Raw genomic sequence first — 127055 nt, 5'->3', positions numbered from 1 at the left:
AGCTCTAACTTAAAATGATTGGGGGCCCATTGCTTACATCATAGGAGCCCACACGACACTCTTGCTGTATGTAGGTTTTATTTGTTTTTTATCTTATATTTTGGAAATTTACATCCAGTTTTTTCCCCTTTACATTTTTTGGGGGGCCCCAAGAGAGTAGGGCCCTATGCTATAGCTTGTTTAGTTTATACGTAAATCCGGCACTGAGTCTGTAGGTGAATCACAGAATTGTAGAGTTGGAAGGGACCAGCGAAGCTAAGATCCACAGCTCTAAAAAAACAATAGATATAAAATAATTATCATTATCAAAGATAAAATTGGTACCTTTTTAAAATGAACATAAGTAACCAAAATAGGTCTGTGTACAAGCCATACCTTTAAATACAGTACATACCCCCTGCCAAGAATTCTGGGAATTGTGGTTTAGCCCTCTCGGAGCTACAATTCCCAGCACTTTGCAAACTATAAATTTAAGGCACTTTTATGCCACTTAAAGGGTCATGGAGAATCCTTGGAACTGTAGTTTGTTAAGGTGCAGTTCTTGGCACCCTTAGCAGACTGCAGTTCCCAGAATTCTCTATGACTGTTACAAATGGTATAATAGTGCTTTATCTCCATTGTGTGGGTGATACGTAAATAAATGTTCCTTTCTAATATTCCTAGATTTGAGGGTTGTTTTGAAAAAGATTTTCAAGCCTGAGAGACTGGCAACCTGAATTAATTTCTTTCCATCTAGCCTTTCCTTAAAAACAAAAACAAAAAACCCTCTTATGCACATGCCATACTGCTTTAATTACTCCGTCCCTGCTGTTCTTGAAGCAACTGCAGGTTTAGTCTTGATCGTGTCTCAGTATTATTATTGTTTGTTTGTTTGTTTGTTTGTTTGCTTGCTTGCTTGCTTGCTTGCTTGCTTAAACAGGCTACACCTCTGAGCTTTGCATCACCTCCTCTCAGCCCCACCTCTTGAATTAGGAATAGCAACCAGTAATGTTTGAGGAAATAAAAAAGATTTCAAATTAATATTTTGCAAATCTTTTTGATGTGTAGTGTTCATAGGTTAAAATGTTGACAGTAAATATAGAAAGGGCTAGCGTGGAGCAGGAATATGCTAGTTAACTCAACTAGAGAAGTTTATTCACATTACAACCTCTTTTCTTAAAACAACATGTTAACATAAAAAAAATGCTCAGAGAATCTCAGGTGTTGTAGTTCGGCAAGTTGCTGTGATTTTCTGAAATCATTTCCTAAATCCCCCAATTTCAGTTCCCAGGTTTCCTTGAATGTATGGACTTAAATCAGTTTCTGATGCAGATAAGCCTTACGGCCTTTGCACAACAGATGAATTCCCCCAAAGATTCCTGGGAACGGTAGTTTACCCCTCACAGAACTATAGTTTTGAGCACCCTTAAACTACAGTTCCCAGGATTATTATTTTTTGCCAGGCGAAATGTGCTTTAAATGTACGTTGTGTAAATCAGTGGCTTTATTTCTGAAGACATGTATAAAATTGTAGACATAGCACATTTTCTTCCCAAATACATGTGTATAAATTGTAATCCCCCCAAGCTACAAAAGCAGTTGAAGCACATAACAATGTTTTTCACATGTATTTCTAACCTGCTAAGTGATCCTTAAGTACCCATTACGTGTACTTCCATGTAATGTATGCTCTAACATGCAAAGTGGGTACAAGGAATCACTGCTGCACATAGATGTGGTGTAATAACCAGCTGAAGACAACCCAGATTAAGTGTATGCTGCATGTGCATTTAGTGGGTACTTTAAACTGTAGCTCTTCCATGATCCTTAATAGAGGAATGCATGTGAAAATAATAGCGTGCTGCACCTTGTCTGAACAGAGTCCGCCATTATGTATGCATGCAGCAGTTTCTTGCAATTGGCCACTGGACATTTCAGATGTAAATCTGGTTTCTTTCTCTCTCTCTGTGTGAGCTAATGTCTTGATATCCTTTTGTGTATACCTTTGCCTCCTAAGATATGGCTAGTAGGATTGTATGGGAGGGTCTTTTCCATTGTGGGTGCCTCCCCCCATCTTAATTCTAGCAACTGTGTCTATGCCTGAAGAATCCCTGTGCACCTAGATGGATCAGGACATCATGGGTGTGACACTAAGTGGTTGCTCTGTGGCTCCTCCCACCTCAAGAACACCAGCAACTGCCTGATTCACCTGTTTTGAACATTATGGCATTTCCCCTCTCTCCTAATCTCCAATTCAAAATTTCACTCTTCCTCCTCCTTCCCAATTCTTCCCTTCTCCCGTTCCCACTGGATTTGCTGCTCCCTAATTCCCCAAGTCCTACCTATATCTTATTGTTATTAAACCAAACAATGTGTAATTGAAATAATTACATATTTTTCTCTTGCTTCCATTTCCCCCTTCCATTTCCCTAGCTATTATAAACTGGGAGTCCCTTGGGGTAGGGGGAACCTAGTGATCTAGCATACCTGTTGTTGCCTTTTTGTAAAGTGCCATGCACATAGACAGCACTTTATTAATATAATGGTGATAATGTAATGGTGGTGAAAAACTTAATGCACTGAAATGTACAATAGGACCACAGCATTAACAACAACAACAATAGGCAGCAGCTAAAAACATTCAGCAAAGTAAGACACTTTGTGATAACACACGCCTCAGAAAACAAATCCTCTGCACCTAAAGGGTAGTGAGTGATGAATACCAGTTGTTCAATACACACAACACAGAATGAATTCAAACAACCATTTGCGACTGGCATAATCAGACTCTCTTTGTTAATTTTGCTCTAGTTTGCCTGATCTTTTTGCTAACAAGCTTATGCAGACATTAAGGTTCTATCTTGTGATCTGTTTTAAAGTTTGTATGGTTATTCTATCACTTCTCAGCCTTTGGGCTAAGATCAAGTGTATTTTGATTGTTGTAAACTGCTTTTATATTTTTAATGAAATTGAGATATCAATAAGTGTATCTCAGTCAGATTATAAGAACAATGATTTAAAGAAGATGGAGTGAGTAAGTTATATGGTAATTACCTTATTCTAAGATGGAAAGAAATAGTACTGTTTGAATAGGGTTGAAAAGAGTTACCGGTAATCATAAATCTAATTGAGGAAACCTATGAGAAATAACAGCGCCTAGGACTTGCCGATCAGAAGGTCGGCGGTTCGAATCCCCGCGACAGGGTGAGCTCCTGTTGCTTGGTCCCTGCTCCTGCCAACCTAGCAGTGCGAAAGCATGTCAAAGTGCAAGTAGATAAATAGGTACCGCTCCAGCGGGAAGGTAAACGGCGTTTCCGTGCGCTGCTCTGGTTCGCCAGAAGCGGCTTAGTCATGCTGGCCACATGACCCGGAAGCTGTACGCCGGCTCCCTTGGCCAATAAAGCGAGATGAGCGCCGCAACCCCAGAGTTGGTCACGACTGGACCTAATGGTCAGGGGTCCCTTTATCTTATGAGAAATAAACACAACCTCAAGAGATGAGCAGTTAGTGAAACCTGAAAAGGGTAGAAAATAATTCATATCTATTAATCTTGCTGCAGAGGCATCTCTTTGGTATCATGATTTCTATATAAAATACAAGCCTGTGCACCTAGAGAGAAACCAAAAGGAAGAAAGATCAACATGTACTTTGCCTTTAAAGGTGTGTGTTAAGATACTGAGACTGAAACTCAGCTCCTTGCACGAGGAGGAAGAGTTTGCTATATTTTAATCTTCAAACTCTGCATTACTCATATGTGTTTTATGTCTAACGTAAAATAGAAAAGTAAGGAAATGAGGTCTTCAAAGTATTTGCTCTAAATTATACTTCAATGCAAGCAATTACTCCCTTGAATCCATGGGAATTACTGTATTCTTCTCTTTAAAGGTAGCACACTTTCCTTTGTAGCCAAAGTTTAAGCTAAACACAGGGTGTGTAAACCTGAGACAAAAGTTATGGAGTTCCAGAAAAACAATTGATTTTCATCAGTGCCCCATACAAATATACATTGTAGAGTTGGAAGGGCCTAAGCCCCTGCAATACAGTAATATCTTTGCCCAATATCGGGCTTGAACCCAGAACCATGGGCTTAAGAGTCTCATGCTCTACCAACTGAGGTGTTCTGCAGGCAGCTATCTCACTGGGCAGCAGGATAAAAATAGGGATACCACCTGAAAAATAAAATATTGGATTAAGCCTTTGTTACAATCTTCTGCCTGCTAAAGCCTTTCACTAATGCGTAAGCATTTGCTGGGTGTTCCTGCAGATCTTTTTTTATCAGTACCAGCATGAACTGTGCTTTAGCAGAACGAAGCCATTATCTTTATTGGCAGGTGTCCAGAAAATATTTCCCCTGCCTTTAGGTAAAAGCTGGACTATGGAATAGGAGCTGTCCCCCTCGATTGGAATAAGTTCAAGGTGCTGAGGCACCTGTGTGATCTAAACTGCTGTGTTCTAAGGTTAGGGATGAGGCCTGCTAATTGGGAAAGTGGTTTTAGTTGTGGGAGGGCATAGAAGATAAGGCACTAGAATATTCTAGCCTAGTAATATTCCATTTAATAAGAATCACTCTAGTTGTTATACTTTCTACTATTAAACCAGCCTTATTCCTAATTTTTGAACACCTCTTATACTCACATTGGGTCTGAGACCTTTGAACCTTGTTGGAGCTGATCTCTTCCATGCTAGATGTTTTGTTCCTCGGGGGCCTTACCCGAGTAGCACACAGAGAGCTAGGACAAGTGCTCTTTTCCTGGTGGTATGCAATGGTATTGTAGTCAGACTTGACTTCGCATGCTGACTCTGCCAGGGATATTTAGAGACTCTTCTGCTTGGCCTCACACTCTACCAAGCTCTACATGTGCCGAGTACAGCATGCAGAGCTTGCTGGAGTGTGAGGCCAAACAGAAGAGGCTCTAAATATGCCTGGCAGAGTCAGCAGGCGAAGTCAAGTCTGTTCTGAGGATCAGGCATGTTGGTTTCTGTTTGTGCCACTGTGCAGTGCTTGGAGTCACAAGACTCTGTTTTGCCTTCCAGGCTGTTGGAAGTCTCACAGAAGACGGGAGATGGATGTGATGTTTACTGGTTTCCTGCTCCTTTGTTCTCCTAGTTGCTCTCTGCTTTCACAGAGAGAGCATGTATATTTCTTTTCTGTCTCCGTAGTTAGAAATAAAACCTAGCAATGTAGCGCAAATTTCTCGTCTCTTCTGCTGCTTTGATACTCTGCTGAATGAGGAACGTGCCTGGAGCCTTATCAAAGGCTCAGGTCGTTAATCATTGTCGGAGGGGATTCCGAAGGCTCGACTGGAGGAGTAGCTCGGTCGTAGCGGAGATGCCGACAGGGCAAACAGCAATCCACATAGTCAGGGAATCTGATGATCATGAAGCCAAGGGTCCAGGCAGAGAGCAGGAAGCAGCGAGGTAGGGCTGGCAACCACATACATTGTTTCCAGCATCTGACTGCTGCTGAGAGCTCCGTTTAGAAAGGCTAAAGCCAGCTAGTTCTCATCAGTGCCTTCCTCTCCATGTCCTTGAAGGCCGATCAGCTGCAGGTAGAGTCACACCTCCGTGTCCCCCTTCAGGCTACTGTTCAGCAGGCAAAGCTGAACTGCCACTCTTTTTGTGGGGGAGGAGGGCTCTTGGACCCTGTTGGAGCATCATGCCTCCTTCCCTAAGCTGAGCAAATGATTCCTGGGCTAGGGGAAAGAGGCGCAAGCTCATATCCCGGCAGAATGTCGGGTAGTATGACCCTGTGGTGAAAAGGTATGCACAGTCAGGTACTGAGGGTACAGAAAAAGGTATGGTGTTGCAGCAAGTAATTTAATTACCATGCATCATATAATAACTATATAAAGGTGAAGGTGAAGGAACCCTGACAGTTAAGTCCAGTTGCAGACGACTCTGGGGTTGCAGCGCTCCTCTCGCTTTACATGCCGAGGGAGCTGGTGTTTGTCCACAGACAGCTTTCCAGGTCATGTGGCCAGCATAACTAAGCCCCTTTTGGTACAATGGAACACCTATATACAACGGAATAACTATATACCATGATCTTAATGAAGTTCCAGTAAAACATGCAGCTGGTTTACATTTGTTTTTCCTGGCCTGGAGAAAGTTTTGCGCACAGGGCAACTGCCCAGAGTACCAGCACCATTTTTTCTAGAAACAAAGCAGTGGCTAGGACAAGCTAGCTTCGTTGTTTTATTCCGGTTTATGATATACCAAATGTATTCCTTAATTGTATTTATTTAACAGCATTTCTCATTTGTGTTATAGATCTCCTTAATACTGTTTTTACTTGCTTAATAAACATTCCTCCCTTATTAATCAGTGTGTGTCTTCTCAAGTAAAGCCTTGGTACTGAAACATTTCCACTGCTTGTTTACCAATTTTCTGTGTAATTTGTTAGCCTGAGGTTCAAGAAACAGTATTGTCCACCCCCCTACCCCCAGCCACTGTTTCTCTGGAGTCTTAAGTTAAGGTCTGGAAATCTCCAGGGTTGGGCAGAGTGATGTTAGACTTGTAGAAGTCAGTTGGCCCATAACCTGTTATACAGTACTGGGTTCACTATCTGTTATTGACACTGCACCACATTTTGACCAGTGTGATCATCAGAGTATGATCAGGTCCAGCAGAACATCAGAGTCTTCCTGCTTTCCAGTAGTCAGTCTTTTCCAGAGTTCCCAGTAGCGGCAGACCTTGGTAATATGCCATCCTGTGTGAAGCCATTTGATGCCCTCCCCCCCAGCCCTTAAGGTGCCTGTTTATGTTGTGCTTTGGAAGTTTCTAGGAGGACTCTAGGACACTGTCGGAACGCTCTTCCTGAAGCTGGGCAAGCACTTACCGTGCATTGAAAAGGCACCCTCCTTGCCTGCATCATTGGTGTGACTGCACTGCTTGAACTGCCCTAAATGTGCCTCTGTTAGTATCATAAAGTCGGAAGGGACCTCGAGGGTCATCTAGTTTCCAGTTAAGAAAACTCATTGGCCACGCAGTTCAGTTCACAGTATAAAGTACAGTACTGTCTCACGGCAGAAGACAAGCATAAACACACTGATACACCCTGAACTAATCTACTATAATACAGTTCTCTGGTCTTAGACATAATTTCATAAAGAGAGAACTTTACAGAGAACTCCATTAGCACTTTGCCATGCTAGTGAAGGGGCCAAAGAGACCCTCTTGGCCTAAGTGCAGCCATGATTGCTTCTCCCACATTTAGCTGACACCTAGTGCTTTTAGCGGAAGGTTACCGGTAAATGGTCAGACTTAGTGGATGGAAGTTTCCAGTTAGTGTTGAAACCGTAGTGTCCAGGAAGAAGAGGATGGAAACAAAGACTAATCACATAGCTTGCTTAAAGCTGCTTTTTGAGGAACTAAGTTCTCAAATCTAACTCAAGATAGACCGTAAGGTTTTCCTTTGGATACCCATGCCTAAGCTTAATGCTAATTAGCAACTGCTTGACTTTAGCCAATTAGGTCTATAATCACACATTTTTCACATGTAACAATGTATTGGAACCGTATAAGTGCTTGCCGTGCACTCTGAGGAGTTGTGCAGATTCTTTGAGTGTTAGCTTACTCTCTGCCTTCTGGCATGGCTGAATAAACACACTGGCTTCCCACCTTGGTATGATTCTTTGGCTACCCTCACCCAAACTCAATTGGACATTTGTCTACAACACTAGCTCACCATACTCTACAGTACTGTCACCGTATAGCGCAATACCTCCAGTTTTACTGCTGATGGCGTGCACTGAGCTAATATCTCACACTCGTGCAGAGACTGCTGAATCTAGCCTTGCCATTATACCCACTGCTGCACGTACACACATTCCTTAGAGAAAGGGAGCGTGCATGAGTCATGCTTTAGGCCTTTGACCTCGGACTATTTATAACCACTCAGTGCAGCTGGGATTTTTCTCTAAACAGACTCCAGACATGGGAGATGGGCTCTTTGAGGCATGGCCCAAGCACTTAGTGCAATTACACCCATTTTTCCAAATGGCTGGTAGCAGTGGTAGCAGTGTACTGTGCAGGGGGTGAGTGTTGGATCTTGGGTACAGTGGTACCTCGCAAGACGAATGCCTCGCAAGACAAAAAACTCGCTAGATGAAAGGGTTTTTTGTTTTTTGAGCTGCTTCGCAAGACGATTTTCCCAATGGGCTTGCTTCGCAAGACAGAAACGTCTTGCAAGTTTGTTTCCTTTTTCTTAAGACCGTTAATACAGTTGCGACTTGACTTTGAGGAGCAACTCATAGAACGCGGTGTGGTAGCCTTTTTTGAGGTTTTTAAAGACTTTGGTCATTTTTGAAGCTTTTCCAAAACTTTCCCGACACTGTGCTTCACAAGACGAAAAAAATCGCAAGGCGACAAAACTCACGGAACGAATTAATTTTGTCTTGCGAGGCACCACTGTATATGGTAACTGCTGGATCACCAAGGATGGGTTCCCAGGTTTCAGAGCAAGTTCATGACAACAGATAAAGTGCATTTTTATTCAGACACGGTCCACTGTTAATTATTCTAGCTTACAACCACAGGATTTAGAACAGGGGTCAGCAAACTTTTTCAGCAGGGGGCTGGTCCACTGCCCCTCAGTCCGTGTGTGGGGCTGGACTATATTTTGAAAGAAAGAAAAAATAAGCGATTTTTGCCCGCCCGCAAAGAGGCCTGAAGATTGACCTCTCCCAGTTGTTGTCCCAATAGCTGCAGTTGGGCTTCTCTTGCCAGCCAGGTGCCGTGGCAGGGTAGGAGGCTGCGTTGGCCAGCGAAGACGGAAGCAGCAGCCCCGGCAGAGGAGCCGTGGAGGAGGTAGGGGAACCAGGGTGTTGCTGGAGCTTTTACCCACCACCTGGTGCTGCTTCCTGAGAGGCACTGCGGAGAAGACAGAGCTGTCCGCCAACCCGCAAGCAGCGGCTGCGGCCATCGCAACAACCTGCCTGAACACCATGGGAGAAATGAAGAGGGGAGGGAGGGAGGCGATGACCATGAAGAAAGTGTGTGAGGAAGTGGCACAGAAAAGGAAGGAAGGACTGAGGGAGAGGGAGGAAGAGCAGGAGGGAAACGCAGCAGCAGCTGGCAGCCGGCGTCACACGCCTCCTTCACAGTACTGCCCTGCTGAGGTGGGCAGGCGGGTGAGCCGACTCCGCTGTTGAGTGACAAGATTGCTCCGTCCCTGAGGAGAAAAGCACCGCCGTGTGAGGGAGAGGGAAAGAACGCGTCTGCTGGTGATACATGCAGCGATTCCCGGAACATCCACGGGCCGGATCTAGAAGGCAATTGGGCCTGATCCAGCCCGTGGGCCTTGGTTTGCCGACCCATGGTTTAGAATATCTTCTAGGGGTGTAACATCTACAGCATAAAACTTCTAATAAATTATGAAGCGTTTATATTATAAAAAAGTCTGCACACATGTACAGTGGTACCTTGGGTTAAGTACTTAATTCATTCCGGAGGTCCGTTCTTAAGCTGAAACTGTTCTTAAGCTGAAGCACCACTTTAGCTAATGGGGCCTCCCACTGCCGCCGTGCCGCTGGAGCACGATTTCTGTTCTCATCCTGAAGCAAAGTTCTTAACCTGAGGTTAGCGGAGTCTCTAACCTGAAGCGTATGTAACCCGAGGTACCATTGTACATTTGTTTAATTTTGTTATCGGTTTTCTGGCCTATGTGAAACAGCAATCCGTGTGTGCGGACAGGCTAAATCTTATCAAAGAGATCTCAGAATGCACTCCCAGTTGCTTTTAGATAAGACTATATATTTGTAAGTACCCAGGGAACGCCACAATAAAGCAATGAAGATTTCTGTCAGGTCACATGAGTCACAATCTAATAGCCAGGAAACGAAACTTTTTAGTAAGAGTACACACCCTCTTTAGTCACATATTGGCCTAATCCTGGATTGAGTACTACTTCCCAGTATCGGCACCATGGATGGAAAACAATGAACAGATGTACACCGTATTAGATACAGCAGATATATTGTTATAGAGAGTGGTTTACAACCAGGAGGTTGTTGCCCCGGAGCTGGTTTAATTGATTTCCCTTCCATTGATTCCAAAACGAGACAGTCTGTTTTAAGGGGAACACACTACAGGACAACCACGAAAAACACCCCTACCTTTTGGCCTGCCATCATGAGCCCTCACTTTTTCTTCCTTGTCTGAAACTTATAAGCTCAATGCTGACCTTCAAATAATTATTTAGACTTTAGCCTGATATCAGGTAATAGTACCGAGCTATAAAACAGCAAATACATATAAAACAGCAAAATATACGGTACTCCCCCCCATTTAACCCAAGAAATAAGGTGTTTGCTAACACTGCCAAACGAAAATTATTTTGAGAATCTTGGTTTTACAACTTGACTATTTTGTTATTTTACTGTTTTGTTGTTTATTTGCATTTATTGTTATTTAGAAAGGTGGAATGTAAGGATTAGAAATGAATAAAACTGCAAAATACAAGGAAAATTAACAGGAAAAAGACAAAGATTTTGATGTTTCAATAGGTATTTCAACACAATGTTTAATATGAAAGTTACATTCAATTACACAGTACAACTTTACACAGCAGCCATTCTCTCAGTTACTATATTAGACTCTTCTTTGGCAATACATTTTAAATACCACAAACGTCTCCTCAGTTTTTTTTAGTACTTTAAGGATGTTTTCTAAGGTGTACCAACTACAAAACTCATAATTTTAAAGTAGTAATATCCATTAAAGCAACAATCAAATTTGCATTTTCTTTATATTTTATATCAGTAGTAGGAAAACAAATGTCAGTAGCAATATGAAATATTATTCCCCAAATTAGCAAATACAAATATTTAAATCAGTTTAACTAATGCAGCTGTAAGTTATGAACAGTAACTCGGAAACATTATAGTGGACCAGAGAATCACAATCTAACTCCGTGTTGTTATTCCTATTCCCAAAATGGAATTATTTTTGCACAACAAGATGTGGGAAACTGGCCCTGAAGAAACAAAGGCAGGATGCTGTTTGTTACATTGAATGTGAACCTGCAGTATGTGATATTTAGTAGACATCAAGCAACAACACTTCTAGTAGGCAGGTTGATGTAATTTTGTAGAAAATTAAGAAAATGTTTAAATGGCATGAACTGATAAATAGGATAGTCCTCAGATGGTTTCAAAGAAAGGGATGGTTTCAAAGATGGTTTCAAAGAAGAATGAAAGTAGAAGAAAGCTTAGTGAGAGATGTAATCTTGATTGGTACAGCAAGTTACTAATTAAATGCCAACTATCTACCTACTTCTGTGGGTTGAAAATGGTGTGAACTGTATTGTGAAATATCTGAGATTAGCTGCACTTCACAGTACTAGTAATAGGACAAGAAAGAATGGAATACACAGAGAATTCCTTGTCATAAAACTAGCGTTGCAAATGAAGACTTTTCTGTTTCCCTGAGTGCTGGCAACATTTGCTTAAAGTTTTGAAATTGTTTTAATATTCCAATGAACGCATAATATTGGAGGGGCAAGGTATGCTTTAAAATGGATACACCACCTTCATACCTTTGATAAAGCAACTTATGAAATTAATTTACATTCAGATGAATTAAATTTCACATTCATAATGAGGGTTTAGCTTAGAAGCATAATTTCATCATCTCTTTACCAAACATATTAACAAATGCTTATTTTAGTCCCTTTAACATAATTACAATAAAGCATGTAATGCATGTATCAGCATTTTATTTAGTATCAAAATGAATTCCGAAACCCCATTATTAATTGGCCGGTAGATAAGAGCACACAAATAGTCTACTATATAAAATGTTGAAAGAATGTTGTCAGAAACATTTGTACTATACACCACGTGTTTTTGGTACTGGTGGGCAGTTTTCTAAAAAGTGACAACACTGAAATAAAAAAGGAAAAAGGAAAACACCTCTTGGCTTTAATTATTCAAATCCAAGTGTTCCACAGAAATATTGCACACACACACACAAAAACTTGCGGCACAATTCATCCATATACAAGTACTTTTAAGCCCCATTGATTTCAGTGGAGAGATTTAAATAGATTAAAACATTTCCTACTGAAGGAAATGGGAAATAAAAGTGCTCAAGTTTGGCTGGATTTTTTTAGGAAGTGAAGGTGCTAGATATATCAATATTGTGGGGGAAAGGGAATACATGCTAAAGAAATAGTATTATTTACATCAACAGTTATAAAAATAGGAAAGCATAATATTCAATACATTTAAAGAACAGGCTAGCAATTCTGTTTAGCTAGACTTCTTGTTTTAACACTTTTTCCAGTTGAAGCTAGCATGACACCCATCTAGCCAATACCCTTCACAAATTCTAGTCTGCTTGTGCATTACAAATGCTATGCCAGAAAAATGGCAGAACCAAAACCTTCTCCCTCGAATTACCGTAAATCACAACAAAAGCAGTTGTTTCCAGTCTTTTGCAACACTTTAAAAGAGGAAATATTTATCTGCGCAGATGTTTTAGTGCAGCACTGTAAAGTATTTGCTTAGAAAATTAAGTACCTCTAATGCTACATTTTATTATATATACATGCCTTTCAAGAATTGTGCAGTCCCTATGCACACAATTTTTAATGTTTTTTTCTTTTTTTATTTAAAAAAAGAGATTTTATTGATTTTAACAAAAATGTTTTTCTAGGCCTAAACATAATTCAGCAATAACTCAGCAAACTACAGAAGACAATAATGACTTTAAAACCAGTCAAATAAATTTCCAATAATTTCTTTTTTCCTTCTTAGTTGTATATATCCTATGCAAACATATCCCTTGTAACCTAAAATCTTATGAATCTTTACCAAAAAGCAATTTCCATTAAGATCAGCAAGGCCTACTCCATATGCTTCTAGGCTTAGGCTGTAAAGGCTACGGCAGAAGGATCACAGATATTCGTACAGCATGCTATTTTGTTTGCATCTGCTTACTACAGAGATGTTCAAAGGCAGGACTAAAATAACTTCAGAAGAGTGTTCCCGTCTGCCAACAAGCCTGTTATAAATATTCCATGTTTATATCTTGATCCTGTCTTTAAAATTTCCTATGAATTATAGTCTTGTTCAGATTGATTTGCTATCTATTGCCTTCATTACATGAGGAACTAAAGTATGCTTGTTTTACTTTGGAAGTAAAACAAACAAACAAAAATCATCTTAAGACATGTGCACATTTATAATGCTAATTTGCTTCCACAAAACATGAGGCAACATGCCACTTATCAACAAGACATAGAACAGGTGAAAGATTACATCAGTAGGAAAAAACAAACTGAAGTAAAATCTGTCAACATTAAAATGTTTCATTCTCATATTTACATTTTTTCAATACAGTTGAAACTGAGTGACAATTACAACCTTTGTATAATACAAGTACTTTAAAGCATATTAACTTTCCATATTTTCTATAAAGTCATGCTCCACACACTCTTCCAGTAGTTTCAGTGTCCTTGTTCCACTGCCAGTTGGATAGTCCAGTTTGAAATCCTTTGAGCTATGCGTATTCAGTGCCTTGCTGCTTTCAGTTTTAAAAGCACAGCTTAGTATTCTGAAGAATGGCATTAACTGTGTGATGCTCGAGATAGAACGAAGGTCCAAAAGAGGGAAGCTATAGTGCTTTGTTGCTCTCTCATTGGTAGTTTGATCCTGTAAGAACACAAAAAATTAAAGTTGCAAATACACATTTACAGGAATTTTGTTTCGTATATAAACTGAAACATGTATTGAATACTGGGATTTTAATTTTAATTCAACAGTTTTTAACATTGTACAATTAGTTTATTTTACCAAAGCTTAGATAACAGGTTTTTCAATTCCAACAATTCCAACCACTTTCCTTTTTTAGATTACAGTCGTACCTTGGTTTTTGAACAAGCTTAGTTGTGATTCGAGGACCCGATCCCCGCTTGGGGGAATGAAGACACGTGGATACAGTATATTAGGTTAATGGGCAAGAAAAGGCCACAACTTTATTGATTACAGCATGTGAGAAGATATTGGCTTAGGCACTGGACCACAGCAAATTTGACTACACCCACTCGGAGAGGGGTGAGTCTGATGAGGGGTTAACCACCAGTAGGGGGAGCCTGTTGATGCAAATACAACTATAAGCTCTCCCGTGATGTCACCGAGGGTTGTGCCATGACCCCCCACCACACAGGGCATTGGACAGGATCCACGACCGCTGGATTCCTTTAACAGAATACCCATAAGTGAAGAGGTAGGCGATGGCCACACCTTGCCCTTCCACACACCAACAACACATTCCAATGCCTAACCGCCAAATACTAAGAGAGTTCTGAAGCGCAATGGCGGGGAGAGCTGGCACAGCCGCATTTGAGTGGCTAAACCACGCCCCCCACGGTGGCACCCGATTGGGTGCCCAACTGGTAGGCGTGGCGCGCCAGTGGGAATTGTCTCCCGCTCACAATCCCTCCCCTATGGAAGGAGGAGAGGCTTTCTCAAACATTTTGGCTCCTGAACGCCGCAAACCTGGAAGTGACTGTTCCGGTTTGAGAACTATTTTTGGAAGCCGAACGTCTGGTGGGGCTTCTGCAGCTTCCAATTGGCTGAAGGAGCAAAAAAGCGGCTTCCGGCATGGACCACCATGGCGCTCAGTTGTGCCCATGCCAGCGGAGTTGCTTCGCGTGGCTAATTGAGGATGATATGGGAGTAATTACCCTCACAAAACTCCCCCAGGGCCGGGGGAGGCTAGCTTCACCTGCAGATCGTCCAATACCTCCCACCCGTTCCGAAGGAATGCGGGGGGCAGAGGGCGCTGGGTGTTATGCACCGTGCATAATCGACAACTCTCCAAAGCCAAGGCCACAAGTGGAAGTACTAATTTAAGGTGATATTTGGACTTAATTAACAGGCATGCTCTGAATTAGGGGAGATAGAGACTGATTCAGTTGGCAGGTTGTCTTGAGGGCTAAGGTTTCGATCTGGAGAAGGACTTCTGTCGGAATTGGAATGGTATGTTGGGGGGGGGTGAGCCTCCATTTTTTACTCTCTTGATATACTTGCTGTTTTATTTGGCAAATCTCCCCCGAAGTGATAAATGCAAACGCAAGCGGGATTTAAAGACCGTTTGATTATTTCTATGGGTTAACTAAAGGATGGAACTGTGTAGAATCCTGATTAGGATTTGGCAACGACCCTAATTGGAACAATAAAAAGAATTCTTGACTAGATTTATCAGGATTTTGGGAAGAATTTGCTCATTAACAGTTGGAGTGAGATCACAGTACAAAATCTTGGATATCGGCCCCGGGTTAATGGCGGGAGGCCAGACTTCTTTGTCTTGGAGTGATGCACTGAAAATTACCCTTGTGTGCAGAAACAAAACCAACAGAGAGTTGCTGAGACTTTTGGATGACAACAGGTGGAAGTAAGAAGAAGCTCAGAAAATATTCTACACAGAATAACACAGGATTAACCCTCTTGCTAAATTAACGGATGGACTATTTAAAGGCGAAAGAAAGTTGTCAGATCAGTGACTGACAAAATAAAAGAAGGATTAACCCAAGAATTGTATTATTTGGACTAAGTTCTATTGCAGGACATTAGATCATTATGGCCCGAACCTCAGAGCATGGGAAGCCACACAAAGTTATGTGATTTGGTATGGAATAATTGGTTATTTTATTTGGATTATATTAGAATTTGGAATTGTATTAATGTGGCCTATTGGATTGTAAAAATAGAAAATTAATAAAAATATTATTTAAAAAAACCACAATTGGCTGAAGGAGCTTCCTGCAGCCAATCAGAAGCTGTGCTTTGGTTTCTGAACGTTTTGGAAGTCAAATGGACTTCCGGAACGGATTCCGTTCAGCTTCCAAGGTACGACTGTATTTCCCTTTTTTTACTATGCTTGGGCATGGATTGTGCTAGTTGCACCATATGCTAGGCCACTATTCTGACTTGGAAGGCTTATTTATATTGGCACCAAGGAAGAAGCATGATACAAATATACTATATAAAAATATAATCTGGACAGTCAGGACATTTAGGTTTCAAAATGTAGCTAGGTAATCCTTCTAAACAAACTATGAAATCATTAGAACTATGAAAACCAACTGAAATTTAGACTTTACCCCATATTTCCGCTTTATTAAGTCCACAATTCTGACAATATGCGGTTTGCATTCCTGATGATTTTCCATTAGATCTGAGGATGTCATGCTGTAAGCCTGTGTGTCCACCTCTGGAACAAAGGCCCACCTGTACCTGGAAACAAAAGCATTTTGATATCAGGAAGCATACACAGGAGGAAACTATTTTGAGAACATTGGTTAAGAAAGAAAAGAATAAACATTCTTGCCCAACTATTGTCAACAAGCAGCTTTATTTAAGGAGGATGGTAGCTCAGCTCCCTCTTTTCCTGATTGTCATTTGGCAGAGCAGAACCTATATACTGACACTTTCTCCACATTCATCCAGATATGCTTGTCATTTTGAGACACTTTTCAGAAATTCTATTGTACTACAAGGACAACACTAATGTTTCGATTGGTTTCAAACACTGAAATGAAGCACCAATGTGCAAAATCTAGTTTGAGACTGCAGTAGTTACTTTGATGTAGCAGGCCTCATTTGTTTTCCGCAAGAGTGCTTAACCTGCAGGCTGGATGCAGCTGCCCAGCTATGGGAAATGGCCTGTCTGCCCCTACAGGCTTATCTGCTGATTTGATTGAGATAAAGTATTCTTCCTGATCTTTAGACGGCAATCTCTACAGACCAGCCAGAGTACTTTATCTCTTGATCTCAGGAAATAAGATCCCTCTGGCTGCTCTTTCAAGGGTAAAATGCAGTATTTCCCCTCAACCCAGCAATGGATGCGATATGCTGCCTTTTTACTTTGCACAGATGCTTTTGTGTAAAAGGCAGTGTTTGTAACCACCTGAGTGCTCTGGGAGGAAGGGCTGGCAATGCTGATAATGTGTGTTTGTGTGAGTGCCCATATGAGAAAGTGAGCATGAGCTGTGTGACTGCATGTCTGGTGAGGGTCCATGTGTTCTGTAGTATGCATGTGTGCGCACTCCCACACTTGCATTGGCCAGGTTTGCCACTGACACATAGTCCTCAGAGGGGTGGATAACCGTTAAAACAACCCACAGGTTGAAAAAGGTTAGTCCCCCCCCCATTTCTATGGGAAAACGTTGTCAATGAAGTTATGCCAGTTCACCACTGTTCTTTATGGCCCTTTCACTTAAGAAAACAATTTTATTCTGGGAAGCCACTCTCATGTAGAAAATTGTGAGGTTCTCTATACAGTCCTTGTATGTGACAAGTGTTAATGTCTATTCCACTGTGGTGAAAACCTATTCCTGGTTAAGGAATGAGTTACTGCTCCATAAGTTGGTAAAAAAAATGTGTTGTTTTCCCCCAGGATGCAGCTACAGACAACTTGTGACTGTCTTAGTCTTTGTGCTGTGCAGCCTTAGCGTGTAGTTCTGGCCTATATCAGAAGCATTCTGCATGGAGAAATATTGTGGAGAAGAGACAGAAGACTGAAGTTGCAGGAGTTTGGTAGCCTTGGACTTGCTGAGAACTTTAAGCAAGGACTCTGAAAGCTGAAAACCTTCTCTGGGCTCAGAGAGAGAAGCCTTCTTGAAGTAACTGTGTATAGTGTGTTTTGTATTTATGAAGTAAAACAACCTCTGTTACACTTTGGCTGCTGTGGGAAATTGAATCACTTTGCTGAACTTCTGACAGCACAAAATCTCCCAACAGGTTATTGGGCACAATCATTCAACTCGTTTCGGTTCAGCACACATGACCAATGGACAGCACCATCTCTCTTCTTTCACGCCATCAGGGTGGGAGCAACTAATGTAGGTTTGGCAGTGAACTGTCAGGACATTAGTGGGGTGCCTGTTCTTATTGCAGCACCATAAACTAAACTATCACACCACGAAGGCAAAAAGGCACCCACCACATTTTCTACTTATGAATTAAAAAATAATAACAAAAAAACCGCAGGACTGCTTTGCATCTTGCAGATGAAGAGTGTACTCAGTTATCACATACAGCCACCAAAAGGGAGGTACCCAAAGAAACTAAACAAAATCAATAAGTGAAACACAGAAACAAGTCAATAAACAAATCTATGCAGCAAAGAGAAGAAAGGCTTACTGAAAATGTGAAGTCTCCAGGTGGCAATGCGACACTAGGAAGGCAGGATACAATCTGGCCTCCCTGCGTATGGATGGCTCACAAACAGAAAAAAGGCCAGGGGAAAAATGCAGCAAAGGGATGTACAAGGGCTATCTGATGACCTTCACATGCTCTTGTGTCTCAGCATGCTGCGCTATCTGACTGTCATAGGAATAAAAATAAGCATGCTTACATCTGAAACAATTGCATCTTGTCAGGTGGGAAAGAAAGTGCAGTGTCCAAGAATTTGCAGGCTGATAAATACAAGGAGAGCTCATTCTGCTGTATGTCACCAAGCAATGGGCCATTGCCCTCTGATGTTTTCTGTTTACTTATTTTACTGTTGTGCCTGAGAAATTAATAAATATGAAAATTAAGGATTGAAACACATACAGAGCTAGCTATATTTACTCTTGGATGATTTTTAAAGAAAAGGTAAATGCTGAATAAGAGGCAAACCAAAAATGACTTACAAATTTATATCCTTGCAGTTATATCCCACCTTTCTTCCATCATGTGCCTCAGGGAGACCCTGGGGTTTTTCTAGGAGGTCTCCCATCCAGCCACGTACCAGAAACCTGTTTTAACTTCAGCAAGTTGGTGGCTTCATGTGCTTTCTTACCATATCCTTGGTGAAGCCCTGCCTAACAGGTACATACATATAGATCTGATGCCCACTTATGGGAAAAAGGCGGGAGGTGATTTTAAAGGGGAAAATGGCAAGCTGGGAAAAGGCCAAAGAGCTCCCTACTCAAAATCACAGTTGTTTTTCATAAAAGGAAAATGAGAGAGCTGGGACTTTGTGTGTAACCTGCAGCTTGCTTCTGTGAGGTAGCAGCCATTAGAAATGCTATTTATGAAACAAATGTGCTATATCTGAAAAGACTTTGGAAGGTAGTTATCGAGCCCCAGAGGTTCTGCTCCACAGGGACAGCTCCACTTTGGCCCAAGGACTTTATCCCATGTAAGCAAATAGTTGATATTCAAGTAAAATGCTAAGCCAGAACAATTTATCGGCAATAGCAGTATCCATTATAGCATTCAAATTTATGATGATGTGAAATTTGATCTTTTATCAAATATTCCAACCCACCCAGCAAAAAAGGGGCACATCACTATTCTATCCCACATATCTTCCTTTTCAGCTTTCAGAAATACAACTTCTGAATAAGGAGCTATTCCACTACAAAATCTTTGTGTATCTGCAAGCTTTGGCTTCTCTTTTCCTCCCTTGAAATTACTGGCCTGGTTTGAGACAAATGTTCATTCCCTGAAGTGACTGCAATATACAAACTATGATCTGCATTTGTGAATGAGCCACCACAGTCTAGTAACACAGACAGAACTTTCAAAGTCATTTCAAGTACATTTCTTTTTCAATTTAGTCTGGCCACACCTGTCAGCTGTCATCAGGTGCTGAGTTATCAGATGCTGAGGGGAAAATATATATAAATACATGCGTGAACCAGCCCATTGTCTTCCCTACAACGATCCTCATCCTATTTTATTTGTGCAAAGCTGGGAACACAATAAATGACCTCATACCAGGGTCAGACTAACAATCCATCTAGCCCAGTATTGCTTATTGAGGCTGAAAGTGGCTCTGCAGATTGTGCTCTCCTCTCCCCCAATTATTTGCTATCTGATCCTCCTAACTGGAGATGCTAGGGACTGAACCAGACAACTTCTGCAAAGACAGCAAGCACTCTACCACTGAGCAATGGCTCTTTCCCAAAGCAAGAAGACTTATGAAACAGGTCACAAGGTCGCAAGCAACTACAACGGTCACATTGAATGGTCTCGCCAAGCATCATCTGTTTATTATGTACAGCAAAAAATTCTTACTTTGCTGGTTCCTCCTCTTCAGCTAAATCTTCCTCTAGCTGTATAAATGCTTGAATCTGGGCGGCAGAATTGAAAGAAATCAACAAGGTATTAATATATGCAATTCAATATTAAATCAGCTTTACATTACATTATGCATATAGGAACAATCTCAAGGCTCAACTGTCAACAGTTTACTGAAATTTCCTATTAGTTACACCAGCGGTGGGAAAACCTTTTGGCCTGGTGCGCTGGATTTTTATCTGCCCCCAGATAAAAGTGCTATAGGTCTGTTCATGTGGGTTATTCCTTTTAACCTTTTCAATAGTGAGACGATTAACTTCTTTAATCTGCTTGCTAGTGCTTTATTGCAAAACGGCTTCCTCAGCCATTCTATTTAGGGTTGTTTGGCTAAAGTAAGAAGAAAGAGAAGTGCAAAATATAATGGAAGTGGCAAATATATAATGGGAACAACCCTCTGAGGGCTGGCTTTTGGAGCTATAAATTTGGTGCTACGTTTGGACTTGGATTAGGGTCTTATCTTTAGGGTTCAATCCTGGTGAGAATTTCGGCTTTCAGATTGAAAATCAGCTGATATTGTAAAACTTTACACTATAAATTTTCTTTTCTGCAATGTTACTCTTATTCTTCAACAAACAACTCTTTACTTTACTCTTGATCTGAACTGGTGATTAACTGGGCTACTCCATTTCTCCTCAAGGCCTAGAGTCTATAAGTCTGGCGGTCTAGAGAGCTACCTACACAGGAATCTATTATGATTCTGCTAAAATAAGGCACCTTCCCAGAAAGCAAGGCTTCAAATGATGTTTCTTTACTGCTTAGCATTGAGTTCTGTGAAGTAGATTGACTTGTTCTAGCATGAAATGATCTGTGGGAAGGTCCATTTTGCTTAGTGCTGGGTTTTGGTGTGCAAAGCCTCTTTAGGCCAAGCCCCATCCTTATTTGCCCCAGATATGATGCCAGGTACGTGGGTGGCACTGTGGGTTAAACCACAGAGCCTAGGGCTTGCCAATCAGAAGGTTGGAGGTTCAAATCCCCGCAAAGGGGTGAGCTCCCGTTGCTCGGTCCCAGCTCCTGCCAACCTAGCAGTTCGAAAGCACACCAGTGCAAGTAGATAAATAGGTACTGCTCCAGTGGGTAGGTAAACGACGTTTCCATGCGCTGCCCTGGTTCGCTAGAAGCGGCTTAGTCATGCTGGCCACATGACCCGGAAGCTGTACACCGGCTTCCTCGGCCAATAAAGTGAGATGAGTGCCACAACCCCAGAGTCATCCACGACTGGACCTGATGGTCAGGGGTCCCTTTTTATGATGTCAGCTGTAGGGTGGGTGGCCATGGCTTCCTACAAATGGGCTTGCAAGCCGAATGCCAAGACCTGGGGGGCCAAGTATGGACTACAGAATGGAGATTTCCCTGAGATTTTGAAGGCTATTGTCTCATCTTGTTTCTAAGGACCATTTACCAGCTCTGTCACCATGATCGGCCATAATGAAGTTAGGTGCTGAGGGGAAATTCTTAGCAAAAGAACCCTGAAGAACAGAAACATCTGGGCAGCTACTACAGAAGTCTGTCCAACACGCAGGTTGTCAGTCAGTCGCTCTAGAATAAAATTTACAAAAAGATTTAAGACACTTTTGTATTGAACTGTCATGAATCAGGAGCACTAAAACGTATCTGGCTGGCTTAGTTATATCATCCTGGGACTGATCAAGCTTCTTACCCATTGGAAAATTATTACACTTATGAACTAGGATAACAATTACAGTTGCAAAATAATGTCAAACTGCATAATATGATCATAATGTTCAGTCCCAGTTAGTAACCTGGCAGCCATATTCGGCACTAATACAAAAGAGTCTTCAGAAGGCAGCCCACAAGTAATAATAATAATAATAATAATAATAATAATAAGAATAAGAAGAAGAAGAAGAAGAAGAAGAAGTGTGATTTGACTCCAACATAGAGGTTACCAGGGATAACTGATGCCGGTATGTTGCAAGCATATAAGGAATACCAGTTGCCCACTCAAAATGTGTCCAAGAATCGACAGACGCAGCAGTGGCAAAAAAGAAGGCAAAGTTTATTGCTGAGCAATAAAGACCCATTGGAATATTTTCCAGAGCCTGGGTCCCAGAGCCCCTTGGGCATTGGGTTTATATACCTGATTACAAACAGCGTTAGATATTACATATTCATATATTGCAGCAAAATCAAGCCAATGAGCGGGGCAAGAGCCCTTCCTATGCCCACGTAAAGAATACTTCTGCTTTTCCATATTGTGCCTCATTATGCCCTTTACCCTAATTTTCAGCTATAAAGAGGAAAAGAAACCTATTTGACAGTTGAAGCCTGAGTAACCCCCCCCCCCATCTGTTATTGGGCTAGAACATTGCATTCTGTGGCAGACTTCTCTTTCCAGTCCCCCATCTCACCCTCCATCACGTGAGCATGAGAAACAGTCTGGGGAAGGTTCCCTATAGAAAAATGCCAACACATCAGATTTATTGTTGCCTTCAAGCACAATCGCAGGGCAGAGAGAAATAGGGCAAAGGTAGGCTTTGGATTCCTGAGATTTAGGCACTTCTAGCCCTACTGAAGCCTCAGTGATTTAAGAATCATTAGGATACATGGTTATATAGAAATCATAAAGGTAAAATTCTCCCAGGTGGTCTTGCCACAAGGCTAGGGTCACAGCTAGTATACCAGTCTAAGCAGGTTGAAGGACCCTTGTGCTCCAGGAGCAACTTGTGCCTTTATCTTTAATGATGGACCAAGGATCATCCTTAAGCTGCAGGCTTGTCCCTCCAGGGTGTGCAAGGCTGTCTAACATAGGACAAACACCTCTCCCTTGAGCAGAAGAATCACTGATCCACATTACCTCTGTTTTGTCTGGACTGAGCTTGGGTTTATTGGTCCTTATCCAGTGTATTAGTGAAATTATAAGCACTGATTTAGTACTTCCACTGCTTTACTCAGATTTGATGAAAATGGGACTAAGAGATGGATGCCACCGGTTTATTGATGACAGCTCATCCCAAACCTCCAGAAGACCTCACTCAGTGGTTTCGTGTAGATATGAAATAGAATGGGGGACGAGGGAGAAACATGCTTGACCCCTTACTAAGGGATGGAAGACTATTCCCCCAGAACCACCTCCAGAGATAGCCTATCTAGATAGGGATGGAACTGCTGCAACACAGTGTCTCCAATTTCCCCTCCAGTCAGACTATTCTGAAGGGTATAGAGCTCTGTCTCTAAAATTAGAAGATGAATTTGCATCCCTCAGATTTAGAGACAGTCAAAACTCAACAGACCCTCATTCTTTGAGCAATGCACCTTACTGCCAACTTGGAACCTTCACTTGGCTCCGTTCATCTGTAATATCAAATCATAATTTGGCTTTTGCATAAGCAAGCATCAGGCTCATTTCCCCTCCCCGTCCCCCTTCTTGCATGCTCCAATGCCCTCCCCTGCATGGCAGATCATAGTTTGTTGTTGCATTTTAACTGGCAAACTATGCTTTGTGATTGCCCTCCAAATCAGAATTTCAAACCTGTTTTATCCTAATTTGCAGTTCTGCTTTCCATTTCATATGATTTGGTGTAAAAGAGGAAGTGCAGGAGAATATGATTCTGTGGACTGTTTATTTAACACAATGGTTTGTTGTTGTTAAACGAACTGAGCCTATGTGTATGCATGCTTCTTTCCATTCACATCTTTTACTGAACATCTGTGAACAATGCAAACTTTAACACTCACCTTGTATTAAAGGAAGGTAAAGGTGATATTGATCAATTTCTCCACTGAAAACTGCAAAGGCCTGACGCTTTAACAACATTGCCTTTTGCTCAAAACTTGGAAAAAGTTTTAAAGAACTGCTCTGCATAGCTGTAATCAAGAACAGAATTGCTATTAACATCAAATTGTTTTTAATTGGTTGTTTTCTTCTTGATTTGAACTGTCTATTAAAAGTAATGGGATAATAATTATGAAAAAATACTTACTCATCAAATCTTTAAACATAGTTTTCTCATGTGTCAGAAGATGATCGATAATGGCTCGCCAACTGAAGAAATTTAACAATTAAGTAAAGTTTAGTGTAATTAAGTTTAAATCCTCTAGCACCTTGTGTGAAGCAAACACAAAGGAAGATGACATTTCTTTCAAAGTCAACCATGTGCTGGGCAGTAAAATTGTGCAAATCTTGTGCTTAGTTTATGATGAATGCAGATATTGACAACTCCAAGCTGCACAATTTATCGCAATTTCCTACACATGACAGTCTAACTTCTCTTTAGAAAATTTCATATTGCTATTGAAACAGTCCTGAGGAACAACTTTAGTTTTTTACCATGCCTTGCACATCTTTAAAATAATGTATTAGAATAGGTGCAGAAGTATTGTAACCAAAGTTTTAATTAAATATACTCTCTCAACACAGTGACGATAACCTGCTCTTTTTCTAAAGACCAATATTTTTCTAAATGAAATCACTGGAAAATTAGCAACTTTAGAGAGATTCCAAATTAAAAGTACAACTTCATTGTAATCTACTGGAGTTTATCCATTTGTACATTCAGAAGCCAACAACAAGACTGCCCGAGTCATACACCTTACTGAATGCATGAAGTATCCATCTGGAAGAAAGCTGGATCCATATATAGTTCTAAGACATCTTTCTTCCATGCGCGCTTGGTATAAGCATAGCCACTTAAAGAACTGAGCAACTGTGTACTAGCACGAAAGCTAGGAAGATTGTAGGCACTGTAAACAAACATACACAACAGACAAATCACTTACTTTCCAAATACGTATGTCACTCACATGCTCCCAAAACTGACAGACTTCACAGCAACATTTAATATTTATTGATTGAACAAAAAAATTATGTTAGTTGCAAGGAAAATTCATGTGTTATCTTTTCTAAGCTCAGATCTGGAGTCAGTACCACCAGCAAGCAGAGGAACCCTATCATGGCTGATAAATTATTATGTTCCTCTTTTGACATTTCTAACCTCTGGCAATAAGATTGCTGCTTTGCTAATTTGTATTCAAGGAGAAACCTTAAGCCAAGTCATATCTTGTAAGCCAGGACTGTCAACTGGAGAGGAGTACCTGTTTCCATAGTTGAACCTGAATTCTCATTGTACCCTCCCAAATTTCCACATACTTCCATGCCAGTCAAGCATCCATTTCCCCACCATCAGAAAAAAGCATCACAATTACTATTCTCTTGACTCTCAGGAAGCATGTGTGCTATCTTGGAAGTAGGCGGCAGTCACTTAATGCTTGGCAGATCTATGAAGTATATTACGGAACAACAGTCTTGGAAGAGCTTTGACCTTGAAGCAAGGAATCTGCCCAAGTTAGGTCCCCAAGTATGGTGCGTATACTGCATGAGTTACATATAGGTGATGTCAGAAAAAATTTATTTACCTGTGATTGCGTAAGTAAGGAAACACATAATACAGCAAACGCGAGATCAAAGGCACTGCTTTCTCTTTTTCATCACTCCGGTAAACCATATCCAGCAGAGAAGCAAGAACCTATGGAGAAAGTAAGATCCATTTAAAAAAGAACAGCTCTTCTGATTTCATAGTAATCCTGAAAATTGTGAAGTGTCACATTTCCAAAACAAAATAAAAAAATTCCTTCCAGTAATCCTGAAAATTGTGAAGTGTCACATTTCCAAAACAAAATAAAAAAATTCCTTCCAGTAGCACCTTAGAGACCAACTAAGTTTGTTATTGGTATGAGCTTCCGTGTGCATGCACACTTCTTCAGATACATTTCCAAAACATTAGCAACGCAACTGATGCATCCCCCTTTCCCTCTTCCCTGGCTGGCATAACGCTGTATGCTCAAGCAGCTCTGCCTGTTAATGGAGGGTCAGTGAACATGCAGAGCTTTCACTTATGGAACATATAGGAAGGATAGTGGCTATAGAGCGGTTTCCCTCTCAGAGTAAAAAGAAATCAGGACTCACCTCTGCAAGGATAGAGAGGGCTTGAACACTGTACACCGATGGGGCAGAGGCAGAGACCATTGAAGAAGGTACTGCTGATGTATCTGTAGAAGGAGGAACATTTTTCTTTTCATGCCCTCCCTTAAAACCTTTTCCCATTAGTAGTGGGTGGTTTTTTGGGGGGCGGGGGGAGACCGATGGTTAGAAAGTTGTTCTGAAGACATTGGGCAAGACTTACCTAGTCTGAATGTCTAGCCACATGCCTTTAAAACCAGCAAATGAGCCTGTTCTTCACCAAGCAGAAGGCAACGAGCATTCAGAACCCAGTGTGGGGCATTAAAAGCAAATAAAGGATTGAGTACTCCTGGGTCCTCAATGGCTTTCCTCCTCTAAAGTTCAACCTCATGGCTTTGCTCCCCCCCCCCCTTAAACACATTAGCATTTAATGTGTAGTTAGAACTACAAAGACCCCAAGCTGCTTTTCCTTATGGAAAAAACAGCTGCTGGGGGCTCTTTATATATGCACACAAAATGCAATGTGTTGCCAGTCCCTGAATTTAGCAGTTTAAAATGCCCTTTAAAGGGAAGCTGCCGGTGCCATCCCCATTTTTTTTTTTGGCACCAAGTGAAAACCTTCTCAATTATATTGGCCTTTTAGCGATCCATTTTATGTTTTTATTTCTGCGAGTCACATATTTTGGCTGAAGACTAGCTGATAAATCAAGTAAATTATTTAAGAGAGAAGTTCTATAATGGAAGGAAGAAAGTTGCTGGATATTTGTGTCATCAAATGCTTGCACAATTCTGAGGAGACTTCGCCTCTTAAAGTGTTTCAACCTGACTTGGGAATATCAGTCCATTTATCTTCTACTGATTCTATAACTAATTTACAGTATCTTCAAAAGTCACACACACACACACCTCTCCAGCTTTGCTAACCTAATGACTTTTACTGTTTCCTTTTTCCTATTATCTATCTTCTAAAGAGTCTGTGTGCTGTGGTCAGTACTCAAGGGGCAGACAGATATGAAAAGGCATATTTGAAACAACCCTGCCCCACCTTAAGCCAAAAATAGGGTTTCAGAGGGGCTTACAAAGATTAGTAAAAAGACAGCCCCTGCCTTCAAGCTCACAGTCCCAAAGGCATGGGACACACATGGAAAAATGAATGGGGAGAGAGGAGGGGGAAAGGGAATCTCAGGTATTACTTCTCAAAGTCACATATCTTACAGTAACCATGTGGGACAGAAATAGTTCAAGTAACTTGACTGAATGAATGTCTCTAGGGAACAACTGGGGAAGAGCTAAAGGCAGCTGGTCTCAGCAGATGTGATGGAAAAGCTCTGCTGTTTCTCCTCTCCAGTTCTATATTATCAGTTATCTAGCTAAATGAATTTGTGCTCCAAAATGGAAGCTGGTGGAAGAGCATTGTGTGAAACCTAAACATTCCTTATATGGCCAGTGTTTTAGAATTGCCCGATCCTACTTCTTCCCTCCACCTTAAGCAGACTTGTGGGACTAAAATGCTTGTATAAAACAACAGCTAGCCCATAGAACTGTCTCCATTTTTCTTACCGCAGAAATCATCTTCAGCCATGGGCTCATCTAAAGCAACCTGAGGCTGAGCTTTCACCTCCAGATTCCTGCTCAGCCAGCTAGTTTGTTCTAGCGAAGAACCAGCAACATTCCCGACGGCTTCCAATATTTTCTGGGTTACCTCCTGAAAGGGAAAGCAGAGTAAGAGAGACGAGTGATTTGTGCATATAGACATCACTCAGGGCATTTTGTCTTATGGAAGTAATATTTGTTTTATTGTGAGAAGTGGCAAACCAAAATATCACTTTACTCCATTTGAATTCTGTGAAGGCAGTGCATGCTACAGAGTCATTCCCCCTCCCCACCAAATACTGAACCTCTTGCTGGAGGTTCAGTGTGGCTAATGTGTGATGTGCAGTTTGCAAGGCATTTGTGATATGCCTATTGGCCCATTAGAATAATGAAATTTTCATTTTTCTATTAAAAAGCCATCCTAAAAGTTCTGTTGGACATATTGTAGATCTATAACTACATGTTGGCTATGTTCTTTTTGGACTTGTTTTCTGGGTTCAAGGGTAAAGTACAGAAGGAAGAGCTCCACTTATGGTATGAACCAATGTTTGGTAAGAACTGTTTGCTGTTTGATTACAAGAAGCCATGATGATCATTATGCCCAGGCTAGAGGAGCAGGAAAGATGCTGGCGAAGCATCCCTGAATACAAGTATCATCCTTACCATACAGAGCTTGAGATAAACACAGCAATGGGCCCTATATCTTCCTTTGAAGATGGGTGTTTGAAAGTTCTCTAATAGTAGCACCAAAGGGACCCCTAGATGAGCAAATTCTGGTTACTCCCTATGCTAATTAAAAAAGATAATTTATCTCTGTGATCTTTTTGAGTTTGTGCTGGAACAAAAACAGACTTTGTTTAATCAGGAATGAAATACCTTATTACTTTCATCCATTTTATCTTTGGGTACCTTTTAATACCATGCTTCCTGTTTAGAGTTTAAGAATTACCTATGCCTCTGTTTAATTAAACTGGGAAAGAGTATTCAAGGGAAAACACCCCAGGTATAAACTGGGGGGGGGGGAAGAGGGGTAAATGATATGAACTAGGCACTTGAAGGTTGTGGTGTTGTCATGTCCCTGGTGATGCTTGTTACATCATAAGATTCTTTTTACTTTTATCAACATTTTATTCCCATTTTAGAGTCAGAAGCTTTTGTTTTGTGCAATTAATGTAAGGCAGTAGGGCAAGATCTTAATTAGAAACCAGTTGGTTTCAATGTTCTTCATCCAGATTTTGGCACAATTTATGACTTAGTTGTGATAAGGAAAGCTGAAATACAGTGGTGCCTCGCAAGACGAAATTAATCCGTTCCGCGAGTCTCTTCGTCTTGCGGTTTTTTCGCCTTGCGAAGCACGGCTATTAGCGGCTTAGCGGCTATTAACGGCTTAGCGGCTATTAACGGCTTAGCGGCTTTAAGAAAAAGGAAACAAACTCGCAAGAACTCGCAAGACGTTTCGTCTTGCGAAGCAAGCCCATAGGGAAATTCGTCTTGCGGAACGACTCAAAAAACGGAAAACCCTTTCGTCTAGCGAGTTTTTCGTCTTGCGGGGCACCACTGTATTTAAGGTTGAAAGTGAAGGAAAAGAAATAAAGAAGGTGAGTATCTTGCTACAAGTCATAAATTAACGAAGGACTAATTATTAATGGAATAATAATTAATGGAATTATTAATGGAATATTAATAATTAATGGAATTATTAATGGCGTTTCTGTGTGCTGCGCTGGTGCTGGCTCGCCAGAGCAGCTTCGTCACGCTGGCCACGTGACCCGGAAGTGTCTCCGGACAGCGCTGGCCCCCGGCCTCTTAAGTGAGATGGGCGCACAACCCTAGAGTCGGACACTACTGGCCCGTACGGGCAGGGATACCTTTACCTTTAATTATTAATATGAAGTGAAATTGTTCAGGGGTACCAGAGAGAACCAGAATGTGGTTTGAGATCTGAAATGAAAGGGGGGTTTCTATTAGGGAAACACAAAGAAGAGAGAGACTATGGGAAGGGGGGGCACTCTCTCAATGTTTTCTTACATCTTCTAGCTTACACTGGTTTCCCTCCCTCTCCCAACAGCCCCTTCCATGAGGGTGTGCTGACTTGGTGTTATGGGGAGGGGGAGAACAGGTCTGTGATTTCTGCATTTGTTGGACAAGCTTGTCTGTTTGCTAAGAGGCCTTAGAGAGGCTAGATTTTTCTTACGGTGTTTACTATTTCATTATGTTTTTGATTCTCCCTATTTTTGCTCAGGAATCTTCCAATGGAAAACCAAAGCCCTCACTTACAGCAAGTCTGGTAGGTATGGACCTTTGATTTATCATCCCCCAAAGCCCCCAGTTCTGCCTCACAGGAGCAGAACCTTTTTGAAACCATGGGCCAGATGGTTCTGCCTCAATGGTAAAATTTGGCAGGTGGATGGGGCTGCCCATCTGCCAGTCAGCTGACATCACGTGACTTAGTGCTTTGAAGTCCCTAATTTGTACCTCACAGGTAGCAAGATCCTGCTAAAACAAAGGTTTTCCCCTTTTGTCTTAGTACCTGCTTCAACAGAAGACCCTGCTGATGCAGTCAATTTATATGGATTGAATTTAGAACCCGTTTTTCACAACAAGCTAGTGGTTTGGGACTATTAAGCATATATCTTCCATTAAGTAGTCAAGTTTGGTGCATGACATGAGGGAGCAGGGAGAAATCAAGATCTACATGTATGAACTGAAAACATGCTATGGAGTACCTGCAGGTCTTTCTGATCCTTCTTGTTTTCCTGGTTTGGAGTTCTAGTCACAAAATCATTCAGAGTGCTGCAGAAGAATAAGCCCAAGTTAGTGTACCATTACACTACTAGTGTACACTATGAGTGTGCTACAATTGTAGTGTGCAAAAACAACTGTTGCTGCCGTACCTGAGAAGCAAGAAATAACCAGGTGGTGCCAAATTCAGCTGCACAGATTCCTTCAACACTCCTAACAACGACTGGAAGTTCTCTTGCAAGGCTATGACAGGAAGTCTGAGGGGGAAAAAAAAACAACCAAAAAAAAACAACAAAACCACAAAGCCATCAGTTCCAGTGCTGAAAAATACTGAAACCATGCACACAGCAAGTATCAGATAGGGGCTTACAGGAAAGGCTATTTAGTTCAGTTTTATGTTGAAGATTAACCATTCCTACATATTGTTGCTGTCGGGCAATTTATGCAATTCGTTGAGGTAGCAGTGAATACACAAGTGCTCTAACTTACTTCAGAGCCTTCATGGTGAAGTGAGGAATAAAAGAATCCCTAAGTGAATACATTTCTGGGACATTTACAATGACAAAGGAACACTGCCTTCAGCTATACACTATGTTGGGTACCCTATTAAAAACCCAGTTTCAGAATGGATAATATCTGATACATCAATAATAAAAGTATGATTTAGGAAAGAATTTTTTAAAAATTGTTTCATTGGCCCTAAGAGCACTATTGACCCTAAGGGCACTGAATCACACCAAAAGGACCATGTGTTTTGCACACAGAATATGTAAATGAGATTGTTGCAAGCACGTAATGATTGCTAGCTGATTGAAAACTGTATCTGCGTGATACATGTTTGTTGCACTCATGCAATATGTCAACATGTACAAAGAAAAATAAAGCAATGCCAAACTAAAGTCAGCAAAGCGTCATCCTCCTAGCCAGCATTTATTGTGCATCAATACTGTACCTATCACATGAATTGCATAAGTCCCCTATCCAGACATCTTACAATCCTCCACACAATCATGTAGGTGTCCAAGATTGGACTGAAATCGTTGTTAATTATGACCTTCTTGGACTTATTTTCTGAGCTCTGTGCAGAGGGAGCAGACCCAATAATGGTGTGAAGCAAAGTTTGGTTTCAGGAAGTAATAGTGATCCACAAGGCCTGGGAGCAAAAAGATGCGGGCCAAGCATTCTTTTTTGTGTTTTTATTAAAAGATTTTTTTATGAGTAACTAATGTACATTCAGTTTTCAAAACGTTGAGTCCTTCGTCAGTTACATTCAGTTTGGTACATTATTGTTAGGTGAAGTTTTTGTGTCAGTATCACATGGGCGGTATGATTCTACTTTGTGGATGTCTTTGAACAACTTTGAGATAGAGACTATTCTGAAGGAGGAGCACCAGGCTTTAGGACCCCTTTATGATGTCGTTAAACAGGCTAGTCATGTGGGGCATCAGGGTTTCTTTGAATTTCTTGTTGAATTCTGCTGTAAAGCCATCTGGGCAAGCGGCTTTGTGTTGTTTTAGGTCTTTGAAGACAGTCTCTATTTCCTCTGGGGTAATAAAGCTGCCCATGTATTCTTGATCCTCTGCTGTTAATAAGGTTGCCACGGGCAATCCTGCCAGGAAATTTTTAATTCCCTGTTTGGGCAGCTTCTGTGAGATGTATATATTTGAGTACAATTCAACAAATTCTAAGATTACTTCTTTAGAGGAGAATGTTACATTGCCATCCTTCTGGGTGAGGCAATGTATTTTTGTTTTGAGTGATTTTTTCCTGCATCTGTTTGCTTGTAGCCTGGGGTTTATCCCTTCAAATTTGTAAAAACATTGTTTTGGGAACAGGATGCTGATCATTGTCCTATTAATTTCTAGTGAGTCAATCTCCCTTCTTTTATGTTCTATTAGTTTAAGGAGTTTAAGGAGTTTTTATGGTTCCTTAAATTCTTGAGCACAGGGGGTCATTCTTTTACAGTTTTATTGTTGGAAGGTTGACACTGCTTTGCTGTCAAAACTGGGAACTTTGTACCTCAGGAGAAATTAATCTTTTATTTTACTTTATTAAGAGAGAGGGCTGGATGGTCTAAGTTTTGAAATGTTCCAAATGTTTTAATAAATCCCACCATATGGGACACTACAGAATTACTATTTTTCTTTTAAAGAGCGTATTTTCCCTGTTTAGAGGTAGACACTGTTAGTTTGGGCAATTAGGATGACAAAGGGAGGGGAAAGATTTACAACCTCTCTCTCAGCCAGGTACCAAATGGTGTCAAGATTCCTCTTCTGGGTCTCAACAATATTTATGACCCAGTTATGATAATGAAGTTGAAGGAGGTCAGGTTACAATGAAGATGAAAAGAATAGACAGTCCAGAATCTGGAGACTGTTGTCATAAATTAAGTATTCATTTAAAGGAGAAGTACATTCTTCAGAGGTGAAACAAGACAGAAAGAACCAATGACCTCAGTGTTGGAAATAATCTGAAATGAAAGTAGTCTTTACAATGAAAACAAAGATGTGGTACTCCTTATCTTTCTATGCTGATTTTGTGTCCTTTTCACAATCCTTCAACCTACATGGTGTTTTTCCTCCTCTCACCAAAGAGCCTCTTTCCTAAATGCTACAGCTTGCAGGTTTGGAGCTCCCTTCTCATTCTATTTTGCATTTTTGGATGACTTTTGACCAGCAGCCTTCAACTGAAAACCACAGCAAATCTTGTAGAGGTGCACACTTTGACTAGCTTGTTAATTAGATAGTTAATCATTCTTACTGCTCACCATATCTTACTGCAACAATAGGGCACTTGGGAGCTATTTGTATTAACTCTTTTGCAGTTCTTGCTATTTGAACAAAGTAGTTCTATAGTTCCTCAGCATCAAGACCAAAAAAATCACTGTAAGCATGCTGTGCAATTTAAAAAAAAAAGGAAAGAATAGAAAGCAAATGCATTAATGTTTGTAGTTAAAGGTAAAGGGACCCCTGACCATTAGGTCCAGTTGCGGATGACTCTGGGGTTGCGGCGCTCATCTCGCTTTATTGGCCGAGGGAGCCGGTTGCTTCCGGGTCATGTGGCCAGCATGACTAAGCATGACTAAGCCGCTTCTGGCGAACCAGAGCAGCGCACGGAAACACCGTTTACCTTCCCGCCTGAGCGGTACCTATTTATCTACTTGCACTTTGAGGTGCTTTCAAACTGCTAGGTTGGCAGGAGATGGGACCAAGCAACAGGAGCTCACCCTGTCATGGAGATTTGAACCGCCGACCTTCTGATCGGCAAGCCCAAGTCTCAGTGGTTTAGACCACAGCGCCACCTGCGTTCCACCTAATGCTTGTAGTTACTGGATTCAAAAAGAAGTAGAAATGTAGAAACAGCCTAGAAGCTCATTTACCTTTGTATGAAAGTATAGCAGAACTGGAGCACTGGGATATCCACTAGAGAAGATTTCTGGAAATAAAGAAAAAACCCTATTACCCAATTCCAAAGAAAACACAATAACGCAAACTGAAACATATTACAGGCAAAATAATCTACAAATTATTTCAGTGATGACTTGCTTCTAAGTAGTGGTTTTGTAGAAATAAAACTGTAATTTAAAATTTCCTACAAGTTGTTTACAAAAACCAAGGACACCTGCAGTTCCTTGAAAGACACTTGGGTTTGAATAGAGATCCCAAATTAGCCATGCTATCCCAGATATATACCCTCTTGTTTACTGTCTTGGATAACCCTCAAGTTACTATGTGACTGACCAAATCTGAACGTTAATCAATTCTGTATGCTGCTCACAATCCTTTAAATAGTGATGAGGCAAAAACCAAGAGCTCCTGGTCTATTCCCACCTTTCAGCTCATTTTATCCTCTCACTAACTTCTTCATTAAAGAACTAATCAACTTAAGGAATTTATTAGGTTAAGATATCTCTCAGAACTACAGCCTTTTCTTTCCATGGAGTGTGGGGACAACCATGAATAATCCATTTTTTAACCTTGATATAGTAGGCTGATGAGCAATTGAAACTTCCTAACTTGTGAGTAACAGAGATGATAGACAGAGTAAAAACAACACCTACCTCTTCACCTTTGATTTGGGATGGTTTCTTTACAACTTCTTTTACAAGCTGCAATATAGTGTCTGTCTTCAGAGTATTTAGGGCACAAACTAGATCAACAAGTATAAGCTGAGATGCACTAGCTGCGGGAGGAATCTGAAACAAAAACATACATAAAGGACCACCCCTTATATATTGATTTGTAACATGCCTTTTCAGAAATATCTGGTTCTATTCTACAAGCATGCACAGGAGCTGAAACTGTGGTGTTCAGACACAGGAAAAACAAGAAACCAGGCATACTGCGCGCGCGGGGGGGGGGGGGGTGCGCGTGGCAAATGCTTTGAAGTAGTCTTTGCCAACCTGGTACCCTCTAGATGTTTTGAAGTTTTCCCTTATCATTGGGCAGGGGAATGAACTATTTATCACACCACATTTGTGATTTCTTCTTCTCCTTTACCTTTGTTTTGTTTTGATGCCTGTGAGATTTTTTGCTGCTCCACACTGCTGCTACTGCAGCTATAAGTTGCACCCCAAGCTGCCCAGTGAGGGGATTCAAGAAGTCAAGGATTTTATTCTTCAACGTCTATAAAAAAGAAAACAAACACTTATTCTAGAATGGGTTTGGATGGAATTTGTTTTCCTACAGACAGGTGCCCTGATAAAATGTCATAAGCAGCTCACTATTTTTAAATCACACTTTTTGTTCTCATACTGGGGGGGGGGGGGAAGAGTCTAAATTCTCATTGTGCATGTATTTCTCATTATAAGCAAGAATTTATCATGCAACAGTTTTTCCATGTGGCACCTGGAAGTTGCTTCTGAAAATGAACATTACAGTTGCTGTTGAGAAAACACAGTCAATACTGGATGGGGGGGGGACTTTCCTTTCTTTCTTCTATGTGCTTAACCAGTAAACCCACCCCCCCCCCACAAGTCAGAAATGCATCTTAAATGACCTAAGATGGATGATTTAAGACTGTGTGGAGATAATTTCTAGCCAAAAGCATGTTTTAAGGAGATCGTGGAAAAGTACAAGAGCTTTGGGATGACGCAGTAAAAAACAGTGTCGCCATTTTGGCAAGTTCTGTCGAAAGATTTATGTCTGGGAGGAGGAATGCATCTGTTTTCATACTGCGGGCGAACCTCCTCATAGGACTAAAGAAGGCGACAGATTTGTAAAGATTAATGATGGAAAGAGTGCTTTTATTTATGGAAGTGATGATATATGGAAACCATCTCGATATGGTTATTGGACGAATGGAAAAAATCACACAGGATTATAATTTGTGTTTACCTGCTTAAGGAGATTATCAGAAGAGATCACAGAGAAAAAAGAAAAATATATGAAAATAACAAGATGAGATGTGGGAACAGCAAGATAGGACTGGATAGAATTGTGAACATTATTTGGACAGATTTGTGGACATTAATGCAGCAGCAAGAAGATGATTGGAATCCCCTTCGGAACTTGAAATATGGGTACCCCCAACAAAAAATTTAAAATTCGGCTTTGTAATTCGGAATTTATGTGATGTGATTTTATTGGTCGGTTAATAAAAATTATTTTTTAAAAAAAGAGAAAACACAGTCAATAACGGTGTTGCGTGCATGCAAAATGTGCTTTATACCAAGGCAATTTCCTGAAGGCTTGTTTACTCAGGGAGGAATTCTAACTCCCAGCAAGGGAGCTGTGGGGATAAGGATAGTGGGAGAGCTATTGCTATCAAAAAGGCTATCAGTGACTACCAGTTGCTGGGAAGCACAAGTAAGAGTGATGTTGCATTTGGGTGCTGCTTACTGGCTTTCCACAGGCACTTGGCTGGTGACTGCAAGAACAGGATGCTGAATTTGATGGGCTTTTGGTGTGATCCAGCAAGCCTTTTCTTATGTAGAAATCCGTAACTCTGGCATTCGCATTGGCCAGAGTGGATGGGATGTGTGTGTGTGTGTGTGTGTGTGTGTGTGTAGGGGGTTATTAGTTTGAGGCTTACATTAGGCGTGTCTCTGGCTACTGTCCATGGGGCTAGTCCACCCTCCCCCCCCCCATTTGGGGGCCTTACACCAGGCATTGCTGGTGGCTGCCTTTCAATAGCCTGTGCTGTCATTGGGGCAGCTACAAGGCAGAGCCCCTGTGATGACAGATCCTACACAGTGCCACATCCTGGGTCGACACCAGCAATGCAGATTAAGGATAAAAGCCTCTTCTGTATTTGGTGTGACTCTCTGACAAACAGAGATGTATTTAAAGTGGTTGACTACATCTGCAGATATTCAATGGTGTAGGCACCTGAACTTTATGGCTTGCTGCAGAAGCATTGCCAATCACTTCCAAAAATGCCTATTAACCCAAGCAACTTCTTATCAGAAAAATGTGGACAGGATTTTCCCAGCTGTGGTGCACCTGCCCACAGATCACCCAGGCTTAATAAAGCTTACGTACTTTGGTTGCCTTAAAGTAAACTGAAGAAGAGCCTTTTGTTCCAAGGAAGTCAGCTGGTCTTTTTTGAGAATCTTCCTTTTTTATGACACCCCAAAGGAGAGACATGGTGTTAATGATACGTGGAAACTCTTCCAAAATGGCATTCCTGGCATTTCTTAGGTTTATAGGGTCAACATTCCACGGTGACTGGGAATACAAAAATAAATAAATAATCCATTAAATCCAAATATGACCAACACTGGAGATCACCCACACTACAGATATGCAGGAAAGAAATAACACATTCAAAATCCTAAAGAATATAATATATAAAAAATAAGTAAGGGTGTTCTTTGCAATAATGACATTATAAACCAGACCCTGTTTTAACACATTTTAAAATTCATTCAATAATTTTTGCTTAGCCTTGTTTATGCATATATAGGGGTACAAACAATTGCACTACACACCACCACTTCCTATAATTTTCAAAAAAAGGGTTCCAAATCAGAATTTGTTTCAGCAGTATTACTACCTTGATAATGGATAGCCTCTTGGCTTTGCAATAAGATTTAAAAATAACGTGGAAAATGAAATGTGTTGGCAGGAAAGATTTTCAATATCACCTAATAAATCAGGTGCATATTCACTTGATATTTTAAAGAAAATCCTATATGGGATTTCAATTTTTTAAAAAAATGTCTGGCCACATTTCACATCTCATAGTATATTGAGGCATAGAATATATAAACATACTTTAAACTAAAATACCTGCTGTTCCCCCGGCTGCATTTTAAATCACAAACTCAAAGTAGTTATCTTTGAAAACATGAAATTGATACAGAAGAACATTTTCACAGTCACATAAGGAAATTTCTAACTGTGGCTTATCTTGACCTGACAAGATTTCACTATTCCATCTTTTCCTAATATGAGGCTGTCATGGTTTCAATCCTATAACACCCTTAAAGTTCAACATAGTTTGAATGGATATTCTTTAATAATTGGAAACATCACCTGTCAAACGTATATATTAGACAGCAAAAGAAAGCAAGAAAAACAACAACATCATTACCTTTTTGGTTTGATTTGGATGATCCAAAAGACAAAAATGGCCAATAGTGGTTAGTCCTTCCAAAAGGGTAAGAGGATAATCTGGTGTGATGTTTTCCCTTTTAGAATTTATGCTTTGGGGAGAAAGTTAACAATTCAGTTGGTTATTTCAGTCTTGTAAAGAAATTAGTGGATAGCCGGCATTCACTTCCATTAAGCTAGAACCTTTCCTTTGCACGCTATACTTTTAATCCACCCAGCCAGTTACAGTATCTGCTGATGCTTTGCTATCTAGGGAGAGTTTGCCCACTGGCTAACTCGTAAAAGCAAAGAGAGAGCTGTGTGTAGATTATCTGTCCTGGATGGGAGGGGACAACAGTGGTTTTTGGGTGGGGGGAATACCAGACAAACTTTGCAAGATGATGAAAATGTGGCAGGAAAAAGCCTGTTCTGATTGAGACACCACAAGAATTGAGTGGGACATTTCCCCTACTGGTGGAACTGAGAAGCTGAAACAAGTCTTGCCTGCATAGCTCAGTGCATAGATCAGCTGCCCAGTTCAACCCCAGACACCTCCAATTAAAAGGGTCAGATAGCTGGGGCTGGGAAAGGTCTCTTACCAGAGACCTTAGAGCTGCTGCGAGCCAGAGTAGATAATACTGGGCTAGAAAGTCAAGAGACAGACCTGATATAAATGCAGTTTCTTATGTTCCTACATCCTTCCCCTCCCCAAGAAACCAAACAAATAATTTAAGGAAACTTACAAATAGAAAATGAGCCATACTGACCAACAGCTAAATTAGCTAAACATGAAAAAGCCAGATTTTATTAACAACATTCTCTTACCTTACAGATGACTTTGGTGGCACTTTCAGAGTTTCATATTCATACTGTTTGACAAGTTCGTCCAGGTTCTTGCAGATCTGTACAATAAACGGTGCCACTGTCCAACCTAAAGATCTCCCAAAGAATGGCAAGGAATATGCAACCAAACCCACCCAAGCTGGATGCATGCCATAGCCATACTCGGGCTGCAAGCCTCGGACTACGGCAGACACAAATAATCCCTGCGAGGTTATAGGGTGTGGATGCACATACTGCATTGCACTAATGGCCTCCTGGAAGTTAAGTGACTTTTGCCATTCCTTAGATAGGCCTGGTTGATTTTCCACCTCCTCCTGAGTCTGTCCAAGGTGATGCTCCAAGACTATCAACACTTGCAGAAGTTTAAGCAGCTCAATCTGCAACGGGTGCTCGCTCCAAATCTGATCAGGACCAAAGTTGATTAGGCTTTCCTCAAGGATGCACTCTTCACTTAACCCATTAGTCTTATTGGCCATTGTATGTCCATAGCACTTCTGACTTACATACATAGAAGCGGATAGAGAAAGGAGGACAAATTCTTGAACTTTGCATCTGCCAAGCAAGTTGCGTATAAATTCTGTGTTCCTGCTCTCCGATGATTTGGCCATTGTAGCCAACTGCGTCATCATTCTTATCAAGACTTCGACACTTTTGACCTGGACATCCCTATTGCCAAGCACATCTTTGTGAGTCACTTTTAAGTAACAAGGGTAGTAAGAGCGCAGGAAACTCAGACTCAGGTATGTCAGCAACTCTATTAACAGTGAATGGGGACACACGGTTGGTGACTGAGTCTGAAGCTTTCCGTAGAAGCTCTGTCCCACCAGAGCTTCCTGGTGGCGGGCTAGAAGATTGTAGATGAGATTCAGATGAGCTGTGGAGCTAGTATCCATGCTAGTGCTGGCTACAGCTTCAATAAACTCCCGAGGGTTTGTTTTGAGTACTGCCTCAAGTACAGAAAAAGCATATAGGACCCTTTTGGAATCATACGGCTGCAGGTACAAAAGAATGTGCTTAAACAGAGCCTCGGCCATTTCCTGTTTTTCCTTCTGTTGTTTTAGCAACCTAGCGGTGGTAAGGGCTTGAAGCTCCAAATCCACCTCGTCATCGCTTGAGAGAGACTCTGATGCTTGAGTTTTCTCAGAATCTGCGCGTACCAGATTGAGCATGGTGCTGGATTTGGAACTTTCAGGAGGATAAACATTAGAAGAGCCAACGAGCTTCATGCTTTCTTTGTCGTCTGTCGAGCCACTGTAGTTCTCGTCATTGCTCATATCCTGCTGGTCCAGAGAAGGAGAAAAGGATGATGTATTATCACTATCGGTAGGTCCAGTGCTGGTATCAGCAGACTCTGTGTGTTCACTATTATCCTCCTCGTCTACATCTGGTGAAGCTTCTGCACACCGATAACGATCACTTACAGCCAGTTCATTTTTAAGCAGGCATTTTTCTGGGTCTTTTTCAACTTCAGCCCAAATGGCTTCCCTGTCCACAGTTGTAAACTGGCTCAGTGGCAAACTTTCTTCAGAGCTGCTTTCAGAACGCCCCAAGGACTTCTGGAAAGGGACTTTTTTCTTTTTGTACCAGAAACGCATGTCTTCTGAAAGAAAGCAAAATTGCCTTTCTAAAAAAGTGACCACTCATTCAGTAGTGAAGGTGCAGCCTTCAGACAGCAGCCGCTTTCACGTCCCAGTATCTGAACACAACGGGTGACCCTCTTTCTTTGCAACTGTGCCATGTGTTCACAATAGAGTGTTGTTAAGGGACCTATGTTCTGAAGCAATGTCTATCTGCTGTATAGTTTTAGGTGTCTGATTTTATTCTTCTTTTGGCCTGAAATTGTTGATGCTCCAAACCCCTTTTTAATGATATTTTATCATTTTATTTGCCAGCCACCCAGAGTACAATGTTCTTGGGCAGCCATTTATAAATACAGCAAATAAAAATTAACACGTATTGGCTAGTATTTGTAGATTATGATATTTAACAAATTGGACTTCTTACACTGGAAATGATGGCATCCTTTTGTATCTTTGTGATGCTCATATACACATCAAGGTATGAGAGATAAGCCATGCTCACATACTGATCCTCTGGTTTGCCCTTCCCTATCTTAAAACAATAAACCTTTAAATTGTTCCCTAGAACAATAACTAAGCTGGACAACACCTATCATAAAAGCTACAAATTACTAATTGTACCCAATTAGCCAGGAAATATTGTTTTCACAAAGACAGCAAAGCTGAAATAAACTCTCTAAATGACAACTCTTAGTATGCTCAGACACACACCAAGTATTTTGCTATGTGCAAAAGTTATAACATTGTTTAGACTATGATCAGACATACTAATGCTGGGATTTAAATGCTGGGATTTATTGCATTTCTTTAATGTAGCCAGATATACTTGGGGATTTATAGCCTCTCTTTTAAAATAGTTTATTTCTCTCTAGTAATTGGGTCAGATAACAATTAATTATATTAATGTATAATAAACCTTAAGTCTTCACAGGAAATTTGGATATAAATATTGCCATTGCTGGGCTATTCCTTTGTGCTTTCCTTCTGAGAGGATCACTGCTTTCATCCAGGTAACTAAAAATTTAACCTCAACCCTTTTTATCAATGCCTTGGATTCTGAACTATCTTGTTTATGCATGACCTTCATATGCTTGTCTACTATGTTATCGACTAATATTGTTTATTTCTTCTTTTGAAATGCCAAACAATTTTTATTAGTTAAAAAAAATAGAATTAAATGTCTGAGACTCACCCCTAGATACTGAGTTCTGTGTGATGATATGAAGGGAGGAACACACACGGTACCTGTTACAGGCAAATGCTAAGGCACAGCTAAGTCAAGGTGTACTACATAGAAGGCAAATTTAGACTTCAACCCTGTAGAGGCCAACATTTCCTGTGCTTGGGGTTTCTGTTTAGACAAAAAGGTGGCATGCCTAACAAATATCCCCCCCCTCCTGCTCCCATACTACTACAGGCTGGGTCAGCCCATGAAAAGGACTAGGAGTAGTTTCAGGATATACAAAAGAAATATACTGCCCACAACATGTAATTTATGGAATTCATGGCCAAAAAATGTGGTGATAGCTACCACATTGAAAAGGGAATTGGAAGCGTTCATGGAAGGCCAAGACTTATCACTTCCTGCTAGCCTTGATGGCTAAAGAAACCTCCAGGATTAAATATAGCATTGCCGTGTGTGTGTGGGGGGGATGTGTTTCAGTGCATGGTTAGAAGGCTCTCCAGGGGCATCTATTGGGAGACCAAATGCTGGACCAAATGCTTCACCTGAAGGCGAAGGAATCTTCTTAAGTGAAATATTACCTGCTGAATTTTTCTGCTTGACACAGTGAATAGAGGTACGCTGTGTCCTGGGATGAAGCAGAAGCAGAAGGATGGGTTCCAGAATTCGTGCAACATCATTAAGTGACAGCGCTCGTATCAACCAACCCTGTGCAGCAGCACCAATAGCTCCATCCGAATTATTAAGGCTGTCCAACACAACGAACAGAGACCTGGATGGAGAAATTACAGTAATATTTGTTCAAGGTGACAAGGCTAGAATTATGTTAAAATGTTGAGCTGGAAGACTAGTTTACAAAAAGGGACACACAATTTTAAAATAGCTTTTCCAGCAATAGTAACCTTCTCTGCCTTCTTCAATTTGTTTGTTAAGGACCAGCAGCAGAAAATGAAACCTCTATGGTGGTGTTGTGAACACAAGAATCTTTGAATTGGAGAAACAGGTGAATGTTGTTTGTGTGTGTGTACGCACGCGCGCGCACACACACACACACACACACACACACACACACACACGTATGGATGTTCACATCAAGTAGGGAAGAAGCTATGGCTGGCCTGCAATAATGGGTTGAAAGCAAGCTTAAGTGTGCAAATGTGGGAGGTTTCTGTATAGAGCTATAGGAAAACAAGCTAAGCACAATGTTAAAGATGCCCATCAAAAAACAACAACAATATTTTTGGCTTAGGTACATTTTGGGTACATATGAAACTGTAGTCTTTTCAGTTCAATGACCAAAAGTAAATGTAATTTAAACCTACACCATCAAAATAGACATAAAAGTAATAGCAATACCTATCAAAAGAGCGATTGTGGGAAGTGACTCTGCTGCCTTGGATTTCTCTGGTCAAATGCCACATGACAGAGAACCGGAACAGTGCCTCCAGCCTTGTCCCCTTAGGAGGAAAGAAACCCAAAGCAAAATCAGAACAAAAAGAATGTTTATGAGCTAGTTTGAGATATTCAACTACATAGATTTAAAATTGCAGCCTTGCAGCCTACATAAATTAGTGATAATTATGGAAAGACAAGAATACTCTGATGAATGTGCACTTGCCCCTCAATACAAGAAAAATGTTTGAGATCTCTTTGAAAATAGCAGTAGTCAGAATGAAATGAATCATTATATTCTTATAAAAGCTTAGCTCTATTTCCTTTGAGTTTGAGAAATATGAAGTCTTGATGGAACGATTATAGTGAACATGTGGTTACTTATGCTTCCAAAAATGAAGAAAATCACTGTATTGTTAGCAAGTAGGCTGGTTAATTAAATCTGCTCTTCATTATCCAGTTAATTACATCTACTCCTCAAAACCCAGAAGAAGGGATAAAATATAAACTGTGGTTTCAGTCCTTGCCCTAATGAGCTACCCAAAGTGCTTGCCAACCTAGAGCTACAGGTAGCCTATGCAGTGTAAGAAGGAAGATTTTGACCAATATTTACTCAAGAGGGATAGGAGATTAGTCCAAGAGTGGAGCTGAGACAGCATCTGTCTACTGGACAGAAGAGCCACATCTAACAGGGCAGCCGCCAAAGAACTGTCTGAAACTGCATGAAGCCAATGGCTGATTCACTTTAGGACTGCCTACTCTGGTTGGAAGCAACTCTTCCGGAGTTTCCAATTGGTTTGTCAATGCTCCATTACTCAAGACCCATTTTGTTTTTTCAGACTGGACATGCCATGGATTGAGCCCGTGACCTTCAACATGCAAGGCATATGTTCCACCACACACAACTGATCTTCCTTAATCTTCTCGCACCTTTTTATTTATTTTTAAACAGTATCAATCTGGGTCTAACAGTCTCTTAAAAGTCTTAGCAGAAAGGAATGTTAATCACAGTTTTCAAAACAACTCCAGTATAACATAAAATATATTTCACTGATATTCCAAAAGCATAAGGTGGTATCTAACCCGTGCACCCTATCAAGCAAAGATTTCTATTCGGGCAAAGGTACTTTCTCCCTTCTATACACATGCTCCCCCAAAATCTGTTCTAGGAGTGATTGTGATATGCCCCCCGCCCCGCCCCACAAAACTAGGGTGCTGTGTTAGGCTATACAACCTTTAATAAACCTTACTTTATCATGATCCAGCAATGCATGGCAGATGATGTCTTCACAGATATTAGCAGATGGAGCTAGGCAATGAAGACGGTAGAACAGCTCTACACAAGTGTTGTGGTGCTCTCTCGTCTCTTTGTTTAGCTGATTCCAAAGCACTTGAGCAACTCTCTGTAGTGAAATTAAAAAAAAACAACAACCACACTTTCAGGCAGGTTTAAAGGAATCTGTGTTACTGAAAATAGTTCATGGTTTTCTATACCACACACCATCATACAGCACCATGTTTATTAATGCAATCGAAAGATAATGTGAACACAGAAAACAGTATACAGTGGTGCCTCGCAAGACGAAATTAATTCGTTCCACAAGTCTCTTCGTCTTGCGAGTTTTTCGTCTTGTGATGCACGGTTTCCCATAGGAATGCATTGAAAATCAATTAATGCGTTCCTATGGAAACCGCCTTCAGACCAGGTCCGGGGACAGTCTGTCCCCCGACCTCTTCTGAAGGCTGGGGGGGGGGGGGAACAAGGGCTTTTCTTCCCACCCCCAGCATTTTAAAAAAACCCCGGGACAGCGGAGGACTTCTCCGCTGTTCGGGGCGATCTTAAAATGCTGAAGGGCGGCATTTTAAAATCGCCCCGGGACAGTGGAGGACTTCTCCGCTGTCCGGGGCGATTTAAAAGCCCCTGGGAAGGCAGGCAGGGGGGGACAAAGACTTTTGCCCCCCGCCAGCCTTCAGAAGAGGTCCAGGACCTCTTCTGAAGGCGGGCGGGGGGCGAAAGTCTTTGCTCCCCCCCCGCCTGCCTTCAAAAGCCTTCCGGGACAGCGGAGAAACGCGCTGCGTTTCTCCACTCTCCCGGGAAGGCAGGCAGGGGGGAACAAAGACTTTTGCCCCCCGCCGGCCTTCAGAAGGTGTTCCCTCCCCACTGCCCGGCTTCGGAGCATCGTTCCGAAGCCGGGCTGCGGGGGGAGGTGTTCCCGCCCCGCCGCCCGGCTTCGGAGGAGCCTTCCGAAGCCGGGCAGCGGGTGGAGGTCCGAGGATAGTGGGGAAGACGCGCTGCGCTTCCCCGCTGTCCCGGAGATTTCCCTATGGGCTGTCGTCTTGCGAAGCAAGCCCATAGGGAAATTCGTTTTGCGAAGCGCCTCCAAAACGGAAAACCCTTTCGTCTAGCGGGTTTTCTGTCTTGCGAGGCACCACTGTACCTCGAGTCAAACTATGCCATTTGATAGGGCAAAAATGCATTTCACAGTAACTAGGTATTAATACCCTTAACATACACAGCGCCACCCCACACCCCTATACAGCAGAATAATCTAGGTGATGAATACCACTTGAAAGCACATTTGTTTTAAAGGGCAGTTAAGATATAATAATTTCTTTAAAATGTTACAATTTCTTTCTTTCCAAGTTCACTCTGTTGTAGTGGAAAGCAAGTCAGCGCACTCTCATCGCACATAAACTCCCTGCCCCACTGCAGCAGGCAAGGAAGAACGACAGAATTTGGGTGCCCCAACTTGCACGAGCAGAATCATTTTCTGCTAAAGCAAAGCCCCCACAGGATATGCGTGTGCATTAATATAATTCTTGTTTTGTATTTTACTAGTTCTATGCGACTGTGAAGCAAAGTTGAATACAGAATTGTTTCTAAGGATTATTTGTAAGTGCTTTTCAAAGTTAACACGGCAAGGAAATGGGCAATGATTTGTACTTCAGCAGGACGTGTCTATTTACTTTCTTGGCCGGTTGAATTGATTTGGCCAACAGCACTGGAGAATGGAATGCTGAGCTACCTTCACCCTGAATAGAGTTTGGTTTTTGTGCCTCTAGTGAGTATCATCCCATGCTATTTCTGCAAGTTGATGTCTTTTCCTCTCCTTTCCTTTCCCTTCCCTTCCCCACCCCATAATACCATTACGGCTGCTCTTCCAGGGTCGCAGTTGCCATTTTGTTTAAGAGGCGCAAGTGCTAGATAGAATCAAGTAAACAACATTAAGCCACTTGCACATTACAAGCATTCCATTTCTATGGAAACAACAATGCCCAACACATTGTTTATAATGCAGTTTATAAGTTTATAATGCAGCTTGGCATGCATTTTAGTACATTACCTGGTAGAAATCAGTTTTTTCCGAAATAAGTTTGAGAACCCCATGTGCAATAGGAGGAACTGTGACCATCTGCAGCCTTCCAAAGAAGGGGTTCTGCCCAGGAACTTTATACCGCTTTACTCGGTCTTCAATAACCAGTGCCAATGACTGGGATTGGTTAATTACTTCTAGCAGTACAGAGATGGACACATTCTGAATGTGGCAGTCATTGACACAGCAACATATTGTCATCAGGGATTTGAGCCACAGGGGGAAACTGGATTCACAGCCACCTGAGGAGAGCAGACAAATAGTTTTACCTCCAGTTTTAGTACAATCGTTATTCGGAACAGTTTGTCCCCTTGACAAACATTTATCATTTAACATATGCAAGTGCCACAAAATTTTACAATGCATCCTTCACCTATGAGTGCATAGGTACTTTCGGAGCTACCCAACCTGACTGGAAGAATCCGCAACCAGAAGGAGGAGGATTATCAGGAAGAATGGGTGAAATTTAAAGACTATTTAGTTAAATATGTAATTGGAAAAGCTTGTAAATACCAGATAGGCTTAGGATTTTAATATGTAATGTGATGAATTGATATGTTGTAATGCTGAATTGAAAAGAGAGAAAGATGTTAAGTGAATAAGTTAATTTTATAAGAATACTGGTGTTGGGAAACCGTTAAAATGATATACACTGAAATTCAACCAGGGGGGTACGAGGAAGTCACTTAACAATGTCACTAAGTTTGGTTTAAATATAGTGAAGATTTATGTTTGTTTGTTCACTTGTTTGTTTGTTTGTTTGTTTGATTTTTTTTGAAAAACCAATAATTTTTTAAAAAATAATAATAATATGAGTGCATAGGTACATAGGAAGCTGCATTTAGATCAGTGTTGTCTACACTGCTTGGCAGCAGCTCTCTAGGGGACATTCCCAGAACTGCCCAGAAATGCTGGGGATTGATCATGGGGACTTCTGTCTGCAAAACAGATGCTCTGCCCTTCTCTAATATAGATGTGATCCTGCTCAGGATTCTAGCCAGCCCAGCCATTCCTCCCCCCCCCCCCAACCACCACTTTCCTTTCTAACCAACAGTCAACATTCTTTAGTTATTCAACATGTTTAGCCCACTTTGGGCTGCTTTGGGGTTGCTTTTTATCCCATTAAAGTTTTTTTAAAATATATTTTTGTACTTTCTCCAAACAAACTGATATCTCTGTCTTCTTTCTTAAGAGCCCTGGCGGTACACACAATCTAAAGAACATTACTAGGTAAGTACATTACATTGCTAGACACATTACTAAACAAGATGATAGAAGTATCAACCCATTTTTCATCTGAAAGTCATTGGCCAATTGTGCATGGGAAATGCAAATTAGACAGGGATCTCATCCAGACCTCAACATGCCAAGCTGAAGAAAGCAACCAAGGTCTGAATGCACATTTACCTAGCAATAAGTCCAACTATGCTCAGTGGGACTTACTCCTAGGTAAATATGCATTGGAATGCAGTCAAAGAGCACAAGCTCTTTCAGAAAACATCACTTTAACGAAATACTGGCAAATCTGAGATTGTGCCTATTTGATCCTTTAACCTTCAATCCGCCCAACACATACCTGGCTATCCTTTCTTCACTCAGGGCTTTATTTGCTCTTTGCCAGCACTCTGAAAGCCACATGCCCTAGGCCTTAACTGGTCCTTGCCCTACACTTACAAATTTAGAGCCCTATCACATTACTATTTTTGCACAATTCTAATGGAAGATTATTGAATACACAACACTGCCTTATTATGTACTCTTCTGCAAATTATGTTCCTCTTACCAGGCACTTGAAAGAGAGACAAATGGAGCTCCTCAGTTTCCTCCTCAGAAAGATAAACAGGGAATGTAGTACAATCCAATAAGAGGTAGCACATAGCTGCAAAGGCCTCTCTACAGTCTTCTCTCATATCTCCCAAGTCAAGCATAACTTGGTCAATGTCCCATTCTTCTTCCTTTTTCCCCCTTTCACCACCAAGCTCTTCTGAAGGAGATGGAGGATCCAGATCTTTCTGTTTAAAAGATGACCCTCGGACAGTGAATAGGTCTGTTAGCATTTGCTTAAACTGAGGCACAGTTATTTGCTTGGAGTCCCATGAGCTCCTTTTCTTGGAAATATTTCCAGCAGCTTGATAATGGTTTCCTTTTTTCTCCCCTTGTCTTGAATGCACTGGCAGAACACTGCCATTACTGGGATCTTGTAGATGAACGACAAATACGTATTTGCTGGCAAATTTTGCCACCAGCTCCTGGATGCACTGCAAGGTCTTCTGCATGCTTCCACCCTTTTTCCAGACATCATCTTTCTCAGGAGTTACCCTAGGTATTCTCAAGTGCTGAGAGAACTCTGGGGATGAAGTGCTAAGGCCTATACCACTGTCTTCAGACTTGAGTGGAGGAAAAAGAGCGTCATCTTCATTCTGGAGCACTTTGGATTCTGTAGTCAGTTCCTGGTTTTCTTCCCTCATGGGGCTCTGAAATAACCCAAATGTGAACATTGAGGTTTACTCTATACAAAAACCATACATGAATAACATTAAAACATCCTTGCATGTTTTAACTGCATGTTTCAAATGCCTGGTAAAAACTTTTTCTATTCCATCAGGCTTGTGCAAGCAAACAAGAAATAAATATTTCCACAACAGCTATCCAATTTCTGATGTAAACCTTTTATATGGTTTTTATTGTATGGCTTTATGTACAGTTGTGAACTACTTTGCTATTTTCTTTATAGGCATATAAATATTTTTATAAGTAAATAAACAGATGTGGGGTGGAACACTGCCTTACATGAAACAAAGACACAAATCTGATAGAGAACAGTGAGGATTTAAATTTGTCTGGAACTATCCTTGTGCAGGGATGCGGGTGGCGCTGTGGGTTAAACCACAGAGCCTAGGACTTGCTGATCAGAAGGTTGGCAGTTTGAATCCCTGTGACGGGGTGAGCTCCCGTTGCTCGGTGCCTGCTCCTGCCAACCTAGCAGTTTGAAAGCACATCAAAGTGCAAGTAGATAAATAAGTACCGCTCCGGCAGGAAGGTAAACGGCGTTTCCGTGCGCTGCTCTGGTTCACCAGAAGCGGCTTAGTCATGCTGGCCACATGACCCGGAAGCTGTACGCCGGCTCCCTTGGCCAAAAAAACCAGATGAGCGCAGCAACCCCAGAGTCGGCCACAACTGGACCTAATGGTCAGGGGTCCCTTTACCTTTATCCTTGTGCTATTTAAATGCAAAGGCATATTCTGCTTTAAGTATTACACAAATTCAGATGTTACGGAGAAAAAGAGCTGAGTTTCAGAGTACTGATGCCATTTTGCCCGCATGAATGTTCCCAGCAGCTTCATATCAATATTAAATACCATTTGAGATAAAATAGTGCCCTGCAGCATCCCTTAATGTAACCACCAGGGGGCAAAAAAAGCAATCTCTTAATACAACTTTCTGGACTTGGTCCTGTAGATAGGACCAGAATCACTGTAACACAGTGTCCCCAATCCCCATCCCACAGAGCTGGTCCAGGAGCATATCACTGTCAGTGGTACTGAAAGCCTCAAAGAGATCTAGAAGCAGGAGCAAGGTTGCTCCCTGTAAAAGTCAAACTCTCCACTACCTTCCCTGAGAAGTGGATATTTGTAACTGGTTGATGGTTATTCCAGTATTAATATTATTATAGCAAAATACTGTACTGAAGCACCTACACCTCTCATAATGTATGAGATTGAATATTCAGCCTTTGGGGCCAAGTGCAGAAAGCCACCATGAGCATCAGACTCTTGACATGACAAGTCAAACTGCATATTTGAGTTATTTGCAAGAAACATAGTACTGATACCTAGTTTAATACTTAGGATGGCGGGGTGGGGTGGGGTGGGGGGAGGCGAAGCGTCCCATTACAGCATAAGAACTACAGTACAGCATAATGAATAACCACATTAACAATCTGATTAATCAATTCACAAAATGTATTATAGACATAAACTCATCTCTTAATACCTACAGTGTCTGAGCTTCCTGTATCAGTACCTAGGTAGGCAGGGGGCATCTGCACTTTGCTAAGTACTTTGAAGCATGTCCTTAAGGCATGAGTGAGCTCTGGTAAACTTAGTGTTTCCATGTTTTCAAGGAGAGATTGCACTATACAGCAGAGCATCTGTGGCAGATAGAGAGACTGCACTTCGGAATAAAGTTCCTATAAAAACAAGACATTTCAAATAAGCAAATCTCTGAAATGACGTACATTTAATTTAGAAATCAGTTCTTCTTGCTTATTACATTTTATGTATATACATGCAATCAATTACATCTTTATTCTAATCTTGTTTATTATGTTAACATTTTAAAATAAAGATTGATTCTTGTACACTTTGATGTCATTTTTAAACAACTGTTTTTACTCATGTTGCTAACATTCTGGGCCTTGTTGAAGAATGGCAGGTTATATTAAATAATTTAAGTAAATAATTAATAAAATAATTTATAGACCCTAGAGAAGTCACTTTACTTGAACCTAAAGAACAGCTAAAGAACACAGCACATACATAGTTATCCAATATTAAACGAGGTTGTAAAAACAAGTTTGCAGATTATTGCATATTCCCCCCCGCTAAAATTATCAATCTTTTGTTTTCTTCTAGGGCACAAAAGCTGTCCATAAATGTACAAAACATCGAACAAAACCTATCATTCCACAGCTCTTTAATAGATGTGTGAGACTTAAGTCATAAAAGTTGAGCAAATAATAAGGACAAGACTAGTATGCAAAAAACACTTTTCAAATGACAAATGTGTCCATGCACCATCAGATATTTGGCAATTAAAAATGTGTTTTCTTAATAATTAGTTTATTTGCAGGGATACACATGGAAATTGACTTACTAATGGTATTACATCTAGAAGAAATATCAGTAGAGTGCAGAGTTCTGAAACGGTTGCAACATTCCTCGTCATAAGTTGTGTCTGCATAGATTTATTTCTGCAATTGAAAGGGAAAGCGTGGTTTTGAGAAACTTTTTTAGAAACTGAACTGCATTGATGTTTTATCTTGCTTGCTACTTTTGGTAGAAATGCAGCTAAGAAATGTTTCGATATTTATGGCTGAAATGTAATAAAGCTCAAGCATTGAAGAGATGTGAAAGTGAACACTGCAGCAGCATATTATCCCTAAGTTTTATACATTATATCAATGGCCAGGATCTTGTATGCCAAGACATGAAAATGCATACACATTTACGGATCAAGGATGAATTAACCTGACTCCCTTTAATAAGATAAAAAGTTAACAAACAAAACAAGATTTTAAAAACCTGCATATGAAAACTATTCTTTCGGTTAGTTATGCTTTTATTGTTAAATAAAGAAATTTCATAGGAAGCAATTCATCAACAATATGAAATAAATAAACAAACAAAACTAAGATTCAAACATTATCTTCAACTGAACTGTCCAACAGGTTCAAAAGGATATATCGAATATTTTTTTAGGTAAAGTAACCAACTCATTTAATTCAAATTTGTTCTACCATTCTCTCAGCCATTTACTTACTCACTCACTCACTTACTTAAATATATGACTATTGAAAGATTCCTTTAATGCTTTTCAAAAATGTATTACAGTGGTGTACAGCAATAAAACTTCATAGGAAATACATACAACACATAGTAGGTCAAGAATGAGTAGCGAAGTTCAGACTCTTAGATTAACTCTAACAGCATAATATATATATATAGAGAGAGTGCGCACGCTACCTGAAGCAGTCTTCGAAACATCTGGTCATATAATCCCAGAGAAAATCCGTGCTTAAGGATGTGATCAGCAGATTAGCTGTTTTAACTATCTCAGATGCATTCTTGTTTTCTTTGATTGCACTAAAAACAGCAAGAGTCAAACAAATGTAGTAAATATTCAGCAGTAAGCATTCTGAAGTAATAAGGACAGAAGTCAAAGAACAAATATATATTGCAAAATAAGAAATCTAGCAGGGTAATGGGAACTATGTCTCATCGGCTGTTGTTGATTTCTGCTGCATATGCTTCTGACAGCATCCTGACCACAAGACGGGTTATGTACTGTAGTTGCCATGATACCATAAGCCCTACTGGACTACCAGCATCAATGGACCTACATTTCCAATTGACCTTTGCAGCTGATAATCCAACAAGGGGCCCTGCAGCCATTTCCCCCTATGTCATCATCAAGAGAACTGAGAGGTCTCAGCTTGATGCAGTCTCAAATAAAACCAAACCCTTAATTACAATTTGCTTGCAGTGTGCCCATTCTAAACTGAGTGCAGGGGTGCTCACTCACCACTACCTATAAAAAAAAAATGATCGACATATTAACTGTCTAACCATTCTAGTTCAATGCTCAATTTCAATGAAATTTACTTTCAGGGAAATGCTAATTTGGGTACTCAAATGCAATGACACAATAGTCATGGTCAGCAGGAAACGAGCGGGGTGGGGGTGGGGAGATAAAACAAATCCCAGTAGTGTTTTTTAGGCACCTGATTAATGTCAGAGCAAAAAAAGAAAAAGAAAGACCAAAGCATACCTTGTAAGGACATTTCCTGTTTGACTGTAACTAAGTTTAAGATCAGAACCCAGTGTATCCTTGCAATAAGAATAGAATGCTCTGATCACTTCAAGAAACAAATCCGCAACAACTGGTGGTCCTTCAACAAAAGAAAGATACAATGAAGTCTGATCATAATGAGTGGCAATATTTTATTTCAGAGTAGAAAAGGAGGAAATAGAAACCCAACTTCTTAGTGGCTCAATGAATTATGTAGATTATTGTCAAGCCCTGTTCCATTTTTACTGGAATGATTAAAAACCGACAATGTGATCAGAAATTGTTTCCTAGAACCTTAATATTCTTAGTGAGAAGCTGAGTACTGTACTGGTCTCAGGTCATCAGATGAAGTAGGCTTTAGCTTAGAATGCCTATGGCATTACATTTTAGCCTTTAAAGCAACGGATCCTTGTTTTTGTTGCAACAAACTAATACAACTATTTTTCAGGAGCTTTTCTTCTATTTCATATTCCTCAGCAAGACCCACTGCAAGTACTTAGAAATATATGTATCCCCCCCCCTCCCCGCAATGACTGCAACGATTCATATTATACACCATTTATTCTGAGCTACTATTGTGGCCTGTCCCCTTACCGCAGATTTGTTATCTGAACAAAATGTTTTAAGCAGGCACTGAAAAGAGAACATCCAAGGTTGATGTCAATAAGCAGGGAGTTTCAAAGAATAGACGCTGCCAAGTAAGTAATGTTCATTAATTTCAATGGGTCTACTCAGAGCAAAACAAACAACAAATACAACCCGTTCCTTTGAAAGCAGAAGGGCTAGCGCTTCTTTGCATCTGCACTAGGTTTCCTCAAAATAAATTCAAACAATACTTTGAGAGAAGATCTTGCTTGCTGTTCAAGCAATATTTCAAAAGGATAGAAATAATGCCACAGGTTCTCTTATATTTAAATATTGCACAGATGTATGAAATAATGGTAGTATTTTTCTATTATATGTCAGGCTTTTAAAAGTGAAGTAACAGTAGCATGCTCATACCAATGGAATATACTTCCTTATTTCATGAGAGAGAAGGAAAAAGCAGGATTGCAGAACATCTAACAGTTAAACCATAAGAGACCCTGAAAATGCAACATTAGTTTGGAAGTTACTTCTAAACATTTAGGAATAGAAATGCTATTTCCACAATAGAAATCCACAAGAGCTACTCAAGCAGCCAAGGTTGACAGCCATTCAGAACATAATCTAGAGACAAGATGGTTTTAAAAACCAATATGAAGCTATGGCCATAAAGCTGATATGGACAAAACAAAGGTCAGTTCATAGTGTGTTTCCTGCATATCCTGGAGGCATACTGAAGCACATGACTAGTGATCTGGGCACAAGCCTTATTGGGACTCATCATGGTAAGAGTAGACATCCTGCTACCTATTGGCAAAGAAGGTGTAAAGTTTGCCTTTTGTTTTGCTTAGCCATCTATTGGCCTCTTCACATGTAATGTTAACCCATGGTTTATTAATTGGTATGGTTTGTTTATAACCAGCAAACAACACTCTGAAGTCAGGGTTTGTTGTTGGCTATGGTTTGTTTTATGGTTTGTTTTATGCTATGGTTTGCTTTTAGGGACACGGGTGGCACTGTGGGCTAAACCACAGAGCCTAGGACTTGCTGATCAGAAGGTTGGCGGTTCGAATCCCCGTGACAGGGTGAGCTCCAGTTGCTCGGTCCCAGCTCCTGCCAACCTAGCAGTTCGAAAGCACGTCAAAGTGCAAGTAGATAAATAGGTACCGCTCCGGCGGGAAGGTAAACGGCGTTTCCGTGTGCTGCTCTGGTTCGCCAGAAGCGGCTTAGTCATGCTGGCCACATGACCCGGAAGCTGTACGCCGGCTCCCTCGGCCAATAAAGCGAGATGAGCACCGCAACCCCAGAGTCAGCCACAACTGGACCTAATGGTCAGGGGTCCCTTTACCTTTACCTATGGTTTGTTTTAGCTGTGACTTAGTGTCTTTAGCTTTCTTCTTTAACCATGATTTGTCATCCCAAGTCAGATGCTTGCTAAAGGCACAAACCTAGAACAAATGGAAAACAAATAAACCGTAGCCAAGTATATTTTTGTATTAGTTCTCTTGAGAGACTTCCTTCTTACCTATTTCAGGTTTGTCAAGTAGGCTTATGAGAATGCGGAATGGTCTCAAATATGCATGATGCTGTTCCTCCAAGTCAGATTCTGCAAAATTCTGATGCAGTATTTCAATCAACGCCTGTTAAAACAATGTTAAAACAATCAAATATTGAATTTGGAAGCAAAAATAGCATTAACATTGTCACTTACTCGAATCTTACTGCTTGAAAGATCTCAAAACACAGCCAAACCCTGATGGAAAAGAAGGGTGGAAAACTGACACCAGATTCCAAAGCCATTTTCAGAATTCCTCTTTTACAACCTAACATTGTGGTTCTCCTTCAACTGCAGAGAAGACATAGTGGCTTGTGCTGCAGCGGCTAAAGTAGTATGTGGTTTGGCATGGACAGGGGAAAGAGCATAGCCAATAGCTCCTACCCACAGCAGACAATTCCCCCACATTGCCTTTAGAACTAGGAATCAGCATCAATAGAAGTATAGTTTCCAGTACCGCTCTGTACTGCCTTGGTCAGACCACATATGAAATACTGTGTTCAGTTCTGGGCATGACAATTTAAGAAGGATATTAACAAGCTGTAATATGTGCAGAGGGCAAGCAAGATGATCAAGGATCTGGAAGCCAAACCTGATGAGGAATGTTTGAGGGATGTTTAGTCTGGCTAAGAGAAGACTGGGAGAAGATATGATAGCCATCTCCAAACATCTAAAGGGCTGTTACATGGAAGAAGAAAGCTTGTTTTCTCCTGCTCCAGAGGCAAGGACCCAAATCAATGGGTTCAAGTTACAAGAAAGGAGATGCCAACCAAACATTAGACAGAACTTTCTGTTCAACAGCAGAGCAGACTCCCACAAGAGCTGGTGGACTCTTCTTTCATCGGAGGTTTTCAAGCAGAGTTTGGATGGTCATCTGTCTTGGGTGCTTTAGCTGAAATTCCTGCATTGCAGGGGGTTGGACTAGATGACCCTCGGGGTCCCCTACAACTCTACAATTCTATGACTCTATGAGTTGAAGGGAAATGTTGATTTTTCTGCAGTTCTAGTATTATGACCTGCACTCCTCCTTGCACTCAGAGCTACCAAACAGAAGCATAACTAGTAGAGACGGTTGAATGTCAGCAATGAAATGCAGTTGCTGACATGGCTGTGCCACTTCCTCCTGCTGTACCTACTCACTGAGACTGGGACTGGATGCTACCACCAAAATTCCCATATGTGATCCTATGAGCTGCTGAGCTTGCACACGGGTGACTAGGCAACAAGGAATGTATCTTTCAGGGAATTTATTATAATATAGGTTACATTCTTCAAGGAATATTACGCACCTCAACTAAAAGATCTTTGGAATATTTCCCAAAAAAGTAGAAGGCATGGTCCTCTAAGGACATAGAAATAGACGGATCTGGTAGAAAAGTACCTCCCTTGATATCAGAACCTGAGAACATGATAAATAAAGAAAATATGAAAGTGGATTAAATATCATGAATGCAATATAATATACTTTTAAATCAACGGCACAAACAACTATGACAAAGGTTGAACTGCTTTTCCCTTCCGACATTAATAGCACTTGAGCCATCAGTGTGGAATCAGGGGATTTTGCTTAATTTGACAGCAGGACCCATCCAAAAGAAAGTGTGGCAGTAAGTTTAACTTTCTTTGGTCTTTTGTAGAGTCACATACATGTCACATTCGATACTGTAGGTGGTGGAAGCCTGTAATATGAGCTACTACTATAGATGCAATACATGCATGCTAACTTCCTGTGAGTTATATTGAGACCAAAGCGCATCCACCAGGAGCTGTGTATCCAGCACTGTGGGCGCAATTTTCTGGAGCTCTCTTCCAGCTGAGTTCAGACAGGCCTGCTGGTTGTTGAACGTCTGGTGCTTTATTTTAGCAGTACCCTTTCCCAATTTCTTTTAACCTGATTTTATCTTCATTGTATCTTTTTTGTGACCTTATTGTGCACCTTTACTAGACTGCGGTGTTAAACTGACCATAAATGGTTGAATAAATAAAATGTAATAAACAGGATGTCAGATTTCTGCTCGTGCTATTAAAATCTGACATGAAGTTGGATACACTTTCCCCTCACACATAAGCAATATCTAGTATGGATGTAAAATAGTGATCTGGAGATAGGAATCTGACTTCTACACAGCCAGATCACTCACTCTATCCAGTATCATCTCCATTGCCTGGCCACAGATCCCTAGGGTTTCAGACAAAAGCATTTGTTTCTCAGCTCTATCTGAAGATGCCAAGGATTAAACCCGGGACTTTTTACATACAAAGCATGTCCTCTACTACTGATCCATGGCATTTACCTGGTAAGTGAAATATAGACCTTTAATCCCACCAGTCTTACAAAGTGAATAATCAACTGTCCGGCTTAATATTGATTTCTGTTTCACAAAATAGTTCATAATACAGTGGACACGGAGCCTTCTATTAATTTAAACTTTCTACTTGGTATTCCTGAATTACTGAGAAAGCAAGCTGTCAATTAAGTCACTGAGTAAGCAATGTATGACAATAAAGGGTGCAATTTTTCAAAGACAAAGGCAGTGGTAGCCAATGTGGCACCCTCCAGATGATGTTGTGCTACACTTCCCATCAGCCTCAGCCAGCTTGGCCACAGGTGATGGCGGGGGGGGGGGCATGTTGGGTACCCCTGGTCTAATTGATACTTCTGTGGTACTCCCCTTCCATTGGGGAAACGCTTGTGCACACAAAATCTTATGCAAGGTAACACAAATGGCACTTCTCTACATACAGTATAATCATAACCCCGCCTACTCAGAAGTATGTCCTATTGCATTCAGTGTGGCCTATTTCCAGGGAAGTGGGGTTAGGACTGCAGCTGTAGTTGTATAAGGCAATTCCAGCAAAGATGCATATAATACAGTGTTTGGGGATGTCTGTATACTCCCTGAATATCCTAGGACAAAAATGTTGTAAAAAACGGTGTTCTGCTGTAGATGGCCCATAAATACAGATGAAACCTGGAGTTTTTAAACATTCTATTTCAAGAGTGTGCACTAAAGTTATCTGAACACCAATAGCAAAAATTACACACAAAGAAAATGTGGCTATAATTTGTACAGTACCTAGCAGCCATGCATATAACCTTCTGTTAAGTGACATATCTCTTCTTAAGAGAGTTTGGGCAGATGCTGAGAGAAGGTGGACTATATCAGACCTAGATAGTGTGACAGCACTTTCACTGGGATCCTAAACAAAGAACAGACAAGTCAGATATAGGTGAGTTTCCTCAAACAAAAACCAGGAAATGCAGAAACAAACAAAGCCACCACACTGTGGCAATAAAAAAATTTGCAGCATAAAACTCCTCCCACTTTAATGCTGCAATCTGTTCATGTCTATCAGACTTCCTAACCATAGTAGTTCTGATATTGGCAGCTTCAAGACTTGATTTATTGCAATGTGATCTGTGTTAAATGTCCCTTGAGGCTGGCCAAGAAACTGCAGTTACTAAAGCAGCAAGTTGTTTTGGTGGTAGATACGGCAGTGAACTCCTTAGAGAACCAGAATTTTGTACAGGGCTGCCCCTTCTTTAAACATCTTCAGAATACTTACACAGAGACCAATGGTTTGTTTGATTTTGGAATGGGTGGGGGAGAACTAAAAAATAAACCCAACCAGACACCAAGGCACCACTTGCATGTACAGAAAATGTACAAAGCCTAGGCAGTTTTCCCTTGCACTTGCCTGTCAGTGTAGCGAGCCTTAAGAGTTGGACCACAAAAAGTTAAAGTCTTTTCCTTACCAAACATGAATAAAATGGGAAGAAGAAGAGAACCACTTCCAAAGTGTTCCTTTGTACAAGAACATTTGAATCCAGCATTGACACACAAAAAGCTTTGACCTGTAAGAAAAGAACAGAATTGCATTTGAGGAATACACCCCTCTGCTGCCAAGGAATATACTTGGTAGTGGAGGGCATGACGGAGGCACAAGCTCCATGTGGGGAGAGGTGGGGGACTTTGTGTGGGCTGAGAGGATGAAGTACAGCTAATCTCCCCCTCTCCCCAAGCTTCCTTTGGGGCAAAGGGAATGGGAAGTTGTTGGAAGTGTTAGGATGTAGTAAAGCTGACGGGGTCTGCATGGGGATAAAGTAGGTAAGAGAGAGTAATCCCCCTGGACTGTCTTTCTCACCTAACCTGTAGTCATTTTCTTCAGATGCCAGACTCTTAGGACTGCTGACCTCACTTCCTACTTCTCCCTTCCCTGATCCCACTTTTTGCTTCTCTCTTCTGCAGAGATGACAGAGCAAGCATGGCTCTCCACATCTCTTTCTTAAAAAGGTACCCCTGCCCGTACGGGCCAGTCTTGACAGACTCTAGGGTTGTGCGCCCATCTCACTCAAGAGGCCGGGGGCCAGCGCTGTCCGGAGACACTTCCGGGTCATGTGGCCAGCGTGACATCGCTGCTCTGGCGAGCCAGAGCCGCACACGGAAACGCCGTTTACCTTCCCGCTAGTAAGCGGTCCCTATTTATCTACTTGCACCCGGAGGTGCTTTCGAACTGCTAGGTTGGCAGGCGCTGGGACCGAGCAACGGGAGCGCACCCCGCCGCGGGGATTCGAACCGCCGACCTTTTGATCGGCAAGCCCTAGGCGCTGAGGCTTTTACCCACAGCGCCACCCGCGTCCCGATCATCTCTTTCTTAGTTAGGCAGAACTAGGACCAGCTTTCGATCAAACATGCATTTCGTCTAACTAACGTAGCTTTCTTATTTTTCTATACTCAAGACTCTGTGGTTGCCTTCAGCGAAAAGTGTGTTCCTCCAAACAGGGATTCAGTGCAGTGTTCAGTTCAAGGTTCTGCTGGTGCATATAAACTCCGTATCAAAAGCCCCCTTTCCAAAGCAGTCAATCTGGGGGAGATTTCACATGGTCCCTATTATTCTTAGATTTGTTGCTGTTGATCAACACAGCCAGAGAAAATGATCTGAGAAAGGGCATCCAAGGATGGCTATGTATCACCTTCATGAGTGTATGATTAGTTTGCAGTTTCCCCATGGTTCTAGAATTGTTTGTTTAGAAACGCATACAAAGAACACACATGACCAGTTGTGTAACCTACCATGAGCTTAGTATCAGTTCCCAGCATATACTTCTGCTGTTTTCCAGATAAGTCTCTGTTGATATGACTAACAACAAAAAGGGAGGCAGGCAGTCTTATGGAAGGACTAACCAGGACACTCCCCCACAATGCCGAGTAAAACACTTCTTTGCCAATTACTAGAGACAACTTCACAAGTAAAGCATCTGTCCTGTTAAAACAAAAAGAAGTGGAAATGAAAAAGGGAAGTTTCTATACCACTTCCATCAAATGACCATTCTTTTTTAAAAAAACCCCACAGCTTAATCTAGAAAAGATCACTCACTCCAGTTTGGGACTGTCACTGCATTCACAATTTCATGTAATTTGTCACTCTGTCACAAGTTATACCCAGTCTAGGCCTGCTCTTTCTATAGTAAATTAGTATTGCCACTCATGTACGTCACAGGTACTCAAAATTGGGAACTGATGTTACGGAAGAAGATGGTGAAATGATTCTAGGGTTGTGCTGAAGGAAATTACTACTCTAGTCAACCCTACCACATTTTAGCAATTGTGACTCAAAGGATCATGGGACCATGCCTTCAACCGTACAACTTAGATAAAAAAAAATAACCCTTTGGCTGCTAATTACAGTGGTGCCCCGCAAGACGAATGCCTCGCAAGACGAAAAACCCGCTAGACGAAAGGGTTTTCCGTTTTTGAGTTGCTTCGCAAGACGAATTTCCCTATGGGCTTGCTTCGCAAGACGAAAACGTCTTGCGAGTCTTGCGATTTTTTTCACCCCCCCCCTTTTTCTAAGCCGCTAAGCCGCTAATAGCCTTTTAGCCGCTAAGACGCTAAGCCTTTAATAGCCGCTAAGCCGCTAATAGCGCTAATCCGCTAAGCCGCTAATAGGGTTGCTTCACAAGACAAAAAAACCGCTAGACGAAGAGACTTGCGGAACGGATTATTTTCGTCTTGCGAGGCACCACTGTATTTAATGTTGTCAGTATTTCAATATAATAATGGGCTACTTATGGCCATCTGCTTTAGATCTCTCCTCCCCGCCAAGTCACATCACTAATGGGCAAGACTTAATGTACGAGTCACCCAATGATTGCTCATAATCTGAATAAATTAAGTGGACAGAATCTCTTGATCGGAAAGAAGTAATCACCTCAGGAAGTGCTGATAAGAATAGGATGCAGGCTTCCCACCTTTGTTTCTTCTTCTTTCAAACACAGATTTTTGTGAAGACTTTGCTTGGGGGGCGGGGAGTACCAACATGTGGTGGCGGCGAAACATATTGGAAAGTTAAGTAATACTTACAGTAATACTAACAGTATCCCATTCACCTACCTTTTGTGGATTTTGGTGGAGATCTGGTGTCTGAGAAGGCTTTAATATTTGAAAATAATTTCTGACAGTTCAGTTGTCTACATAATTGGATTAATGTATACTATGAATTTGCAGAATTAGAGAAAGGAAGCCCGCATCCTGAGAGCTTAACCAAAAGCAAACTACCCACACAAATTATGTGCATAATTAAATAATACACGTAGTAGAGACAGACTTGATGGCTGACAAGACTCTCAACTACACTGCATCAGTTCAGCATCACTGATGTTCCAAATCTCATACCAGTCATAATCTTGTTAGAGGCCTTAAGTCTCTGTGTTTCATCCCCCACTCCTATCTACAATAGGCAATAGTGACATACTTTACACTCTTATAAGACTGTAAGAAAAAAACAAAAATGCTTAGGGTGAGTTTAGAGGATAAAGCTCAAGCAAATGTTTCCATAAAATTCTGAAAACAGACAAGGCTTTCTCTAAATTCCATTGCCAGAGCTTGTAAATATTAAGCAGAAGGGAGTTTTTCCTGCTGCTTCCAGATGCCTTTTGGCACAGCGAGATTTCCATTTGTACCCAAAAGAACCTGCTTGTTTGCACTTATGATTCTGCAGCCACAGGCACTTCCTGCTCAAGTTGTCCTGTGGCCCTTGCCAAATACAAACAGAACGTCTTAACTCTAAATCCTTACGGCTCTGCCCTTCCTGTTTCTTTCAGTAGCTTGTCTTCTCTGACCCCACCAAGAGCCTTTCCACATGCCCCATACTGCACAGGTGAGCAACTCTTGGAAGTGGGGGGTTTCTATTAAATAAATATATTTTTAAAAAGTTTTAAAAATGCAATGTCATTTATTGTAAGAGCAAGTGATACCAACCTGTCATAGATTTCTGACCCTTCCTCCAAACCGGGCAGGAGTCCAATTAAGAAGGCTTGAAGACTTGGCAAGAGGCACTTCTGCAGTGGGATAAAGTATTTTTCGTACAGGCCAAGAAGAACAGGCCTCACCGACATTGCTGCATTTGCCAGCAATGGAAACAAGCCTGAGCTGGTGACAGAAAGAGAATAAGAGATTAAAAAAGGGTGAGTGGGTGTCAGCCATTGGTTGCATTCACACATTATGTTAAATTATGGCTTAGTATTACAAGGATGTGTTGAACGGGGTCTTGGGCTTCTCCCCTGAGGCAGCCATGAGAAAGCTTAGAAACATTTGTTCCCATTTGAAATTAATCACAGCTTTTTGTGACTACTGAAACCTGGAAAACTGTGGCTAATCTTAGTTATTTGTTCAAACAGGTTAACCTCAAACCACACTTTATGAAGTTGGCTCGTTTCAACAACAGTAGTGAAGACTAACTACAGTTCAGGGTTTGTACATGACATTAAACTGTAGTTTACCTGAAACAGAAGCTCCCAATCTGCTTTTTGCAGTCGCACTTGAGGGGAGGGGAAGCGTGAGCTTGAGGCTCTTTTCTGCAACTCATCCTTGCAGTGCTAAACCAGAGTTTAATATTATCTGCAAGCACAGCCACAAATATTAAATTCCAGTCGTACTTTTTAAGTAGAATGTTTACCTGTATAGAAACAAGTCCTTTGCAAGCCATTTGGTCCCAATGATTTTAAATATTATTTCATAGGTCTCTAGTGCCTTTAGGTGCACTCCACTGGGCAGCGCTGGATGTAAACACTGAGATAACCTCTTGCTGATAATCAGACGCCTTGGTAAAAGGGAGTACTTCAAATTACTTTGAAGAGCCTGTAAAATAATGGTGGGAATTAAATGTTATAACTTATATCAACATTAGTCAGCAAATGAACTTAGCTAAAGCTTTACTGTAATCTTCTACTTAACAGAACTAGCCTTCAGAGAGCTGAGGCTGCTGAAGAGGCCAAAGATCATCTCAGCTGTGAGTCCTGGAGAACCTGCTCCCTGCCTTGCTGGCCTTTTTCCACATGGCCTGAGAGGGTGGGGCCGGGACTGACTCCAGTTACAAAATCTGAAGCTGCCGAAAACACTCTTGGGCTGGAGTACTGTTTGTGTGTGTGAGGGGGCTGTTGCTGTTACTGGTTTTAATTGTTTTGTACCTTTATTTCAGATCTTATGTGGAAATTGTTTCAATTTGGTTGTGTATTTTTGGTGTTTTATTTATTGTTTATGGCTTTTCTTATGTTGTAATTATGTATTTTTTCATGCTGTAAGCCACCTTGAGCATGGTTTTGACTATGGAAAGACAGCACAGAAATCAGATTATGTATGCATGTTGTTACTAGCAGACTTACGGGAACATGGGTAGCGCTCTGGTCTAAACCACTGAGCCTCTTGGGCTTGCTGATCAGAAGATTGGCAGTTTGAATCTGTGCAATGGGGTCATCTAGTTCACCCTGCTGCAATGCAAGAATCTCAAAATGTGGTCCCCATACAATTTGACTATGTACACAGTTGCGCTACCAACCCCTGTTCACCACTCTGAATCTAGGGATTGGTTTCAGAAGGACAGAATTGTGTTAAACAAAGGCGTATTTTGTGGCATAGAATAGTAATAGTTCTCTCTTTTCACGGAAGTCCTAGAACAGGCAGAATATGTAAAAGCTAGAATATATAACTGGGTTGGGAGCAAGTAGACAGAGTGTAAACATCTGGACTATTTGTTAAGGGTGTGTGAATTGCTATGTTGAGTTTGCAAAAGTAAACTGATCAAAGATCCAAACGACTGCAGCTAATTTGTGATCCATAATGCAAAAGAATATGACATTGGTAAAATATTTAAAAATTCATTCAACAAGGGTTTTCCCCCCTCGTGTTTTATATTACAAATTTAAACCCATCTCGAAAATGTTGCTACACGGTTTCATTTGTACAAACAAATGGGTGCAAGGGCTGTATTGCTATGTCACTCAAACATTCAGCTGAACAGCTCGTGGGGGCACTAAAACTTCTTATCAGAAGGACTCAGTTACCCTATTTGTCACATGATAAGGAAGGAGTATGAAGCAATGGTCCACACTTCATGCTAAGCCAGGCCTTGCCTCAGTGCAAATATGTGGGTTCTCAGGAAGGATCTCCCAGCCACTTTGTTCTTCACTGGTCCTTTTTGGTGCAGGAGTGAGCTAAGCTAAGGTTTTCTTAATGTGTCATCTGAACCTGGCTGATAGTTAAGCTCTTGCCTGACTAGCAATGAGCTGTATTATTATTAATACTAACAGTAATAGTAATAGTAATAGTAATAAGAATAACCCGCCCTTCGGTCTATGTTCCCAGGGCAGGTCACAACAATTTAAACTGCAACATTAAAATAGCTTAAAGCAAACTACCTATAGTTTTAAGGCAGCAAATAAATTTTGAAATACTGTAAATCAAACACTGTTCAACATTACTATGACAAGTTAGCCTGGTCAACATCTGCTACAACATCAAGACCTGTCAACTGGAAAATCCCCACTATCCTGTTGAGAACTTAGTTTATACCATTAAATCTAATTAAGACCAATTACAATCACTGCCCGTAACACCAACGAGGCATTTAAGACCCAGAAGCTCAGCATGTGATTTACTACCTGCAGCAGAAAAAGACAAGAAAAAAACCCTACACATGTAAGTTTGAAGCAGATGGGGAAAGAGTATTAATGCACATGTAAGCAAAGGAGTTCAAGCTAGTACTGTACAGCTTTGCTTGGCACACATAAATTAAGTGTGCATCTCAAACTAAGATTAATTTGCAAGTAGTCATTCTGCCTTGACCACTGCATTTATGTGCCACAAATACCCATGTTCTAAGCAAATGGAGCACATTCCAGTGAACATTTCAAAGAAAAAACTTCTTATTTTCCAAGGTTTTCCTGTTGTGTTATGCCAGTGCCTAGCAGCTACGGAGTAGTTTCAACTGAAGAAGCAAAGAACAAACTAGGTGAGTATGGTCCCCAATGTTAATTTTTCTCTCTCTCTCCAAAGATGGGGAAGTTAAGCAGTTCCTCTACTTAACTTGTAGCCTCCCAGAGCTGTTCTTCATTAAACATACTCACACAAAATGAAGAGACTGTTACATGCATCTGTTGCATAACGTATGCTGTGGGCATGAATAAGAGTTGTTCTGCATGATTCTATTCCATTGCCAACAGGAAGAAAATGCTACCATTCCCATACCAACGTGAATAGTCAGTACATAAAAGCCCATATTAAAAACAGGTAAGAAGGTCATGGTAGAATTGTTACAGAAAACTTCAAGAAAGAACAGGGAAGAAAAGAAAGCAATAGGAGTTGGCTTATGCACATTCACAGCGGCAATAGCAAAAGTGAGATACGGCAAAGATTTTTTAAATATTTTATATATGCTGTTATAAAACTTGCAGCTGGCCAGCATATAAGAGGGAATAAGTCTAAGATGATGCCTGCAAAAGGAAGTACATTTCCTGATTCAAAAATTACCAACAAAAATTGTCAATCAGCACAATTTGTATAAAACTCACTGACTGATCTACAAATATATTTTAGGATTATCAGTCCGCTATTAGGATTAGCTACTGCAAATATTTTTGCACATGCCTGTTAACTCAGACCAAGCTCAAAGTGTACAGGATTACAGAGTATACTGGGATTGGTCTGTGCGGTGCCACACCACTGACCTCTCAAGAGCTGCAGCTTATAAGGACTGTGAGGAGATGGGTCAGGGTGCTGGTGAAGTCAGGACTACATGGGTGGGCCAAGAGTGCCAATCCAGCACTCCCACCAGTGTGCCTGTGCAGTCTCTACCTTGCTGCCACCCTGACCTACCCTGCACCATTTAGGTAAGTGGCAGCAATGCTTTTGTCAGAAGGATGGTAATATGGCACCACCTCATTACCCCAGATGGCCCACTTGGGGCACTTGATGTCATTGGGGCAGGCACCTCTAGCCACCCAAAGGGAGTGGGGAAGATAAACAATCCAGCACACTTTCTGGATGCAGTTTCCCACCCCGATATAGGTTACTGCAAAACAACGAAAGGATTAGTGGAACAAACAGGTATTGAGGAATGTGCAAGCAAAGCATAGCCTAAACCAGGGTTTCCCAAGCTGTGGTCCATGGACCCCCAGTGTTCCATGAGCTAAATTTCAGGTGATCTGCAGTGTGTCTGAATTAGGGGCTAGGCGATACCAGCTATCACTAGCCAATATACCGTGATATACCATGATGTTGAAAAAACAAGGTGCATTGGCCTTTGCCTGCAAGACACTGGGTGAAACCGCCCCAGCTCTCACCTTGAGGGGTGAGGCAGTTTCACTCAGGCTTCTGGGCTGGGACAGTGCAGCTTGTTTGTGCCACTCAGCTGGTGGTTGTGGAGGGACGTCCTCAGTTGAGCAGTTTAAAGATGCAGACACAGCTTGTTTTTCCCTCTCCGTTGCAAGAGGGCAGAGTGGGATGGCGGTTTCACTCAGCGATATACTGATATATTGCCCAGACCTAGTCTGAATTTGTGGTTGAAGATGAAAGACAGCACATCCATCATACTGAAGATTCATACTGATTTTTAATTGCATTGTATTTTTATTGCTTCTTACATTGTACAACTTGCCATTTGAATTCTATGAAACTGCAACTGCTGCAACAGGAAGAAAACTCATTAAATGGTCTGCCAAGAGCAGGCATAGGTAAACTCGGCCCTCGAGATGTTTTGGGACTACAACTCCCATGATCCCTAGCTAACAGGACTAGTGGTCAGGGATGATGGGAAGAATAGTGAAACTAGAGGAATTATTGTGGAGATAGAAAAAAGGAAGCAAAGATCCAGGGGAAAATGGAATGTGTGGAAGTCTTTTCTTAAGGCCTCACAGCGACCTAGGAGTTTATCACAAGAACTGATTTACCAGAGCTAAAGGGAACTTTTCCTTTTGAATTATGGGTCATGGTTTTACTCTACAGAAACAAGTGTCATGCAGGCAAAGGCAATGATGGGAAACTGAAAGTAAGCAGGGTTTTTAAGGTTCCCTTCAGTCTCTAAAGGAAGGCAACTTGTTTCCCTTGAGACCCCTTAATTGGGGAAAGGAAGAGATGGGTTGAAAGGAGAGCAGGAGGCTGCGTATTCCCCTTAGGACACAGCTGGATCAAAATCAAGTCAAAGATAGATGAAGGGTAGGAAACAATGGGAGGAAAGGAGGTAGGAAGGGGAGCACGCCAAATTAGGGTTGGAGAATTCATCTCAGGAGATATCGCATGAAGACTGAAGAACACCAGGGTCCCTGGAGAGAGAACTCTTAAAAGATTTTGCCTTCCTTGGGATGAAGCTTATCCCAGCACAAAGGAAGATGAAGTGATCTATAGTATTTGGTAAGCTGGTTGGACGCAAGCCTCCCAGCTACTGGCACTGAGTGAAAAAGTGGAAGCAGGTTCCATGTGCATAACTAGACAGAGGATCAAGGTCAACAGAGCCATCTTCTTGCATCGTAATGACATCAGGTGATTGGCACGGAAAGTGCATCTTCAGAATAGGTTGCCATAACCACCAACTGGGAGTTACACAGACTTCCTTTGAGCTTTGACAGGTGTCAATCAGCTGGAAGGAACTGGGAGAGTGCCTTCAAAAGGGCTTGCTCTGGAAAGAGAGAAATGCTCTGTTTTAAACAGGGCATTTCCTCCTCTGCACAGGAAATGGCTTGGATTGAAAGCTCTGTGAATGGTTTTTTCCAACTCTTTTGGATGCACTAGGGAGCTGCAGACAGGGAACTCCCCAGGGCGGCTACTGACTGTAAAGGGAGCTCCTCTTGCAAAGGAAGAATCAGGAGCTCTCTTTAAGATCCTGACAGTTCCTTCCTAGCTGCATATGTAGGAGTGGTTTCTGACAAATTCTTTCATGGGTCAAATCTGGACCAGCACCAGCCCTAATTAGTCTTGCAGGGTAGAGATTCCCCACCTCTGGCATCAGGGTAAGCACATATTCTGTTTATGATATGCTGCTGTTTAACTATAAGCCCTTGCTTTGCACAGTTGCATCCAGAACGATGCTTTTTGGGAGTCAAAGTGCTAAGGCAGGGATGAAGAACCTTTTTAATCCCAAGTGCCACATTCCCGTTTGGATAACCTTCTGCAAGGTGGCACATACCTGTGGTGGGCAGTGCCAGAGGCTAAAGGAGGCAGAGCAATGAACATGAATTTTACTTTTGTACAGTAAACTAGTTTCTACACATACTCACACACCCTTCTTGTATCTTCCATCCAGGCAAACAAGAAGCACTACCCAAGCTTAAGGACACATTCGAGCCAGGCAAAAAATATTAATAACTGAGTGTGTAAATCAAGGCAGGAGAGGGATATGGCTGGGGAGAGCTGAGGGCCATATAGAAAGGCCCGGAGGGCCGAAATTGGTGTTTGACCCTGAGACTCCCTTCCCTTCACTAAGTGATACACTTAAGATGGCAACAAAGCTGAGCTCCTTAGTGACATGAAATACAAAGTGAGAATTTTGCTGTTATATGTGTAACTTGGTTCGATCACAAAGCATTCAAACCACAACAGAAAAGTGACCAGCCATTCTTGAAAGTTGTCACACTACACAGGGTAAAAAACACTGTTAACTCACGTCAGTGATATGGGAAGTTGCATCACAGCAATTCATGACTTAGGAAATTTCAAAGAAGATACAATTTCAAGAGAATCAACTAGATTTTTGGAGGCATAGTTGTCCACATAATCCAGCATGGCTGTTTGGAGGGTTTTATTGCTCTGCCACTATCTGTCCCTCCAAACTATCATTTGCAGCTGCTTTTTGTACTTCTGTAAAAATTGGTTTGTTTCATTTTGCAATTGCCTTTTGTACTACAATACCATCGAGAATCTGCTTATCAACAGCTTGTCAGAATGATATACAAACTGTAAACCTATCTACTAGCTGTCATTATGTGCTATAAAAATTTCATTTTTATTTTTTTGAACAACAGTAAGAACAGCAAAAAAACGGATACTGTACCTTGTTAAGTTTACCAAGAGAAGATATAAGATCTGCCCATTCACTCGATGATTCAAAGTTCCTTAAAGCTTTATCAATTGCTGAAGAATAATTTCTGTATCTATAATCACCAAGCAGCTCCTGCTCTTCAGGGTCCATTTTAAATTTTCATAGCCAAAATGTTCTTGGAAACAGAAACAAAAACAAACTCTGATCAGATCTTAATGGCATTTTATATACTGTACTCATTATTTGTGAAATGTGTATGCAGTTGTCCATAATGAGGGTCACTAAACACACACGATTAGCTGATTTAATGCGCTTCTTGCTGAATTAAATTCTACCAAAAAACGTGATCCCACTGCTTTGAGGCTGTAGTTCAGTTCCAAAGATGCTTTGAAACTGCAAGGACCATTCACTGTTTCATACAAAATCTCAGAAATACAAGAAAGTTACTCATCAGTTATTTTACTGATAATGTGACATGATAAGATAATTAAATACTCCAAACTGCACACATTCACATAAACTAGAATGTCCCACTTTCTAGGACAAAATACCCGTTAACATTTAAGGCTGTGTTGATACTTGAAATAGTATTGCTACAGACATGTCTGCTTTTTTCTTCATCTAGAAACCCCAGTATTTTATATTAAAATTGCTCTCACTGGAATCAGATTAGTAATTTTTCTGTTATTGGAAACCAAGAGGTTTTTATTTATTCACTGTAAGAATGACAACAGACAATTGCTCTACTCGGTACTCGTAATTTATGAATCCTATGCCGGTTCAGTTGTATAACCAAAGCATGTCAAACTGCACTAATGGTTAACAAATCACAGTTTTTCAGGCTCAAATAAGCATCTAAAAATTAAGATTACTGCAAATTGGTTCAGACTACAACTTGGCATTTCATGCACAAACAGGCTTGAGCCTCGGGTTTGCGTGGACTCTCTACCACTTCGTGCACATGATTTCTGCACTTGCTTCCGGATTCTCAGCAAACCATAACTTGCCATTTTGTCTGAACTGGGGTAAATCACTGTTTGCCTACAAGTCAGGGATTGATTTTGGCAAACAAGTAAGCAATGGTTTGTCCAGTTTGGACAACATGACAACTCGAGGGAGGGCGCGCACACAAGCCTGCCACCCAAACCTTTTCATGCACATAATGTTGTATATCAAACATTTTAACCTGCAGCAATGGAAAGGAATCCATAATTATATATGGCAAGCCTGTCATTAGGGTCTAACAGTACACACTTCACTACTAAAAGAAAATAGGTTTTAGGCATTGGTTGCAATTGACTCAGAGTGAAACTTGAAGCAGGTGTGGCTAGCCTGTGGCCCTCCAGATGATGTTGTAGTCCAGATGGGAGTTGTAGTCCAGAAACAGCTGGATGACCACAGGTTCCAAACTCCATTCTCACGTGCATTACTTGGTTCAGGCTTCTTCAAACTCGGCCCTCCAGATGTTTTTGGCCTACAACTCCCATGATCCCTAGCTAGCAGGACCAGTGGTCAGGGATGGTGGGAATTGTACTCTCAAAACATCTGGAGGGCCGAGGTTGAAGAAGCCTGACTTGATTTAATTGGTTTGCCAAACTTAGCAACTGTATATATTGCTTCTGATACTATGTTTTCATTTAATTAACATTTAATAAAATAAATGTACAGTAGTGATTATTATTTTTTCCATCTGTCAGGAAACTGAGATATGTTTTAATTCACAGAGGCAGATGTAAACCGGAACTGAACACTTTCCCGCAAGCCTCAGTGAGCAAGTTAACAATTAACTCTTTATAAAGGCAAAAGCAAATGTAGATAGAAGGAGTTGCTTTCTTAGATTAAGAAAGCTGCTCAGTATGCTATATTATTAAGTGGGGGATCTTGGAGAAACATACCAGCCATTCTTATCATATGACTTTAGAAGCTATGGGCTGTATTTGCTGTAGCGCTAAGGGTATCTTTCCATTGGTGACAGCATTTTTGCTTACCATATGTAACAATACTCTCTCTCTCCTTCCCCTGCACACTGTTCCAATGGTTCTCTCAAGGGAAATCCCATTGTGCTAGCAGAAGCCCTTGTCCTGGCTTCTGCAAGTGCAATGTCCTAGTTGAATATGGCTCATATATTTTAATAGTCAATAAAATCTTCATGCTGGGCCTTTCAGCAGCTTTCATTACTATCAACCACGTAGAAAATGATGTTGTATGTGCCACATCTTAATAACCATGAGAGAAAGTGTTGTGTATTTTTCAGGCAAATGGCCATGACTTCATGGTGGCAGGGGAGTTTAATAAGGGAAAGACACAGTCAAAAGAGGCCACAAAAGAGACAAGATCAACTCAGTATTCAGAACTGCTATTTGGAAACCCTAACGGCCTCCCAGAAACCAGTTGGAAAAAAGGACCAGCAAAGGTATCTATGTGTGTGGAGGTGAATTGTCCCACACAGCATGAGCCCCAGGCAGTGGCGTAGCGTGGGTGGTCAGCACCTGGGGCAAGGCAAGTAATTTGCGCCCCCTAACCCGTGGATTTGCGCCCCCTAACCCGTGGATTTGCCCTAACCCCAAATGTTGCGCCCAGTGCGGCCGGCCCCCCCTGCACCCCCCACGCTACGCCACTGGCCCCAGGTGACTAGCTAACATCTTTCTAAAAAGAGTAAGCTTCTAGCAGTCAAGGAAGTGAGATATGAGACAAAATGTACAGCTGCTATTTTTCTCATTTTACTAGCCTTTTTCACTAGCTGATGCAGACTTTAGTCTAGTAGAAGTCCCTCTAAGCAGCTGTATTCTTATCAATACCTCCTGCAAAGCAGGCAGAAATATTCCTGGTCAAGAGCTGGAAGGACAAACATCCTCTATTATCAGAAGTGTGCAGAAGAAATAAAGTGATCAGATCTGCCCCCTAATCCAAATTACCTCTGGTTACGAACTTAATTCATTCCAGAGGTCCGTTCTTAAGCTGAAACTGTTCTTAACATGAGGTATCACTTCAGCTAATAGGGCCTCCCACTGCTGCTGTGCGATTTCTGTTCTCATCCTGGGGCAAAGTTCTTAACCCGAGGTACTATTTCCGGGTTAGCGGAGTCTATAACCTGAAGTGCTTGTAGGTGTTTGTAACCCAAGGTACCACTGTATATGTTCTGTCACTAAAATTTGATGGCTATCATTCAGAACCTTGATGGCCCTTTGTATACTCTGAACTTGAAGTCTGGTTTTCAAAACCCTAATTAAGAGTGTCACCAATCACTGGTAGCCTGGCAACTCACCCATTGCCAGTTTACATCTTGGATATGGTCCCTATGCCTCAATCAGTAAGTGAGAAGGGAAAACCTACATCAATTACAACATCTTGAATCAAATGGTGCAATACACCATGTAAAGCTGCACTGCTAAAATTCTTATTTTTAAAAGGCCACTAAAGGTTTGGGAACCATGGATAATGAGGGTTTGTTATCCAAGTATGACGGCCTTGAAAATGAACAAAGAACACAGGACAATTAGGAACTTATTCTGGAAAAAAGATCAACTACAGAATAAAACAAAATGCACTAAAAGAAAAACAGCAACCAGACATTTGTTTTTAAAATGCAACTTCTGGTCAAAGCACACACAAGATTCATAAAATGGGGACAATAGACCATTCATGTAAATATTGTTACAATGCCCTCTACTTATCTCCATTTTGCTTACAGACAGGGAAAAACTGCAGCGTTTGGCAGTGATGCATTGTCCTGCGGAAGCCAAACCTGTTTTACCGAGCCTGTTTACTGGTGCTAAAATCAGTGCTTCTCTCAAATCACCCCCCCCCCCTTCATTTCAGCTCTGCCAGATCATTCAGACACACAATGGTGTGCAAATAAGGCGAGGTGGGGAAAGATACAGCATCGATTATGCAGTAAAACAGCTTTTCCTCCCCCCGCCCTTCTTTCCCTCTCCTCGCCTTTGACAGGCTGCTGCTCCTACATAGCAAACACAACCCAACAGCTGTTCCCCAGCAGCAGCAACATAACAGGCAGCTGCAGAAGCACCCGAGAGGGGGGCGGGCAGCAGGATGCAGACAACCTGTAGAATCGCAGGCACTGCTAAACACGTAAACAAACAAAACAAACACACACGTGTTTATGCCCTCTAACATTTATACGCCTGCCTATGTAGAGAAGCGAGGGAGAGCGCTGGCTTCCACCTTTTCCCCTCCTCGGTTGAAATCAGGAATAAGCACCATTTCAGAAATATATAGAGAGAGAGGTCCTGAAGGGATGCTTAAGGGAGAAAATGGGGTATTTGCTTTCTTTCCCCCTCTCCCCACCTGCACTTCATTGGTCGGGGGGCAAACTGGTCCCTTCGTGGAGGGAAGAAGGTCCCCCCCCCCCAGCCGTCCTCCCTATGCAGAAAAGGGAGGGGAAAGAGGAAGCACTGGCTGGCTTGACTTCCTCAATTGCAGCAGCACATTATCCCCCATCTTCCCTACTCACCAACTGAGGAAGGAGCAGGCGCTGGCGGCGGCAGAGGCGTCGCGATGGCTACTGCTGCTGCTTCCACCGCGGAAGAAGGGCTCGCGTCGCCGCCGCAGCTTCGCTGAGGCTCCCCGGCCGCTTCCCTCTCCTGCGACGTGTCCCGCGGCTGGGCGGGGCCGAGGCAGGAGCCAGAGACTACAAGGAAGGGCGGGGGCGGAATCTCCCGTCGCCATGGCGCCCGGGCTGCTACGCCTCCTCTTCGCACCCTCCCCTTGCCCTTGCCGGATGGGGGAGTACCATTTCGAAGCACGGGGGGGAGGGAAAGAATGGTGACAGCAACATTTACGGGACCCCGCTTTTTCTATAAGGTGGCGCGGAGCCTCGCCTCGTCCCCATTATCGTCTTCCCAGCTGCTTCAGCGTGGACAGCTCGCCTTGGCGATGTTTAAGCCGGATTCAAAGGCGCAGCTGCCCACCCCCACCCCGCCCCGATGAGATGGTGCGTCCCAACATCGCGCGTTTGGGCACGTCTCTAGCACCACCTGCTGGCAGAAGCGGAGGCTGCAGGGTTGTTTTGGTTCGAGTGTGGTACTAATCTCGGAGTACATAGGTCGGGCTGCTGCGGGCAGTTTGGGAAATGCCAATCTCGTAATTAAAAGAGGGGCTTAATCTGAGTCCCTGCATCCATTGGCTGGATCCTGCAAAAAAATCGAAATGATACTGTTTGGGCCATGTGGACAGCTATTTCTACAAGAAGAGAGCAAGAGCAAATGTTACCTGATGTTTCACTATTGACAAAATTGAGGATTGTGCTTTGGGGGTCGGGGAAGAATTTGGATTTCCCTTTGTAGTATTACTACTACTACTACTACTACTACTATTATGGTTGTAGATTTTTAGAGGTAAACCACTTTATAAATAAACCATATATTGCAAAAAATATCACAGCCTCCAGTGAGCTGAACCTTGTGTGACTGCTGTATCCCTTGAATGATTCATTGCTCAGAAATAACACCCACATACTGTATGTATATTAACCTAACCCACCTTTCATATTCCTGCTCACTAGGATTGGCTGAAACTAGTAGCTGAGCAGCAGCTCTCTGCGATTTTCAAATGAGGACCTCCTGCATCAGCAGCTGGAAGAGTTTAGCCAGGGCTACAAATGTAGAACAACCTAGGAGAGACTAGGCTGAATGTGCATTTCTGCTTCCTCAAGTGTCAAAGCTGAGCCTCCAGCCAAAGTGAGTAAAGCAGCCAAGCCAGTTCAGCAACAGAGCAGACTGTGTCCCTCCCCTTAGTGAACTTACAAGCCCCAGGTTCCCAAGTAAATTAACTCACTCAACAACAATATCTGCTGGTAGAATGCCAGCAGAGGTGCGGGAGCGATCCAGTGTAGCACAGAATGTTGTATGTCTTCCTGATGGACAGAATTGGGGGTGGGGTACTCAGTGCAAATCAGTCCTGGACCTCAGGGAGTTAGTTTGCTCCCTTGGGGCCAAGGTAGTTGACCTGGATAAGCAGAGGTTTGTAGATGAGACCTTCATAGGACATGATAATTGCATCCCACTCAATCTTTGTTCCACCGACAGCTTTGATTCTGCAAATCTGCTCCAGCTGCTGGAACAGATCAGTGAGGTGGGAAGTTATTCTGGTGGGGGCTTCTCTGGAAAGCTCACCTGTTTCTCCCAACACAGCAGTTCTGGTTGCCTTTTCTGACCATGGTAGTGGGTGATTTGATCTTTAGGGACATGGATAACTGGGTTTGTGATTGGTTTGTTGATCATACTTGGCTTTGAAAGAAAGAATATTTAAAAAGTAACCTAATAAAAAAACCTTTAATCATGATGTTAAGAAGCTCTAAATAATCAGGTCATTGTAACAGTTCATAATTTATTCAAATCTCACAAAAGTTCATGTAAAATACTATTTGCCTGATTCAGAGTTACATATATAGAATAGGTTAGCTGTACCAATATAATTGCATTTAATTTCTCCTGCAAAGTGCTTTTGCATTCTCATTTTCTTACAAGTAGTAGAGATGTAAAAGAAGGAACAGCAAGCTTTTGGCTCCACTTCTTTTTTTTTACAGGAGGGATATAACAAAATAGTAGGAATTAAGAGTTTAATTATAGGGCATCATTCTAGCCAGCAGCTGGTTTTCAATGCAAGGGCTCATATGACAGGGATCTTTATTTTATTTTGTTTAACTATGTTGGCTATGTCTGTATTTTCCTCCACATTGAATAACTACAGCTGGCAGCTATTAATCTAGGGTTACAGGGCATGGCCCTTGATATAAGCATCTCTATTTTTTTAAAGGGTGAAGGCAGCACTAAAGATGTAAAATAAAACACGCCACATGCGAGTAGTGACAAGTGTTTGTGTATGTGGATGAGAGAGATGCACATGTTTCTTTACGTGTGAAGTTGTACAGTGTTTAAATTAATATTGTGATTGTAACTGACCACAGAGCAACAGGGAAGGTCAAAAAAATTTCTCCATCCATCCTCCTCTTTTCAAGAGCTCTACTCATTAAGAGCCAGCTGCAATATCTCAGATAAGCTCCAGTTATTTTATTTATTAGTTATTATTAAAACAATTTATATAGCACTTCACTACAATAGCCTTTAAGTGATTTACAAAGAATACAAAAAATAAAAATCAGTTGAAACTATAAAAGAAAACTACAATTAAAATGCCTGCTGGAATAAAATTAGTCTTCAGTAGGCACTGGAGGCTGTCTGATCAGAAGCCTGTCTGATCTCAACTAGAATGGAGCGCCATATAATTGGGCACATGCCAGAATTCACCAAGTTTGAACCGTTTTGTCACTAACAAACTGCCCGTGGGGCCCATCGGCTCCCAGGGGTAAAAGGGCCAAATACACTGGAGTCTCAGCTCCCTCATCAGGAGATTTGGGGGCTTTAGGACCTGCCATGTCAGTCCTGACCCACCCAGGGCAACAGGCATTCAGGAGAATACCATCACCTTTCCTTGTCTCATTCAGGCGCCTTGCTTGAATTCTGGACAAAACCGTTACCCCGATTTTGGACACCCCATAAGCTGTATTTGGCCAACCCTCCTTCTCATGCACTCCCTTCTTGGTGTCTTCTACAAATTTTTCCATGAGTTTCACTAGTTCCTCTTCAGTGATTGTCTCACTCCGAAACTTCTGCTGTAGTTCTGGGCTGCACATGGCCAAGGCCCGGACACTCATGACACTGGAGACATTCACTACTCTTCCTGTGACAAAAAAAAAAAAAAAAGATAATTCCATAATAACCAATGGGCCATATCCAACTGAGTTGCACTCAAAGTAGACATACTGGGCAGACCTAAGTTAGGCAAGCCAATTATTTATAATGGGTCCCCTCTGAGTAACGCTAACATTGGGTACATGGGCGTAGCCAGGATTTTTGTTAGGGCGGCAGAACCTCAGATTTGTATTTATTTGTATTATTTTAGGGGAGCTGCTACCCCCTTGGCTACACCCATGATTGCGTACAACCCAATACTCTGCAGAGCAAGTAGAAATAATAAGTGTCATACAGCAAGTAAATAATGAAGAATAAATCATAAGCAAGTTTCATACACAAGACCAGAAACCTTTCTATGATGCCATGGAGATATTCTAAAATAAGAAACGGTTGATGGAAAATCTAAAATATATATGCTGTGTAATTTTAGTTTAATAGCTCTGAAGGCTATCACAGTGGCATTTAACACATACACTCAGTGCTTTTTTCTGGGGGTACTCAAAGGTATGGTGAAAAAAAGCACTGTATACAATGTTTGGACATTTCAAGATAGAATGCAGCAGTTACTTAGAGTTGATCAATAGTGCAGTATGATGCCAGTAATTTCACTAGCTTCTCAAAATAGCTAGAAATCTGAATCATCTGACAGGCTGCTGATTTTACAATATTGTATCACACAGAACAGAAAACAAATCCAGTTTGCTCCCCCTGCCCCTTCTTCTTCAATAAATCCATGTGATAAACCTCACTAAGCCCTATCTGGCTTAGTTCAACTTCTATTTGTCTCTTGTTTCATGTACTACATAAAGAGTGCTATCCTGTCCTTTTTACACGATGGCTGTAAAGAACAGGATCAGACTTGAAAAGCTCAGTTGGTCTGTCTGTCTATCTGTTTGTCTGTTGTTATTAATAATTACTCATTTTGATTTCCTACCTGCACTACTATAAGGTCTCAGGATGGGTTGTGACTATTTAAAAATACAATATTTACTCCTGCAGGAGGAAAATGCAAAGCTCACCTTGTGGTTTAATAAGTGGTAATAACTCGTTGCAAATATTTCTGGTTGCAAAGAAGTTCGTTTTCATGGACACTTCTGCTTGTGTAGGAAACGGTGTGGGGTCCTCCACTTTTTATTGGGCAAAGAAAACGGAAATACAAAAATATGCATTAAGGTACAAATGCACACAGTCTTACCAGCACGTACACTAAAAAGGCAAACAACATAGTCCACTTATGGTCAACGCTAGTTGAAATTACATTGTGCAGCTGTAACATTATTGAAAACCTTGCTACAGCCTTTAACAACCTGGTGCCCTCCAGATGTTTTAGACTATCCCATCAACCCCCAGCCAGCTGTTGTATATTTTACTTGTTTGGTAACCTGTCTGCTTGTTTGGGGGATTATAGGGTTAACTTGGAAACCTAGCAAATACCTCAAGGCTCAAATATCAAGTTAATTAAAACTCCTTGGTATGTGAGAGTTGCCTCATCTCTGGCTAAGGTGCTTCATGTGATTGACAGGAATCTATAATATTGCACACCACCCCAATCTCTGAGTAGTGAAGGATTCTAGGGGTTTAGGCATCGATGCAGGGTTCATGTTTCCTTTTGGAATAAGGCAAGGCAGAGGCTGTGATGTCTTTATGATATACAGTATATATACATAGGTAAAGGACCCCTGGACGGTTAAGTCCAGTCAAAGGCAACTATGGGGTTGCGGTGCTCATCTTGCTTCAGGCCAAGGGAGCTGGTGTTTGTCTGCAGACAGCTTTCCAGGTCATGACTATACTGCTACTGGGGCAATGGGACATCATGAGGCATGCCAGAGCGCACAGAAACGCCGTTTACCTTCCCGCCGCAGCGGTACCTATTTATCTACTTGCACTGGTGTGCTTTAGAACTTCTAGTTTGGCAGAAGCTGGGACAGAGCAATGGGAGCTTACCCCGTTGTGCGGATTTGAACTGCTGACCTTCTGATGGGCAAGCCCAAGAGGCAATGGAGGGGTTTACAGCATTAATGCCCTAAGAGAGCTTTGCTTCTCCCACAGCCACAGCCTTGGATTCCAGCAGAAATCAGGCCTGGCTTTCTCTCTGACTTTCCAGCCTGCAGCTTTTGCACCAAGCTTCTAGCTCATATCACTCAACCCTCCACCCTGGCCCTCTGGCACAGAGCCACTCCCTTCCCGTAATGACTCATTAGCGAGCCATTTCAGTAACTGAAAATGTGCTGGATCCAGGGATTAGAAGAAGTGCTCAGGCATGCAGCCTCCCCTCCTCCCAACTTGTAACAATATAAAAGTAGGAGATGGGCAGTGCAAGGTGGAACTCAACCAGGTAAGGAAAAACTTTGTAAACCTGGATGAAGGGACTGTTTCGTCCAGGGAAAGTAGATGGTGGTTTAATCCATTTTGCTTTAAAGGGAATATACTGCTTTTCTGTAACTTTTGCACTGCGTATCTTTTTCTTAAATCTCCACATTTTTCCAGGTTTAGTAAACTTTAGAACTTGTTTCATAATAAATAAGCGTGGTCTTGGCTTATTTTTAACACCCTCAAGCTTAGAAGATAGAATACCACACTACCTTACGAGGCTTCAAGGAGACCCCAGGGAAATTTGGAGGCCGGCTGATAAAAGACAGCCTTGTGGAAATAATTTACACCTCATCTAGTGGCACCTATTGTTTAAAGGGGGAGACTCGGCTGAGTAGAGGGGTGCACTCTATGCTAGCCGGGAACACCCTCTCCCCAGATGGCAGAAGACCTAGGGTGGCTGCCACAAACACACATGTCAAAACTGTCTGGGATGTCATACAATTTTTTAAACATGTTGAAGATGTACAAAGCTCCCACAGCATCTGCATTCACTTGAGTTAGCATTGTTTGCCGCAGTTCTGGCTGCTTGTACATGCCAAGAGAGGGAATGACATATATTTTATTGTGTCCAGATGTTTAAATTACAAAATAACAATAACACACAAACCCACATTAAATCTAGATGGAATAATTTTCATTTCTGTTGTAGAACATGAAATTATATTTGCCTTCTTAGTAAGTACAGTGGTACCTCTGGTTACATACTTTATTCGTTCCGGAGGTCCGTTCTTAACCTGAAACTGTTCTTAACCTGAAGCACCACTTTAGCTAATGGGGCCTCCCGCTACTTCTGCGCTGCCACTGCGCGATTTCTGTTCTCATCCTGAAGCAAAATTCTTAACCCAAGGTACTATTTCTGGGTTAGCGGAGTCTGTAACCTGAAGCGTATGTAACCCGAGATACCACTGTACAATTGATTTTATGTCTGTGTACCCATGGTTTCTGTGTGCAAGAATAAAGCTAAGAGCAGGCTAAAAGTATCACCTCTCATTCGGAAATACTACTACTACTGCTAATTAGTAATAATAATAGACAGTTGCCAGCTACCCACCAGGTACCCTGTGTTTTTCATTACTTACTTCCTGCATGGAACAGTTATGTATTGTATAGTGAGAAAGATCACTAACAAAAATTTAGCTGCTTCTGTCTCTGCAACTAACCAATAATCAAACTGCAAAGTACCTTTTTCTGAATGATAGTTTGATTGTATAACTATTCTGATTATAGTTTCCACAGGAAATGCAAGGAGCAAATTGCATTTTTATCAAACATTAATTGTATATGTTTTGCAGTTTTCCATCACAGATTATGCTTTGCTGCATGCAAAAGATTTAATCATGTATTAAGAAACATAGGTTCAAGTGTAGCTCAACAGACAGGAAGTTGCACATGTGTACATGCAGTGAATACAGTGGTACCTTGGGTTACGAACTTAATTCATTCCGGAGGTCTGTTCTTAACCCGAAACCATTCTTAACCGGAGGTACCACTTTAGCTAATGGGGCCTCCCGCTGCCGCCGTGCCGCCGGCACGTGATTTCTGTTCTCATCCTGGGGCAAAGCTCAACCCGAGGTCCTATTTCTGGGTTAGCAGAGTTTGTAACCCGAAGTGTTTGTAACCCGAGGCGTATGTAACCCGAGGTAACACCGTACTCATATGCAAGATTGGTACACTGGATTATTTACATGCAGCTCTCATGCTTAGTCCTACTGATGCATTTTCTGTGTTGGAAAACAGTAATGTATGAAGCTGCCCTGAGCTGCAGGAAGGAGCAGCACCCATGAAAGTCACAAGCAAATCTTTGGCAAATCTTTAACCACTGTACTGCACTGGGTCCAAAGTACTGTACACTGTTAAAAGTACTTTACCTAGTACTTAACTTTGGTTAGAGGGCTCAGCTCAGCATCTGTTCTTAGCCCTAGGCTCAGCCCCAGAATATATGAAATAAGGTGAATGAAAGTTTCCTGACCACCAAGTAACTGCAGTGAGTTCAACTTCCCACTCTTCGGGGCCCAACAGGGTCATTTTTGTATTAGACTGCGGTGCTCCCAGGCAGACCTGATCCCCGCATACTTTCTTTCCAGAAACTGAACACTGTTTTTACCTTTGAAAGCAATCCCTGCATTGTTGATCAGCACATTTAATCCTCCATACTTCTCCTTCAAGAAATCGCGTAGGGTTCGGATACTCTGCAGGTCATTTATGTCCAGTTGGTGGAACTGTGGCTTCAGCCCTTCTGCCTGCAGCTTGGCCACTGCCTCCTTGCCCCGTTCCACATCTCTGGCTGTCAGGTAAACATCCCCAGTGAACTGCTTGCATAGAGCCCGCACGATGGCCAGCCCAATGCCTTTGTTGGAGCCAGTCACCACAGCCACTGGAATGCTCTTAGACATCCTCTCTGCCAAGCGGATTCTGATCAGATAGGACGGAAGACACCTTAGGAAGAAACACATCCACATAACCGAGCATGTTTTCTGTATGGCGTCAGAACATCACAGCATTATTGCGCTATCCGATAGCACAGCATAATCAGCAAGAAAACTTCAAAAACAATTTGCTGGAGTAATTCCATAAACATGTTTTTTTGCAGCAAACACAAAAAATCTTGTGACACCTTTAAAAAAAACCTGTGAATTTATTGTGGCATAAGGGTTTTTGGTTTTTTTTGTCTGAAGCCAATTTGCCAGACACATGGAGTGGCAACTTCACTGGATAGGTACATTTATCCCTATTGCAAAGATGAAGGACTGCTTGAGTTGGAGCATGTGGTTTGGAGTATTGCTTTGAAACCTCCATTCCCAGGGTGTGCCTATTGGTTCTTCCCGACCTTTGAATATTATTTTACACATTATTTTATTCTGCAACTTACAGAGACGTTGCAGGGAGGCCATAATCTACCCTGGTTTTTTTTTTTGTTTGGTTTTTTTTAGATTATCAACAGAATTGAGCAGGTTCATGCAATCAAAGAAAAAGAACAAGAACTTACCCTGCTGATTCTGTGCAGCGCCTGCTGTTGACTCTCTTCCGCCTTACCTTGCACAGAGCAGGCACGACAAGGTTGCTATGGTGGAAAGGCTGGAGGCCCGCCTTTCCTGGCAGCTGTATAGAGCCTCGAGCATTTAAGGAGGAGGGGGAATATTAGAATGTAGCCTATAGGAGAATCTGAAACAAAACAGATGCAGAGCGTTGAGTAACTCAAAGATAAATCTGCTCCTCTGGGTATTAGCTTTGTGCCCTCTTGTTTGTTTATGCAACAGCCTGAAGTTAGGTAACATATTCTACATTCAGGAGTATTATCTGTGTATGGGAGAAGAGACATGTAGAAACCTAAAAGCAGCTTTTATGTTTGCAAGTATGTCCTCAGGAAGAGGGAAGGGAAAAGCACTTTCCACAGCCTTATGTTTACTTAGAAATAAATCCCACTGAGTTCAAAGTGGATCATTTCTTAAACTAAATGTCCTTGCAATAGGGGTGTTTTCAAGTTACATTCAGCTTGTGTACAAGCTGTGTAGCAACATACACAAATTACAACACAAGTGCACACTCTTCACACAAACTCGAAGATGTGTAAAAATAGTTTGCGCCTGTGTTCAGACCTATGTGTAAACAAGCTAAAAATGGTACAATTCATATCATGTGTCAAATTCATTATAATTCATAATTTATAATGTGGCTAATATGTGTTTGGTGCTGTAAAAAACAACAACAACAACCCAATATAAGTTCCTGCTTGCAGGCTCACCATTATTATTACTGTATTTAGTGGTGAGCCTGAAAACAGGAACTTGTACTGGGTTTTATTTTTCAAAATAAGAAAAGAAGGGAAGGAGGAATTGGAGGGAGTGTGGAAACTTTGCAAAGGTTGAACAAAGTAAAAAGAAGAAAGAGAGAGTACACGCATTAGCCTAGGCATAGGAAGAAAGTGGTGGTGGTGGGGACAATGCAATAGAGAGAATGAGTTTATTATTATGTATTAAATTTGTACACTGAGTGGTTCACAACATAAAAATACAAAATAATTACTTAGGGAAGAAGTTAGCACAAGAAATAAACCTTGAAGACAGAAACTAGCACAGAGGAAGGGAGGTCTAAACGGAAGATTTGTGGTTGGCAAACCAAGAGGCTAAGGAGAATAGAGGAAAAGGAACAAAGATAACAAGCACCAAGGCCATGAAGTTGAATAGCGGCTAGAAGTTGAAATCTGACATGAAGCAACAGAGGAAGTCAGTAAAGGGAAACCTATAGAGAAGTACAGTACTGTAACTAAAATGAGAAGAAAATAAAAATACGTGAGCGTAAGAGTTGAGATTATGGAAAGCATTTTTGCTTATCCAAGCTCATCTCCTTATTTCACTGCAGCCCCCTGTGCGGCTGAAAGTTGCCAGATCTTCTACAAAAGTGTGGGATATGGCACAGAGGGCTGCAGGGCGAGTGGGTAGTGGTACAATTGATGAAAATTGGGTGCTTCATCTTGTACTAGCAGAAGCAGCCATGGGTGGTGCCCAAAGGGACTGGGAGGGCAGCCCAGCAGTTGTTGTTGTTTAGTCGTGTCTGACTCTTTGTGACCCCATGGACCAGAGCATGCCAGGCACTCCTGTCTTCCACTGCCTCCCGCAGTTTGGTCAAACTCATATTAGTAGCTTCAAGAACAGTGTCTAACCATCTCGTCCTCTGTCGTCCCCTTCTCCTTGTGCCCGCCATCTTTCCCAACATCAGCATCTTTTCCAGGGAGTCTTCTCTTCTCATGAGGTGGCCAAAGTATTGGAGCCTCAGCTTCAGGATCTGTCCTTCCAGTGAGCACTCAGGGCTGATTTCCTTCAGAATGCATAGGTTTGATCTTCTTGCAGTCCATGGGACTCTCAAGAGTCTCCTCCAGCACCATAATTCAAAAGCATCAATTCATTGGTGATCAGCCTTCTTTATGGTCCTGCTCTCACTTCCATACATCACTACTGGGAAAACCATAGATTTAACTATACGGACCTTTGTTGGCAAGGTGATGTCTCTGCTTTTTAAAATGCTGTCTAGGTTTGTCATCGCTTTTCTCCCAAGGAGCAGGCATCTTTTAATTTTGGACTGCTGTCAGCATCTGCAGTGATCATGGAGCCCAGCAGTAGGGTCAAAGCCAGTCACAGGCCCAGTCAGCCCCTGGCTGTGTGTAAGAAAGGAGGGCAGGTGGGGCTGCCAAATTAGTCTAGAAAAGGAGGCTTACCAAAACGAACAAAACATGCTCCTGCATTTCATTGCTTGGGAAGTGGGCTCTGCAGCTAATGTTGCCATATGGACTATTCCACTTCAGGATTCTAGTCGCCACCTCCATTTGTCAGCATTATGTCCACTTAAGTTCCCATTGGGCTATTTTCTCCACTGAGCCCCCCCACCCCAGCCCACTTTTGCAAATCTTATGTTTTCCCCAAGCTAACTGCTACTTATTTCTTGTGTGTGGATGGTACTGTTTTGGCAAGTACTTGGAGAAGTGATTCCTATGAGCATACTGTATATGATGATAGGTCAGCTTCTCAAGATTCAAAATTAAAATTAATCAATTATTCAAAAATTAATGCAGGAGTATTATTGGTTTTTTAAAAAAAATCATTGCAGTCTATTGGCACTGAGCAGGAGAAGAAGGTACAGCACTGCTGGTGAAATTATTCCCACAGGTAGTGTTTCCATTGTCACTGAGATGGCTCTGTATAATATGGCATTCATAAGATCATTTATATGTAGAAAACACAATTTTCCCCATCACTTGTATAATTTTTAAAAACAAAACAATACAGGGTAAGTGCATCTCTCCCCTTCTGCTTTATGCAGACCCCTTAAAATATAACAAAAAACCAGAGGTAAACATGATCAAGCCTTTTATTTTTAAATATGTGCTTTATCATCAAATATATGAAAATTGCATGCATGTATATTGTTTAGAAGACATTTTTATTAATCAGAAACAAAGATCCATGAATATTAGTTTCAGTTTCATTTGTACGGGTGTTAAGGGATCCTTTTACAGAGAAAGTATTCAACTTTTATTTTCTAACACTTATATAATGTATAAAAATGATCCTTCGTGTTTTCCTGATCTTGGAGGATATGTCCCATCATGCTAACAGTGGAGTGAATTATTTCTAGGGGTTTAAGAGCGCAAATTTGTTCTCTTTATACTACCCATGTGCACCCTCCCCACAACAGCAGCCCAAATTATATTTGATAAGCCATCATGTTCATTTTACTGATTTCATGCATTCATATTTGCAGTAAAGGCTGTAATGGCTTGATTTCTGTATTAAATAAAACAGCCTTGCACAAGAGAAAAAATCATGTATACACAATTTAAAATTCAAAAAGCAAATGGTTTTCACTCATTGTGAAACAAAAATAATTCAAAATAGCTGGAAAATACATATTAAGCCAAGACAGCTTCCCAAATCTGGGGAAGAGCAAATGTAGCAAAAAGATGCTCACAAACTGCCACATGCACGCACCAAACCAAAATAGTTATTTGCACAGGCGCTTAACAGACAATATGATGCATTTATGAAACACTTTCTTCCCTTGCATGGGAGCCTGCCACGACTGTTACAGCAGATCCCAGTGGAAGAGCCCACGTCTGCATTTGCATTATTACTGCTAGTAATCAAGTTAGTAGTAACAATGCAAATGCATTATTCAGTGTACACTGAACAACTACCACTTCTGCACTTTCTTTTCACTAACATACTGCCCGTGGGGCCCATCGGCTCCCGGGGGCAAAAGGGCCAAATACACTGGAGTCTCAGCTCCCTCATCAGGAGATTTTGGGGCTCTGGGACCTGCCATGTCAGTCCTGACCCACCCAGGGCAACAGGCATTCAGGAGAATACCATCACCTTTCCTCGTCTCATTCAGCTGCCTTGCCTGAATTCTGGACAGAACCGTTAATCCGGTTTTGGACACGCCATAAGCTGTACTTGGCCAACCCTCCTTCTCATGCACTCCTTTCTTGGTGTCTTCTACAAATTTTTCCATGAGTTTCACTAGTTCCTCTTCAGTGATTGTCTCACTCCGAAACTTCTGCTGCAAGTCTTGGCTGCATTGGGACAATGCTGAAGCCCCGCACATGCTAGATACGTTCACCACTCTGCCTATTAAAAGGGAAAACGTTAAGGAGAAGAAACTAGCCTTAGTTAAGCTTGTTGCCTCCACCCCACCTCATGTTGAGTTCAATAGGCCTTGATCCCAGGTAAGTGTGCATAGGGTTACAGTCTAAATCGTAATGTATTTTCCCCTGAAGTCAGTGTGGAGCACTTACCATTAGGTTTCATCAGTGGTAGCAATTCTCTGCAAATATCCCTCGTTGCAAAAAAGTTTGTTCGCAGTGTGACTTCTGCTTGTATAGCAAATGGAGTTGTATCTGCAACTTTTTGCCAGATGGCAGGGAGAAAGCAAACAAAAATCAGAATGGACGTTATGAAAATATAAACTTTGTTCCTTCATTAGCTTAGAGTTATTTTGAATATTCATTAGAAAAGTTTCTTTTTAAAGGGTGAGATTAAACATCAATAAAACAAATAAATAGTTTATAAGAAAAAATACTATATCCAGATGATATGGCACACCATTACAATTAAAGTATTAGAAGGCGTCCACCCAAAAGTGAACTGGAAAGGTGATCACACAATAATACTTAACTAGGTTTTATTAGTAAGCACAGCAAATGACATACATTATGCCAAAATACAGTTTCCAATCACCATTGTTAGGAAATGTCTCAGTGAGGCTTTAAATGAACTTTTAAAAATCGAATCTAAAATGATTTAATGTGTCAACTGCGATCTCATCAAAAAGCGTATTTCAAGTAGCAGAAGCTAGAGAACCTTAAGTTGCAATCCAACCCCCTTCTCACATCTGACGCACTGGGGGAAGAAGGGGGTTTGGCTGAAGCAGAGGTCCACCTGATCCAAAACAGCTCGGCCAGCCTCTGCCCTTGATACGGCACCAGCCTCTCTCTTCCAGCACAGAGCTTTCCAATCAGCCTACTGGAAGTACCACTGACAGGATTCCCACAGCTGATGTCCCACAAAAAGCCTCACTAGTGATGGGGCTGAGTCGGACCAGGATCCAGTGCCTCTCCCATCACTATATGGCACTGGACCTGATTCCTATGCCAGTTTAGACTTTTCCCCTGCTCCCCTCAACTTCTATCCCAGCCTACATGAACAGAAGCACTGTGGGTATGGCTATACTGCTCCACCACACTCTGCGGCTGACAATTAGAAATGCTCTGCCTATTACTCTGGACAATTCTTCCTAGCAAGAGAGAAAATGACAAAAGCTGGAGCCTGAAGCAGAGTTAACTTGCAGCCAGACTGCATGATTGCAGCCAAAGACTATAAATGTATTTTACCTTTGAAAGCAATCCCTGCATTGTTGACCAGCACATTTAATCCTCCATACTTCTCCTTCAAGAAATCACGGAGGGTTTGAATACTCTGCAGATCAGTGATGTCCAGCTGGTGGAACTGTGGCTTCAGCCCTTCTTCTTGAAGCTTGGCCACTGCCTCCTTGCCCCGCTGGATGTCCCGGGCTGTTAGGTAAACATCCCCAGTGAACTTCTTGCATAGAGCCCGCACGATGGCCAGCCCAATGCCTTTGTTGGACCCAGTCACCACAGCTACTGGAGTACTAGACATTCTCCCTGCCAAGCAAATTTCAAAGTAACTCAAAAGGAACATTAATATCAAAAAGAATGAGATGGTTAATTTATTCACTGCTAAAAAGATTCTATCAAACCTTTTGCAACAATAGCATTGAATGGCTTTTATTTTAATTTTGTGTGATTTTGGTTGTATAAATTACCCCTTGTAAGCTGCTTGAAAAGCTAAAAAATAAACTGGTACACCACTTTGGAACCTATGCAGAGTCCCAAGTTGCAATCTTATAACACCTACCTAGATGTAAGTCTTACTGAACTGAATGGGCCTTGCTTCTGAGTAGACAGGCACAGGACTGTGCTTCAAGAAAACTGCATTGGGCTGCTTGTTTGCATTGTAAGCCATGGCACCAGTTATGAGCCAAAGCAGAGTTTAGCCATGGCACTGAATGAGTCAACATTAAACCCATCTACACTTCAAATTAGTGGTTTCCAAAGTGGGCTGTACCTATGGGGGGGTGCAAAGAGGCAAGTGGGTGGCAGGGGTGGCAATGGAGGTGTAAACGACTATCATACTGGCATCACTGCATCTTCATCCACTTTGTTGAATTAATTAAACTAGTTTGGATTAGCTTTTCAATTAATATGCTATTTATTTTTACTGGTTTGAGTTTTACTGTGTTATCTTCCTTAGTGTGTTGTGCAAACCGCTCTTCTGAAAAAATGCTTTTCACAGGGTAGGGCAGTGCGCATTGAGGATGTGTTTATACAACCAAGGGAGCAGTGGCCCCCAAAAGTTTGGGAAGCACCGCTTTAGAGCGCCATAACCTTGCAACGGGGTAACCTAAGCGTGAACAGGGAGGCCAAACGAAGGGGGAAGAAAAAGACCTTTCAGTTACAAATGTAGTCGTGCAATGCAGGAGGGGAAGCCGAAAGCACGAAGCTGGCAACATGCTTTCTAGTGTTATCACTTTGCACCCATTCTGGTCAAAAGCACATCTCTCAGTGGCGTAACTCGAAACATAGAACAGATAGCTGATTACAAAGAAAGAAGGTTCAGGGTCAATAATAATAAAAATAACAATTTATTATTTATACCCCGCCCATCTGGCTGGACTTCCCCAAGGGAACTTCTCGCGTTACTGTACAGCTACAAGCCACTCCCTACCGTGACGCTGCACCCTAGAGCAGCTCAGAAAAATGAACAAGGGCAGTTCTGCAAAATGCTCCCTAGAGCAGAGCACAATCGTCCGGCTGCAGCCTTCCCAGTAGCCACACCCCGCATATAACCCGCGCACTCGCTGAATGCATTAGGATCAAGAGGCTCCAACACCACCCAGCGACAACTGCGGTCCAAATAAATTCCTTAGCGTCACTGCGCGGCTACAGGTTAGGAAAACAAAAGTTATAATGTAGGATTTAGCGGGAAAGACCTTTGCGGAAACCTTTGCAAGGCTGCTGCAAAGCTGCTCGACTTCCAACTATATCGGGTGGAGGCGCCTTAAAGAGCTGCGCCTGTTCTAAGCGGGGATCCCCAGAACGGACGACGCAGCTGGTGGGGTGAAAGAGGAAAGCGTGCGTCTTTTTCGTCTCCGCCCAATGGGAAGCGGCGCTCGTTCGACCCTTTCTCTCGAATCGCCAGGGGATTGGCCGACAGGCGGCTGCCGTGGAAGGACAAGGCCCGCCTCTTCCGGCCCCTTGCAGCCTGGGAAAGGAGCCCGCGAGAGTTTGGGGGCGGTGGCAGCCAAAGGGAGAAGCGCGGCGACCGCTAAGGGGCGCGTGGGGTTGCGGGGAGCTCGGTGAGTGGAGATGCCGGTGCGCTGAGATCCCGCGCAGCTTGTTCCTTAGGGAGGCAGCAAATCCCAATGCAGACGTCTCTGCAGACGTCCGGGTGGCTGCGTCGCTCTGTGTTGCTGCCTTGGCCATGTGCTGTTTCTACATAGGCGGGAGCTCTGTTGCATGCAGTGCTTTTTTTCCTGGGAACACGCAGGGGTAAACATTTTGTGAATCGTTGTACTTTTGTCCATGTACTGTATTTATTTCCCCCGATTTGAACTATAAAATGGTGATTCTCTTGAGTCAAAATGAGAGTACCTAAACTTTTTTCTTAATAGAAAAAAGCACTGTTATATAATATATAGGACTGGTCTTCGTGTGTTTATGATCGTAGTGAAATGAGGGAATAGTAAATGAGGATTTGCTTCTGCTTCTTTGTAACACCCCCACCCCCCATATTTATGGATCCCCCCCCCCCAATAATGGTTAGCAACATAAGAGTCCTCAGACAAAGGCTGTCTCTAGTTCTCCTTTCTACAGTGGCCTGTCAGTTGCCCCCTTTCAATCCTACAAGTAGGGGTTAAAGGCCAAAACCCTGTCCTGCTTTTGTCCCCCTGCAGCTGGTATTTGGTGTCAAGAGCTAGCCGTCCTGAAGAATAGTCTCATTTTATATGTTTGGAAATTAGTTTTGGAAATACAATTATGGTTGGAAACAATATTTTTGCTGACAGTAAACCCACATGCAGTGCAGCTGTCACCAAATATGTGATGAACTACTCTGCAGTATATCTTAACTTGGGGCAGATTTTTAGAGAACAACTTAATACAGTATGGAACTTTTAAGCCCACTCTGATAGATCTTAGTGCATGCTTTACACCAGGTACGGCCAAACTTGGCCCTCCAGATGTTTTGGGACTACAGCTCTCCTCATCCCTAGCTAACAGGACCAGTGGTCAGGGATGATGGGAACTGTAGTCCCAAAACATCTGGAGGGCCAAGTTTGGCCATGCCTGCTTTACACAGTCTGTGTTTATTGGTTGTTTTCTGTTTTTCCTCCCCTCCCTTAGAACCTCTCCCTCCCACAATGGTTGTGGGGGTTTTTTGGTGGTTTTTTTTTTTGTACTTCCTCAAACCTTGTGGCCTACCAATGCCTCCCTCATGACTCTGTTTTGGCAATATGAAGATAGGCAACCAGCAAACTAGTCGGCCATTGTTGGTCTGTTCCAAAATGAGTTAGTTCAGTGGATGCAAGAGGATGAGATTTTTGTTCCCTGTTTCTTTGCACATTTGATGTTTTTTGTGTTAAGCCATCTATGAGTGTATTGGCCATGAAAGTTTCTTCCCAACATTATCATGGGGCAAAACATATTTGTATCTATAGCAACTGAAAAAACTACTGTAAGAAATGCATTTTGTTTCCATGCAGAGTTTGATGTACAGAATCTGAAGGCCTTTGATTAACATGAAGAAGAGTAAAGGTCGAACATGTCGAAAGAGGCGAAGAAAACAATCGAGAAGTTTGTCTTTATGTGGTGGTAATGTGTTTTTGTTTGTTTGTTTGTTTCAAGGCCTTTTATTATTAAGGCACCCTCAAACCTTGGAAAGCTAAACAAAGTCTAAAAGTGGAGGTTACAAAGTTACCTAAAGTCCTATCTTAACACATGCTGGGCCAATGAATGCTTTGAGATGTAGCATTCCATCATTTAGCCTAGGTAAAGGCAAAGAGACCCCTGACCTTAGGTCCAGTCGTGACCGACTCTGGGGTTGCGGCACTCATCTTGCTTTATTGGCCGAGGGAGCCGGCGTACAGCTTCCGGGTCATGTGGCCAGCATGACTAAGCTGCTTCTGGCAAACCAGAGCAGTGCACGGAAACGGCGTTTACCTTCCCGCCGGAGCGGTACCTATTTATCTACTTGCACTTTGATGTGCTTTCAAACTGCTAGGTTGGCAGGAGCTGGGACAGAGCAACAGGAGCTCACGCCATCACGGGGATTCAAACCACCGACCTTCTGATTGGCAAGTCCTAGGCTCTGTGGTTTAACCCACAGCGCCACCTGCTGTAGCCTTCCCCAAATGGAAGAAGTTTAACCTAAGCCAATACAACTTAATGGGATTTGTAATACAAAACATTTGGAGGGCAAATGCTTGGGGAAAGCCGATCTACATTCTTACAAACCGGGGTGTTATATTACTGAATTTTTTTATCAGTGACATGGGAAAACAACACTGGCTTAGGAGTGGGGTGTGGGGGAATAGTTAATTCAATATTGCAACTGGGGTCAATGTTCATAAAAGCCATTGAGCCAACATAGTGTAACAACATGCTCCTGTACATGTTTTCTGAGCCGCGAGCCTCACTGTGTTCAGTTGGATGTACTCCGATGTCTGGTGTGCTAAGGATTGCAGCCTAAGTTATTAGTGAACCCCAATGCACATTATATAGCGCAGGTAGGAAGATGGAATTCCTATCCCCTATTTTTTCCTGTGTATAGGGTAACATTGATACAATAGTTTTATCAGGGAGGAGAGCAGTCCTGCTACTGTACTGCCAAGTTATTCTGTTTATTCCGCTAAGCCAAAGTACTTTCATGGCATCCATTTTCCCCCCAGTGTTGTGATTTGCATGTATAGTAGTTACGTTGCTGTTAAAAACATCTTTTGGTGAATCATCATTAATGAAAGAATGCCATAGCACGATAATTTCTGTGTAATGATTTCAGTAACTCTTAGCCACAAACACGAATATGTGCTGCTAAAGAAATGGCTGAAAGAAAGAGGCTATGAAGATAATAAATTACGGCCAGCACAATTTTCAGGTAATGATATAATACTTTTTTGACAAACTGCAGCTGTATTTGAGTGTTCTGTTTGTGTTTGAAACTACAGGTGATCCGGAGAGGGCTGGGATGCCTCCGGGGCAAAAGTTTGAAGGCAGGAGCTTCCATGCCCTGTTTATAACTCTGATTAAACATTCCATGAGTTTTTATGCTTTCTAAAAGTCTTCTGTGTTCTTTTCCCTCTTTCTGCCTTGTTTCCTTGAGGCCTGAGCAGTCTATTTAGATATGCAATATACATGTGTATGAAATTGTTTTATACAGGCTTTTCTTGTAACGTGAAATTGCTTTGAGGTGCTTCACAAGTCAAATAATGAAATAATTAATACTGCATATCTCTGGGGAACCTAGTGGTGGTGAAGATACAAACCATTTCTGAATTCTTGCCTCGACACCATTTCTTTTCTTGAACCACCAGTTAACAACCATTTGCAAGTTTCTGGAGAGTCCAGGAGCCAATTTCATTGCAGTTTTTTCTCTTTTGTCTTTTAGAGACAGGAAGAGGATTGATGACCACAAAAGCTCTTCAGGTTTGTATTCCAAAAGAAGAGGCTGGTGCACAACTTCTGGGCCAGATTGAAATAATGAGATCCCTCCCTCTGCCTGCCCCCTTGGTATCCTTGTGTATAGTATTAACAACTGTCTTAAAGCTGCCTTTGCATCAGACTCTACTGGATTCACAGAATCAAATTCTGAAGTGGGGCGTAAACAGAACAACCATTTTAAAATAATTATTTCTGAGCTTTGTAGATTGGTGTATGTATGGCCAGTTTCTTAACATCATTTTTGTTGTGGAACAAGTTATTGTGAATGATTTTGCTCCCCCAGGTGGTAAAAGCTGGTATATACCACTTCCTCTGAAATAATTGGTATAGGAAGTGGTTAACTCCTAGTAGTGAATTTGCTAGAAATACTCAGTGTGTGAAATTAACAAAATTGAGGTAATCTTGTAATGGTTTGACCACAATAAAAATCAGAATAGAAGTTTCGACCTTCAAGTCATACATTCATGGCTAAATATAACTTCTAAAGAACTGGAGAAAGGTGCTGACAACCACTTAAAAACTGTATAGTTCATCTGGTTTTTACTCAACTATTAATCAGAACAGAAATATATTTCTTTGTTGCCAATGCTACTAATCTTTTAACACTCTGTTGAGTAATATAGTCTGTATCTAAAGTGTCCAGTGCTTGGCTTGTTTCAAGTGACAACTTTCAGTCTTTTGAAAAAAGAAAAGAAAATAAGCCTCTTTGAAGTTAATGCTTTTGTTAAGGAGCAGACAGGCCATACTAATTTTTTCTTGGATTCATCAGTGCAATATTTTTTCTTGACTCAATAGTGCTAATTATCTGTGGATTTTGACATTTCTTACTGCGAATTGTATTTGGGAGTATGTTTACTCTGATTTCTTTCTTTTTAAAAAATCGTAGGCAGAAGAGCTGATTATTTCATTGCCTGAAAAATGCTTGCTCACCACTGATACTGTCCTTAGCAGCTACCTTGGAGAATACATCGTAAAGTAAGTTTACAATCCCTTAATACAATTTTGAATTCTGTCTATCAAGAATTCCCAGCTCTCCCTTGAATCTACTCTTAGCATTCCTCACTCTGTACTTTTTCTTATCAGAATCATTTCCATCGCTTTCAGCATAGCCATGCAGATAGAGAAGTTATTTGATGCTGTATATTTGAAGACGCATATAAGAAAAGAACAGTGAAATAAAGTATCTCCACAGGAAATTCAAATATTTAGGCCACAACCCTAAATGCACTCAGCATGGGAATATACTCTAGCCAGTAAACAAGACTTATTTTTGAAGAAACATGCATAGGATTATATTGCACAGAACAGTTTTATAATGATAACTAATAAGGAAAAACAAGCAAGGGAAAGGTAATGGGAATTTAAAATAAAATTACCCTTTCCCTTCTTCTTTTTCTCTAGAACTATTGATCAGCATATATGCTAAACTTTCAAAACAATAAAAACTAATAGAAGCAGAAGGGAAGTATTTTACTTCAGAACAAAAACTGGTTGCAGCCTCACACACGCTTACTTTGGAGTGTAAGCTCTATTGGATGCAGTGGGACATACTTCTGAGTAGCCATGAGCAGGGATGTGCTGCAAATGTCCTTGCCCTTATAGTCTACTTAGAAACAAACCCCATTGATTTCAGTAGGACTTGCACTCAGGTAAGTGGTTAGAGAATTGTATCTTAAGGTACAAGCAGATGAACAAGACTGAAGTGGTTAAAAATCATTGACTCCAATTGGGTTTTATTTGGTTTCTATCTCTTTATTTATGCTCTTGCAAAATATTTGCAGGACATAATAAAAATATCTCTGTGGTGTACAAAAAAACTGAACCAACAACAGGCGACTTAAACAAAGCATTACAAAAATACAGTTGGATATAAAAATGTTATTTGAAAACAAAGTTGCTAATATATAAAAATCAAAAATATCGGTTCATTTTCCTTCTGGCACTTCCTCCCTCTCAGGTTCTGGGTTCTCACCCATGGTTCAAACCAACTCTTGGCTTGCCCACAAAAGTCTCACAATGAGAAGAGTTCCTGGAAGCCAGAGACATCGCTCTAGTCTCTCACTCTAGGCTTGCTTTTTATGGGCAGGCCCAAGGTGGATGGTACTTCCTCAGGCTGCCCACAGCCATGTCCCATTCAGTTGCACTCTTCACACCCAATTCCAGGTACAGTGGTACCTCTACTTACAAACGTGATCTGTTTCGGGGTGCTGTTTGCACCCTGAAAAGCCCGTAAGTAGAATATTGCTACTGCACGTGTGCGAAGCACGCAGATTGCTTCTATGTGTGCGTGCGCAGTGAATCCAGAAGTAAACACTTGCAGGTTTGCTACGTTTGTAACCTGAAAAGCTGCAACGTGAACCAAACATAACACAAGGTATGACTGTACAGCAGGTTTGCTGAGTTTCCTAGGGGGTCCAGAGGATGTGAAAAGTGCCCCCCCCCCTCACCAGCTCTTTCTTCACCCTCTGTCCTCTCCTCTTCAGCTGCTTACATAATATTTCCCTTGATTAAATGAAATATGAAATATTTATACAGCATAAAGCATCTGAGTCTTTTTACAGCAAGCCCAGCTAATTCCCAGCCAAACCCTTTCTAAAATCTACCACACCCTAAGCCCTGTTTAAGACCTGACAGTTAAACTTTCCGTCTTTTAACTCTCCACCGCCTCCTGAGTGGTTGACACTCTGCCCAGCCACGACTGGCTTTTGGGTGTCCATGAGGGTGACCCCAAGGCCCATCCATCATACACAGACAAACTGGATCCTCTGGTTAATTTGCTTATTCTGGAGCGGGAGTAGTCAATGTAGTGTCCTCTAGATGCTGTGGACTACATCTCCCATTACCCCTGATCTTTGGGGCCATCCTGGCTGGGGTATTTGAGAGTCACAAAGTCTGCAACATCTGGAAGGTGCCATCTTGGCTGCCCCTACTCATAGTATTTGCATGGGCGATGGTGACGTAAGTCAGTCTTAATGCTACGTGAGCAGCTTTCTGTGTCATTTAAAGCTATAGGAATGTAGTAAGGAGTGTTTGTGGTTCTCATGTTTTCTTCTGCCTTTAGATGGAGACCCCCCATTTCTCCTTTGGCAGCACTGTGTACATTTTTAATAGCAGAAAAGTGTGCTTGCAAGGAGGAATCTCTGTGGAAGCCATACCTGGATCTCCTACCCGAAACATATAGCTGTCCTGTTTGTTTGGAGCAAGAAACAGTGAACCTTTTCCCTGAGCCCTTAAGAAGAAAAGCCCTTGAGCAAAGAAGACGGGTCCAGGAGCTGTTTGTTTCGTCCCAGCCATTTTTCTTCTCCTTACAGCCTCTGTTTTCTGAAGACATAGCATCCGTCTTTAACTATAGTGCCTTTCGGTGGGCTTGGTGCACCGTTAATACCAGGACAGTGTATATGAAACATTCTCAGGGGGACTGTTTTTCTAGGGAGTCAAATACATACGCCTTGGCTCCTTACTTGGATCTGCTAAATCACAATCCAGCTGTCCAGGTAAGCTAATTGGAGGTTTCTAGAATATGAGGGTGGGAGATTGGCATGAACAATAGGAACTGAACTGTGCAGTGCAAACGGTTCCAGGCAGCCATGCCTTCTTTCAAGGTACCCTTCTTTCATTACTCCTCTCTGTGTTCCGCACAAAAAAATTCCACTTTTAATACTTTCTGAAATTAATCCATGTGTTCTGCCAGAACCCAGGTAAAAGGCAAAAGGGGTTATCTGTCGTTCTGCTGACTATAGTACTTTAATTGTTGGAAGGCTCATTGTGTTTAATGTTCTGCTTTGACTATGAAGTAGATCAGCCTTCCCCAACCTGGTGCACTCCACTTGTTTCGAGCTACAATTCCAATCTGCCCCAGGCCCCCTTGACCATCGCTCGGGGGTGATAGAAGTGGTGTTCTGCACCAGCTGCAGCCCCCAGGCCAACCCCAAGGGCACATGGAGCACAAACCGACCATGAGGTTACAAATGCATGGACAGCTGTGGTTGAGCTAACCTGACCCAGTAACAGCTGCAGCTGTCTTGCCGATAGAAGTTAGTAAGAAAGGCACTCCTAGCCATTGAGGATGCCTGTGCCTCCTGTGACCCAGCTCGATCTAGGAGCACCCCAAACTCTGCACCTGCTCCTTCAGGGAATGCACAACCAGGGCAGACAACTTATCAACTCCTTGGACCCTCCTGGGCCTGGCCACATGTTGTGTGTTGGCAAAAATACACCTTTGCATGAACAGCTGCTTATCCTCAAAACGGTGTGTGTATTGGGGTGGTGTTGGTTGTGATCGTATGGAGTTGCTATGCAGGAGTTCACACATAGCTGCCTTTTTGTAGGCATCCATGTTCAATGCATGGGCCAGGAGCTGTGGTCCTAATTCCCTTGCACCACACAGGGATGCTTCACGTGAGTAAGATGTGAAGGTGCCGTTTGTGGCACACAATCAAGAGATGGACACCAAACAGTCAACATTTCCTCCAGCACTGGCATTTAAATTTGCCGTTTCCACACGCTCCTATTTTCTGTTGTCCTTGGTGTTGGGAAGAAGAGTGGTTCACAAATAGCTTGAAACATTTTAGGCTTGGTTTGTTCTCATGAACTTTCTTTTCAGATAAAACTGCCTTATTCTCTCCTCCCTCCTCCTCCTCCAAGGTGAAAGCTGCATTTAATGAGAAGACAAAGTGTTATGAAATAAGAACACTTTCAGGCTGTCAGAAATACAAAGAAGTATTTATTTGTTATGGCCCACATGATAATCAGCGCCTGCTTCTCGAATATGGTTTTGTTGCGAACTCCAATCCACACAGCAGTGCGCATGTTGGGACAGGTAAATTTGAGATTTGATCTTGACATTGATGGGTGATGCAGTTTTACTGGAGGCTTAGGACGGCCAACCTGCCACTCAGTGGGCGGAGCTTATAATTTGACTACCATTTTTTAAGGGTTCCAGCTACCACTTGCAGCTAGCTGTGCACCGTACCTGCCTGACTTCAGTTCATCTTGCAAGTCTTGGGCAGAGCTGCCTTTGAAAATCAACCAGGACAATGCATTGTGTTGTAAAATAATGATAAGCCCACAGTGAGGTCATCCTTTACTTGTAACTATTAGTGGCAGTATCACATCTCTCCAAAGCCTGCCCACCTCTGTCTTATAACTCTGGGAATGATGGGGGTCAGAGTTAGAAACTCGGATATAAAAGTTAGGTGTCAAATGGCTCCTTAAACCAGGGTTAGTCGCCAAAATGGAATGCCAAGTTGCCATTTTTGGGCCAGATGGCTCAAAAGCCATATTTTTCAGTACAACTTTTTTGTTCCTGAAATTCATTCTGATTGTGCCAATGAAATATAACAGAATTTCACAGGATGTGTTGCTAGTGTGCTAAAACTAATCCAAGGATCCCCAGGCATGCACCTCCAGATGGTGGAGATGTCAGGCATCATCCTGGTGTCTAGCCATCTTCACTTGGTCGCAAGTGGCCAATAGCCAGGTGCAAAATGTGCCAGGTGAATTTGATTGCTGAAGGGGATGCCATCATCCTTTGCTGTTGAGAGCTGACATTATCCTGGTACACACATTATCCTAGCACTCTGCTGTTAGTGCTAATGGTCATCTTGGCTTAGCTATGGAATTGGTTGAGAAAACTCAGCTTTCTGCCACTCGACATCTGTTTGTCCTTTAAATTTTAGTTGCTGGTTTTTACACTCTGTTTAATACTTCAGTATTTGTGTGCAGTGTGTTCTTTGCGGTCAGCTATTATATTTTGCAGCTAATGTTGCTTCAACTTGGATTGTAAATCAATTAAATAATAACAACCCCCACACACTCTGGTTAGGGCTGGCAGGGAAAATCTAAGCCGTAGGCAGATTCCCCACCTTTTTATTGTGCTTTTAAATAGCCAGCATGTTTTCAGTTTTCCTTTTTCCTTGGTTTTTCTTTTCTAGGGTTTTGCATTTTGGTTTGGTTTTTTCATTTCCAACTCTCCACATCTAGGCTGGAGCCACTTGTTTTATATAGGGTTTTTTTTTGGGGGGGGGAGAGTCGAGCCTACTCAGACACTTAATTTTATTGTACATGTTAGTTTTAAAAGTGTAGATTGTATCTTCAGCTGATAAATTTTATTTATGTCTACTTGTGTTTAAAGGTTGATTTTATCAGTATTTTCTTTAACTTTGCTTTATGCAAATCTCTTTGAAGTTTTTCTGATGGAATGGTATCTCAGTCATGTCATTCATATATATACGTTTGTGTTGGGAAGGCTTTTAGTCTCAGAGACAAGGCAAGTTAAAGTACACCTGCCAAACCCTCCACAAAATGATCATATTCTATTCCATCAAAATACATTCATTTTAAACAAGCATACGCACAGACACACACAATTTCCTTCTCCCTCCCACTGATCACATCCACACCATACATTAAATGGCTCTTTATAATAGTCATGGATTTCTCAAAATAATCCTGGGAACTGTAGTTTGCTTGCCACAGAAATACACTGTCCGGCACCTTTAACAAACTACAGCTCCCAGGATTCTTTGTAGGAATGTCCTAATAGTTAAAGTGACTTGTAAGAGTGCTTTAAATGTATGGTGTGGACATGGCCATTCTTGGGGAAAGGAAAACCTGCTTTTCCTCCTCTAGTCGAGCAACCACAGCACGTGTGTGTTTCTAGATTCCCCCTCCGCCAGCGAAGTCAGTCAGTCATGCTAAAATTATGTGAGCACCCAGCCACAAGTGAGAGAGAACGTGTTCTTGGCTTTGTTTCCTAAAATAATTTCAGCAGAAATGCTAATAGTTAAAAGTGCTAGAAACACACAAAAGGCTTCTTTGTTACCATAACACTGTTTGCTTTAAACATTTTTTTTTCTTCAGAAACCTTACTCAAATATATCCTTCCAGAAGATAAGCAGAGGCATACGAAACTTTCCATTTTACAAGAAAACAACTTTTTAGAGTTAAGTACGCATATGCATCTGGGGACGCAATAGCCTCCCTCCTGTGATTTTAGTTTGTAACTTCAGGTCAACAAAGAAGATAGGTTAGGATATTTTGATCAGTGGGTGCCTCCCATGGTTAAACCTTAGACAAAAATTGGATAAAATATAATCAAGTAAAATCCTTTTATAAATTGTGCTAATATTAATAAATGTGTGTGTCATATACAGTACGTATGCAGTATGTACTACATATTTTGGAAAGTTGTCTGTTCACTTTGGACATACCATAACCATATTTTGCATGAGGACAAGGAGCAGGTTTTCCTCCAAGTTAGGGTACAATTGGATTCTGCTATTTTGAATCAAGAGGCTGGACTGAACTTTTCAAAACTGCACTAAGTTTTATAGTTGCTTAGAATTCCCAAGTGGTGCTGGGTATGAGACTATTATAAAATATGTTGGATATAGATCCTTTTAAAAATGATTTGTTATTTTCCGTCTCTAGTAATCTGACGTTTGACTGGGATGGACCATCTTGGAGACTTCTTACGGCTCTCAAGCTGCTATGTCTCGAAGCAGACCAATTGTAAGTAGCAAATGTTTGCTGAAAATTGCCGTTAATGCAAAAGTTGCATTTCTTGAATGCCATGGTTACCATCAGACGTTTAGCTGTCTGATGGCCGGATCAGAAGCAAAATAGCTAAAATGTGTTTACATTTATTGACTGTAGTACTTCCTGGAAGAAAGTGTTGCTTGGCGATGTAATTTCAAAGAGGAATGAAAAGAAGAGTTTGGATCTCGCAACAAAAATATGTATGTCATTGACAGAGGAGACCCAGCATGCCCTTCAGAAGGTATCTGTTTGAATGAATTAGCCGGCTGTAACACAAGGGCTGGAGGTGAAACTCACATGGGGGGAAAAACCCCTTTCCTACTTGCATTTAAGAGCAATAGGATCCCCAAAAGACTGAAAATCCCGCACACTGATTTCTGTCATACCAGCTTAACACTCAGAAATGAAGATGGTTCAATTTGTATAGAAAACAGTATCATAGAATTATTTTAATTAAAGTTCTCATATATCTCTATCTCTCTATATATATCTAGCATTGTATGTGTGCTTCTATAATCCTAAGCACTTTGAGACAGTTTTGTAGTAAGTGATAAGGAAATGCAAATAATAATAATGAAGTTTGCAAGGGGCCTTCTTGGCAATGTAGATCTTCCTCGTCATTGATGCAAGAAATCCAGAGTTCGAACATCCCTCATTGATGGCTGTCTAGCCTCTGCTTGCACACTTCCAGCAAGGGAGAGCCCACCATACCTCTAGTTAATGGATTTCTATCAAGAATGTTATCCTAAATCTATGATCTGTAACTTAGCTGTTATAGCTTTCAATGGATAATTGCATAATTGTGCAGGAGCCATGAATATTGGTTCTCTGCACTCCATCACACATAGGTGGGGAACCTTAGACCATGGGTGGGGGCAAATCTCCCCCCAGGCCTCTCTGTCCAATAGGGTTTTATTAATGATCTTTTTACCTTTTCACTTTTCAGATTTCTCTGTTAAAAAGTGATTGCCAGCATCTTGCAAGCCAGCTAACTTTAGTTGAGGCGTTGCGTACAGAAGACCTAAAGATCTTGCAAATGTCAGCGGAGATTCTTCAGCATTTACATTCCACCACAATCTGACCTCCTTGGAACAGAGTTGAATCACAGCATCGAATACCTGGTGTGCAGTGGGCCATATAACACCAGTCCTAAAGGATCTATACTGGCTCCCAGTATGTTTCTGAGCGCAATTCAAAGTGTTGGTGCTGATCATTGAAACCCTAAACAGCCTTGACCCTGTATACCTGAAGGAGCATCTCCACCCACATTGTTCAGCCTGGACATAGAGATCCAGCTCTGACGGCCTTCGGGCGGTTCCCTCACTGCGAGAAGTGAGGTTACAGGGAACCAGGCAGAGGGCCTTCTTGGTAGTGGCGCCTGCTCTGTGGAACGCCCTCCCATCAGATGTCAAGGAGATAAATAACATTGCAACTCTTAGAAGACATCTGAAGGCAGCCCTGTATCAAGAGGTTTTTTTAATGTTTGATGTTTTCTTACGTTTTTATATGTGTTGGAAGCTGACTGGGGCAACTCAGCCAGATGGACTGGGTATAAATAATAAATTATTTATTTATTGGCAAAAGCCACCAGCTTGCTTATTTATTTACTTAAATTATAAAATTTAGTATCCCCCACTTTCTTTGCAAAGCAGACCCAAGGCAGCGTGCAACAATTTGAGTAACACAGTAAAATAATTTTAAAGCCACTGAAGGGAGCTTAATAAAATAGAAGGGGGGGAAGGGGGAGGGAATACAAACTCATAAGAGTTAATCCTAAGAGTTACCATTAAAATGGTAGTGGGGGTGGGGAGGAACAAGACAGTTTTAAAAATGGAGAATAGGGTGGGGGTCAGCTGCACCTGCCTGTGGGGAGACCATGATAAAAAGAGGCCTTTTTATCCCCACCAGCCAAACCTCCATCAGAAGCAAGACAGCAAGAAGGGACTTGGAAGATGAGCAGAACTCCTGAATTCGTGTGGGAGGGTGAATTTCAGAATTTGTGTTAGGATCCCCATGAACCAGGTTGAATTGTTAGTTTTGAGAGCAAGGCATCCTTAACAATATGGCAATTTTCCTTTTACGCAGTCTCTGTGTTGACTGTGTCTGAGGAATTCATCAGAGCTGCTTAGTAACCTGACTTTTCGCCATCTGTTTATAAGGCTTAACAACCACCCCCCCAGCAAAGACAGATTTTACTCTTTTTAGCATTATTTATCCTGGAAGAGATCATGAAGCAGCTAGCATATTGCATAGCTAAGTATTTTTCTGGTACTTAGCATTTTTTCCGCAACTACATATTTTTTTTAAAGGCCAAGAGGAGTGATACGTCGTGCGACGCTGTTACATTTCACTTTAGCGCATTATTTAAATTTAACAGCGAAACAATTGTGTTTGCTATAATAAAGTTACAGGAAAGAGTATATGCCTTCTACACTGTTATGCCAATGGAAGGCACTGTGTTTTATTCCCCCTGCTGGTTATTACTAGTCAGGTACTCATGAAAAAAGGGGGAGGGTGGTGATCTCAGAAGCTCCCTTGATATCATTTTACAGCTATCATTAGAATGGTTTTTAGTTTCCCAGCTTCAGCTATAAAATGTGGGAATCATTCATCTTGCGTTAGTGCTTTTAGACCTGTCTATTCAGGAAAAGATAAGATAGTATCAACTTTCAAACTCTGTTAATTAAAGCTTTTAAGTACATTATGAATGAAATGTCAAAAGATGACACCCACTAAGGGGAAAAGATCAGTAAGTGATGTCTTTAAGGACTCACTGTTCTTAGAAGTGAAATATTCCTTAGAAATATGAAGCCACGTTAGAAGAAAGGGACTTTTTTTTACAGCATGAATTATATGAAGCAATTTGCAGCATGGTGCATCTATGAGTGTAGATGGAGACGATAAACGGGGAGAATGGAAGAAAAGGTTAGCCCTGCTGCAAAGTGAAACATGCCTAGCTTGCTTTAATTGCAAACTAAATGCAGGCTGGACTTGTTACAGGGACTGTAAACATAGGCTGTGCTTCACATCCACCTGGGGCTATTTTTGCTTTTGTGCTAATAGCGCACACAAATTCCTAGCATTTTATGGTTGAAATGTGCAGCCAGGAGAACCTTAAAGATAGTTTGATAAGCATAAAAGCAGTTTAAATGTACGTTGTGGTCTGAATTTTATTGTCACAGCATGAATTTAATCCCTGTCCTTATTTGTTGCTGAAGGGTGCTGGCCATGTTGGAATTCTGAAAAGTATGCTGTAGGTGGGGTGGGTGGGTGATGTCGGTGGTGCGGAGAGATGAATGCAAAAGTCAGCACAAGCAATTAAGCTGTGAAGTTTGTTTGTCTAGACTCTCTTTAAAGTTGGACTGTGTGGCTGAAGAAACAAGACAGGATCAGAACGGAGGCTGAATGATTCCAGGCAAAAGTCTAATATAGCAGGAGCCAGTGCTCTGCTATCTGCTCGGCTGACATTGGGTCAATGCAAGCCTGTCTCTGACCAGAACGTAGAATGAATCTTCCTTTGTAGGGCAAAGAAACCTGTCCCTTGCCAATGGCCCAGGTCTGGGGCCTTTTAATGATGATGTTTCTTGCCAGCGGGACTAATTAGGCTTGCCGGGGTCCCCCCCCCCAACCCTGCTCACTTGCCTCTCACCCGATGCCGTATGTGGGGCAGGTACAGCTGTGGCTGCAGAGGAACAGTTGGGAATCTTACAGTGTGCATCCACTTGTCCCTCTGTAAGCAGAACTTGTATTCTGCACCTTCTAAATTTGGCCCCAAATAAAACTCCTGCTGGGATTGAGCTTTTGACAGGGAAAGTAGCACAAGGTTAATTGAAAGGGCTAGAATGGAGGAATCGGCAGAGCAGTTGGAGTGCATTTCCTTTGTGACATATGACAACAGCTGAGTGACCGCTTACCTGTGAAAAATGGCCCCCTCACCCCCAGGGGAGTCTTTAGCATATGCGCCATTGGGGTGCAAAGATCTGCCCAGCGCCCCCAAGACTGACAAGTGCCACTGTTGTGAATGACAAGCGCTGCCGCTGGCGTGTCGCGTCTTTGGTAAATGAGCACACAAAGTTGAAAGTCCTTTAGTGAAACAGTAGATATACATTTCGGTAAGACCTAGGTATATATGTATTTTGTTTTTCTATCTTGATCAAAATTATTATTTCACAACAGGTAGCTAGTTAAGAGCTTGGGCGACTTTAGCGGTGGGCACCTGGTGCCCCCCAGAATTCGGCGCCCAGGTGCCCTGCACCCCTTGCACCCCTGGCTAAAGACTGCTCTGCCCACCCCGCTTGAGGGTGGGTCTGTTCTGGATCTGGCCTAGTAGGTTGGGGATACTGACTAAAGGCCTATGGATGAAGCTTGTTATTGATTCCAATATATAGTGAAAAGTGTAAATCAAATACCTTTAGGTGTTTTATATTTTTTGCTTGTATATATACACAGAGTCAGCACGACGGTGGGACTCTTAAATCTCAAGGTCATGGGTTTGAGCCCCATGTTGGGCAAAAGATTCCTGCATTGCAAGCAGTTGGAGTAGATGACCCTCGTCCCTTCCAACTCTACAATTTTGTGATTCTAAATTTCAGCCACACTGACCCTGGTCTTCAGCAAATTGCTGTCCCAGCCTCAGCGCTGCTGCTGAAGATTATGCATAGCATCTTATGTTACAAAAGCACTGCAAAAGTAAATAAGCATCTTGCCCATTGAATGTGCAGAAGAAACTATTACTAATAGCTTGGTTTTGTTTTTTAGCTACTATGTCAGTAATATTTTTAATACGGTTAAATCATGGTGTCATCCTCACAAGCCATAAGAAACAAACCTTTTTAAAATGTGCAATTGCAAGACATGTCGACCTTCACCTAGGTCACATGCACACCAAACATTTAAATCACCCCCACCACCCCAAAACTCTGTTCACCCATCACAGAGTTAGTTTTCAGCACCTTTAACACACTACAGTTCCCAGCGATCGGGGGGGGGGGGGAGTAATGTACTTTAAACATGCTTGCCTTGCTCACAAAGGAAGCAATGTGCTAAACTCAAGACAAATGCAGAAGGCATTGGCAAGATAATTTCTGAGAAACCACTGCTGTTTACATAGCAGTGCACTAGAGGGCACATGTATACTGCAGTGGAAGCTACCCTTTACTGAAAGTTTATTATTATTTTTAAAAAAAGAACAATGCTTGAAAATATATTTGTTCTTTCTAGTGAAGTTCTTCACTGACTTCTGCCATTCAAGAAAAAGTAAGGCAAACGTGTATTTCTGAAACCTCTTCAAAGAGAATTGTTTGCCCATTTTAATAAGCGCACAGCACATTAAGTCCCCCCAAAGTAGACAGCACTAGGGCTTGGTCAGGTCAGATTGGATTTATTTATATGGGCTCATTGTAAAATAACTGGAGTAACAGACCCCAGACAACATGGAATGTTAAACATCACATGAAGCATAACACAGACAAGACGTACAAAATGTTACATATATCTGAAGCTCACTGTGAGATGATCTGAGCTCTCAACTTCACGACCAGCCTTAAAAAGGCTACCCTTCTGGTTATCTACTTATCCTCCCACTTCAAATGAATTCTGCCATAATGCCCATCAGTCTACCCGGCAACTGCTTTAAAAGCGGGAGGTTCAAATCCTTCCTAACGGCATTATTTAATATTTGCAATAAAGCACAACATGATAGTGATTCCTGATAGCTTTCATCACAGCGGCCTGCACTTCCTTCCAGTGGAGTCCAGTTAAATTGACCATTAATGGTCTTGGCAGGGAATTGCAGCATGCAACCGTAATAGCTCTTTGAGGTTTTGGAAGAGTGAGAAAGTTTAAGTGCCTGTTCACTGGACAACATTTCCAGTTACCCAAATACACTGTGGGTTCAGTTTTGATAGAAGAGCCTTCCAGCTCTTAAAAATCTAAGTCCTAAATTTTGTTGCTTGATACACACTTGTCCCAAACCCCTGGCAAGTCAACATGTCAAGTATCCAGTCCAGGATCAATCCATGTGTCCCATATCCCACAGAGATCCTGGCATATCCAACTGTCCATCAACCTGGGCAGTTGAGCAGACACAGCCCCTTAGCTCTGCTTCCCTTGAATACTTTGCATGCTGATTGCAGATATTTGATGATGCCTGTATATAAAGACTTTTATTTACAAACAAGTAAATTTGCTGCTTCCAACCTGTAATCAGTAATTTTCAAATACTTTACCAACCTGGAAACCTTTTGCACATTGACTTATTGAGGAAGTTCTTTTGTATGTGACTGCTGAGAGAAGTGAGTTCACTCAAGATGTTGCTATATAGCATGCACACAAAACTCCACTGTTGCCTTCAGATTGGAAGCAGCAAGTAAGTTATCTCAGGGGGGCATGTCTCCCATCACTGATCTTCCCATTGAGAACATGTTGATAACCTTTGAAAACCAATAACCCATTGATCTTGTATACCCAGTTAGTTATAAAACTGACCTTCACAAGTACATATTGCTGTGGATTTCCACAAGTGCCTCATACAAGGGATGTGTGGTGTGTGGTTTTGCACACCCATGCCTGTTTGTTAACATGTTTAGTCCACAGAATCTTCCCAAGGTTCAGGATGTGTTTTGTTTTCTTATGCTGCTATTTAGGAGCAATTGGTTGTGCTATATTGACCAGCAGAGGTTTGTATTTTACATGCCCAAGGATCAGCTAAATTGGGGTTAATGACAGATGTCATCTGATTCCCCTTCCTGGTAATGAAAGCTGCAAGCAGCAGGCCAAGGGGTGTGTTTTTTGTGTGAGAGAGAATAGAATAAAGTATTATTCTTGTTTAGAGCAGTCTATTCTAAAGTGGAATAGTAGAAAGAAATGAGTAGTGATGTATATTTGAAGATATGGGTGCAGTAGCAAGTGTTGATAGGCATAGTGGTTGTTTAGTTTGGCAAAGAAACCCTAATTCCTGCTTGTTTTAAATTTTGAATAAAGCACAGGACATCTCATTCCTGGTGGCAAACAAAGGTTCATGTACACTGTGAGGGAGCTGTACTTCTATATCTGTATCTTTATTTTAGTTGCCCATGGTGATTAAGCCTCTTAAAATGGCTGCTGGTTTGTTGTGTTCAAAGCATTTTATAATGCTAAAAGTATCGAGAGTCTGTATTGCAAAGATCCTGCATGTATCCTATACACACGCACACACAGTAAGGAATCAGTTTACCCCATTAGAGCACTGATATTGTGAAGAATGATGTTGAACAGGGGGACTGTATTAGTTTCTCTTCCTTTGTTTAAAATTAAAAGAATATATGTTTTAGAAGTCAAGAAAATGAGTTCAGTCTTCCTTTCCTCTTACTGTCAAACAAAGTTTGCCTCGGCTCTTGACTTCATATGGAATTTGTCATGGATAGGAAGCATATACCTTTCCTTGTGAATATATAACTTGTAGTCGCCTCTTAGGAAAGGGGGGGAAAAGAAAAGAGAAGGAGCCCTTTCATCATGTTCAGTTTTCCTCACTGTTTTATTTCACTTAAAACATCACTCAGGACCAAGTGGTATTTGTCAGTAGTAATTGGCAAAGGCTGCAGGCAGTTTTCAAGGCTGTCTGGGTGGAAAATCTCAAAGCAGTTGTCTGTGTTGAAAGAAAATATTACATTTGATCTCCCCCCGCCTCAATCTCTACAGACATGATGTATGTCTGCATTCCGTAACTTGAAGAGTTCTCCTTCTTAAACCTCAGGAAGTAGCTTTTCTTTAGTAATGTACAGTATTGTCTGGGAAGTAACCACAATGTACATACAGTTACTTTCTGAATTCTTTTCAAAAGGTTTTATTTTTTAAAATCAACCACTTATTGTGGTTTTGGCTAGTTTGGAAAGGTATAATATTTTGCCCGATGACTGCACCTCTTGCATGTTGACGCCCTCCCTTTTTTCATGCAGTCATAGATTTCTTCCTGGGTGTTTCCTTTTTGAGTAATGACTCTCACACCAAGACCTCTGTGCAATTAATCACCTTTCCTCTTAATGCAGCCATGCAAATTGAAAAATACTTCATCACCTCTTGTCGGTGTGCTTGTCTACAGTAATGACAAAAGATGGATTAACAAATACTACAGTTTTCACAAGTCAGGCTTGCATGGGGTTGGTTTCTCTCTCCCTACCCCCATTCTGACCAGGTGCATGATGAGGCTTCATTGAATCGGGCCCAATGTTCTTCCTAATCTTTGAAAAATTGGCATTGAATCTGAAATGAAATTTTCACTCAGTTTCCCCTAATATACACAGTAGGCCTATGAGCTTCATTCTAGGACAGTCACCCCTTGGGCTGGTATTCAACTCCATTTTAATCAGAGTAGACATTGAAATTAATAACTGTTACTAAGTTAGGCCATTCATTCCAATGGTTCCATTCCCCATTGTTTTATTTAAGGAAATAATTATTTTTTGTAAAAAGAGAGAAGGCATGGTAATTCTTCCCAAGAGTCTGCAACAGTAAATGGATCAGAGAAAAAGTATATTAGGGAGAGATGGTGCCAATGAGAAATTCAGCCACATGCAGGACATCTAACTACATCTGGGGATTCAAGATTGAAGAACATTGGATTAGGTGGAGTCCAACAAGGTCCCTTCAGTAATTATATTATCTCTGTGAACCTTATCATTCTACAAGGGGTGCATACATAGGGCCCCTTCTGATGTATCCCAAACATAATAGACAGCGGAAGACATGGCTTTTGGGTGTGGTAGCCAAGTGAGTGGCACATTTCCCTAAACTCCCTTATAACCTTCTAGATTAGCTGATCCCATTCTTCAGCAGATTTTATTGCTCTATGGATTGGAAACACAGGACCTAAGTGACATGGCAAATTTTTAACACACTGTGTATTATTTATGTATGCGCATGCTTTTAATATATCCATTCACCCAAATACTTTTTTAAGCCTGGAAATTCTAGGAAGAAACACTGGTAATTATTTTGTGCTTTCATAAATAATCACAAGTGTATTTTAATCACTGAGAATATTGTTTTTATCATCAAGAATTTCCAATGTAAGGGTTGCTTAGAAGAAAAGGGAATGCTTACTGGAAATTGTAGATCATCATGTTTTTTGTTTAAAAAGGACTCTGAACCATGTTTTAATCTTAGGTTGCTAAGGACAACTTTATAGCTCAAGAGAGCAAAAAGATTTAAACAGCAAAATCCTGATTCCACTCAACTAAATGGGAATGGATTCCTTATACTTACAGCATCTCTCTCTCTCTCTCTCTCTCTCTCTCTCTCTCTCTCTCTCTCTCTCTGTGTGTGTGTGTGTGTGTGTGTGTGTAAGAGTAAATAAAAAAGACTTTACTTTTTAAGACTGGGATGGGAATGTTGTTGCCCTCCAGATGTTGTTGGACTCCAGATCCCATCAGTCCCATCCAGCATGGCCACTATTCAGGGATGATGTGAGTTGGAGCCTGGCAACATCTGGAGGCAACAGCTTGCCCATCCTGCCACAAGGTAGAGTCAGCTGGGATCCCCCCCCCCACATTTCTGTTCACTGAGAGCTTCGCTGTATTCTTGTATGGCTGCTTGTGGAACACGGGGGATTGTATAGAAGAACATGCTGGGGCTGAGAATGGAAGAAGGAATGAAAGGGTATCACCATCAATATGTTGGTCTTGCAAAGGTTGAAAAGTGTGGGAAGAATGGAACCTCAATCTTTGATATGCAAGAGTGTGCATATAAGATATAACAAATGTCAAGGTTCAGAATGACATCTAGAAATTATTTCCTATGAGCTGAAAAGCTCAAGTTTGGGGCCAATGTGGTTTTCAGCTCTCTATTAGAGATGCCATGATTTCTGTCCTGAGTATCATAGTCTACTGGTGTGAACAATTGTGTATGATTCTATCTGATTTATTTTTCCTATATCCATTGGTATATCAATCTATCAATTAATAAATGCAAGATAAACACAAAATTATTGGTGATTGCAAGCACAAATTCTTGCACACATTATTTTGAAGAGCAAAAGGATATAGAAACTCTTACACAAGTTGTATCCAAATATACATCCTATTAAAGGAGATGGAGTAGAATGAGAGCATCTGAAGTCAGATGCTGATTTGGATGCTCATCTGTGTGTGCTTTCTAATGCACATCTCACGAAAGTATGGAGCAGCTAGACGGCACCTGCATTTTGATGCACGTTCAAATCTACATTGATTTATGCTGGTGGTAGCCATGGATATATGAGATTTAATGGGATAGGTTGTCCGCATCCCTCAGGAGTTGCCACTGTAGCTATAGTCCTGTCCCCCCACAGTATGAAGCTATGCTGTAAATTTTCGCCATTATAATAGTTGTCATCCTATTCAGAATGGGGTAACAAAGTTGACAGGACACAAAGTGAGTGCCACTGATAATTCAGTAAACCACCACTTTTTAAAAATGAATTTAAACAATGTAATATTTTCAGTATGGAATAACTGGACATGTGTCCAAGGTAACTGATGAGAAGGAAGATGCCAATTTGCTCAGAGGCTTGGCGAGTGTAGTAAGCCAGGCAGATCAGAGGCTGAAGTGTCTTATTAGCTGTGTGTTTCCTGCAGCCTAACATAGCAAAACACATTCAACCATTGAATATTGTTGGTGGGGAGAAAATCAGTAGCGATGCTTTTTTGCACAACTGTTGATGCAGCCTATCTATGTAGTGTGACATTTGGATCCCAGTATTAGGCTCCTTTAAAGACCAAGGACCATTCTTTATTTGCCCTCTGCACCACTTCTTGGTTGTGTATATTGGGAGTCTGACCTGGATGTAGAAATAGTTAACTGCAGAGCTGAATCAGCAATCAAATGAATCACAGTTTTAAACTATTGCTTGCTTTCATCCAGTAGTATTCATTATGCTTAGGGGTCACGCAAGGTATGATGATGTTTGCTGATTTCTGAGATTATTTGAAGACCAAACCACAGCCATGCTGGGATAACACAAGTGTGGTTAGATAGTGTAACTCTAGGAACACTTCTCATGGCTTACCACAAAAACCTCAGTGGAGATATGCTGAAAGGTGGATAGGAGCTCTTTATGTGCTTTGAGGGCTGGAGCCACAGTAAACACTGGTGACTCAAGACTGTATTTGTAAACACATCTGCCTTTTCCTTCAGACAGCTGTGAATCCTGGCTTCTTTTTGCTTCCCCTCTGAGATGGCCATGCCAGAAAGGGATAGAGGCACAGAATACAACCCATGCCTCATTATCAAATGGCTGCATGACTTTTAATGGATCTGAACAATTGCCACAAATGTATGTTGATTCCACGTGGTCAATGCCAGCCTTGGACAACAGCTTGCAAAAGTAACATGCTCTATGACTACCTTGTCTTCCCATATATACCCATGTTCCTCAGTTACTGCCTCAACTTAGAAGAAGAAGAAAATAACATTTGTTGTCGTTAATCTCCCTTTCCAGGGGTTGGGGAGATTCTTGCTCACCACAGGCAACCAGGCTATTTACAAGTCTGGTAAATATGTTTACAAATGTGGCTTCCCACATGAGAGATTCACATGGTGAAGCCCAGTCTTTGGAAATTTGCTCTGGGATGCTAAATTCCAGCTTTCTCCATGTGATCCAAATGACATGCTCTGCATGTGAAATCAAGGTTGTAAAATTTTCTTGTGGTCATTACACCACAACTAAAAGTAGCATTTGAATTGGGTATGAATGAAGGTAAGTTTAAAAAACAAAACCAGATCCTGTTACTCTAGTCTCGTTGCAAAATAACTAGGAGTGCTCAAAGCCAACTTCACAAGATTTTAACGAAAGCTTCATACATATGGTTTCAAGCACAGCCTTTGATGAGGAGTGCCTGTACTTCAGTGTGTGAAAGAGGGTCAGTGAGGTTGCAAAGAGTTGAGGCTGCAAAGGAGAACTCTTGTGTACTTTGTGCCTGTGTGCATACATTGATCTATTTAGTATATGTAGTTTCAGAGCATGAATGTAGTTCATTTGCATGTACTCCTGGCAACTTGGCTGCCGTTGAATGTTTTGAAATCTCCACCTTTCCCTCTAGAACAACTTTCTGATTAGTTATTTTGGGCTCCCACTAAGACACAGAGCACCTTCCAAAGCAAACAAACCCTGCCCTATTGTGTCATGAGAATTAGCTAACATTTCTTTCAGTATTAGCACCTCAAACAACAGGTTAAATGGAGTTCTATGATTATTTCCTCCTTGAAAAAAGCCAAACAAAAACCCCACGGCAGGCTGGATCTCAGCACAAGAAGGATGGTAGGGAGAGAGGCTGCTTAACCCTTTCCCTTCTGCTTGCTTTTAAAGTTCAGAAATGCCACTTGTGCAAGCTGCTTTTGTTCCTGTGCTGTTCTTCTGCACAGACTTTGTATCCAGCTTCTTCAAGTTTTAAAAACAAACCTGGAAGAAAGTAGCTTGCATCTGAAGAAGCATGGGCCTGAAGGAGAGGGTCCATAGCAAACAAGGAAGCAGGCAGGTTGTGTGAGACAAGACTTTTTTGTTCTGTGTCTCCATTTGCAGCCAAACGGCTGTGTAACTACAAGTGTTCCATCGAAGCTTTGTTTGAACTGGCCTCATGCTCTGAATCTTACTCAAGGAAAGCTCAGTGAGTTTATTCTGTATGGCAAAACTTCAAGAGTGCGTGCCATGCCATTATTCTTCTGCATAGACTGTATGAAGTGTCTCGGGCAGGCCATGGTCTCAGAGTCCAGGATGCAGGGCCAACTTGCTGAAGCTAAGCAGAACTGGCTCTGGTGAGTGCCGGGGGACCCTATGTATGTCAGTGTCAATTTCACAGAATGAGAGATGAGATAGGAATAAAGTAAGTGTCTAGAGAGGCCCCGGCAGAAGAAATATTACAGTATGAGTTAGGTGCAGAAGTGACAGAAAGTGTCAGTGTTTGCACATTTTGTTTGCCAATGCTCACTATGTCCAAATAGTTTACTTGGTGGAAGAGTGCGGGGTGGAACTCTATCAAAGTTTGATGAAGCCCCACGGGTTCCTATTATGGTGGATATGAGACAATAAGGCAGCTGATGCTGCAAAAAGGAAACAAACAGCTTCGCTGCTCATCTTCTGTCCCAGCTGAAAGTTGTTGGTATGGCTCTGGATGTTGCAGTGAATTTGCTGCTTTGGCCCTCTGACCCCTGCTTGGGTTTGCTCTGTAAAAATTGTAGATCAACATCATCACTCAGCATTGAGTCTAAATTTGCAGAGAAGTCCAGCCATGCACTTGAGAAACATGGAAATCTGTTCAGCAACGGAAGTGGCACGACAAGGCCTGCACAGGGGTGGCACCCTACCCCTTCAAGAGATACAGATGGGTACCAAACAGTTCTCCCTAAGGCTGATGACTAAGCAGATCATTTATTGTTGCACAGATGTGATATAATGTTGCAACTCCAGACAGCATGGGAACTGACCACAATTCTCGCCGTCTGTTTAGATCTGGGCTTTGTACTGTTTGTTTAAAGTCTCTTTCTTTCTTAAATCCTCGAGACCGTACTCCATCACTCTGAGTTTCCAAAGACAGCCTATGACAAGCCACATAAAAGAGTTCATTAGCGTCACTCAGGTGTATGATCTGATTGAGAACGCCTGGGTTTCAAATAAAAGAGAAAACAATTTGGCTTATTTTCACTGCTGGGGCCTGAGACTCCGTATCTCAGCAATGCAAGCTGCAAACACAAAAGATAGAAGAACCACACACCCATTTTGTAAACTCAGCACAGGTGGCTAGAAAGAATACGTGAGCAAATATCAACAGTCAGTTTTGAAACTTCCATTGTGTCTAAGTTTGCTGTAGGTGTTTCCTGTAGGTTTTCCTGCATCTATTGATTCAGAAACGTTGGGGTGGGGGTGAAAGCATGGCTGGTACTTACAGATAACTTTATTAACATTATATGTTTTTATTGCTGCATTTGGTGTGGAAGACACAGGGGCAGTGACCTCAGATCCTACTTCAGGTTAGAAACATCAGTAATGTCTCTATCTGGTGAGTTTGTCTTGAGGCAGACTCCAAAATGGTGCCACCTCCCCACCAGGGAAGAAGGGGTGAAGGAATAGCTACATCAAGAACAGGCAGGGGGAGAGGAGAGAAAGATTGACATCAGGATCTGCTGTCTCTGTGCATCTTGCCGCCTGAGGCACTTGCCTCATCTGACCTTATAGGTGGGCTGGTCCTGTACTGTGAGAATAGAATGCTAGAATAGATGGGCCTTAGCCCTGATGCAGCAGGACACTTGCATGCTTATGATCTTAATTTCGCTCATTGCATTTATTCATTCAGTATGCTTTAGGGTGTTCTTCCAAAGAAAGAAATGGCTGAGAATCTCTCACATTCCAAGCAAACCTTGATTAAGTGCATATGAAAGAGAGCATGATGAAGAATCAGAATTTAATCAGTTCTGACCTTTCCCTGTGATAAATGATTGGAAGTTGATTTTCCAAAGCTTTTAGGCAGCATGTAGGTGTTCCGGTTTGACAATCACAGCAAAATATGAACCTTGGCCAGTTTTGAGATTAATTAATGATCTGCCTATCATGCAAACTGTAAGTCTCCTTGTCTATTAAAAATATTTATAAAGGAAGGAAGAAAAATAGTGGCAGCAGTGTTTGGCTAATACCAATACATATTAAGATATGTCTTCAGCAGCAAGCGATGCAAAGGAACATTTATGCATATGAAAAGAAAGACCACTTTCCCTCCCAAATTTGTCATTTAGATCAGTGTTTCCCAACTGGTGTTCCGCGGCACACTAGTGTGCCGCCAGACGTTGCCTGGTGTGCCGCGGGAAAAATTGGCGGGGGGGGGGGGGAATAAAGGGGAAAAAAATTATTCCCCCACCGCCAGGCGTGGGGCTGGGGCGGGGGAAGCCTGAGCTTCCCCCTCCCCCAGAACGGGACCCAGAGCCATGCCGAAGCTGCGCGCAGCTTTGGCATCGCTCTGGGAGCTTGCGGGGCTGGGGGAGGAGGAAGCCCTCCGCCAGCCTCCAAACCATGTCGGGAGACAGCGGGATGGCGCGCTGCGCCTCTCCCGCTGTCCCCCGAGTTTGCAGGGCTGGCGATGGGGAGGAGCAGGCTTCTCCCCCCGCCAGCCTTCCAGCCAAGTCGGGGGGCAGCAGCAAGGGCGCGCTGTGCCTCTCCCGCTGTCCCCCGAGTTTGCAGGGCTGGCGATGGGGAGGAGCAGGCTTCTCCCCCCGCCAGCCTTCCAGCCAAGTCGGGGGGCAGCGGCAAGGGCGCGCTGTGCCTCTCCCGCTGTCCCCCGAGTTTGCGGGGCTGGCGATGGGGAGGAGCAGGCTTCTCCCCCCGCCAGCCTTCCAGCCAAGTCGGGGGGCAGCGGGAAGGGCGCGCTGCGCCTCTCCCGCTGTCCCCCGAGTTTGTGGGGCTGGCGATGGGGAGGAGCAGGCTTCTCCCCCCGCCAGCCTTCCAGCCAAGTCGGGGGGCAGCGGCAAGGGCGCGCTGCCTTTCTCCGCTGTCCCGGATGGCTTTCAAAAGCCTGCCTTCAAAAGCCGTCCGGGACAGCGGAGAAACGCGCTGCCTTTCTCCGCTCTCCCAGGAAGGCAGGCAGGGGGGAGCAAAGGCTTTCGCCCCCGCCCGCCTTCAGAAGAGGTCAAGTACCTTCTAAAGCCATCCGGGACAGCGGTGAAACGCGCTGCCTTTCTCCGCTCTCCCGGGAAGGCAGGCAGGGGGGAGCAAAGACTTTCGCCCCCGCCCACCTTCAGAAGAGGTCCAGGACCTCTTCTGAAGGCGGGCGGGGGGCGAAAATCTTTGTCCCCCCTGCCTGCCTTCCCAGGGGCTTTTAAATCGCCCCGGACAGCGGAGAAGTCCTCCGCTGTCCCGGGCGATTTTAAAATGCCGCCCGCCAGCATTTTAAGATTGCCCCGGACAGCGGAGAAGTCCTCCGCTGTCCCGGGGTTTTTTAAAATGCTGGGGGTGGGAAGAAAAGCCCTTGTCCCCCCCCCCAGCCTTCAGAAGAGGTCGGGGGACAGACTGTCCCCGGACCTGGTCTGAAGGCGGTTTCCCTAGGAACGCATTAATTGATTTTCAATGCATTCCTATGGGAAACCGTGCATCGCAAGACGAAAAACTCGCAAGACGAAGAGACTTGTGGAACGAATTAATTTCGTCTTGCGAGGCACCACTGTATCCGGAGAGGCGGCCTTCAGGCGAGTTTTAATTTTAATTTTCCTTCTCCCACTTAATGCCCCACGCTCGCCCGAGCAGCTTGCAGTCCTCGGTAACCACGGCGACCCGAGGGAGGGGAGGGAACAGGGAAGTCGAGGGCGGCAGCGAGCCGCGATGACGTCAGTGGGCCGCGCCGCCTCGCCCTGGCACGGTGTGAGAGCCCCGGCTAGTGGTGCGACCTTCAGAATAAGTGGGATCCGCGTGCGCTGCGCGCTGACGTCACGGGGCTGTAATGGTGGTGTGCCTCGAGATTTTTTTCATGAAACAAGTGTGCCTTTGCCAAAAAAAGGTTGGGAAACACTGATTTAGATTATGTACTAACATTTGTTTTCATTTGGTGCAAATGGCATACAGATTATTCACTTATTAAATCAGTGCAGAAATCAATTCCTTGGTTGATCTTTATGGTAATTCACCCAACATGTGGCATTTTGTATAATTCAATTGGAATGAGCAAAAAAACCCATACTGGTTTGTGTTCCCCATTTCCCCAAGCGACGAGACGCTCCAGAGCAGATTTTCAGAGTCAGTTTCCTTTGTGAGATTTGCTGAGACCTGGCAGTATCTTTTTATTTACTTATGAACAGGTTGAGCAGAGAGAAGCAAGCAGCAACACAGGCCAACAGTGTTGGTTCTGAAGCAGGGCTGGCCACAAAAGCCACAAAAAGTTACAAATCCACAAAACAAAATACGTGACCTTTTAAAGATAAAGGCTAGAATAATGAACCATTAGTGGTTTTTAAGGAAATACCTGTGGTTCACCAACAGCTTTGAGCCAAACCAGAGGTGATGTAGGACAGCCATGATCCAGGGTGTGTTTAATCCTTTCTTCTCATGTCCCTCCCCCAATATTATGAGGGAGGGGAGAAGATAGGAGCAGATGCCGCCCCTGTCCCAATTGAGCTAATAGCTATGTCAGGGGATGAGGGTAATCTTGCAGAGCAACACTCACTTCTAGGAATGGAAGGATCGGTCAACTTCGGTTCTCTCAGTTTCTCATTTTTCCAATCATAAACCAGTTCTTCACGATTCCGTATCAGTTCACTTTTAAAAATAAAATAAAATAAAAAGTCCTTATTAAAATTCTTCAGCATTTGAGGGCAAATTTCTCAATTTATATGACGTTTTGACTAATCTACACATCTTTGCAAAGTATTTTCCCTAATATTTTTTAATGTTCTTTTCACTCATATATGCATATTTATGCACTCTTCCTCCTAATGTAGGCATTTCTGTAAATCTTATTTGGTTGAAGATCAGCATCATAAAATTTGGATAAGTTCTAATTTTGAAGGACGGCTGTGTTTCGGTTCTCATACTGTTTCAAAAAGTGTGATTCAGCTTTAAACGTGGACCCCTACCACATCCTCAGAGAAGTAGGGCTGCAAATAGGAAAAGCAAAAATCACAAGAGATCTGTTTGGTGGTTGGTCCTAAGAAGTCTGCTATGACATTTGGCACACACAAAATAACACAACCCTTGGCGTGGTGTCCTCCAGATATTTGGGGCTACAACTCCCATCAGCCCCAGTCAACACAGTAAAGAGCAGCTTACAGGACATACTCTGCCCTTAGGCTTACAAGCTAAAAAGACATGATACAAAAAAGAATACAAATTGGTAGCGAAGAGGAAATAAGCAAACTCAGGTTTAAGTTCTTAGTTCCAGATCTGGAAATTGATCCTAGTTTGATTTACATGTATGATGGAGCAACCTTAAAACTGTTTCCACATTTATTTCCTTTCTCATTGATGTTTGGGCTTCCTCAGCTATATAGCTTCTTAGCTAATAAGAGAAATGATGGTGTCTTTTTTAGGGAGATGCTGGCAGTATCATTATCCTTCCTGGGTCTTTGCAGTATCCCTTTGTTGCAAATCTTACTTTTTATGTTCTTTGAAGGTTCCAAATTTCTGAAGATGAATGGAGGTGTGGTGTTGAAATGTGCAGGTTATGCTTTCTAAAGATATCTGGATCATCCAGAAAATCTCCTGGGATTATAGCTAAAGAAAGACCACTGTCTAAGAGCTAGCATGGTATAGTTTTTCTTTCTCCCGGTGTGTATTAAAATGAAATCCAATTTTGATACATGGCTTAACGAATCAAAGACAGATGTGTAGAGGTGATATAACGATACCATCTGGGAAGTTTTTGTCCTGTGAAAGCCTCCTAATCACACTTCAGTATTTATTTAAAAGCCAAAATGTGTTTAACCCCTGAAATGTTTCAGTGCCAATGATTTTCAGTATCGCATTGCATCATTATTGCCCGGCAAGCTAACAGTGCCCTCCAGATCTTGCTTGACCCGTTATCACCCATCATCCATGACTGTGGTTCAAGTTGGCTGTGGCTGATGGGAGCTAGTCATCCAACAATATCTGGAGGACCACAAGTTCTCCATTCTTGACATGAATGCATTGATGTTATCTGTAGAACAGTGTGTGTGTGTGTGGAAGAGCTGTGCTTTCTGATTGCTCATAAAAGATACTCATGTCAGGCCTTGTTTACAAATGACATTGACACAGAAGAAAGCCCCTGCTATTCAAAGCGTTCAGCAAATCTTGTATTCCCTACAAATTCCTCTCAGAGCCCAAGGAGAGCTGCTGGGTTATATAGGACATCTTGTTGCCAAATGGTATTGTTTGGTAGTAAACTTAATAATGTAAGAACAGCCAAATGCCCATCTAGGCCCGCATCCTGTTCTCACAGTGGCCCATGAGATGCCCATGGGAAGCCTGCAAGCAAACCCACGTTTTCCCCCACTTGTGATTCTTAGCAACTGGTGTTCAGTAGCATACTGCCTTTGATGTGGAGAAATGTTTTCCATTATTCCCTCTCAAGCCCGATTTCAGCTGCAGCTATTCTGGGATAATCACCTGGTGAAATATGCACCAGCTGCAGGTTGAAGGGTCGCTGGTTAACAATCCCAGTTTATCATTTGGAAATATCGCTGCTTCCTATTCTGCATTGCCTGTACATCCAGGATCAGAAGCACCTGGGCCCTTGCCATTAACCTTCATGGTACTGATTAACTTCTATACAGAAAAGGTACTTCTTTCTATAGAATTACTGGCTTCCCTGTGTGTAGCTATTGGCAAACGTTTCAATATTTATGTTAATGCCGCATTCACTCAAGCCCAAATGCAGTGTTTGATGATCCGTTTAGCTTTCTCCTTTTCAAGTTTACACGCCTTTATCTTTCAGTCCTTTGGAATGTTATCGAATCTTCCTCCACCCTCTATTCAACGTGGCTTTCTGTGAGCTTTTCACATCCATCCCATTCTATGGGTGCTGTCTAACACAGCATTATAGACCTGTCAACAACAATGTATTTTTTCCTGGCTTGGCTTCCAGAGCAGGCTTAGCTGCCGACCTACCTTTACCTATCACATTTCATGTTGATTTGTAAGGCCTCACATTTGAAGGCCTAGTGTGTGATATTCAGCAGTGCACCAAACCTTACAAACTCTTAAATGCAGAAGCAAATGGGACAATAACCAACATATACACGCTGTTGTTGCTGCTGGGGCCGTTAAATTTTATATACTGTCCTTCATCTGAGGACCACAGGGTGGTTTGCAGTATAAAAACACAAAACATAAACATAATAACAAACAAAACAATACTCCCCCCACCCAAATTTAAAAGGTCATAGATTGCTTAATTAGCTAGGAAGAAGAGGATTTTTTTTGCCTGGTGCCTAAAGATAATGTAATGAAGGTGCTAGGCTCTCCCTAGGGAGAGCATTCCACAAATGAGGGGCCACCACAGAAAAGGCTCATTCTCGTGTTGCTGCCCTCTGGACCTCCTGTGAAGGTGACAGGTGAAAGAGGGCCTCAGATGATCATCACATTTCCTATTTTAAATAACCTATGTACATGCACATAATGGCAGGAGCAGCAGATTGGTTCCACTGTGCTCCACTGCGCAGCGCTGAACTCCCCATACCTTGCTCCTCCCCTCTGGTAACTGCAGCAGTAACATGCTGTACTTGTAAGCTGGGAGAGTAGCAGCACTTTATGTCTGCTGCCCCACCAGCCACTATTGGAGGGGACAGAAATCAACCAAAAGCAGACATCAGGAGGAACTTAATTTGTTCCGTAGGTCCGTTCTTAACCTGTAACTGTTCTTAACTTGAGGTACCACTTTAGATAATGGAGCCTCCCGCTGCCACCGCATGATTTCCATTCTCATCCTGAGGTAAAGTTCTCAACCCGAGGTACTACTCCTGGGTTAGCAGAGTCTGGAACCTGAAGCGTCTGTAACCCGTGGTGTCTGTAACCTGAGGTACCACTGTAGGTTGAATCCTTTGCAATACAGTATATTACAACACCCCTGCAATGCATTTCAATACAGGATATTTATTATCCTGGGAAGGTTTACATTGATGGCTCAGCTGATGAATAACAATATGGTAAACTTTGAGAAGGGACGCGGGTGGCGCTGTGGGTTAAAGCCTCAGCGCCTAGGACTTGCCGATCGAAAGGTTGGCGGTTCAAATCCCCGCGGCGGGGTGCGCTCCCGCTGCTCGGTACCCAGCGCCTGCCAACCTAGCAGTTCGAAAGCACTCCTGGGTGCAAGTAGATAAATAGGGACCGCTTACTAGCGGGAAGGTAAACGGCGTTCCGTGTGCTGCGCTGGCTCGCCAGATGCAGCTTGTCACGCTGGCCACGTGACCCGGAAGTGTCTCCGGACAGCGCTGGCCCCCGGCCTATAGAGTGAGATGGGCGCACAACCCTAGAGTCTGTCAAGACTGGCCCGTACGGGCAGGGGTACCTTTACCTTTACTAAACTTTGAGAAAGGTTAATTTTGTGGTCTGGAATTTGCTCAGCTATAGGTTTATATTATTTCAGTTAGCAATTGTTGAAAATTGCAGGTTTGCCTGAGTTGATCGTTCATAAGAGGCATTGAAGTGAATTGTCTTGTCCTCTTCCTTTGAAGTTTCATATACAAGATCCAAAGCCTATTGGTTAAGTTTTATTCCAGAAATGCTGACCCATTTATTGTTTATATTCTTTTACAGAACTAATATGCTTAGTTCATTGTGGGAAACCACTTTCGTCTAGTGAGCCAGATTAAAAAGTGGCCACGGCTTCTGCTGGCAGGTGGGTGGGGCTGCCTACCTACCTGTCAATCACCTGATATCATCAGGTGGATCTGATCCTGATGGAAAGCAATGGGCTGGCATCCAGTGTCAATTTAAACAGCACCACATGCAAGCTCTGTTGCAAATCCTATCCTCATCTGTGTGTGATTCCTATCCTCCTCTGAACTGAAGGACTCAGCAGTTAGAGCCAAAGACTTTTTATAATGTGAGTATAGCAGCATTCTCAGGCTCTGCTATATTGGCATTGAATAGAGCACATTCAAGAGTGATATCCATCCATCACCATTACATCTGAGAGACATTTTGGGTTACATCCAACAAAGTCATCCCTCTCCTCTTCCTTTGTGCTCCCTGCTCAAAATAAAATCAAGCAAAAACTCTGCTCTGGAGAGTTAGAGGAAACCTCAGAACAGACCTGGAGATGGTTTTGTTGGATTCAACCCATTAGTCAGAATTTGCTCTGCTCAGTGAAGGGAATACCCTTGAATTTGTCTTGCCAAAGATATAACAGTTGCCAACATGATGGTAAAAAAATGCCGCTCTTTGTGGTTTGTTTGAATTAGTTCAAAGTGTTTCAGCTGAACACAGCCCCTTTCCGAGAATCTATATTAAAATGTTTGGAGATGTCTTTTGTGGGGTATATCAATCGAACATAAACAGTTACAAAAGATGTTACTTCTGTAATGCTTTGAGTGTTACTTGATTTGCAAAACTGATTCTTCTCCGCACTTATTGTTGGTGGCAGACCAGAAAACAAATGCTACACCTTTGAAAAACAAAACAGGCCTCCTTCTTTCAAGGCTGTCAGGTTGTTTTTTTCCTGAAGTCTTTTAAGGCTGCTAAGTTGTTGTCTAATCCTTACCTCAGGGCTAAAAGCCTTTCAAGGGAACAAAAACACATGTAATATCAAAAAGAGAGAGTCTATAGAGCTGTTTGTCTGCTGAGAACTCCTTAGAGGTCGCATTCAGATCAGCAAAATGTGACAGAAATTCATTCAGCAATAACCATTCCCTCAGTCAAAAGCATCAATGGCATTTCCATCCATTGAGCTTGACTTCTGAAGCCTTTAAAGGAATGGAAGCTGGCACACAGTAGGTTCTGCCCAGCACTGGAAACAAGGCCCAATCTATATTCAGTTACAGGGTGTGTTGGGATTGACGAATATAGGATTCATGAGGATTTCATGTCGGGCACTTGGAGAACAAGAAAGATGGTGAACAGAGCCATCTTTCCCATTGGGCTTACTGGCGTGTTGCGCCAGGGCGCTGGCCTCTCAGGGGCGCCCCAGCGAGTGGGGTTGCTGTGTGGCTTTGCCGGCAGCCTCCCCTTTCCCTGCACGCCTGCCAGCTGTGCAACCATACGTGCAGCTTGCTTCCCAAGCCTCTGCAGGAGGAGAGCGATCCCCACAGAGGCTTGGGAAAAGGTTGACAACAACTCTGGAAAACAGGGGGGGGGGGCGGGGGCGCTGGAGGGATCTTTGCACAATGGTGCCAGATATGCTTAAGACAGCCCTGATGGTGAATGGGAGCTGTTAAACACCTCACTTCGCACACTACTAGGGGCAGGCACATCTCACCTCTTCTAGTTAGGAGTTTCCACTATACGTATCAAGTTTGAGGGCCTCCCAAATCCTGCACATATCTTTCTATCCAGTTAGAGGGTCCCATGCCTATAGGTGATGTAGATGTGCATCTGGAATCCTTACGAGTGCATCCTAATACTTTTTCCACACCTGGAGAACTTGATGGGAATGAAGATGCACTTCCCTTCTGGTACCCTTGGTTGCATGCAACAAGGCATGATTAAACCTGGATCAGGGTCACTGTGTCCATATACTGAGCATCAGAAAGTCAACCCATGCCCTTTTATGCTCTTACTTTACAGGTAAAAAGGTAAAAGTAAAGGACCCCTGGATGGTTAAGTCCAGTCAAAGGCAACTATGGGATTGCGGCGCTCATCTCACTTTCAGGACCAGGTAGCCAGTGTTTGTCCACAGGCAGCTTTCTGGGTCATGTGGTCAGCATGACTAAACCACTTCTGGTGCAATGGGACATCGCGATGGAAACCAGAGCACACAGAAACACCATTTACCTTCCTGTCTCAACAGTACCTATTTATCTACTTGCACTGGCATGCTTTTGAACTGCTAGGTTGGCAGGACAGAGCAACTGGAGCTCACCCTATTGCGGGGATTTGAACCACCGACCTTCTGATTGGCAAGCCTAAGAGGCTCAATGGTCCTACTTTATATGCATAGACAAAGTGCTTAAATATTATTAATTTTATAATATTTATACCCCACCTTTTCTCCTGACAGGAACTCAGGGCAGCTCACAGATAAAATAAGAACAGCTAAAAACATGGGGGGGGGGGGATAATTTAAAAACAATTAAACATTAATAGGATCATCTCTCTCTCTCTCGTATGATTATTAAAATAGTATAGGAAACACTAGACTAACAAAAGCTTTCCTGAAGAGCTAGGTACTGCTGCTTTTTCATTTTCCTTGTTCGATTCTGCAACTAAATAGGGAACTCCTAACAACATGGGTGGGTGACCCACCAAACCTGTTCCAACACTTGCAGTAGGGAGGAGCGAATGTACACATGCAATCCCAGGTCTCAAATCTTGAAATCTCATGTAATTGGTTAAGTGATTGATGATATTTATACCCTGCATTTCAGCCAAGAAGGGCTCCCAATGCAGATCACAACAGTTAAAAACCACCACAAATAAACACAATGTGGTGTATGATGACTTTCCAGCCTAGGTTCCAAGCTCTTCTCTCCAGAGGAAAGGGCTTAGGGCTATTGGCAAAGCTGCCAATCCACAGAAAAACCCCTTCAGCTGAACTGCAGACTTATCAGGACCCAGGCTGTTGATCAATAGGTTTTCCTATGGAGACCGCAAGAGCTGGTCTTCCACACTTTTAATCAAGGTCGGAATTTTGTTGGAACATTTTGTGCATTATATAAATTGCTCACTAGATGTCACCAGTTATCTATACTAAATATTGCTGCTTCCACTCATTTCCTATAAAAGAGAGAATAAGTACAGTACTCAGTTGTGCCTGGTCCTTGGTCATGGCTTAACCCAGCATGATTGGAAATACAGAGGCTATTCTGGCTTGTAAAATGCCAGTACTTGTACTGTTCAAAAAGCTATACATGCAAATTTGCCTGCAAAATCATTGGGGAGATGGCATTATCTGGCAAGTTATTTAGAGCGCCATTAAATTTGCTGGACATTTTACCATTGACTTCAATAGGATCTGGGCTGCATCCTTTGAAAGCAACAGCTGTATGGAGAGAATCAGAAAGATTAGAGGCATCCTGTTACTGTGAGAATGAAACTTGGGAAACGTTGTTTAAAGCAAAGCCCATTATATAAAATAAGTAATGGAAAACCTATTATACAGCTGTATAATTCAGCCAGCTGAATTTTCTAGCATTGCCTCATGTTATAAAGACTGAATATCCACATGATTTGTACTATCCATATGAAGTTGGGCATTGATGATCTTGTGACAATGACAATCTGACTAAATTTCCGAAAGTCCTGATGAAAAGTGGCTGAGGCGCAGGCTTCTCATGTTTTCTACCATTGTTCACCTCCTAACTCAGTGGTTCTCAAACTTTTTTCTCTGGGACATACTTCCAGAATAAAAATTTGCTCACGCCACACCAATTTTTTTATTGATAAGAAATACATTGGAAAACAAAAAGAAACAACTAGCAGTGCTTGATTTATAACATAGAACAGAATTACTTTATCATCTGATCACGGAGCATCCAGAAAGTATAAAACAATGCAGCTGCATCAGAATATGAATCATTCCCAAAATATAATTATAAATGAACCTCTTACATATGTACCTTAAGTATGTATTCAAACTCAGTGAGAGGTGTGAGCTTGTTTATGCCAGGTAATTTCATTTATATTAGGCCTAATTTGAGATCAACAAACTGTCATCTCCTCTTCAGTACAAAGAAGCCTCTTCCTTTTCTGATCTTTCATATTTGACAGAATTGAAAATCCCTGTTCACAACAATATCATCATGCAGAACTGTTGAATAATTGCTAATGCTCTTGAAGAGCTATACCAGTGTGGCATGCCACACCCTTTGAGAACCACTGTCCTAACTCTTCACTTTCTCCTTTGGGCAGTTTAGGTAATATCAGAAACTCAAAGTGATTGGCAGAGCTCTCTATTGTGCAACATTAACCCCATAGTTCTTCAAGTTATGAGGTTTGAAAGTTCCAGATTTAATTGGTTGTTCATCGAGGGCCAGTTCTTGAACACATGCTTATTTATTCCTTCTACATGCCTTTTCCACCCCTTCCTTCCTGCGGTTTCAGTGAGTGGCTTGCATTTGTGGAAGGCAATGAGGAAGGTAAGCTGAGGTGCTCTGTCTGTGATTGTGTGAAGTACTGTTTCTTCTCTTAGTGTGTCTTTGTGTGTGTGTGTGAGAGAGAGACAGAGACAGAGGGAGAAGCTGCCACAACTCCATTTGGTTTGCTGCCTCTGGCTTAGCTCACTTCCTCCGATGTTCTGCTATGTCTCTTTTGAGACCTCTGCTATGTATGCTTGATTTACACCCCACAGTTATTTTAAGTCTCCCTTTCTTAATTTTCTACTCCTTCTCTGCTTGGGATAACAACAATAGACAGCACTGTATGCCTAGTACAATTCTCTGTAGGGAATTGTGGATCACTAATACTCAGGGCCCTCTGGGGACACCAGCCACCTAACTGGACACTGACCCCCTGCTTTTCCCATACAGTGGCGTAGCGTGGGGGGTGCAGGGGGGCCCGGCCGCACCGGGCGCAACATCTGGGGGTTAGGGTTAGGGGGCGCAAATCCACGGGTTAGGGGGCACAAATCCACGGGTTAGGGGGCACAAATTACTTGCCTTGCCCCGGGTGCTGACAACCCACGCTACGCCACTGTTCCCATATACTTCCATTTAGGTTAGAAGCAATGACACAAATCAATGGTGGGCTGAGTATTGATGTCTCTCTGTGTGTGAACACACAAGTTCTGTCACAAGGCTGACAGAAGGAGAATGCAGTTAGGAAGTGGCAGTCATGGAGGTGAGTGTTTTTAT

The 127055-nt window shown here is 42.1% G+C and overlaps 4 protein-coding genes across 8 annotated transcripts; 1 reads left to right on the top strand and 3 right to left on the bottom strand.

Annotated features, from left to right (window-relative positions):
* Positions 1 to 10467: 10467 nt before the first annotated feature.
* On the bottom strand, positions 10468 to 74003 carry DOP1B (DOP1 leucine zipper like protein B). 4 transcript variants are annotated; one of them, XM_077927328.1, is made up of 37 exons: positions 73708 to 74003; positions 69249 to 69411; positions 62886 to 63067; positions 62189 to 62359; positions 60002 to 60191; positions 58684 to 58782; positions 58004 to 58127; positions 56216 to 56325; positions 54897 to 55011; positions 52766 to 52886; positions 51961 to 52080; positions 51092 to 51188; positions 50214 to 50405; positions 48000 to 48690; positions 46187 to 46458; positions 44093 to 44245; positions 42807 to 42907; positions 42032 to 42222; positions 38670 to 40287; positions 37846 to 37957; positions 36792 to 36977; positions 34809 to 34934; positions 34370 to 34504; positions 33689 to 33744; positions 30462 to 30566; positions 30294 to 30360; positions 27535 to 27679; positions 25981 to 26051; positions 25431 to 25540; positions 24612 to 24758; positions 23999 to 24060; positions 23754 to 23882; positions 21457 to 21593; positions 19995 to 20050; positions 18343 to 18498; positions 16088 to 16220; positions 10468 to 13634 (listed from the first exon to the last, which is right to left on the bottom strand). In XM_077927328.1, the coding sequence occupies exons 2-37, from the start codon at positions 69384 to 69386 to the stop codon at positions 13377 to 13379; spliced, it is 6876 nt and encodes a 2291-aa protein (XP_077783454.1). In that variant the 5' UTR covers positions 69387 to 69411; positions 73708 to 74003; the 3' UTR covers positions 10468 to 13376. The 4 variants fall into 4 exon arrangements, with proteins under 4 accessions (XP_077783454.1, XP_028582971.2, XP_028582970.2 ...); XM_028727138.2 differs by having other exon boundaries at positions 25981 to 26063; positions 38670 to 40284; positions 73708 to 74001; XM_028727137.2 differs by having other exon boundaries at positions 25981 to 26063; positions 73708 to 73998.
* Positions 74004 to 75561: 1558 nt separating this feature from the next.
* On the bottom strand, positions 75562 to 82440 carry LOC114596076 (carbonyl reductase [NADPH] 1-like). Of its 2 annotated transcripts, none has more exons than XM_028727135.2 (4): positions 82308 to 82440; positions 81426 to 81757; positions 77968 to 78075; positions 75562 to 76934 (listed from the first exon to the last, which is right to left on the bottom strand). In XM_028727135.2, the coding sequence occupies exons 2-4, from the start codon at positions 81712 to 81714 to the stop codon at positions 76498 to 76500; spliced, it is 834 nt and encodes a 277-aa protein (XP_028582968.2). In that variant the 5' UTR covers positions 81715 to 81757; positions 82308 to 82440; the 3' UTR covers positions 75562 to 76497. The 2 variants fall into 2 exon arrangements, with proteins under 2 accessions (XP_028582968.2, XP_028582969.2); XM_028727136.2 differs by having other exon boundaries at positions 81426 to 81733; positions 82308 to 82435.
* Positions 82441 to 85165: 2725 nt separating this feature from the next.
* LOC114596075 (carbonyl reductase [NADPH] 1-like) lies at positions 85166 to 89889 on the bottom strand. The gene is made up of 4 exons (XM_028727134.2): positions 89384 to 89889; positions 87705 to 87995; positions 86610 to 86717; positions 85166 to 86442 (listed from the first exon to the last, which is right to left on the bottom strand). Exons 1-4 carry the CDS (start codon positions 89874 to 89876, stop codon positions 86006 to 86008), a joined length of 1329 nt encoding a protein of 442 aa, XP_028582967.2. The 5' UTR covers positions 89877 to 89889; the 3' UTR covers positions 85166 to 86005.
* On the top strand, positions 89132 to 102225 carry SETD4 (SET domain containing 4). The gene is given in 12 exon segments (XM_028727129.2): positions 89132 to 89339; positions 91154 to 91262; positions 92449 to 92544; positions 93055 to 93092; positions 93994 to 94082; positions 96169 to 96601; positions 97752 to 97926; positions 99969 to 100050; positions 100539 to 100619; positions 100764 to 100887; positions 101593 to 101703; positions 101705 to 102225. Coding segments are annotated over 11 exon segments (1461 nt in total). The 5' UTR covers positions 89132 to 89339; positions 91154 to 91189; the 3' UTR covers positions 101864 to 102225.
* Positions 102226 to 127055: the final 24830 nt, after the last annotated feature.

This window comes from Podarcis muralis, chromosome 4, assembly GCF_964188315.1.
Source record: "Podarcis muralis chromosome 4, rPodMur119.hap1.1, whole genome shotgun sequence".
Lineage (NCBI taxonomy): Eukaryota > Metazoa > Chordata > Lepidosauria > Squamata > Lacertidae > Podarcis > Podarcis muralis.
This window is presented reverse-complemented; position numbering and strand designations above follow the sequence as displayed.

What these genes read in the sequence shown, in the direction of transcription:
- LOC114596076 (XM_028727135.2), bottom strand. Translation starts at nt 81,714, where the DNA reads ATGTCTAAGAGCATTCCAGTGGCTGTGGTGACTGGCTCCAACAAAGGC. An exon ending in TGCAGGGATTGCTTTCAAAG is followed by an intron (nt 78,076 to 81,425) that starts GTAAAAACAGTG and finishes CCCAATAAAAAG; the next exon opens with TGGAGGACCCCACACCGTTT. An exon ending in ACCACTTATTAAACCACAAG is followed by an intron (nt 76,935 to 77,967) that starts GTGAGCTTTGCA and finishes TTTTTGTCACAG; the next exon opens with GAAGAGTAGTGAATGTCTCC.
- DOP1B (XM_028727137.2), bottom strand. Translation starts at nt 69,386, where the DNA reads ATGGACCCTGAAGAGCAGGAGCTGCTTGGTGATTATAGATACAGAAAT. An exon ending in GTTATATGCATGGCTGCTAG is followed by an intron (nt 56,326 to 58,003) that starts GTACTGTACAAA and finishes TCATGTTCTCAG; the next exon opens with GTTCTGATATCAAGGGAGGT. An exon ending in CATTGCTGGATCATGATAAA is followed by an intron (nt 42,908 to 44,092) that starts GTAAGGTTTATT and finishes TTTCCTCCTAAG; the next exon opens with GGGACAAGGCTGGAGGCACT.
- LOC114596075 (XM_028727134.2), bottom strand. Translation starts at nt 89,876, where the DNA reads ATGGCCAAGGCAGCAACACAGAGCGACGCAGCCACCCGGACGTCTGCA. An exon ending in TGCAGGGATTGCTTTCAAAG is followed by an intron (nt 86,718 to 87,704) that starts GTAAAATACATT and finishes TCTGGCAAAAAG; the next exon opens with TTGCAGATACAACTCCATTT. An exon ending in ACCACTGATGAAACCTAATG is followed by an intron (nt 86,443 to 86,609) that starts GTAAGTGCTCCA and finishes CCCTTTTAATAG; the next exon opens with GCAGAGTGGTGAACGTATCT.